The sequence below is a fragment of the Argiope bruennichi genome, chromosome 3, assembly GCF_947563725.1.
Source record: "Argiope bruennichi chromosome 3, qqArgBrue1.1, whole genome shotgun sequence".
Taxonomy (NCBI): domain Eukaryota; kingdom Metazoa; phylum Arthropoda; class Arachnida; order Araneae; family Araneidae; genus Argiope; species Argiope bruennichi.
The window spans coordinates 30,773,262-30,885,856 of NC_079153.1; the positions used below are offsets into that span (position 1 = coordinate 30,773,262).

General features: G+C 28.1%; 3 protein-coding genes and 1 non-coding gene across 4 annotated transcripts; 2 read left to right on the plus strand and 2 right to left on the minus strand.

Moving 5' to 3' along the window:
- Nucleotides 1–19,134: 19,134 nt before the first annotated feature.
- LOC129964416 (U1 spliceosomal RNA) lies at nucleotides 19,135–19,295 on the minus strand. Its single transcript, XR_008784193.1, has one exon. It is a non-coding gene; the product is annotated as a U1 spliceosomal RNA (small nuclear RNA).
- Nucleotides 19,296–40,036: 20,741 nt separating this feature from the next.
- LOC129963488 (choline transporter-like 1) lies at nucleotides 40,037–46,501 on the minus strand. Its single transcript, XM_056077897.1, has one exon. It carries the CDS (start codon nucleotides 46,282–46,284, stop codon nucleotides 44,212–44,214), a length of 2,073 nt encoding a protein of 690 aa, XP_055933872.1. The 5' UTR covers nucleotides 46,285–46,501; the 3' UTR covers nucleotides 40,037–44,211.
- A 4,549-nt stretch (nucleotides 46,502–51,050) lies between these two features.
- LOC129962799 (uncharacterized) lies at nucleotides 51,051–52,412 on the plus strand. Its single transcript, XM_056076795.1, has one exon. The coding sequence runs from the start codon at nucleotides 51,051–51,053 to the stop codon at nucleotides 52,410–52,412; it is 1,362 nt and encodes a 453-aa protein (XP_055932770.1).
- Nucleotides 52,413–55,588: 3,176 nt separating this feature from the next.
- On the plus strand, nucleotides 55,589–110,149 carry LOC129964111 (uncharacterized). Its single transcript, XM_056078796.1, has 13 exons — nucleotides 55,589–55,717; nucleotides 81,446–81,747; nucleotides 84,365–84,473; nucleotides 87,399–87,496; nucleotides 90,215–90,357; nucleotides 93,655–93,824; nucleotides 96,652–96,750; nucleotides 100,019–100,118; nucleotides 104,744–104,813; nucleotides 106,008–106,056; nucleotides 108,192–108,220; nucleotides 109,334–109,409; nucleotides 109,521–110,149. The coding sequence occupies exons 1-13, from the start codon at nucleotides 55,709–55,711 to the stop codon at nucleotides 109,650–109,652; spliced, it is 1,386 nt and encodes a 461-aa protein (XP_055934771.1). The 5' UTR covers nucleotides 55,589–55,708; the 3' UTR covers nucleotides 109,653–110,149.
- Nucleotides 110,150–112,595: the final 2,446 nt, after the last annotated feature.

Sequence of the window (112,595 nt, forward strand, 5' to 3'; positions counted from 1 at the left end):
AAAAAATTGGATCCAAATAGTACTCTCTTGTTACCTTTAAGTTTTAACCCATCACACAAAGCAACTTTCCCTCTTTCTCAATCTAATGATGCTCTACATCTACAAATTTCTTCTACGGCACTTCCACATTCTTCTAATGATACACTTTCGAAATCTGATAATATTATACTTGCACATTCTTCAAATGACACATATTGACAAATTTTCACAGCCTTGCAATGATCACAACATGGTTCTACCAACTATTAATACTACTTCACAGACCATTGCAGCTACTTATCAAAACTTAGACAATGAAACAGATGATGATGATGATTACTTACAAAAATTTAATGATATAATTAATCAAATTAAATCCAGGTACAAAAACAATCCTGATGTTTTTAAGCCAGCAATAATAATAATAATAAAAAACAGGTGAAGAATGTAAACAAGTTTGGAAAAACAGAAACTGGATTGGTATATGCCTTGCAAAACTTTGGAAGGTACTTTTTAAAACTTATTTTTGCAGGCTTGTTAAGTTTATATTAGAAAATTTGCCAGATAGAAAATAAAATTTAATGTTTGGCAGTTTAATGTTTATATTATATTGTAGCAAATTAATTTTTTTATTTTTAAATACTTAACTTTTTTATCCAGCTTTGAAGTCTGGTTTAGCTTTAGATTTCTTGATTGTTTGATGCTTTTCTTTTAATTTTTATTGCTGTAAATATTGAAACTGATTGAGTGATAAATTTACTACAATATACATTAGTATATGATTGAAAATATATTGTTAAAATTTGAGCTAAACAGTGTATGTGTTTTTATTAATTTTATTTTAATGTTCTCTGAAGTATAGCTAATGCTATATGCTATGAGTTAATACTAATAACTTATCTTTTTTTACACCACATTTAAAGAGTTTAGTGGAAGAAAGTGCCAAATGGCAGTTTGAAAACTTATGCATTCATCTTTAATAATATGCTAGGATCTATTCTACAGAAAATTTAATAAGATAGTTTCAATATGAAAAGGAGTTTTGTAAGTGACTTTCTTGTATTTTTATACATTCTAAAGCTAATTTTTTTAATTCATTAAAATGTCATGTAGGACTTTCTTCCACTAACCTCTTCAGATGTATGATGAAAGTTGGAAGAAATTTACTTAGATTTCTTCTTTTATTTTTTCCCTCCCTTTAGAAATCTTAACTACTCAAGCAGAGTTTTGAAGTGTAGCAGAAGGAAAGGCAATCAAATATCTGTCCAACCTACAGCAATTGTAAGATGAAAATCAATTTATTGTGGAAGGAGAAGTCAAGTTGGTGGAAGACCAGTTAAGCGAGCATTACCACTTGCGCTAAAAGAACATGCATTTGGAATTTTCCCTGAGTTACCTAAAAAACATCCAAAACCAAAGCATAATGTGAGACATTTTGTTGAAAAGAATGTATCTCTTCCAATTTATATTTCTAGCTAATTTATACTTATTTTATTACTATTATGCTTCAAAAATATATTTGTTAATTGTATTTTTTTCGTGCATGATTTAAAACTGTACTAGAATATACTAACAGGATTTGTATGGTGTTAAAATAATTGGTATTAATATGGTATAAAATTTTAATGTTGTTATGGTATCAAATAGCACTTATTTCATAAAACTGTTATATGTGAAATATTTTTCAATTTATTATATATATATATATATATTAAAAATTAAAGAAGTTAAAAAAAAGTATTTACAAGTTGCTCTGTTGGGTATCGAAGTATTTTAAGAAAATGAATAAAACATACCTTTGAAATCAAAGAGTCCTGAATTTTTTATTGATGTTATATGTATTCACATATATTAACTAAAGTTTTCATGTAATCAAATTTGAGTTGTTATTTGATGGAATTTGAAGTTATTCTTTACACATGCATTCTAAAACTTACTCCTATGCAAAGGTCATTCTTCCCCTGTACCTTTTATTTTTTTTCTTAGTTTTTATTATTTTCTGCAACACTCTTCAAAATTCTTGAATAAATTGTTAGTCTTAAGCAGTATATAGAAGAAACAAACAAACAAAAATAGACTAATTTATGATTTTTTTTAATTATAAAAAATAGATGTTTAAAATTTTTTCCTAGGGATGTAGAAGGGACAATGGGAAGCACATGGCTTCAAAGGATTTTCATCTTCCTTACCAGCTGAAAATTGAAGTAGTTAGTGACAAAAAACATAGTTTGTTCTTATTTAAAATATACACTGTTCTTATTTAAAAACACTAGATATTTATGATTAGACATCTATTTAATGTAATTGGTGAAAGTCTATTTTTTAAAAAAAAATTATTCTTTTTTTTTTTAATCCTTATAATTAAATTGGCTAGTCAGGCCAAAGGATGAAAGGTGAAATGAAGAAGGGATTTAACACAGTGTCTGTACTTAAAAATGACAAGAACATTTTATTTTAGAATATAGAAAATATTTTTTTTAATTCAAATATAAGAAAAAAATATATGAAGTATTTATACTTTTTTCTATCTTCTGTAAACCTGTATTTCTGTATCAATTACAAATCTATCAATTAAACAAAGAGTGAAAAAGCATTAAGAAAAATGTATCCCTAATCCACAAATTGTTTTCTCCAAGAATTATAAAAATAATCAGTATTATGCTATTATTATAAGGTATTAAAAAGTAAGTCTACCATTAATAATACATATGAATTATTTTCACTGGGAACTAATTCATTTCACTAATTTAAAAACATAAATGGATACAAATGTCATCAAACTATAATGAATATTTTGACTTATTTGTAAAAAGATCTTGCCCTAATTAAATTTTTCATTTTGAGGTTTTAAGATATACTCTATAAATATAGTTCACAAAGGCAAAAATAGGCTATTAGTATTGATAAGTAAGTAAGATTTGTATTTAAAGTCAGTATATTTTTTTTCATTAAAATAATTTATGTGAACAGAATGAACAGTAAACACTGTGCTAAATCTATTTTGTTTTGATAGTTAGTGTGTGCTATTACTCCAACTAAAATATTACATTAAATATATTAAAAAATTTCTTAAAGAATAAATAATAATAATAATTCAAAATAATTTCTAAACGAATAAAAATGTTATTGCTGATTTTAAAGTACTTAGCAGTGATTTGACATGTTATATCCTTTTTTGAAACTTTATTAAATTGTTTTCATTGTTGAAGGAATGAAGATATATTATTTGCTGTAGACAAAATTCAAAATGTATTCGCTTGTGGAAATAGAAAAAATATTTTAAAATATTGTTAGAACTTAATTAATATATTTAACTCGTAAATACTAAAGATACATGTTTTTAAAAATTTAATTGTTTGAAAGTCAGGAGAAATTGTTTTCAAATGGAATTGGGGATATCTGATTTTAGTTATTGAAAAATAAATATTAAAACAATTCTTTTTAAAATATCTTAATAAAATTTTTGAAATAATTAATAAAAGTTTTGGAAAATATATTACATTTCTTAATACTATTTATTACTGTGAAATATATTTTTATCTAAATAAATGAAATATGTACATTTATCTCCCACCACCCTTTTTTTTTACAGTTTATATGTCATATTAATCTGGAACACATATGCAGCAGAAAAGATCAAATCCTGAAGTTTAAATTCAAGAAATATAAAAATTACAATTTATTAAAAATATTTTTGTGTTTCTTCTTAATATTATTGTGATATAACTAAAAAAGTAGCAATGAAATCACATATTTATATGTTTTGGGGAATTATCTCCCCCTATATGTAGTGGACTGGAGAATAATAAATGTTCAGCTACAAGTTTCAATGGCTGCATAATTATTAAATAATGGCAGGAAAATCATAGAAAAATAAGAAGTATTTAATTGCTGCATCATATATTTTGCTATTATGTTCATATAGTTTTCATACTTCTGTGCATAAACAATATTAGTTAATTCTATTACTAGTTTCATAAAGTAGGAATAGAAACGTTTTTCATGATTGAAACAGTTTTCTATTTGGTTAGAATTAATGCTTTTGTTTTAAAATTATATTAACTTATGAAAAATTAAATTTATTCAAAGGTTATTTTTATTACCGAAGTCTCATAAAATAATCTTTTATTACAGGGTTTTTGCATGTAAAAATTTTTAAAGAAAAAGATTTTCTTTATTTAAAAGTAAAGATGTTTATAAAAAAATTCTTTACATTGAACGGGAAAGCATATTTAAAACAGCACATATTTTTATTCTGTAACAACAGAAAGAAAATATTTTTAAGATAAAATACTTCGTTAAATTTCATTACATCTGATAATATTTTAAAGATAAATCTCACTTCATTTTTTAAAACTTAAAACTTTATATTTAATGATTGTTAAAAGACTATCATATCATATATTTGTGTGTACATATAATGAATTAAGTTCTTAAATGCGTATATTGTATATTAGAAAGGCTTTAGATTTTTTTACTGTCTAGAAATGCAAAACATTTAGATAATATAAAGTTCAACAAAATAATCAAACTTCTTGTGTGAGTAAATTAGTCAAAATCTAGTAATTCAAAAAAAAAAAAAAAATAACATCTTTGTATGTGTTTCACATAAATATACTGAATTATTCAAAATTATTTCAGATTTATATAGCATATTCAATTTCAGAATTGAGTTGCTATTACAATAACTCTTTGTTGAAATCTGCTGGATAAATTTACTTTAGGAATGAATTAATTATTTTCTTATTATATGACTTTACAAATTGCAAATTATAATAGTATTTGTTATGCTTAATCATAATTATTTTCGCACATTTATGTCATTTATGCTTGTATTATTTTATGTTTCCTGTTTCAAAAATGTTATAGAAAAATAATTTTTAAATTCAAGTTATTTTTTTGAGATTCTTAAACTATTATAAACTTCACACATAGAAAATTTTATTTTGCATTAAAAAAAAAATGCTCCTGTAGCTTAATCCTCTCACAACTATCCCAGTCATAACTATCTGAGTTTTGAATAACTTCAGGGTTACATTTAATAAAATATATACTATGTTTAAATTACATAATCATATTTCTATATAAAGGATAATTATGTAATATATATATATATATATATATATATATATATATATATATATATATATATATATGATATTTTGCTTACAACCTGCTTTAAATATCTCTTTGGAATCATCATTCAAAAATCAAAGTTGTGCATAATAATAATGATAAAGACATCTGTTATAAGCTGACTTCAAATTATTAGCATCAATTAGCAGCTATCAAATTGTAAGTATCATCAAATCGATATTTATTAAATTCAAAGGTTTCTTAACCTATTGATTCAATAATTTATTTTAAATATTTATATAAAATCTTGCTTTAATTGCATTTAAAGTGTTTAATTTTTTCACAAATTCTTCTATTTCTATATAGTCGGTTGTAAAAATCAAATGTTGCCCTGGACAAAATAAACAAGGGTAATATCTATATGGGAGAAAAAAAAAAGTTTTTCTTTTTGGAAATGTTGATGTATTTGAAAAATATCTTATAAAAAAAAGAACAAAGACAAACTGATATCAATGATTCCTTCCTTGCATATGACATCTTTTTTCATCTACCCTCATTTCTATTTCAAGAAATATGTTATCTACAGTGATTAATTTCAAAATGATACAAGGTGAATATCAGTAATTCTAGATCCGTCAGAAAACTTACTTTATGTGATAAACGAACATAATTGCTCAAATCTATAAGTATTTCAAAATACGGAAAAAAATTTTAATATCTCAATTTCCAAATCTGTTTGAGAAATATATCTCAAATTCTAGCATTCCACCTTCATTGAATTATATCTTAAAACCTAAACAGCATCATATATCTTTAATATGTTGCATATGGTAAGGTATTAATTCCACATCTGTGGAGAAAATTGCGAGAAATGTATAAAATAAACTTCCGAGAATTTTGAATCCTCAAAATTGTTTCATATACAACCTTAAACTTAAATTTCTGTGATTTTCTTGTATATTTTTGATAACATGCAATTTTTTTTTGAAATTGATCTGTTAAGGAGTTTAACTAGGAATTTAAAACTACAATAAAAATATTTTATTTAAAAATGTTATTACTCTTGGGACTACCGGGCCAAAGTTATTACTTATCATGGTTAGATTCTTGCTTTGAAGGATTTATTCATTCATATTCCCCACCCCCACAAATTTCTAAAATCACTCAATAAGAATTTGAAAACTTATATGATAAATGTAAATTTGCACACTTTGGAAAATTCTCATCAAAAGTGTTGTATGTATTCAATGCAATTTAAGATTATTCCCATAATTTGTACTATCTCTAATTTTACTATATACAAAAATAATTACATATTTTCTTAGCATTTTATATTTCGAAACAGGGTTTCTCGTCCTAAACGTTGAAAGAAATTATAAATAAATGAGAATATGCAAACTAATATTTTAACAATTTTATTAAAATTTTACATTACAAATATAAACATTTTTACAACACAATTTTCAAAAGCTGTGTTTATGAGAATATATTTTCTAAAATTAAGTAATTAAAAATTATTTGTTAGTATGCATGCATTCAGAAATTTTCTCTTAATATTTTACTTTTTAATTTCATATCATATCAATTAAATTGCTACAATAGATATAGATTTAATTACATTACATAGAAATAAGCAAATATTAAAAATATAGAATCTTTTTAATAAATCATGTCATTTTTAATATTTGCTTATTTTTTTTGTATAATGTATTGAAAAGGGGGGAATTTTTGTTCACAGTAAATATATTTCTAGAAATTGTAGCATTTTCCTAGAACATAAGATTTAAAATTCCAAAGGAAAAAAAATTCTTTATTTCTAATTGTTAAATAAGTAAACTGAATATACTCAGTGAGAAAAGGAGTATAGAATTTCGATTAAGTAAACTCTTGAAAACATTTTCTGAACTCATCCTTCTTTGGTTTATAAATTTCATTTTTATTCATACCTTCTTTCATTTCTTAAGCCATCCAACTCCAACTTTTGGAGTTTGATGGCTGAAGATTATTTCCACTATAAATTTAAAATTATAAACATACATTTTAAACTATTAAATAAATATAAAACAATTGATTTTTCAGGTTTTATTTATATATTTTTAACCTACCTGAAGTGGTTAAAATAAATTGAAGAGGAGTAATGATTTTTTTGCTAATTTCCTTTGAAACCTACTGGTATACTTTAGGTAGCAAAACATTGTTGATATAATTTTTTAAATAAGGTATTCTTTAAATTTAAAACACAGACCAGTAATATCATAAAAAATCATCTTTTTCTATCTTTTATTATATAAAATAATTATTTATCCCTTTTCTTTTAATATATTATATATTTGGATACTATTTTAAATTACATAATAAATCATTTCACTATCAGAAAAAAGGGAAGCACAAAATTCCTTACTTTTGATCTATTGTTTTAAAGTTAGTCTTTAATAATAATAATAAAGATGAATGTATGTGTGTCAATTCTCCAAACGCCAGATAGTTTGACTTAGAGTATCAAATTTGGCAGATACATATTTTTGAGCATGAGAACTTGCATTCCTAGCAATTTTTTTAAAGAAAAATTTCAATGAATTAAAAATTAGATTGAATTTTGTAATATTTCTGAAAATATTGCAGCACAAAAATAATTTTAACACCATTTCAAAATTTAAAAAAGTATCTTTTTATTAATAACTGCAGATTTTTTATAAATTTAAGTAATTAAAATTTTTTTTGTCTAATTTTAAACAATAGATTAAATTGACATTCTGAGCTTTAAATTATTTTCATTGTTTCATCATATATTTAAGGGGAAAGTTGTGAGAGAAGATTTCTTTTTGATATCTTTGTAATTTACAAATTTAAAAAAAATGAAGTTACAGTACCTCCAAAGTTAGAAAAGCGATGTCCTAGACAATCATGATTTTATTAGTATGATGTCATGGGATAGTGGGATAGATTTCCATGAGGAAAGTTCATGCACAACAAGAACAGAAAATATATAGGATTATTAAAATGCCATGGCTTTAATGTCTATGACAAACAAACGTTCTGTCATAAAACACAATACTACGAGTTTTAAATGAAATTAAATAAAATCAATATTTTGACAAACTAACTGGTTTTCAAAGACAGCTAGTAAATAATAAAGGTGATAATTTTAAAATTCTAACATTTATATATATTTTGTACTAAATATTGATGAACAAAACTGCTCTTTCTAGCATTTATATTTTTTCTTCAAACAATTTAGTTATTTAGATGTGTTTAATTTTATAACAAAATCTTATCAATATTTTGGAATTCTAGAACATCACCATAAGATGCATGATTTATAAATTTTATCAGCAAAGCAAAATATTAAAAATTAACATTTGTATTTCAAAATATAAAACTCACTGTTTACTTTATACATATCAGTAAACGTTTGCGAGTTTCAAAAATAAACATTAGGAGATCAAAGAAACTCAAAAGTCATGAAGCTAACAATAACAAAAATTTATTGTAATCTTATTACAGAAGTTGGGTTCCTTTTTTGATTATGATTCATAAAGGTCATCACTTCAAATTGCTTGTCTTTCAAAATTTTTTTAATAAAGTACACTTAACATTTTCAATAAAAAATCACATATAATATTTTCAGAAATTAAATAATATGCAAATTTAGAATACATAGTGACTGTTAAAACTTGTTTTCAGACATAAATAAATTTCGCATTATTTAAAAAAAAAAAAAAAAACTGAATTGAAACTTAAAATTGAAGGAAAAGATAAAAGAAACCATCAACCTATGCCTGAACTAAAATACATTCTTAATGCAGTATAGGCAAAGCTATGTAACTGTTTTATAAACAAAGTTCGATAATAACTTTGATTTGACACTAATTTAATAACGTTGTTAAATCAAATTAAATATTTGACATAGATGTTATGGCTAAATATACATGTACTAAAATTGTTTAATACTATTTTACTGTTTTCTGCAAATTAATAATAATTCGACGGACAAAATTAAAATGTTATTTCAACAAGGTTGGCCTAAATTAATTTCAATTTTACGATTTAAAATATGTATTTTAATACATTCTTCTTCTCTTTTTTTTCATGGAAATGGAAGTCTTGATTCTACTATAATTTAATTCTGAGATTTATGCATTTAATGGCACCAGTTACAAGTACTATATATAATGCATGCAATACATGTGAGTTTTTTAATCAAATCGCATTTTTTTCTCTAAATAAATATAAAATATTTCAATGATTGCTTGCCGATAAATAAAATAGAAAATAAATATCTTTTAGTCACCGAAACCCCGCCTAAACAAATAACAAAATATTTGCACGTGCAATTTTGGGCTATGTTTATAAGAAAATTGCGGTCTTTCCAAATTTATTAAGATATTAATTAAATAAGGAAATTTAAAGCCATCTATTTGGTTAGTAAGGGTAATATGGCGGAGCTTTGATATAGTCATTCGGCTTCTTGCGAGGTCAGCAATTTTCGGTGGCGCTTTGTTTGGAGTTACGATTGGAAACGCTATTGCAGCCATTCGCAGCACATAAGGCCATTTCGCTAAAATTTGGTGATGTTTTGGCGAAAATGACTATATATTAAAGCTGTTCCGATGATATAATCTAAATCATATTCATTAGTTGGACTGTAATTTTTTTTCAGTATCTTCTTTTATTATAAATAATATCATAATTTCTTTTTTAAAAAATCGCATTTAAACTTGACATTATTTTAGTTTAATAAAATCGTCTTTGAAATCAAAAGCAACCACACTTTTTAATTCCAAATAGACATTTCGAATTCTTTTCATAGATAAGCAACACAGCAAGGAATCTGACGTAGAAATTACGTAGCTGATAAAGTTCCGTTTTTTTCTACATAAAATCTGTGAGCAAAATTTTGGTGCTGGCCCTAGATTCGATTATTCATAAGTATGACGAAAATGTGAATTGTACGATTAATTTAAAATCAAAAACGATCTGGTAGCATCATCCATTATTTTTGATAAATCTTACATATGATGGTAGTTTCTATTTTAAATATTTTGAATGTACTTTCGATTACTTTTAAGCATGACAGAAATGTGAATGTATATAATTAATCAAAAATGCATTATTATTGTGTGTTTATATTTTGTTAATGCATAAAAGCCAGCATCAAAAGCATTAATAATTTAATGTTAGCAATTTGAAATGTTTTCAGTTATTTATAAATGCAATTATTGTGTGCATTTGAAAAACTATTATCTTTCAATCATTTACAAATGTAATTATTTTGTATATTAATGTTTAATATGGATGCAAGAATTGAAAGCCGAACACACTTCAAATATCTGAAATCTTGTACAGCTCATCATATATTCCTGTTTGTGTAACTGTCCAGGTCAATTAAGCAAATAAATGATACGATGTTAGTTCTATCTAATATTTTTATCAAATAATTTCTTATGAATCTTTCATGTCATTTTTTTTTTCAAATCATTAAGCATGTATGTTGCATTTAGAAAGTCCTACTTTTTATATACCTGAAATCTTTTGCCCATATATTTTTACGAAGTTTACATATGTTGATAATAAATCTGATACACAACTACTTATATAATTTAAAAGAAGCATTTAATTGGCAAATGATGTAAAAGATAGCCAAAAAGTTATCCTCAATTGTGTAAATAAATTCCACATCAAACTGGGAATTGAATGCATGTCTTACATTCAGATTCTTAAGATTTTTAAATTTTAGTTGCTTATGAAATATTATTATTAAAGTTTTTTAAGGGTTTTTGTTGTTGTTAAAGCCTAAAACAATGGCTTCTATTACAGAATTTTTTTCTTATAATATTTTTTAAGAAAATGCTTTTCTTAATTTAAAAGTAAAAATTATATATAAAAAAATCCTTTATATTAATTAAATGATTACACATGCTTAAAATTATGGATGTTTTTATTCCGAAACAGCTATGGTTCCATGATATGCTGAAAAGAAAAACACTGCAAACATTTTCATATATTCAAAAAGAAAATATTTATATGAAAAAGTACGTTGTATATTTCATTATATCTGAGAATTTTTTAAAGATAAATCTTACTTTATTTTTATTAAAGGTTTGTATTTACTGATTGTTAAAAAAAAAATTTCCATCGTATCATGTAATGAAAACTTATTTGTATGTACATATAATGAGTCACATTCCACTATTATAATCTGACTTCACATATTTTTTCTGTGTGATTGATTTAATTCAAATACCATCTACTCTTATATAATGAAGTTATTAAAAAGGCCAGTTAAATATCCATAATAAGGAATCTGGGTGAAATGAACAATGGCAAATACTTCTGTTTTTTGTTCTTCTTAAGTGCGTATATTGAATATTAGAATGTCTTTAGAATTTTTTTTTTGTACTAGACTGATTGTATTCTAGATTTTTTTTTTACCTTCATTAATCAAGAATTTTTTAGAGGTTCAATATATATATATAAAGTAAGATATTGAAAAAATGTAGAACTTTTAGATATCATCAAATTCAATGAAATAACCAAATTTCTGGTGTGTGTAAATTAGTCATAAACCAGTAATTTTTTAAAATATAATCTTTGTATTGTATAAAAATTTGGAATTATTCAAAATTATTTTAGATTTTTAAAACATATTCAATTTTAGAATTGGGAAATGACATTGCTATAACCCATTATTGTAATCTATCTACTGAATTAATTTCTTTATATATGAAATTACAAATTGCAAGTTATAAAAATATTTGGTATGCTTAATCATAATTATTTTTATACGTTAATATAATTTATGTTTGTATTACTATATGTTATCTACTTTTAAAATCTTATATAAAAATAACTTTTAAATTAAAGTTATTTTTCTGAGATTCTTAATACATTATACACTTCATATATAAGAAATTTTATTTTGCAAAAAAAAAAGTGCTTAAACACAAATCTGTAGCTTAATCCTTTCACAACTGTACTAGTCATAACTTCAGGTTAAATTTCTTAAAATATTTATTGTGTTTAAATTACATGCTTATATTTTATTTACAATATGTATAGACATAGGACATTCTGCATTGCCAGTTTCACTTACAGTCTGCTTTAAATATCTCTTTGGAATCAGCACTCAATAATCTTAACTTGTATGCAATAAAACGCAATGAAATAGCCAATTAGCTGGCATCAAATTATCAGTATCAATGCTGACATTTACTTAATTAAAAGGATTCCAGATCTATGGATTCAATAATTTATTTTAAATATTAACTCAAAATCTTGCTCCAGTTGCACTTTAAAGTGTTTCATTTTTTCATAAATTCGTCTCATTTTTCAGATGTTAAATTCATATGTTAGCCAAGTCAAAATAAACAAGGTTTATATGGGAGACAAAAAAGGGGGGGGGGGATTTTCTTTTTGGAAATGTTGGTCTATTTCAAAAATGTCATATAAAGAAAAGACAAACATGCTTCCTTCCTTGCACGAGGCATCTTCATCTACCCTCATTCTTATTTCAGGAAATAAATTGTTAGTAGTGATTAATTTCAAAATGATACCAGGTGAATATCACTAATTCTAGGTCTGACAGAGAACTTATTTCATGTCAAGTGAAAATAATTGCTTGTATATATAAGTACTTTAAAACACGGAAATAAATTTCAAATCTTCCTGAAAAATATATATTTTATATCTACGGAGAAAATTTATAAAAATGAATAAAATTATACTTCCAAGAATTTAAAATCCTCACATTTGTTTCATATGCAACTCTCAGCCATAGAATGTTTTTTCTTTGTACATTTTTAATACCATGCAGTTTCTACTTTAAGGAGTTTAATTAAGAATTTTAAAAATTACATTAAAAACATTTTATTTACTATTTTATTTACTATTTTATTATATACTGTTATGATTACATATTTACAGTGATTTTAAGTGATAAGATGCATGATAATTTAAAAATGAATTATTTGTTCATATTTTTCCCCCCAGATATTTTTAAATTAATTCAGTAACAGAATTCACAATGATAAATGCATTTAAAAAGAGGAAATAATTTGTTCACAATAAATATATTTCATAAAAATGTAGCATGTTCCTAGAATTTAAAATAAAAGAAAATTCTTTATTTCTCATTGTTAAATAGGTAAATTAAATATAAAAAGTGGCAAAAAGAGAGCAGAATTTTGATTAAGTAAACCATTGAAAACATTTTCTGAACTCATCCTTCTTTGGTTTATAAATTTAATTTTTTATTTATAACTTCTCTCATTTCTTAAGCCATCAAATTTTGGCCTTAAAGTTTAATTCCACTATAGATTTAAATTTATAAACAATACATTTTGAACTATTAAATAAATATTTAAAAAAACACTTATTTTTCAGGTTTCATTTATATATTTTTAACCTAACTGAAGTGGGTAATATATTTTGAAGAGAAGTAATGAATTTTTGAAAATATTCTTTGAAATCTTACTGGTATACTTCAGGTAGCAAAAAAAAAAAAAAAAAAAAAAAAAACCTAATATAAATTTTTAAATAATGTTTTGTTTGGATTTTAAATTTAAAAAAAAAAACACACGCCTATATTACCTATAATAATTTTTTTTTTTTTTTTTGTTCTTTTAAAATAAGCAACAAAGTATTTTTGATTTTAAGTAAATATTTTTTTCTTTTAATATATTATATATTTACATACTATTTTAAATTACATAAATTATTTTACTGTCCAAAAAAGAGGAAGCACAATTTTTTATCCACTTTTTAAAGGATAATCTCTACTATAATAATAATAAAGATGATTATATGTGTGTCGACTCTCTACGGGCCAAATTGTTTGACCTATAGTATCAAATCTGAGCCATAACTGAAATTAAATATAACCAATATCCTGACAAATCAGCCATGTTGACAAAGACAACTAATAAAAAATAAAGTTGATAATTTTAAATTCTAACATATAACTTTTTTATTGGCTATATTTCTATATTAAACTTTGATGAACAAAATCGCAGCATTCTACAGGCTTGGTATTTATATTTTCTTCTACCAACACTGTTTATTTAGAAGCGCTTGATTTTACAATGATCAAATTCTTATTATATCTTACTATTTTAGAGTTCTAACACATTTTCAAAGATCCTATGATTTAAAAATTTTGTAAGCAAATAAAAATATATCTATAAATGTTTATATTTCAATCATAAACATTAACAGTTCAAAGAAAATTCAAAAGGTATGGAGCAGACTATAACAAAAGATTAGTAAAATATTAATAAGTAAAAAGGACCATTTTTTGATAATGAATAATAAATGTTATCATTTCAAATTGTTAGTTCATTACAATTCTTTTAATATAGTAACATTTAACATTTTCAATAAGCAATTATATATATAATCATTTCAATAATTAAATCATATTGAGACATGTATTGTTCTCATTGAGATATGAATGAGGCTCTCTTTTTAATTAATTTATTTTTAAAAAAGTGAATCCAAAATTTAAAATTAAAAGATGAGGTAAAAAAGACCATCAAATTACATTAAATTAAAATACATTCTTATTACAGGATACATAATTAACTGCATCATAAGTATCAGTTTGGTAATAACTCATTTAACAATTTAATAATGTGCTAGTCAAATGAAACAAGAAATATTTCAATGATACAGATATCAAGGCTTAATATGCATGTATTCTAAAATGTTTAATATTATTTTACTGTTTTTCTATAAAATAATATGAAAAATTAAATGCCATCTCAATGGAGCTTAACAAAATTAATTTGAATTATGCAACTGAGATATATTTAATATGCAATTTTTTTTTTTTCATTTATGAGATCAAAGTATCATATTTCTTCATACTTACATTACCTACCTATGTTTTTCAAAATATTCCTTAAAAATGCACATTGGTGCTGAAATATATATAACAGTAAATTAATCAAATCCTATTGTTTAAATAAATACGAAAGCTTTGAATAGCTGCTTATTGATAGTATAAAACAAAATATATATATATATATATGTCTGTTGTTACTAAAACTCCACCTAAACAAATAACATGGTACTGCATTTGGTATTCCAGGATACGTTTGTCAGTAAACTGCGGCTTTTTAAAATTAATTAAGATCTTTAATTAATTAATAAAAAATAAAATGATGCTTTGCTCGGCACGGGTGAGAAATCTATAATGTGTTGTTTACTTGACCCATAATTTTTTCCAGCTTCATTCTACTTTTGAACTAATATTATTTATAAACAAGGAATAGATGGCGCTCACTACCAATTCGCACTTTTACTCGAACTCTACAAATGCACTTACTTTTAATTGTCAATGCAAAATTGCATATTTTTCTTTGAATGCTTTCTCTTAATATAGCTTTTGAAATGTTTAACCTAATAATAAATATATTATCTCTTTTAATATATCTATTCCTTATTATATTCTTTTTTTATGCATCTAGGAAACCACATAATTGGTTTACTTAATAATTGATCCAAAATGTCAAGAATGTTGCTTCGTGACGCTGGAGAAAAAAATCACGGATGCCAAAAAAAAAAAGTTGGTTATAATTAAGTTTGAAATTTAATAATTTTAATCATAATAAAACACATCATAATAATTTTAATCATAATAATTTAAATCATAATAACTCGCATCATAATAAAACACATAATAGATACATCGACGAATCCTACTGCATTTTAACCGTTGCAGTAGAATATTTAAGGGAATATGATTGCATAAGTAGATGCGTCTCAGGTTTAACTTATCATCATTCTTAAAAGCAGTGAATTCTATCATTTCATAAGATGTGATTGTGGCAGATGCGATGAATTTGCACTTCGTAGAACATATTTCCTCTCTAGATGAGAGTTGTAATGCGAAATCCGTTGTAAACTTTACGAATTTAATGTTGGAGTTACATTAACGAAATGCTCTGGGTTAACACGATAAGCTTTTTAAATAAAAGCGCAATGAAGTCGTAACGATCATCATTCGAGACGCAGTGCTACCAGCACTTATAAGTCTGAGGTGCAGAAGAGGCATGTTGGAAAAGATTGATTCGTTTATCTTCGTAGTAAGCCAAGTGATAAAACTACTCATCGTTTCAGTTAGTTACGAGAAATTTCGAACCGGGTTCCGCGACTGAGGGGGGGGGGCACCGTGATTAAAAATTAAAATAGCTTTCTGAATAATAATAGTCTACTAAACACATACTGAAAGTATACGTTTGTTTACACGTGGCTGGCTGAGCGTCGACTGACGCCGTTATTAGGCAATGATCGTAGTGATACCATTAAGAGGGAAAGAAGTTCATTTATGAATAAGGAAATCCCCTTCAGAAAATGTTATGACAGAGCGGCGCGATTTCTGGGCGCAAGCGGCGGTCAGAAGTCGAAGCTCCGGCTGGGTTCAGATGGACTTATAAATCATCAGCTATTTACTTTTTTCTACAGCGAATGTAATATTTTTTATGCGTGCATCTGTGTATGTTTGTTTATATTAAGCTATTCAAATAAAAAGTAAAACGAAGATAAATTAAACGATCAACTCCTAGCAATGCACGTTCATTACTGCTTCACTGACCACGACCGGAATGAAAAAAATTAAGAAAGAAGTTTAAATGGAGCAGTCGACGGATTTGGAAATATACGAAGTTTACAATATATATATTATAGTCTAGTGCAAGTGTGCAAAATATTGTTAATATAAGGTAAGTAGATTTACAATCACCTACTTCACCTACTAGCGGCAATAAGCAATAGCGCATAGAATAGCATATAGTAATTTGATAGTTCATTCTATAAATTGCTTAATACTGTTTAGATATAACCATGTTCATGCCATGGAAATATCCGTCTGGATGTCAAAAAAGAAAATTATCAGAAAAGAAAAAAGAAGAAAAACTAAACTTCAAGAAATCGCAAGTAGATATGTTTTTTTGGCTCCGAAATAATTCTGGTAAAGAAATTGCTTCGACTTCAGAAGTTACAATTCAGACTTTAACTGGGGAAGAAAGTTCCGCACACAGTACACAGTCTTGCAATAAAATGTTGAAATGGTGAAATTTGTTGAAGAACCATGTGTTTATACAAATACAACCGAATCAGAAAATAATGACGATAATGACAATAACATATATGATCAAGAGAGTATATATGATCCTGGTTTATAGCCAATTATTATAACTGATAAATTTAGAATGTTTCTATTAAAATCAGACCTGTACAACACAAAGGAACTAAAAATTCTGAAGGTAAACCATTTTCCACTACACGACTTAAAAAAAAAAATTACAAATGGTGAAACTGGTTAATTTATTCAAAAACGCAAGACTCCGCATTTTGTTTTTGTTGTATACTGTTTTCCAAAAGAAGAGGAAATGACCAAACTACACGATTTATAGGTGGATATAACAACTGAAGAAAGCTCTCAACTGTAATCCAAGATCATGAGCCTTCTAGTTGTCATTTTAATTCGTTTATTGCTTGGAAAGAATTACTAAAACAACTAGATTTATATTCGACTATTGATAAAATAAATCAAGTTAATATAAGTAAGGAAACAGCATGACTCAAATTACTATTTCAAAAATTGTAGATGTGATTCTATTTTTAGAGTGTAATAATCTTCCACTTCGTGAAACTCACGAATTAATAGGTATGCCTAATAATGGAAATTTTTAAAGTTTAATCGAATTATTAAATGAATACGACTCTGTGCTAATGGATCATAGACACAAAATAATAAATTCTAAAAATAGAGTTGAGCATCATTTAGCATATAGGTTACAAGAACAAATTATTTCAATAGTATCCAAATGAATTGTAATCTTGATATTTCCCATAAGGAACAAACTTCAATCATTATTAGGTATGCAAATTTTAAAGAGACAAGGTTAACTGTAAATGAATCATTTATGGGCTTTATTGAAGTAACTGATGTGACTAGAAAAGGGTTAGCAAAAACTCTATTGGAAAGATTAAGTGAGCTTGATTTAGATATTATGAATTGTAGAAGGCAAGCATGCGGCAACGGTAGCAAGATGCAACATTTTCTGCATCTACAAAAAGATGGGAAATTCTACAAAAGCATTTAAACATTACTCTTAAACCATTATGTAACACTCGTTGGGAAGCCGAAATAGATTCGGTTCAAGAAGTGTAAACACAGTTTAAACAAATCTGTAATGCCCTAGAAGAAAGTATTGATGTAAATACCGATAATACTGAGGGTATCCGAAGCTAAAAGTTTATTGGATGCAATAACAGAAACGCCATTTATTTTATGTTTAACTGCATAGTTTGTAATATTGTCAAAAATTAACGCTACTTCAAACACATACAATTGTTCTGAATCCGGCTTTCAATTTAGTCAGTAAATTAAAACTGAAATCCAAAATTTAAGAAGAGAATTTAACAAATTTTTAGACGAAGCAAAAATGTGCTAGCACGTAATATAAACATTTCAGAACATTTTCTGTAAAACGAATTCGAGAAAGGAAAAGATTATATTCCGAATTAGCTGAAGACGAAGTTATAAAAAAACCCAGTAGAGGAATTTAGGTTTTATTTTTTTAACACTGTTATTGCACAAATAGAAGATAGATTTAAAAGTATACCAAATATTTTTTTCTGATTTTAAATTAATCACTGATATAATAACTTCAATTAGAGAAATGTTACAAAAACTTTAAAGTTTTGTTACAAAAATGTAGATAAAAACCTAATAAAGGAAATTTTTTTGCTACGGGATTTGATTTTGAATGAAAGAGATGTAAACAATGCACAAAACATATTGCAATACATACTAAATAATAATTATAATGAATTATTTCTAAATGTAATAAAACTTTTCTTTACGTTGCCAGTTACTATAGCAAGTGCTGAGTACTCTTTCAGCAAATTAAAATTAAAAAAGAATTATTTTCGGTCAAACTTGTGTTCAGAACGCTGAAATGCACTTGCTTACATTAAGCATCAAAAAAGAAATTGTAATTTGTCGGCCCCAAATGGCTCCTTCATAGAGAAGGCTGGCTGTGTTAAGATGTGTAATCTTATTTTCACAAATAGTAGGGACAGCGCGAACGCAGTCCCAGCTACCAAAAATTGTGCACCCCAAGCAACCGCAATTTGCGGATGTGGCGAACGTCAACCCTCCTAAGTGCAATGGAAGGTCTCTGCTCGGGGGAGCCTCCTTGTTGATCAAGGCATCCCCAGTGCCAGGTAAGTATGATCTTCTGTAGAACTTTAAATTTTATATAGATCTAAGTGCTTTTATTTAAAGTGGTGCAGTGTAAGTCTACTTTTTTTCTTTATTTCGTATACAAATCAGAAGAAATTTTGAAATTCATTTACTAAAGGCAGAATCTTTAGGCTTCAAATAATAATATATATAGATGTATTATAAAAAGAAATATGAAGATTGAATTGAATCCTTTCCTTTCAAAGGTAGTTCCTGCAACTGGGAGCAAATTATTATTCTAGTCACTTTCCTGATACTGTACACAGATGGCGCTCGTTCACCATTGTGCATCGGGAAAAGACAGTGTTAAGATTAGACATTTTCTCAGTGATTAAAATAAATTTAACTACCTGTGATTTAAATTTAACTTGAATATCAATTCGATTGACTTGCCAACAAAGAAATATATTTATAAATTACTGAGTATACGAGAATGATCTACATGACACCATTGAAATAATAAAATAACTGAACAGAATAACTTATAATAGGATTTTTTTTTACTCCCGGTACGCAACATCTAAAGGATAAAAAGGTATTAACGACTAATTTTCGGCAATTTAATTTTGTTCGATGAAGTTAAATTTTTCTAACATTAATGCAGATATCGATCTGAAATTTTTACTGTTATTGCTTTTACAACACGTACTTAAGTGGAATTCCAAAAATTTTGTTTACATTTTTAAAAAATAAAAAATATTTTTCAAAATTTCTATTTAAAAAACTTACTTGTAACCTAATTAAGCTATCATAGCATTCGACAGTCATTTTATAGGTCCTTTTATTATCTAAATATTTTTAAACTTCTCACTTTAATTAATAGCGTTTTATTTGAATTTAAAAAACCGATGGCTGAGCTCCCTGATTACAGATTTTATCCTTTCAACTCTTTTTATCCTTTCAATGTTTTGAGTGGACTTTATGTTATGTATTGTCAACTTGAACTTGTATATACGAGTTGAATTTGCTAAAATATTTGGAAAAAACAATAGCTTGTATATCAATTCTGTAACAAAATAGAAACATCAGGTGTCCAAAAGTTTATAGAATACATAACGTTTAAAAAAAAGGTTGTTCAGGTAATTCAGTTATTTGTAATTATTATTTTTATTGTGTAGTTATTCATAAGCTAAATAGGCTAATTAATGCTGTTAATAGATGGTGCTGTATATATTCTTTAAACTGTATGGTTTGAGAATGAGTGGCGAGTACTTGTTTTGATATCTTCCGTCTGTTCTGGAAAATAAACTGGTGCAATTAGGGACAGCTCGCTCGTTGTTAGCGGTAATATGAAAGTTGAAATGATATGTGTTATCCTAAAAATTATATGATTTTTGCCTATGTTTAGTGTATGTGTGTCATGCCGAATTGCAAAAATATATCAGCAAAAAACAATTAAGATTTGCTCACGGAATAAAACCTCTCACATCCAGCTACAAAGGTGCTCAGTACAATATTCTTATTAATTTTCGATCTTCCAGTATGACATCGTGTACTCGTTGTATCAACGATGTAATTAAGATTTGATTTGTAATATCTACCAAATTTGACACAAATATTCCATCTGAGTGTGCATCTGAGAAAGATTTTTTTTTAAAAAAAATTTAAGTTAGAATTTTAATTAATTAAAAAATTAAGCTGAATTTTGGTTCTTTTCCGCGATAATTTTCGAAAATATTATTGCACAAAAATAAATTTTACACCAATTTAAAATTTAAAAAGTATCTTTTTTTTTTATGACACCAATTTAATAATCGTTCAAATTTTTCAAGAATTTTGACAATTAAAAAAATTTTTTTTGGCCCGATTTTCAACAATTACATTGTTGCCCTGAAATTCAAATCGATTTACTTGTTTCATCAAATACTTAATCGCACGATTTTCTTCCACTGTTGAAAGCCAAAGACGAAGAATTTTATTTAATATCCAGAATAAAAAAAGTGAAGTTACAGTAGTGAGAAATTTAGTAGATAGATGAAACGGATATTTACGTTTTTGATTTGCTGGTCTGGTCTCCATTAGAAAGATTTCACAAACGCAATAAACAAAACTAGTAAGACAAAAAAAAAAAAAATGACAATTTTTTAATGTTAGAAAATTTGGCAGAAATGAACATGGAATTATAAAAAACGATTTATCTTACATTAAATATAACCAATAATACCGACGCCCGAAACAGTTTAGTTATTAATAATAATGTTAAGCATCATTCTAATGTTATAAATTCAAAATTATATGGAGTATTTTCAAACTGGCCCATCGAATTGAGAAAGTTTGCATTTTCTCGTTTCATTTTGATGTGGTTTCAAACACTGGGGAAATAATACAATTACTGTACTTTATTTCCCACGTGTATTTCATGCTGTTCCAATTTTATCTGGCGATAAAGCTTTCTTCTTTTTTATCTATCTTTTTTTTTTTTTTTTTTTGTTCTGCAGTTTCCATGATTGATAGATATAAAAACACTCATGTAATACACGCAACCGGATGATTGATTTCGAAATTATTTCCACTCGAAAGCAAATTTTACTAGGAGGGAATGAATTTCACAATTATATGCGAACTTGTTTCGAAAATATTCAAAATTAGAAAGCAAAATTATTTCATTGTATGGCAGCATTCAAGATGTGAGCAGCACCTTATACTTTTGAGCGCAAAGAAATTTCCTGTAAGCACTATAATTCAGCTTAGGTCAGTTTTCAAAGTACGAGTTTATAGAATGAGAACATTTCAAAAGTGACAGCAGTACTATACTAAAATTATGCAATTCACTTTTATTTGTTGACTTATGAAAGTGGAACTAACAGAAAGACTTCCCTTTTCAGATGATGTATGACAGAATAAAAAAAGCAGTCATTCCACTCATATAATGATTGAAAAAATACAAAGCGAAGTACCATAGTTTCTTATGAATAAATATCTTGTAAAAATATCTTTTGTTTTATTAAAGATGAATGTGTGTTTGTGTGTGTAATCTGCGTGCGAAAGCTCAACAGGTTAAATTGTTTGAAAGTGCAAAGGGTTAAATATTTGATTCATTAAGATCTATAAAACGTAGCACATATACATTTAAATGATTGATTTTTTTAAAACTTTAATTACAATATTAATTAAAAATGATATTTTGGCATTTTTCCGAAATAACCGCAGAAAATATTACAGTACAAAAATGATTTTTACATCATATTAACTTTAAAAAAAATATCTCTTTAATTATATCATTTTTTGTCGGGTAAATATTTTTTTAGACATAGTCATATCATTTACGTAAAATCATATCATTTTACACATAAAAAATATTTAAGCATAGTTTTCTAACAAAAATGTTAAGAATTCTGAACGATTAATAAAAGTATCAAGAAAGAAAACAAAAGATATCGACGAAAGTCACTATTAAAGTTGCATATATTTTTCCATTTTTGTTTTACAATCCGAATTTCTATCTTACCCTTAACGCAAATCATTTCAGACAAAACAGACAACAACAACAACAACAAAAAACAAAACAATCTAATATATATTTAATTTTGGAAAGAGTCCCTAAAAGATTTATTATATTTAATATATTAATAACATGAAGAAAAATACCATACTCTACATTATTTTAAGTTTAAAAATTATATTATTTACTAGCTGGTACCCGGCGCGTTGCTGTCGCAGATGAAATAGTTTTGGAAATATCGTTTGAAATTTAAAATAGCTCTCTTGTTTAACTAGGAATGACAGAAAGAATGATATTATTTTCTTGTAGACAATGTAAATATTCATTGAACTGACTAATGTATAATGGCGAAGTATAAATAATATTTAATTTACTTTTTTTACTTTATTCGTCAAATATACTTAAGGGTAGACATTTTTTTTTTTTTTTTTTTCATCTTCAGAAAAAACATAAATTTCTTGGTTGTCCGACGCCTGAGAATCCGACATACAATTAGCCATGTGAAAAACATGAATTTTCTAGGTTCAAAGCAATAAGTTGGCCAAGTTTTATCGCCATCGCATGAACAGTTCGGCAACGCATGAAATACGAACAAACAAAAATTCATTTTTATATATCAGATAAGCTAGAAACAGCAAAATGAATTAATTTTTTTATTAATTTTAGGAAATTTGATAGGAAATAAGAGAAATGCATTGTAGAAGCACCAACGAGACATAAGGCTTCTAAAATAATATGGATAATATATCCATCAAAGTTTGTAGTTTAAAAATATTTTTTTGGAAGGTATATAGAAGAAGAAGAAAAAAAGTTCTTAATTCATCAAATATTTACCCTTTGAACTCGGATAGTGCCTCTCAGGTACCATTCAAGACGGTGCTTTATTTTGACGTTTTATTTATTTATGTTTCAATTTTGATTATTAAACATATCAACAGAGTAGTAAAAGGACGCAGATTAATTTTTCGATTAAATTCAATTAAAAACAATTATATATATTTATTTTTCGGAGCAATAAACAAGCCCTTGTACTAGGTGAATGATTTTGCATCGAATTACTTTTCCGAGAGCAAAGGGTAAATTAAAAATTTTAGTACGTCGGCTCGATGTCCGGCTGGCCAACAAAGGAAGCTAGTATTAAAAATAAACTATAAAACGGAATTCAGATAACAATGTTTACGGGAAGAATCATTACAAAATTTCTGATGAAAAATCATATCAATGAATACATTAAACAACGTGTGGTGGTAACATTATAAGCCAGATAACAACTTCCGGAGAAGAGAGTACTCTTTTGTCTAGTGGTTATGTTACTCGGCTATGAACCCTAACGTTGCGAGTTCGAACCTCAAACCACCACAAACGGTACATTCAAATATGCAAGAAAGACATGTAAAAGTACAAGACTATTACGTTTCTCAGTGGAGAGGGTGATACTGCAAGGGCGTTTATTGCTTAATAACTTCTTATAACAAAAACATCGCGGGGGACAGTCATATTGAATTATTTCTTCAGATACATATTAAACGTTAACCGCGTTTCTTTTTCTTTCTATTTTTTTTACTGTGGATTGTGCATTAATAGACTATCTCTGGGGTTTTTTTACACACTTTACTAATAAAAATCGTAGACGATGATTCCATCCAGCTCCCCAAAACTTCTGGATATATTATGGGCTGGACTTGTAGCACAGTAGTTGTTAAGGTAAATCCTTCAGAAACTTGCTTTTATTTTTAATATGAACTAATTTCTGGTGAGTAGAAGAAGGGCCAATCTACATTATTTATTTAAAATAAGGGACACTTTCACAATTAAAGGAAATAATAAAAAATCAGGCATGCGCTAGTGAATCCCGGTAGGATACTTCCATGTTAAAACATGTATCCAGTCATTCAACCTTGAAACACAAGATAACAAAGCAAGCTATAAATAGGATGGCTTCGGTGGATGGTTCATTCGAAAATAATATTAGTTAGTCATCTTGGTTTCCAGTGAATTTGGAGAGCAATTTTTTGAACCATTTTTTCGCAATTTCAAATTTAAAGCGAATTAAAAAAAAAACGAATTTAAAAACAAAAAATAATACAGATTATAAATTTGTTTCACACATTTATTTTATTGCTTTTTAAAAATGGGACCTGACTTTTTTTATTAGTAGTATTATTTGATTCTTTTTATTGTAATTTGTTTGTATAGAATTTTTTAAAATTAATAGTGTAAATATATATTTGAATCGAAAAAAAAAACTATCTTCACGGTTAATAGATCCAAGATTCAAGATTAGGCTTAAAAAAATTCTCTATGCATAAAAATTCTCTATACATCCTCAGATTTTATTGGAATAATCTTTTTTAAAATATTCAAAGAATTTGGTCATAGAAAAGGAATTTTTTTTTTTAAAAAAAGTGAGCTTTACGCAATGGTTACGTGCTTTGTCTATCCCACCACAGTCATGCACATTACTGAATCAAGAATAGACTTCATTCTGTAAAAGAGTCCCTGAAGGCAAAACCTAACTAGGAATAATCGGTCCAATCGATTAAAAGTCCATCCTGACAATAAATTTCTGAGATATGAATTAGCATTTTGATAGTATCTATTTTAACTTTCTCGCCTATAAAGTATAAAAAGACAAAAATATTGCAATTGCATTGTATCAAAAATATTATTGTACACAACATTCAAACTCGAGATTTTGATGAATTTCCCTGTTTCAAATTTCTCTGAATCCCCCCCCCAAAAAAAAAACAATAACAACATATTTTTGGAATATGTCTGTTTGTCCACAGACAGTCAGACATATTCCAAAGTTACAGACACATTCCAAAATTATTAGACATATTTCAGTTATTTATTTTAGAGTTACTGTGTTCATAAACGCTTTGAGCTCGACGGATGAAATTTAGTAAACGCTCTTTATATTAAATTTGTAGATTTCTATTAAATCTTGAGCAAAATCCATTCAGAGAAAGTCTGTCTGTCCGCTTCTCCAAATATAAGTTAACAACAATACGAAGAGTGCTAAATGGATAAAATTAGGTTCATAAGTTTGGCGTCTAAACTGTAGATAATGTATTAAATTCGAAACCAAATCCATCAATGTGTTGACTTTTCACAGCATGTGTAGGCGATAACGCGAAAGCGTAGTGACCAAAATAAATGAAATTTAGAATATGATTTTGTGACTACATTGTAATTTTAGGTGAATTTTTTTAATTGGTCGGAAAAAAAAGCGTCCAGAATACACAGTCGCCCCCCCCCCCCTTTTTAAATGCCAGCCAGTCACCCCGTTACCACAGTACTGAGCCGTATAGACAGGGATTATTGTGACTGGCTGTTATGCTCATTAATTATACAACTTTTGCATAAGAAAAAAATGGTCAACAAAAGTTTAAAGAATCTTCAAACTATTGGTAAAAGGGTAGAATCTTTTAATATTTTTAAGTTTCCATGTATTGTAAACACAGTCCGATTTTTGGGAATGCATTAATCACTTCTCAGCGATTAAGCGCTAAAGATCATACGCTATTAGTCTATTTCTTAATTATTATTCACCAATGGCATGCAGTTAATAATACAAAGTATATTTATTAGAGAATAAATAAGAAACTTAGAATAGAAGAAGAAACAGAGACCGCAAGGAACTTTCAGAGACCACTTCCGATGGTTTCTGCTTTATTTCAATTTTCTGTTACATATCTTCACACATGCCGGCTCTGTAGCAAACAGTCCGAAAATAATAATTAAAAAAACATATAAAAACGAACAATAATTCTAAGAATATCCCATTTTATTAAATTTTCACATCTCAAATTCAGAATTACAGAATATGTTGATTGATCTTAATACCCATATTTTTACTATTTAATTCTCAAAACTTTCATTTTCCTAACATTTATTACGTTTATATGCAAACAGAAAGATAACGTGTCGGCAAGATTCATGTAGTTATACCCATGAACAAAAGCCAATGAAAAAGATTTCAAACAAAAATTGGATCCAAAGAGGGTTTAGACTGGATCAAGACTCGAAAATAAAACCTTTTACTGGAGTTTACTATTTAAACTTCATTAAGAAAATGATTTGATTGCAAATTTGGTATTTTTTAAAAACCTTTTAGAAAATATATAGTTGACCTTAGATCAAACACAGGCAAAACCCAGATACTTTTAAGTTTTGGGATGTTTATGACTTAAAAATTCAATTTTATTCAGAAAAATTATTTTGCTTCAAACCAGTGTCGTAACAAGTTTGGAGAAGGCAGGGCAGATGGTTTAGGTGCCAGTACCAGGCGGCGCGAAATAGAAAAATAAATTAATTGCATTTAAAAAAAGAATTAATACTTATTTTCTAAAACCAAAATAAAACTTCTTAAAAAACAAATATGAATTTTTTTTTAAATATCTTGATGTATTCAGTTACCTCGAAATTTGATAAATTCAAATCACTATGCAAGTTCCGTGCATTAATTTGCTTCCGCCATTACCAATCAAATGAAGAAGATTTGAAAATATTTTTTTTTGATTAGTAACTGCTTACAATATCAAAAAGATGGAAGCCATGGAAAATAAAACCTTAAGAATGATTGCTAATGCTAAATGGTTTATGCGTAATGACGAGATTATACACGACCTCAAAGTTCCAAAAATCAAAGATTTTATCATTAAACTCTCGAAAACGTTTTAAATAATTTTACAAATATTAAAAATCCTTCTATTAGAAAAATTCCTTTCTATGACGGTTCACTTCCTGAAAATAAAAAGTGTTCCAGAGCGGTTCTCTTCAGATAAGCATTAACTCCTCCGCAAATGCTGTAACCATGCCCTTATCTGTCCATTTCCTCTTGTACCTTGTTTTGTTAGTTTCTCCTAGTCTTTTTGGCCGGTAGGTTCGTCCCCATGCTTCTATTTCCCTTAGCTTCGATTCCTAGACTTAAGTTTTGTTTTTATTGGTCTCCAAAAACTGCGATAAATCAATTTTTAGCAACTCTTCCTAACGTTTATCAATTAATTTATCATTTATATAGTAAATATTTCCATGCCCTTATTTTTTTTTTAAATTTTCATTTTAGTCATTTTACAATTAAATAATTCCTGCTTTCCACATTGCACATGCCTTTCTGCATTCCATAGACTTTCAGTCATCTCAGTCAAAACTTTTCCACGAATGCAGTTGAAGGCTCTGTGGCCGGTGGCCAATGTACTGCAATAAACCTCTATAACGTTGGTTAGCAAGCTAAGAAAGATATATCGCCATAATATAAATAAATCATTGAGTAGTATTTGATAAAACAACATTAGCATAAAATTGGGTATAGTATAAACTAAGCTCCGAAGGTCGTATTTTTATTCACTCTAAACATTTGTCAGTCAGCAAAATAGGGATTCGTGTTTTGATATAGTAGCTAATATGTTGTTTAGAATTACTATAAAATAAACTGAATCAGAAAAACGGAAATAAATTTCATTAAAAATAAAAGTGCCCCCGCTCGAGTGCAGAAATAATAAAAAAAACTATGCCTGTTTATGAAGAAAGATGGCACGAATGGAATAATGATTTATTAGTCTTTTTTTTTTTCCGGCGATTTTTGAGTTTGGAACAGATTTTGTTGTTAATTCGTCCCGTTGAAGAACCACAGTTTGAAAGTTATTCTGGCTCTTAACATATTGCTGCATTTTAAAATGAATTATTCACTTGAGCTACAGCATTGATTTATACACTGATTCAGCTTGAAAAGTTTATATAATTAATAATCATTAAATTGCTGCACAGTATTTGGCAACGAATAATAAATTGATCCAACTTCTTTACATAATCTCAATGGATTTCGAAACAGAATCAGTTTAATTCAGTTTTATTATTATCATAAAAGTACAGATTTTTACCAGAAGGATTCTATTCAACAATAGCAGTGGCGATTGCCGAGTTATTTTCTTAAATTTAATATGAAAGAAATATTATCTTTAATAACAGCGTATTTCAAAGGTTCTTATAAAAACTTGCCTTCTTTAAATGTTCAAAATATTAAAATAAAAAAAAAATTCAAAATAATCAGTTTAATAGTTTGTATTAATGGCTGCCGACTCGTAATTTGGTAAAAGAAATTAATCTAATTATTTTTAAAATATGCTTTTGTACTAGATTTCTTCATTTTTCACTTTTTGAAGATTAAATGATTTCATTATTTCACAAATTGAATTCAGATTTAGCTTTTAAGTTTTATTAAAAATATTTTGTCAATTTTTATCTATTATAAATATATATTTATTTAAATTTCTATGATTACACTGATAAATTTCTGCTTAAAAAATCATTTAAAAATGTGACATGATATTAGAATTTTTTATTTTAAGAATTGACCATGAATTTTCATTTTTACATCATTCTTGAAATATCATTTAGTAATAATCTTTTCCATTATTTGATATTGGTCTTTAAAAAAATTCAGGCAAAACAAATGCAGGCATAACGCTAAACAAATAATACATTCTTTCATTATACAAATAAAATACAAAGTTGCTATTGTAAGCTAATATATATAATATTTGTAACCATTGTATTTGCGTAAATATTTGTAAATATGAATTGCATATATAAATTCAAAACCATAACTGGTCCATCTATGAAATTAATTGTATTAAATTCGTAATGAAACAGTGATTAAGTCTTAATTTAAATTTCAACAGTGAAAACTGAAATTGCAAACCACTTCAAGAAATACTTTAAAAAATTAATTAAAATTGGGAAAAAACTGCGAAACTGAATATATCATTAAAAATATTTTTTTGAATTATAGGATTTTGTAATAAATATCTTGGTGCAATAATATTTTCAGAAATTATGATCCTAATAAATGAAATTTTGTTTATTGTCAATTAATTAACACTAATTTAAATTTTGAAAATCCTTTTGAGGTGCAAATTCTCGCCATTCAGAGCATATTTGTGTCAAGTTTGATAAAATTAAATCAATCAGTTCCACCTATAATGCATCAATGGACACAGACTACAGATTTATAAATCTTTGCTTTTAATATTAATAAACATAACTACTATAATGTATATTACAGATCGCTCTGTATTGGAACGACATCATACTGTTATATATATCATTAAAATGTTTTTACATTTTTTTCATCGTTTCAAAAAATTTTTAATGATATTTTGCTAAACTTCTTCAAGAATTATTTGATATATCAATTCCTTAAACTACTTCAAAGGGCTAGAATGAGAAATTCGATCAATCATTTCTGTGAAAATTTTGAATTCTGTCGATGTTTTTGGAAGTCGTTCCGAAAAGATCATATATAAAATACGGTTCAATTTATCTGTCATTACGTTTCAATATATAATTACAAATACTTTGACATATTTTAAGGAATTTTCGTTAACAATTACTTTTATAATTGGTACGTTAATCAATTTCTTAAAAGTAATTAAATTAATCTATTGTATGATCGGCTGCTACAGATATATTTTCAACTTCGACTCCCACTTCCCATCGCGAAATTTTTTGGATTCAAAGGAGAAATAATCAAAATTGCAATATATAAAAAAATAGGGGGGGGGGCGTTATTTCATATAGGTATGCCTCTGCTTCAAACTCATAAGATGTACAAGAATGGTTGGTATTGTCGCCCTTTTTGTGTGTTACATAAAAGAGTTCAGTATTCAATTACGTTATACTCAGTTGAAATGAGTTTAATTTTAAAATATTTATGAAATGGATTTTCATATTTTCGTAGAGAAGACGTTGAATTTTTATTCTTTCATGATAGCGAAGAAAGTTAAGTTTTTAGCGAGATTTTTTTGTTCCAACGGTAATCAAGTAGAAATACTATCCGAATAGGAAGCCAAAAAGCAGGAAAAACATATCGTGAGAAAGCATTTAGAACTTATATAATCTAAAAAGAGAATTTATTTGAAACAGCTTTTTGGTATCAGCACATAACGATTAAGTGCAGGAAAATAATTCAGAAATAGAGCCCGAAGTTGAATGACTAAAAAATAATTAATTTTAGGAAGTGAATAAATTGAAACTATATATTTGAGGTAGGTAGTTGATATGGTTTATTATTAAAATAGAAAGGACTGACTTATTTTAAGTTAAATGAAACAGAGAAGTTTTTAGAATTCTTTTAAGGAAGACTAGATTTAAGCTTCTAAAAAGCCCTTCGACAGTGAAAATTTTAGGTTTTCTTTTCTTAACCAGATTTTCAAAACTAGATATATTTTACTGATTTTAATTTGGCATCTATACATGTAAATAGTTTTTAAGCAATAAATTGAAATAACAAAATATTTAATTTCGGGCCCTTACACACAGATAGTTTCAGTATTTTGCATATGAAGAAATTACAATTTAAAATTAATTTGAAACAAATCGGAAAAAGCTGTAAAACTTTTTTAATGGATTATATACATTCAAATAAAAGATTTGTTAGGACTGCTGACCTGCAAATCGATTGCCAAACTAAGGGAAAAACAAAAACAGCGGGATTAGTCTTTCCAAAAAGTCTTCGCATGTTTTCTATTAAAGGCGTTATTCCCTCTTCCACTGTGCGTAATATTACGGATCTTTAAATAAGGCTATGAATATCAATCACTACAGGCAAGATTTAAATTTTCAGTATCCCACTCATGAGAATTCTGCGCTTCATAGTTTAACAATGGAAACCAGTACTTATGAGTTAACTGCATGACAATGGCGAACAATAGTTACGAAATATTTATATTTAGCATGCATTTAGAGTGCGATCTTTAGCGATTAATTGACTTGTAGTTAATATACAAGTAATAGAATATGTTTTTGGGAGCCTTTTTTTCTTATAACCTCAAACCAAAATTTGATATATACAATTTGGATCAAATACCAAATTTCATTTATTTCAGTTAATGGTGGTTTAGAGTTATTTACATGCATGGGAAAGTATAGACATACAAATGGTTAATCAAAATTTGATTTGAATTTACATTTTAGATACTAAACTTATGTGCCAGTTTTCATTTATCCAGTTCCTTACATTTTGAAGTTATCATGTTCAATTCTTTTCGGACAGCCCACCAGCCAGATTTCCTACGAATGAATTGCATTCGAAATTTATTAAAAATCTACAAGTTTGGTGTTAAGACTATATACAAAATTTCATCTGTCTAGATCAAATCATTTTTGAGTTTCGTGTTGAAAGACAGACTTTATTGGAGATTTGCCGTGGATATTCGTCAAAATCTCAAGTTCGAATTTTTTGATTATTATAATACTTTCTCTCAGCATACTTCGTAGAAGTTTAAAAAAATGCAATCGAATATACGACATGAGGCATACTAAGAATAAAGTTCTGAAATTTTAATGATTTCAATTTAAATGTTCGAAAACAAATGTTAGCACACAATTGAGTTCCCTGAAAATACCGAAAAAAAAAAATCTGGAAATCTAGGGGCCTTGGCTGTTTGATAATTTGGCTCGGCTTTTCAGAAAGATTATTTTATGGGAAAACTCATCGCGCAGTGCGATAAATGGTGCTCGAAGCACTATTACGATTTTTTAAACTCCAACCGCTACCAATAATTTAGCAATTATAAAAGGTACCCAGGAATCATATGATTTTTTTTCTCTCTAACCGTCACTCAGAAGCTTATCATTTACAATTGGAATAGAAAGCATGCTATTATTTTTTGCCTCCATTTCTCGCATAGATTTAAAGATAGAAATTAATTAAAATTACTTCTCCGTAGCTTTTGCAGTTCCTTCTTCGTCTCCACACTCTGTCCTTTTTGGGAATATTAAATTAGTTCAACTGAAAACACCAGAACTCTAAGTAACTGCAAAAATTTCCTTTACTAATAATTAAATCCTTTTTTCAAATTCCTTCAGTGGCTTTCTTTGAATCATACTAAATAATACTTTCCAAAATAAGACTGTCTTCCAGTTCATTGTAAACGGAAATTCAGAAATTTAAGTGAAAACCTTAACTAAAAATTTTACAAATTTATTGCAACATGATTTTGTTGATGAATCTAGAAAGAGAGGTGTGTGCCATTATCGAATAACGCAGATGTAAATGAAAACAAAACAGCTTTTGAATACTCACTCGTTTCAATAATTATGATTTTTTTTAATTCCAATCAAAAATTTCAGAGCAAAATATCCTTATATGAAAACATGTATGCATTATGTTAGTTTATACATTTCCTTTCTGAATCGTAATGGCAATTACTTTACAGTTAATCTAATTTAATCAGCTTTTGAACAGGCATTTAAAATCCCACATTATTCATAAACAATTAGAAAAAATTACAAACCGAATAAGAACCGATAAAAAAAAAGCGATTCGTTTTTGTTTAAAATAACATAAGACAAACGAACAACATGCAATTCTGATGAGTAGATTTAATAATAATACGTCTTCTTTTTACTATTTCATATTCATTTTTAATTATTTCCTAATTCTTAAAAGCAATATATAAGATAATGGTATATTCTATTTACAAATCATAACGATTTCAAATAACATTCGCGCAACTTAAAAACATTAAAATTTTGGTTGTCTAATGTTTTTTATTAAATTTTAGCGACATTTCTAGGCTTTCAGATAAATGCAATGTAATTGTACATTGCATATTATGCAATGTGACATAAGTGTTTTTATAATACAGTTAAAACAGAAAAAAATATTGAAAAAATTAAATACTGACAGATTAAAATTCGTAATAAATTTTGTTTTAAATGTGTCAGTAACTGTAGATCATGCAAGAATTTCCTTTCATAGTATAAATAATTTTTCTCTAAGATATTAACAAATTTTGATTTATCTTACACCTAGACTGACAATTTAATTCAAGTATCCTAATTCCATTGAATTTTACTTTCAAATTTACATCCCATTATACTGATATCTGAAAAAAAAAAAAAAAAATGCTGTCTCTTGAAGAAGTCAATCAAATATCTACACACTTTGTTTGAAGCACAATTTAAGGCTTCAGATATTATTCATGAATTGATTATATTGCTTCGTCACCAAAATTAATGAACTCCTTTAACAAACGTACAAGTTTGTAATACGAGCAGCTAATTCCAACACATTTTGTCGGGTCCGTCTCACACATAGGTTGCGACTTCCCAACATACCATAGAAATACTGATTTTACCGTAAATTTTTAATTTACGATTCTGTTATATTGTAATTTATCTGTACAATTTTTTTTAAGGCAAAGGGCAATTACTTCATGCATGAAAGTCCAATGTTATATGATTTAGAGTTAATAATGTGGCAATTTAGAATGAGTTTACAGGGAATAAATAAGTCTTGTGATTAGATTTCGGTGTCATAATTTTGGTAAAATAAGTACTTCAAATGAACAAAAGAATTTAAACATTGATAAGTCATGAAGTGAATAATTCATCAGCAGCTTTTTTTTTTTTTTTTTTTTTTTTTTAAGCTCATGATTTTAAAGATAAGTAACGATGCCGGGCAGTTTTTAACAGAACATCAATGGAACAAAAATATATGAAATATTTTCCCTCTCATTTTCAATATAAATATTGGTTTAGAATCAATATTTCTTACAAACTAGCCATAGTAATAATATATTTAAAATCTATCATACATAGGAAAGTTATTAAAATTTGGAAAACAACTAATATAGTTATGCAAAATTAGGATGAACAAAAAACATCCTTTTTAAACTATTTACAATGTATGTATTTTTATTTAATCAAAAAATTCGATACATCTAAGAGTTTACAATGAAACTATTTTGACTAGTTGGAATGTGAGGAAGTTTACTATTAAACTTCAAAAAGAAGGTATTAAGTAACAATTTTATTTTTTTTAAAAAGTGATAAATTGAAAAGAAATGTGCAGTTTTTACATTAATAGATTTACAGTATAGTAAATATTAAAAATATGAAAAAAAAAAAAAAAAATCAATGACTTTTGAGACATATTTTGCAAACTTTTAGCAAATATTACTTTAATTTTTTTATTGCAAATAATCAGAACTTCAAAATAACTTTTATATTAAAACTTCTGAGACCTGTTGTTTTTATCTGCTTCTGTCAGGAAACTAACATGCTCGTTGTCATTAAATAAATGAAAACGATTTTAACAATACATTTTGGGCAGTAAATAGGTAGTACTCATCGTATTTTTAAATACATAGCAGTATAAAACATATCGAAATTTCATGGAAAATACAAGTACAATTTGTTACACTATACTATATTCGATTCTCTCAAAAACTACGATAGTTTTTTCCCCCCCGTGATTCGATATAGAATATGAAATCATTTAAGAAATAGGAATTTTAATCAAAATAATCGAATATACCAATGGTGTTAAAGTATTGAATTAGTAAAAACACATACAAATTATATTTCATGTCAATAAAATAAAAAATTACACCAAATAGTTTTTTTTTAATTGCTGTGACGATTTTTTAAAAAGGAGAAAAAATGAAATCGATTTAAAAGCAAAAAAATACTTCTCACGGATTTTAAGAGAAGGTATCTAAATTATGCAGTATGAAATATATAATAATAAAAAATAAAGCATATTAACATCAATTATATAAATATAAAATTTGCCATTATAAAAGATTTTTTAGGAGAAATTTAAATCCATATTTAACTTTTTTGGAACACATACCTAAAAAAACTACGAATCGTCGTAAAACACAATTACAATATTCTTTGTTAAATAAGACAGGAAATGATCCTTTGTTTAAAGGGAAGAAAGGATATGATTTTTTTTTGTGATAGTAGTGATTGTTACTGCGTTTTCTGCAATTGTTACGTAACAAAACAGGAAATAATAAATTATCCTAACTCACCAACAAAAAGAAATGAATCCATTTATCTTCTAGTACCAATCCAAAATCAAGTTGAATAGCGAATAATCAGTATCCAATTTCAATGTTTTAAGTAAATTTCTAAGAATGTTGCTTTTCAAACAATAAAGCACTATGCGTCTTTTTTAACTCAAAAAAAAATAAATCTTAGCACTTAATTTGTTTCTTTATCATCATTACATACTACCACTACTGCGATTACGGTATGCAGGCACTTCTGTTCTAATTAAAGAAAATACGTACTTGCGATGCGTGTATGAAATATTTCAGCATAACTAACTATACGCATCTCGTTTCTATTCTGTAACATCACGTGTTCCCTGTTTATAGAACTAAGGTATTAATCATCACCTCTTAGACTCCACTTATGTTCACGAGACAGGCAAGGGTTTTTGTTAACAATATAACTTTGCTGAATGTGGATTAATGATTTGTTGTTACTCATAAAATAAGGCCAAAGTATATGAAAGCAGACTGGCGTCATGCAGGATTCTCTCAATATCGGATAGACGCAGATACTTTTATTATTATTATTTTGAGTGTTTATTATTCTGACTTCAACGCAATCGCAGTGTCTAAATTTGATATTATGCTGAGCGTTCGAAAAGAATATGCTACCACCACATTAAATGATATATTCAAAATACTGAAAGATTAGTGGTTATTAAATATTATAGCCTGCTTTCTTCTAAACATAGATAATGAAATTTGTTTGCTTTTATTTTATTGGAGAATTAGCTTCTTAATCAACAATATCGAATTCAAGAGCAAATGAAAAGTATATACGAAAAGTAAACCAAGCAAAAAGAAAGGAAAACTTCTTTGCATCGAAACAGGTTTATTTGTAAAGAAAGAATATGGAAAATTGAACATTCACTATGACTATCACTTAAACACACACACACAAAACAACAACCTCCAACTGAGTTATAAGGATATTTCCCAAAATTGAAAGAATTTTCTTCTTCAAGAAAAGTTCTGTTCTTAAAATTACTAGATTAACGTTGGAACATTATATGCATTTTTTTAACTGTAAATTCCATCATCTGCATAGCTTTAAAACTAATCTTATATATCTCGCAAAGACAAGATCTGAATTTAAAATATATGCTGCGTTTCTAGTTTCTTACTTTAAATTAACTACTAGATGTATGTGTATTGTTGCATTTATCATTCTTAAGTCATATTTTGCGGAGAGAAAAATTGAAAGCGTGCATCACAACAGATATTTTAAGAGCTGCATAGAAAGTAAAGTAAAATCGTGATTATTTTAATTAAACAGAGATCGGATCTATTCCAAAAATCCAATCAAGAGAAAAAGAAATTCAACCAAGCCATAGCGGATATGTGTTTACCTGCATACCCACTATAAATTTGCTTCATATTCGGATGATAGAATTCTTATGATAAATTCGAAAAGGTATTAGAATCAGTCATTTTAATTCATGAAATTTTGTTCGACAAAATTAGAAACAAGAAAATAATAATAATAAATTTTACAAAAAAAAAAAAAAAAAAAAAAAAATTAAAATTTTATAAATATAATTACAATTATATATAAGAATAAAATATTTACAATCTTATTTTAATTAAAACATATCGAAAAGAGCACTTACTATTTGTTTCTCAATTAAACATTTTTCGTCTCCAACCTTTAACAATAACAAAGAAAAAACTGTTCGGATTATTATAATTGTATGAAAAGTATTCTGCGAAAATTTTCTGAAGACCTGAAGATCGGTAATTTGTTAACAATTTATAACGTTGAAGCACATTTATAGAACAAGATTTTAAGTTTGGATCACGTTAACGCCCTTCCCAATTCTCTTTTTTTCTTTATATTTTGATAGGTGATTTTAAATTAATGTTTTATTAATGTTAATATATATCTTTCACATATCTTTCCGTAATTGGTTACAATTTTGGAGGCTTTTCAAAAACCATCTGTGTGATTAAATCCTCACTGCTTGATTTCAATCTCTATTAATTATGAAAATGAAAGAGTAAGTCTGTCATGGTGTTCTGTGGGACAGAACGTTGAATCCAGATCTATCAAATTTGGAACAAGATATATATTAAAATAAAGGAAAGCACATTTACGAGAGATTCTTAAAAAATTTAATTCATTAAAACCTGAGCAAAAATTTCGTATTTTTGATTATTTAAATCCGAAAATATCATCACCCGAAAATGGTTTTTACACCATCCTGAAGATTTAAAAATGCTTTTCAATGATACCAATTTAAGTGAGTTAAGTGAGCAACTGCAATTTGCTTCTGAATTTGATTGTCAAGTACAATTTGCAACAACAAATTGTATCGTTATAATGAAAATCAAATCAATTTCATCGATTCATCATATCTTTAAGTTGCATCTCTTTCTTCTTTAAAGATATATAAAAATTTACTTCATTATATTGGCTACCCTTTTGAGACTAGCTGACTCTGAGAAAAATATTTCAAACTCTGATAGACATCTCACATGTAATTTTATCTTAATTTTTTCTATTGTTTGTGATATGTAGTTGCCTGATCTCTATATCTCATTTTAAACTTGATTCTTTATCTGAAAAGAGAAACAGTTCCATCTGCAATTTGCTTGCTGAAATGAAAACAAACCCATAAAATATATGTGAAAGTGTCTTTAATTTGGAGAACTTTATTTATTAATTCATTAAAAAAATAAAACAAAAATTAATGTATGTAAATAAGAAACCAAAATTTCAAGCTTAATGAATAACACATTTTTATACATTCAATTATATTGTCAAAAAAAGAAAAAAATTTTGGACATGTACAATTTTTAAATTAAAAACTAAGCCAGGATGGATTTTTTTAAAAATTTTATCTGCAATTCTAAAGAACTAAAAAGCATTAATAAAATCATGCTTTAAAAAGAAATTTTACTCAATATAGGGAGAAAAAGGCTAAATCATTATAATTATGTTATAAAGAACTGAAAAAAAAACAACACCAGAATAAAACATTAGCAGTAATGATTAAAACAATTTGAATTTCATATAAAAATGAAAAGTACTGCTGTAAAATATATTTTAACTTATTAATATCAGTGAAAAAATTATAAGAGAATCAATTAAGAAAGATGCTTTAAATTCACATATTATGTAATTTTTTTGGTGCCATAATTTTGGAAGTTATCAAAGAAAATTCTGATTTAGTTTTAATAAATCAAAATTTTCAAAGAAAAAAGTTCTAATGGGAAAGTCCTTAACATCTAAAAAATCTCCAAGTCAAGTTAGTTCAGCCATTTGTGTGTCAAGTTACATTCTCCTCCATTATTAGTAGATATTACAATAAAAAAAAATTATAGTAATAAAAGAAGCATGATTAATTCAATATTTTTATTTCTTTGTTCATATTTCAAACAAATTTACTTTAGAGATAAGACTTATCTTTCAGCTATAATCATAAGCAAATATTCCCACTTAAAGAAAGATAATCTTCTCTGGAAATAGTATTATTCATTTTGAATCCGATATTGTTTAGAAAGCAGCTCTACCGAATGTCTTTTTAACAGTTTAATGTGAAAATCTAAATCTCTAATTTCATTAAACGCACAGCATTTTCTATAGTTTCCTTCTATTTATGTATCACAATTTAATTCAAATACTAACATTTTTTTCAGTATTTTGCAATACATTTCTTTGTCTTTGGTAATAATGCTTTTAACTCATCAAAAACTAATACATTAATTATAATAATTAATTAATGGTGAATAAACAAGGAAATTGCTGAAAGTGATTAAATAAAAATAAATACAAATAGTGTTTAAAAAATATAGAATCAGCAATTAAATTATAGATTTTGGATATTACATCTCACATTTCAGAGTTTGCAAGTGAACAGCAACAACATTACCCTAATTAACAATTTAGTACCTTCTTATTTAAAAAAAGCATTTTGTAAAAATACTGTCTAATAATTAGTTTTCTTTATAATAATGCACTCATATTTTTTTTTTTTATAGAGGGAAAAGTATACTTGTAAGAAGAAAGAGCGAAAAAAAAAACCCCTAAGTATTTTGAATATCTGTCAGAAAAAAGAAATATTGATTTTAATGGTATACTACTGTAACTAATTTCAGGAGAATTTTCTGCCTTCTTTTTTACACATTTAAAAAATAATAAACACTATTTTTTTTTCATTGTAATAAAATGGCAACTTTGCAGCTCTTGTAACACTAATCTCTTTTTTTTTTTTTCTATTTTTTCAATCATTGTACCATTTCCTTTTTTGTACCTGGAACAGATTTTCCTGTAACATTTCACGATTTTATAAAAAATAATTATTAATAAAGAGCTAAAAATTGAAATTTAATAAATTTTTAATAATGAATATTAATGAACACATACAATTACAAAATCAAAGTATAAAAAATAACTTCAGTAAGATAAATAAAACTTCATTTCCATCAGGGAAAAATAGTAATTCAGTGAAATACAAAATTTCAACTTTGAAATTTTAACATAAATCTTTGATAAAATGTGCAGTCTAATTATAACATACAGATGTAAAACTACAATCAATGAGAAGGGCAAGATGCAAATAATTTCAGATTGAAAGTGACAATCAGAAAATTTAACAATGGAATGTTCTCAATAATTTCAAATGATGATTGTAAAATAAAATAAAGCTTTCAAATCCTTATACAATGAATATATAAAACATGAAAATAGTGGCAAAATGCTCAAGTATAAGGATGTGCAGTTAAAAATTGTGCATATTGATACAAATGAAAAACCAGCTTGCCACTGACATCATTTAGACAAAGTACTTGAGAAATGTAAAACCTTATAAACAACAATTATATTTTAAAAATCCATAGCTGCAATCCCATTTAACAAATAAAGTTATTAAATGGGAGTTATTATATATTAGCTAGATGTATTAGGAATTATAAGTTGAATGATGAAAAAGTGAAAATTGGTTTTCTCAGATGAATTGTCAACTAGAGACAAATTTATCATCAATATTCATGATACGACTTTAAAATTTTGAAGAAAAAAAAAAAAAAATTAATTCTTCAATGATAAACAAGTGTAAAATCAACTTTCATCTAAGCAATTGACAATGGGTTATACCAAAATTTGTGCCTCTTAAAAATATATTCTGAGAATTTTCTTGATATGATTAATTTTGCAATCCCTAAAAAATCATTCTAATAATATATTACCATTTTTTTGTTTTAAATGTCAAACATAGTAGATCATGCTAACAATGCTTTTTAAATCTTTCTGATACTTCAATTACTGATATTATTTCTTGCTTATCAGTTACATATACAAATTTCTTTTTTTAACTTGAAAAAGACATAACAAATTTTCTGCACAATTAAACTTTCTAAAAAAACACCTATATACAAGTGAATCGGTAGGAAATTTAACAAATATGAATTACAAATAACCAATAAACAGCAGCAGGTTAATAAATTTCAAAAATAATTTCTTTCGTCTTGGTAAAAGGTGTGGCCTTTAATACTCACATCTAAAAAATAATAATTAAAAAACAGATGGGGAGTATCTAATTTTAAAGTTAACTGTGTGAAAGCATGAAAATGTAACAATATCTAAATTACATAAAACACATTAATAAATTGTATAAGATTAATAATAATTTTCAGGATACCATAAAACTCAATAATGACAAAAATATACTGAACATAAAGTATGCATTTCATTAAATAAATAGATATATCAACACACTAAATGACTTATTTTGAACTATAGAAAATTGAGATTTATTGAGCAGCATTATTAAATGTTTACGGAAAAATATTTTTGCAACAAACTCTGAACATAGATATATACTGCTAATGAATTAATGGTAAGATACTAAACATTGCAGCCTTCTTTTCAGTCTATGATTATGGGATTAGACAATTTGTACTCTTTATATTTAATATAGTAAATATTTAAAAATCGAAACTCAAATTGTTATAAAGAGAATAAGAAACAAAACTGTTACAAATTATTGTGCAACATATTTTTAATTTTATGAAAAATGTATATTCAATTCTAAAAATCTGTTTTTTACAGAGACATCAATGTATAAAACGACATTTAAATTGTAATGAATTTTTGCTCACTAATATTAATAGCAATGCCAGCTAACACAGAAAACAAAATAATTGCTAAAACATTGCTTCAGTCACTATCCTCAGAGATTCATTGAATCTTCCGGGAAAAGAATTCTCAAAGAAATTATAAAGACATAAAAATAAATAAAAGGAAACTCTTAAGAAAAAAGAAAATATTAGGAAGGTAAGTTGGTTTACCTTCTTTGGGTTTTAGAAAGGAAAAAACCTAGAACAATGAATCCCCATACTCTCTGCATTCATTTCATCTTCCACTGGTCCATAATTACTCAGATGAATTCAATGAACTTAACTATTATCAATGATTGCATCTCATACTTTTTGGACAATTTATCTTATCAAATCCAACTATGAAAATATTGGAATTTTGTGAATTTAAATAATAATAATTTCTTATGAATAAAAATGAAAATGCACCAAAGTTACAAAGATAAACCTGAGCAAATTTTCATATGTTTGATTGTAATGGTGAGAATTTTATAATTTTTCTGACAAATGAAAAATGTTCTTCCAGATAAAATTTTTTAAAGAATTATTTGAGATCCATTATATGACAAGATATTTAGTTAAGTTTTCAGTAATTTCAACTTAGCAAAAAATTCTGAATTTTATGGATGTTACTGATCAATTAGCAAAAAATTCTGAATTTTATGGATATTACTGATCAATATTTATCATCAAAAGCCTATTACTACAAGAAGTAAAGACTAAAGAAAAAAGAAACAACTATATTTATACATCTTTGCTAATTGCTTTGTTGCATGCTAAGTTATTTACCATTATTTTATTTATATTATGTTCGTTAACAAAACATGCTTTTTAATACAAAACTGTTTCTACAATAAAAGCTTTCTTGATTTTTTAAAATAAATACTGTTTATCATTGTATTCTCTATTACCATCTCAAATTATGTTTTGCCTCAATTTACATAAATTTATGTAACAACCTTCTTTAAAAAATTTTTTTTACTTTCACATTTTTATAATTTCTAACATATATAGATATAACTTATATTTATTTATTTATTAAATATTGGACATAATAATAGTGAGCAGTATTGAAGCAACAGTATCAGATGTGAAAGTTTCTAGAATAGAGTGCGATTACCATAATAAAACATAAAATAAGTACTGAAAGTTTTCTTCCAGAATGAATTAACAAAACATTAAAAAAAGGCAAAGGTTTTAGAATTGTCTGAGACATAATCTGATATTCATTCCTTTGATTTCACTGAACAATACTAAAATGAAACATTTCTAAAATAGAGATGTTGAAATTAGAGCTTTTTAAAATTTTCAACACAGAATTTCCTTTTTTCTGCAAAGAACTAAAATCCCAATAAAATGAAATGCACAATGAAAAGATTTAGTTAGAAATTTTAGAACAAACAAATTTTAATGAAGAAGCTGTTATAAATCATTTTTACAAACTGACATGAAAAAAAAAATAATAAAATGGAAGAATAGCCAATTTTTTTTGTTAATTCAAAATCTATATATGAAATCTTACTGCAGTCATGATAAATAGTTTAAGAAGTCTCAATTTAAACTGTAAATCACACTACTTCTTCATGCTTCTTCTTCTTCTTATGAATATGATGGATAAAAATTTGCTGATTACTGGGCTAAAAATTGCAGCCAGAGTCAGACTTGCAATTACATAGTTAAAGAACAAGCCAGAGAGTACAAGAAAAAAGTCTCCAGACATATAAATTGCTATAGTTTACAAAATCTCTTTCTTTGAGCATCAACAATGACAGAAATAAATCTAAATGACTAATACTGCTACAAAACTAATATCACTAATTAATAGAACATGACTGTTGAATTCAAGTCATACATTTATACAAAAAAAAATCTTCATAAAAAATAATAAATCTAAAAGATATATATAGTTGCTCAAATAAATCTTATATATATATAAAGCTTGAAATATTAATATTGAATAGCAATAGTGAAAATACAAAGTTAATCAACTACACATTAAATTTTCAATTACAACATTCATTAGCATTTTCAAGTCAAATTTTAAGTATGCTTTTTTCAATGCCAAAAAATTATTTCTTAGAAAATTACTTTTAATCAAGCATTTTTAAAAATTCAAATTAATTAGAAAGTTAAGAACGCTAGAAATACAAGTATAGTGTATTTCTACTGCTCTTAACTTTATAGTGTAATTCACAATAATCAGGAATCATAAGTAAGCTTTAAGCTTTGTGCGTTAAAAATTGAATGAAGTACAAAATTAAAATTTTAAAACTGCATTTTAAGAAATATCTTCATTTACAAAGTAAATATTGCTTAAAATGGACATCCTCTTAAAAAAGAATACTTAATTATTACTAGTTATATCATTAGTAACAGAATGCATTTTTAAGTACAGTATAAACACTTCTAAACTAATAAATCCATGTTCTACAATAGAATTTCTATTCTGTAAATTACATAAGATATTACAGAAGCAAATTTGACCAAAGCAGTTGCCATATAAATACATCTACTTATTCAGTTTCAGATACATCACCACCAACTTTATTCAAAGGCTGTAAACTATGACCATCATAGCCTTTTATATAACGTACTAACTTACCACCAAAGAAAGGTTTCTCTTTTGAACCATCATTTCTTAATATATCTTCACAACAACATAAAAATAAGGTATCAATTACCATTTCATATATTGACAGGATACAATGGGCAATAAAATAAGCAATAATTGTAATAAGAATAACAGGTATAGCATAGAAGTGCAGTTCTGGGTCATTTTTCAAGAGCAGAACACTGAAAAAGGCAGTGATTGCAGCAACACTACATTTTCCAAGGAACAGAATAAAATCACCAACACTATTAATTGTTGCAACTTGTAAGGCATTAGAAGCCAAGATATCAAAGGCTTCCCTGGCAGCTGTACAGAAATTAATACCCTGAATTGCTACAATGGTATAAGCATTATGATTCAAATAACGAATGCATTTTTCCATACACCATAAACAACAAACACAACATTTGAGGCACCATGAAATACACTTCGATTCTTGATATTTTTTCATGAAACTGATCATGTATGTTAAAATTATTCGAGGAATTTTAAATAAAGTGATAAGAAAAGCACCAAGAGCAACAGACCCCAGATGATAAACAATAAGGTTTGCAACAGATTTCAAAATGGGCCTTGGTATATTGTTACGATCTTTTGAAAAGTACCATGTAGCAACAGAACCAGCAATGACCATTTGTTGACAACCAAGTATGAATTCACTGGTCCATACTAATGCAATGAGATGGTACCACCACATGTACTGAACCCAAGAACTTTCAGTGAAACTAACAAGAGTGAAAGCTTTGTTTAAAACTCGCTCTTCTTCCAACACTGGGGCAGGTACAATAGTACCCGAGAAATTTTCAGGAAAAGGGGCTGGAGATGTTAGCTGCAAAGGATTTTCTATTCTATTTTTAGTTGGATAATAAGCTGTGGCAAGAGCAACTAAAACAAAAATCCAAAATGTGATAAAGCAAGCAAGAGCAATAAATGTAAAAACAGGTTGTAAGAGGATGAACGGCATACCTTTAATACATTCTGCAGACTCTACAAATAATAAGACTACAATATTTACTCGCTTTCTCAACACAAAAACAATCAAAAGTAATATTGCAGTAAATATAGTGGCTAAAATAGAATAAACTAAAAATGTTTGTTCATTCTGAACCGATTCAGACAACAGTTGGTTAAAAGGAGTAGAATCCAGCTGCCATTTTATGTCTACGTAAGTCCACCATAGTACACATGTTCCAGCGATACATGCTATACTAGCAATAACCATTATGATCCATGATACAAAAGAGGCTAACTTATGAATTAAAATCACCATGATTATGGATACAATAATAGCTACTGCAACCATAAACAGCATTTCTATTCTTACTGCATAGATGTCGCTTACTACTTGCTGAATAGTATCAAAACTATTTAAATAAGCATACACACTATAAATTATATCGCCTGCAAAGTTAGCTATAGGCAAAGGCACACATCGTTTGAATAAAGATTTGGTTGACAATATAGGAGGTTTAGGACATGCATAGTGACCATTATTTTCTTCAACACGAAGAAAATATTTATCAACAGTTTCATTTCTCACAACTGGATATAAGGCACTTCTACCCTTAAAATTTGCTATATCATAACGGCATAAGTGCGATCCAGTATTAGATTCAAATTCTTCAATGTCATTTTCATTCCATAAGTTTTTGTCGGGGCACTTTTTTACACATATTTTTAATGAATGATACAAGTTGCTCATATTCAGGAAAAACAAATATGGACGTTCTGTCATATCCATTCCAGAAAATGTCATATTACCCAATTCTTCATTTTTCATGCCACAGGTGTTTCCGAAACTATCTTGTCCATATGCAAGTCTGGTTGGATTACCTATGACAATTGCAAAAGCAGCGACAAAAATTAACAAACCCCAAAATATTCCGAATATAGAGAGGCAAAAAACATCAGTGCAACTACGAGAATTATTATGTTTTGACACGGAATCCTCCGTTTGTCCACAGCAAGGCGACATTTTTAATTCGTTAAATGTGTTGACTGCTACTGTATCTGAGAAAAATAATGAATTGAACGTTTACTTTGCTGTTTAAGACTATTTTTATAAATCATTTCCTGAGATGATTATAAAGCAAACGGAAACAGTCCGCTTCCATTTACCAAAATAGTTATTCAGTAAGTTGAAAAACGTACAAAAATACTTCGATTTTTCGGATAGCACCGTTACAGTTTTGTTTATACGATACAACATGGATACAGTTAAAAAATAAGTAACGACAGTCGAAACGAGAATCGCAATGTGCTATTTGTTTTTTCCTCTTTCTTCTTCTTTTATTTTTTAATTACAAATTCATCATTGTTATGTGTTCACGTCCAGAATTTATAAAAATATTATAATGATACAGAAGTATTAATCTTGATAATCAAGCAGAAAATCTGCTTGATACATATGAAATACAAACAACCGGCAATTATAATTCATGAAATTCCAACATTAATTAAGATGAAAATTAATCATATATTTGTTGAGATAGTTGTTTTACATCTATTACACTTAATTTTCATTTATTCAGACAGGTTTCTAAAGCGAAATTTCACGAGAAGCTTTATTGCTTCGTAGATAGTCCTTGTGATTTTTTTTTTCTTTCTTTTCTTTAATTTGAATGTAAAACAAGATACCCATGCATGGCAAAGTAAAATAAAAGCAGACAATCCGCCTTGTCGAACCGTTCACTTGAAATTTCTCAGCACATCTATGAAAGTGATAAAAGAAGCGGATAGCGAAAGAACGATCATACAATGTTAACGGACTTTGAAATTTTCTGAACAGGAATGAGTGTTTCTGCGCATGCTCCTATTTTACTGGAGAAAAATAAGTAATATTCACTATGGTTCATGATCGTTCTCTCGCTTTCCGCTTACGTCAGGTGCATCATCAAGATGAAGAATATTTTCGTGTTTAGAAAATCAAAAATGTTAAAAATATTTTATCATTTACAACTATTAAAAAAAGTAGGAACGTTTTTTTTTCAACGTATTTTGAAAGTTAATTAAAAAAGTATTTTATAAATAAAATGTTTTATAATTCAAACTTTAAAAATAGGGTTGATTTTTGGTTTCTTAAATATTTAATGAGACTTTCTGAAAAATGACAGTAAAATTAAAGTGTCTTAATATTAAGGATGTAAGTTGGGAAAGTATGGTTATGTTTTTTTCCCTTATATTTAAAGTAAAATAAAGGTTAACCTTATTTTTTTTTTAATTTTTAAATGCTTTATTAAAAAATGTTATTAATCAAATACCCATATATATGAACTTAATATAATAATTTAGAAAATTTAAAGAAATTTATCTTCCTTTGAGGAATTTCTGAGAATAACATTTGAAATCATTTTAAAAAGGGCTTTTGAGCAACAAGGAAGTATCAACCAGCATATTAATTGAAGCTGCTATTTTTCTTCATATCTTCTTTTGTTGAGTATTTTAGTTAAAAATAAATTCTTCTTCTTTTTTTTTTAATTGAAAGATGAGCTGATAAAAAATTACAAATTCTAGATCTTATTTTTGTAGTAATTTGAAGTGAGAATAAAAAAATACAATAATTATATATAATACTAAAGATTCCCTATCATAGTAATCCTAATTCCCTATCATAGTAAGGATTATTTACATCATGTTTCCTAATTTTTCTAAGAATTTAACAAATCTTCCACTTAAAGATTCGATGTAATCAATCCAGATTCCATTTAATCAATGTATTTTTTAAGGAAATAATCACTTTAACTATTTTTGCAATAAAAGTACTTTGTGTACATAATAATTTTAAATATAATAAGCTCTACATCCTATTAATGGAACAAAAATTTGATCTAAAACCTTTTTTTGAGCAAGGAATTTAAGGGGATATACTTCTACTGCTTTCAATCATTCCTTAAATTTTATTTCAGTCCAATAAATAATTGAAAAAATAATAATGAATTATAGTTTTGAAATTCAGTTCTGACAAAGAAAAAAAGCCATTTGTCAATTAACTGTGATAAACAAGAACTATTCTGCAGCTGCATTTTTTTTTTATTTATTTTTTCCTTCAGTGGCAAGGACTTTCTTTTAAAACATATACACTTTTTGTTACTGCATATACTTTAAGTTTGAAGAGTACTTAAGTTTTTATTATGGTTAGCATCAGAGAAAGATAACCTGAAAAAAAAATCATCAGTTTAAATTAATAATAAAATGTTTATCAAAAGAGAAAAAAATAAAATTTAATAAGATCCCCTCCCCAAATTCTTTGGATTCTTAAAAATAAACAATATTTAGATAAAATTTAACATGACTATATACTAAAAAAGGAGTCAATCATGGAATAACTATCTTGGTCATGTCTTGCTGAAATAGTTTTCTGTAGTTAGGCAAGTAAAATAAAATAGAAAATCTACATGTTTTCACCACCATGATTGATATGCATTTATCAGAAACAAAATTAATCAATAATCCAAGAATAACTATTAACCATTTCTTCTTTAAAAAAAACCCCTTAATAACTCATATGATTTCAACTTTTATCCATCCAGGACTACTGGTGTAGCTGCCTAGATTTTTCAGCACTTTTTTTTTTTTTTTTTTTAAATTCAGAGAATTTAATTTATTATCTCATTCTTTCAGATATATTTAAATAATACAAATATGTTTTTGAAAATTTGATTTCTGAACATTTTAATTTAAATAAAAGTTTCAATATTTTTGTTTGAAATTTTGAATTATAAATATTAATAATTTTATATTTTTATAAAAATCTGATAAGATATATTATGTTGCCATACCAAAATGTTAGTGTTTTTATAGAAAAATTATAAGAGATTTTTTATATCATCATATTCATTTTATTTATTTTAAGCAATAAATGATATTTTTACTTGACATTTTTCTAAGCTAAATGAAAGAAAAAGTGTACTGAAATGTAAAACTGAATGAGAATAATAAATTAGAAGAATTATAAATAATTTTGAAATTTTTATTACAGGCATCAGAACTACAAAATGCATCCGATTACTCTTTACAAAATATAAGATGAATACTGCATTAAGTTATAAACATTTTTCAAATATCAAAATCACAAAACAAATTTTGAAATTATAAAGTAAATTATTATGAGTATAATTTAATGTAGAATTTACAAAAGTTTTACAATGTATAGGTAGAAAAGATAAAAATCAAGGTAAGAAAAAAAAAAAAGATTAATTCTCTAAAATGTTTGAAAATCTGAACATAAATATAATTGCCGTTGTATACAAATTATAAAAATTAAAAACCATAACAAATTCTGAATCGTCTGGACTAATTAATAATACAAAAACGCAAACAATATAATTGAAGAGATTTTGAGGAAAAAAAATTGCAGAATAGTAATAGAACTCTAGATTGACAAGATAGAAAGTTCAAAATAAAGTTTACAACCAAGTATACATAAAATATAACATACATTGTGCCATTATTGAAAATCAATGCTATTTTTCATGAAGTAATCAGTAATACAAAAATTCAAACAACAATATAATGAAAATTTAAAATTACATACGTTTAAAAAAATTGCAAAATATAGAGGGTTAAAGAAATACATGAGTGACTTGATAGAGAATCTAAAATAATGTAAAATTTATAAATGAATTTAAAATCAGATACGTAAGATTATTATATTCCTTATGAAACCTTATCATCATATTCATAGTGTTATAATTGAAAAAAAAAAAAAAAGAACAAAAAAAAATTGCTTTTGGATAGGCACTAATCAGAAATATATAAAAATGAAATAACAATGAAAGCGATATATGTAATTGCGAAAGTATGTGATTAATCAAGCATATATTGATAAATAGTACAAAACCATAAAGAATTTTATATGGCGGAAGCAACAAAAACAGTTTTAATATATATATATATATATATATATATATATATATATATATATATATATATATCAGATAAAATATCATTACATATATGTAATGATATTTTAACTCTAATTTCAATTTAATTAATTTTCATAGTAACTTCATTCTAAAATATTCTCTTATTTCGTGATCCAATTCCACTTTCTCTGCTTAATTAATTCAAGAGAAGCTTCATAAAATTGCTTAGTCAGCTAAACGCCGATATTTTCACACGCTCGGCGTGAAGGGGTAAAAATGTCCAGTAAGCACATTCTTTCTTAAAAGATCCCTGTGTTTCCCTTACATGTGATAGACATGCGTCAGAAATCCCTATCAGAATCTTAATAATATATTAGCACAGTGGAGAAATATTTTCCCTATCAAAATCTAAGGTTATATAAGGCGAGGGATAATTTATTGAAAATGATAATAAATAAAATAGTGTAAATTTTTATTTTTAATAATTGCAGTTTCAAAAATTTGATAAAATTAATCACTCAAATGATTAAAATTTTAATTTAAACCACTGCATAGAATAATTCAATTAAAATTATTTAGATTCCTATCTATACATATATATGCATAATTCTAGATAATGACACATTTAAAGTGTTAAACAAAAATCTAAACAAAGCAAAAAAAAATTACAGAATTAATAAAACAAATAGTCTAAAAGTATTTGCATACAATAATTAATTTTAAATAATATATATATGATCCAGGGTGAGTAGTGTGAAATGGATGCAAAAATTAAGCACTTTTAAGTACCTTAGCGAAATATTATCGATTAGAGCTGCCTGGTGGATATTTCTCCCGAAAAAATTTTCTAATAATTTTCTAATTAAACATTTTAAAAATGCGAAAGGCCATATATAACGCTACTGCCTTTTATTCAAAATTACCCCCAAAAGACGGAGTGCAGAAATTGCAGAAGTGCATGATAAATGTTACGTATCATGTTTTTGGTAGGCACGAACAATGCATAGAAGCATTTTGTAAGGAAGGAAAAAAAACTGAAAGAGATATGGTGGAGGATCTACAAAACAGTGGACTGCTTTTTATAGTAATGACTGCCATACAAAATTTGGCCGCCCATAGCAAAAGCTTACTTTTTGCTGCCGACAACAATTGTGTGGAGCAATTCAATGCAATTGTTGCAAAATTTATTGGCGGGAAAAGAATCAATTTCTGCCTTCGCAACAGTTACCAGGCTCGTTGTAATGGCGCAGTGATTTCACATAATTCCAGGAGTTTGATGTCTTCCGTTCATAAAAACATGTACAATACAAGTCCTGGAATTTGTGTGAAATCTTTGGAAAGAAAAAGGCAAAAAGAGAGGCAACAAAGAAAAGGAAAACTACATCAATGTAGAAAAACTTTATTCAGAGATAAAGCTCGGAATAAAAGTTACGGGCCCAGTGCGGAAAAGCCTGATTTGTTAGAACAGGAGTTTCGCCAAAAACGGGAGCAGATGATAAAATCTCTTCAGTTATCTGATGCTGAAGCTGCATCCTTAGAAAGGGCAACGATTGAACAGAAAGGCAGTTCGTTGTGGAGAGAGGAGCGTCGGAAGCGACTAACGGCTTCTGATTTTGGAATCATTTGCTGCAGAAAGGAATCAACTAGTTGCGAAAATATAATTAAAAATAAATTATATTCGCATTTTCTTTCTGCGGCTATGAAATACGGCCAAGAAAACGAGGTCAACGCTATAAGAGCCTTAGAAGAAAATTTTAATTTGAAAATCGAATGTTGCGGTTTATTCGTAAACCCAGATTTTCCATATCTAGCTGCATCTCCGGATGGGCTAATTGGTGATGATGGGATTGTTGAAGTTAAATGTCCAGCATCCTGCAAAAATATTTCTCCAGATGAGGCGATAAAAGCAAAAAAATTCCCATTCTGGAAATTAAACAAAGATGGAACAACAAATATAAATAAAAACCATAAGTATTATTTTCAAGTGCAGGGCCAGCTGCATATTACACAAAGATCCTTTTGTTTATTTGCAATGTGGACGGAGAAGGGGCAAAAAACAGAGAAAATAATTCGTGATCCAATATTTTGGCAGCAAAAAATGGAGAAAAAATTGACCTTCTTTTATTTTGACTGTTTGTTGCCAGAACTTGTTGATCCCAGATATCCGAGATCAATGAAAATTCGGGATCCTTCTGCTATTATAGAGGCCCAAAAGAAAAAAAAGGAGAAAGTACAATAAAAATGCTCCTGAAGCTTTTTGTTTTCTGGTCACTTTTATAACTGTAATTTTTTTGTATATAATTCATTGCTATTTAATATTTTTTTGCTATTTTGTATATAATTCGTTTTTTTTCTATCAATGTTTTATATATTTGATATTGTACATAGCATTTATCTTATTTATATATTTTGCAATAAATGATAATAAATTTTATTCTAAATGGAAAAGTAATATTGATTTCATCAGAAAAATAATTACAGAAATTAAATTCATTTAAAGGGTGGTAAGATATAAGAAAATCTGTATCCTCTTTTATTTACTAATATTTGAATATTCTCATATTTCTAAATACGTTTTCTTCAAAATCGCTATAATCTTTTCTCATAAAAGGAAATGTATGTGTATGTATGTATATTACATTTGTTCACTAACAATATCTTTATCAAAAAAAATTAAAAAAAAAACGTGTAAAATCGTTTTTTTTTTTTTTTTTGCTTGTTAACGATTAATATAATTTAATAGCTTTATTTTATGTTTCTGGTTCTGATTTTGCTAATATTTATAAAGTTACGATTAACTCCGTGCAAGTACTGCTAATTATATTAGTGGTTTGGGAGCTATTTTAGAAATCTTAAGTAAAGCTTTCAGAGAAATTTTCACGCATCGTTATCATTAGATTAAAATTTCAACAGCAACATAACAACAAAGTAATGGTTTTTTTTTTTTTGTTTTTTTTTTATAATCTATATTAGCATTTCTGTACCAATATATTTTTCTGTTGATCTTTCCTCCTATTCATGTATCTACATTGCTTCAATTTGGATAATGAGAAAATAATTGTATAATGGAACAAGGAAATGCCCTTAATGTAATAAATTATTGGATGTATAAGAATCAATGTTAGTGAAATTAATTATATTAGATGAGAATATAATCTGTAATGCGCATAAACAATGCTGAATGAGTAAGTTTTTGTATTAGTTGAGCTTTAAATACTTTCGTTTTTCAAGTTCCCATTTTAGCTGAGATTATTGAAAATTAGAAAGATGCCTTGCACAAAATGTGGAACAGTATAAGTTTTTTAAACTAGTAGTAAATGTTGCATGTCTATTGAATTTGAAGTTCAATATACACTTATGAGTAAGCGATCAAAAGCAAGCTAAGTTAATTTTATCAATCATAAATCTGGATTTTAAAAAGTATCTAAAACTAAGTTGATCACTGCCTTCATAAAAACTTTTTCTTATATGACAAAGAAACAATGTTTTTTAATGTGTATTGGCATTTGTGTTACAATATATTTTACAACTATTTTTCTTCCAATTCATGGTTATATATAAGTAATCATAATTTCTATTTTGAACGAAGCAACATTTCTACCAAGTTTTTTAATTGAATCTCACTAAACATTTTTTAAAATTTTAGTTACTTACAAATAAATAAAAAAAAATGGCTTATAAGGCATCAGGTATGCGACACAGTTTTGACTTATTCCGGATGTTAGAGAAATGTTTGCGGTCACTTTACTATTTTCTTTGTTAAATACAAGTGACCATATTATACATATTGTGAAATATTAAGAAAAGAAATCTATAGAAATTAGATTTAATTTTTTTTTAAAATTGTAACCCTTTTTTTATTTTTATATTATTTTTTTATATATATATAAATAAAAATTATTACAAAGCCAAGATGAATTTTCAGATTGAAACATTCTAGAATTCTGATACGAAATCCTGGCTAAGCGGATGAATGGTGATATTGGCAAAATCCAATAAATAAATAAAACAAAAGAAAAGAAAAAATCATTCAATCAATGGTTTAAAAATTTCGAAAACCAGGAGAAACTTAATCTAATATATGCATTTTACAATTTATTTTTTTCTTCCAATTTATGCACAATATCATATTAAGTTGGTTATATTTCACGTTTAGAAAAGCTAATTAATAGAATTTATCCCAACATTATTTTCAAAATAACTATATTTTTTCTTTTTAATATGGTACAAATGAGTCATTTAATTAAAATTTAGGATATTCTCTTTTTTGCGAAAATCAGGCAGAAATAGGAACATCCCAGCTACACAGAAACACCAGGTCATATCAAATACGTCTCATGAGTTGAAAAATTCACCTTAATTTTGTTCGTTTCCTTCCTCATTTAAGCTTATTTAATATTTTTTTTAAATAACTAATTTACTAATAAAATTTTAAAGAAAATTTATGGACATTTTATTAAAATTCGCTTTAAGTACTAAAACTATTGAGAGACAGGATTGAACCTATTCTTTGGGGATGAGTTCATAGGCACATAGATCTTGCCCGATCCTCCTGGATTGAAAAATTAATGAACGTAATTATTGTTAAAAATGAAATCGCGTCAAACGAAATACTATAAATATTAAATTATTCAATTACTCCTTCTAAATTTCAGGATTCTCTAATATTAATTAACAGAATTATGAAGAGCAATTAAATGCCCCAAAATCGAAGTACTTCAATAATTAATCAGTGCTGAGTTCTGTGTTCCAAGAGTCCTTCTAACATTCACGCTGCTGATAATCGTGTTTCTGTGCAAGCAGAGAAAATCTAAAATATCCAACTCAAAGAGTATCTTTTCCAAACAAGTTTGGGTGGGTCATGAACCCCACTAAACCCCTCTCCTGATGTACAAAGACAGTGTCGGGTTTCGAAAAAGAGTAAGGGAAAGTTTTATTGGGGCCAGTTCGGTGGGTCGGTTGACCTTCTGAGTGTCACTCTCTTCACACAGCAATATCTCCAAGGGACTAGGAATTCTTTTTTTGTTGGGTGTTATTCGGCTTGTCAATCAAACCTTTTAAGCCTCTTCCGTCATTAGTTTGGTCACCGCCTTATCCCCCCCCATCGATAGGTGGCGCTTTCGTCGACATCGGGTTTCTTTCTCTGTATATGGCACTCTTAACATTACATGATCGTTCTCTCGCTATCCGCTTCTAGTGATAAACGGGACAGCTGACGTCATATCTGGTTAGCTCTGATTGGTTGGCTAGACGATGCCATTCCCAACTAACGCTGTCACTCACTACATGGCGCTCAGTTCGATAGTGCACATTCCGCTAATGACTTCTAACTTTCGCATTTTAGAATGCCCCGATTAACATCAAGAATGTTTCTGTTACGTCCAAGAGAAACTGAAAACAACGAAAAGAAAATGAATGTTAAACAAAATTTATTACAGAAAATTGCTAATGCCTTTAAAAGCAGTGAAATACCTGACAAATCACAGTTTTATGCCGAAGAGGATCTATCAATGGAAAACATCACAATAGAAATAGATGGAGTGGGTGAGTTATCGTTTCCTCTTTCTGACGACTGCATAAAAAAATTAATTAATATTTCATCTAAAGCTCATTTTGGACGTGGTGAGCAAACTTTACTGGATGAAAATATTCGTAACACTTATGAAATAACATCTGACAAATTGCGCATTTCTTTTAACCAACAAGCTTTGGATTGCATGATGATTAAGTTACGAAATATATTAGGACTAAATGATAATTGTGTTCTAACGCCACATTTACATAATATGCTAATTTATAAAAAAGATCAATTTTTCGACATGCATCAAGATTCAGAAAAACTAGAAAATATGATTGGTACTTTAGTAATAGTATTGCCAAATGCTCATATCGGTGGAGATTTGGTAATCGAACTTGGAGAGAAGAATCATATTTTCTCATCTGAAGCTATAAAACCAATTAATGCTAAATGCATTGCTTTTTATGCTGACTGTAATCATAAAGTTGAAAAAGTAAAAGATGGCTTTCGCATTGCTTTAACATATAATTTAGTATTGAAGACCGAAGAATTGGTTTTACCACCTTTAGAAGACAGTCGATTATGTGAAGCAGTCAAAGAATATTTTGATTTGAAGGAAGAGGAGCAAAAGTTGGTTTGTTTTCTTAATCACAGTTACACAGAACATGGTTTGAAATGGAATATTTTGAAAGGTGAAGATCGTGCTAATAGTCTTGCTCTGCGATCAGTTGCTGAACAGTTAAATTTGATTCCTCATCTTGCATTAGTAGACATTAATGAAACTTGGCAAGCGGAAAGTTATGATGAGCCAGATTATTGTATATGTAAGACGATCACTTTATCTTTTTGGGTTGATTCTGATAATAAAAAGGTTCCTTTCTCAAAATGTGTTATTTCAGATACTGACATATGTTTAACCAAGGATACTAAATTATTTGAGCCTTACAATAAAGAGTATGAAGATTATACTGGGAATGCTGGTAATACAATGGATTACTGGTATAGACGTGCTGCAATTGTTTTATGGCCAGAATCTATTAAATTTTCTATGAATTTTAAGCTTGCCTACGATTGTTCTTTAGCAGAATTGAATGATTTATGTAAAGTGCCTGGAAATAAAAAAAAAGTGATGGAAATTGTCACACAAGCTGTAAAGTATTTACGTGAATCTTATCCTGCATATTTTTCTTATCGCAAACTTTCTGAAAATGATAGGAGTAATATTCTGAAGTTTGCTAATATTGCATTATATATTGAAAGTTCAGACATTTCATTTTCTTTATTATCAAATTTTAATTGGAAATCTCTAAGTAGTGATTTTGCAGAACAACTTGCTAATCTTCAGTTTAAGTATGGATTGCAGTGGTGCATTAATCTGTTAAACAAAATGAAAACAAATTGTTCAAATTTAAATGTAGATAATATTGATCTCATAATTAAATCATTTTTGGAACACAATGTTGATTCTTCAATTCTAAAATTGTTAGTAGATACTCAGTATGATGCGATTACAAATGAAATTACTTGCAACAGAACTACATTACAGGATTTTAAGAATGATTTGCCTAAGAGAATAGAGAAGCTCTATGAATTTTTTAAGGCTTGTATAGTTTCTAAAAACTTTGCAGTTCTTTCAGAAATTATCCAAATTGTAATATCTAACAGTTTACAATATCCCTTGATTAGTTTGGCAAATTTATATGTTAAACTTCATGAAAATATTGAAGCCGAAGAAAAAGTTCACTTTAAAGAATTGAGAAATTATGTGATTAAAGCTGTTGATCATAAAATTATATCAGGAAAGCAAAGTGTAGATGATTGGACTATAAATGCTCAATTATCATGTAATTGTGAAAAATGTGCAATAGCAACCAATTTTTTGCAATCAAAAGCAATGAAAATAAAAGTGTGGCCATTGCCAGAAAAATTTCGGAAACATGTTATGAATAGCTTTTATAATTCTGGTTTGCCTGTTAAATTAACTGTTGAAAAAACAGGATCTCCATATAAATTGGTTTTGGTCAAGACTGATGTATTGCACAAAAATATCTCAAAGGAATTTGAGGAGTTAAAATTATGCCAGTTGAAGCTTCGTGCTTTAAATAATTAATTCATGATAGTACATATGTTAAAAGAATATGTATTAGATTCTTTTAAGTATACTTTAAAAGAATATGTATACTTAAAAAGAAAGGGTGGGGGAGCGATAAACTCTTCTCTTATTCTTTTTATTTTAACTTTAGTGTGTTATCATTTTGGTAGAATTTGCAACAAATTTTTAATGTAATTATTTAGTTTTTACAAATAATTTAAAATGTACTAAAGCAAAAGTTAATTTCTATTTCAAGATTTTTCAGTTAGATAAAGAAAAACACACATAAGGGAATATTTCAACAGTCATGTTATCATTTTGACTCTTTTTTTTTCTAATAGATAAAAAAAGTAAGTTTTCCTTTCTGAAATAATTCAATAATGCAGAACCAGTACATTAATAGATAAAAGCATAATCTTTTCCCCTTTCCCCAATACTGACCAAAGAATAAAACCGTGTATAGAAAAATTATCTTTAATTTGTTGTTATTATTAAAAAGATTAATGGAAAATATCTTTTCTGATTATTTTTATTGATATTTTAAACCAAATACTTGTCTGCAGTCGTTTATCTTTGTCTCTTTTTGTTTTCAAGTACAGTTTTCAGTTTTATGCAATATATATACATCTATAAAATCTAATAAAAGGATTATTAAATTGTAATTAAAGTTGCATTATTTTTGCATATTCATTTAATTAAAGTCTTAAGGTAGTTTAAAATGAATTTTTTTAAAAATGCAGTTATAATTTTTATAAAATAAAATATTTTTTAAACACATATGAATTTGAGAAGTATTAAGATTATCCTTGTAAATACTTCTTGCAATAGCTTTTTTTTTTTCTTTTTTTGCATTGCTCAAAATGCATGTAAGCATTTTAAACCTTTAATCATCAGAAAATAATTTTTAATATATTTTAATTAATTTATAGTATGGTATTTTCAATTGATAGATATTTAAGCCCACAGGAATATAAAGTTTGCATTTAGTAATAAGGTGAATCCTGACTAATTGCATAAATGGAGTAACCATGGATGATCTAAAAAATTTGTCAGAAAACTATAAATTTGCTTAAAAATATTTTAGAATAATGTTTATTTACAATGTGGGTTAAAAATTGAATTGTGATTTAATAAACAGTAGATTCATATGCTTAAAATTTGTTGATTTTTTTTAAAAGTTAAAATGTTTTTCTTTCAAAACAAGAAGTAATTTAATAAAAGTTTTTTTTCTGCCTTTTAACATAAATAGCATAAACAGTTTGTTTGACAAGACTGCTGTTAAATTCACCCATGGAAGTTTATTTCCTTCTTTTTTCAGGTGTAAAAAAATTTAGATTAAGTTCATAAAGGAACATTCACTTAAGACATTAATAAAAATACTTGTAATTCTAGCAATAAAATTTTGCAACATACAATTATGTGACTGGAATAATTAATTTTCCATTTTATGCTTATTGATCATAACATTTAAAAACATTATAATGTGATAGTATAATTTTTGAAAGATTTATTATTATTTAATCTAGCCATATAAGCAATAAACACTTAAGTTCTAAGTTACAATGAAGTAGTATGGTACAAAATGACAAGTGAGAGGGGAATTCTTGAAAAAATAAATAAATAAAATGAATCTGGTGAGGCAGAAGTCAATACCTAACAAAAAAAATTCTGGAGATGCACTCGTTTTGCTACTTGTCGCCTTTTTTGTGGATTACTACCATTCAAAGATTTTGTGAAACAAATAATATCTATCTAGTTATGTTTGTAATATGAATTTAACTTAAAAGTAAACATAAAATTTTTAATAATTAACAAGAATTAAACAATTTTGTTTTAATTTTTGGAAATTATTAAAAATAATTTAATATTGTAGCCTGGTGGATTTCTTATTTTTTTAAGATAAAGATCCCTATAAGGTTATTTTTTTTCTGTCAGGATAATGCTTCTTGTTATTTTTTCTTATTTCAATAAACAACGCTACTGTTTACTATGTTTAAGACATAGAAAAACAGCATCTGCACTGTAACAAAAGTAGTTATATACTATATTTCTTTTTTCTATGTTATTGAAACGTCAATACTATCTTTTAGAAAGCTGTTTACTATTTGGATGGTTTGTTTGTATTATTTTTGTATTATATTTAATCAAGAATCAATTTATTTAAAATGTTAAAAAAAATTATTAGATATTTTTTGCTATGCCTGTATGTCAGGAAATGTGATAACTGTGTTTTTCAAATTTCTGTCTTTTTAATTGCTGATTATTTATAATGGTCTATAATAATAATTATATATTTCTTGTCATATTGCCTCTAGCTAGCAGAGATTTTTTTTTATTTGTTTGCTCAGTGTCAAATGTTGATTACATATGTATTCTTGTTATGGATATTGTATGAACAAAAAAATTAAAAAAAAAATCTTATTTGGAAAAGGAAAGTGTATTTTATCATATTGCATTTAACAGTGTTAAAATATGTGTTTAAGTAGCTGGTATTGAATGAACAGAGACTTTAGGAGCTGCCTTATTCTTTATTAATCTGAATATGTGTTAAATTTATTTTTATGCAGAGCTTAATATTAGAGTGATTTCTTTACCTTGATTTGTATGTTTTCAGTTATATACATTTACTTTAAAGAATGATTGAATTACTTCAGATATATTTTAAATAATGATATGTCAGCATCAGAGTAACAATGATTAATGCAGTACATTGGCCTCCAGCCAAGGTCTTCAACTGCACCTCTTGAAGTGATATTTTCTTGTGATTTCTTAGTCTCTCTTTGTAGTATAGAAACATGAGTAAAGAAGGGGGGGGGGGAATTATGAAAGAAAGATTTTTTTCTTTTTACATTAAAAACCTTCTTTTTTTTTTTTTTTTTTTTTTTTTTTTTAATATATAAAAGTATAAGCTAAAGAAAAATAAGGATATGTGAAAATTTTTAACAATTTTAATAGTCATTGAAACTTGGTATACATTTTTTAAACCTATGTAAGGTAAGAAGCTTTTCTTTAAAGCAAGAATTATTGTAATATTTTTATTAAAATAAAGATTTTTTTTTGTTTGAATTGTAGATTGATTGAGTGTATATATATATATAAAAGCATTTTTTAACAGTTGCGTGGTAGTTGAAAATAGAAGGAATTTATTTTGAAAATAGAAAGATTTAGAAACAAATAGAAGAAAATTTTGATTTGTTTCATTCCCGGATACATAATTTATACAGACAAAAAACGGTGAAAGATATTTCAGTCTACATCACGACACAAGAGCAAAATTTTTTCCCCTTCAGTGATTTTACGATGAGATTTTGATACATGTCAATTTAGGAAAGGGAAATTTAGGTATCATTAAAAGAATATTGCAAGCATTAAGGATTTATATCCCTTTACTCGGAGTGTGAGAAAATGCTGAGACAGCAGTTTTATAGAGTGTACGTACAATTAATTAAATAAAAAATTGGAAATTGGATCAGGAAATAAGAGAACATTTTAGTATGAATATGAGCTAAATTATTATAAACATTTGGAAATTAAGAATTAAATTTGATTAAGAGATTTCATTACATGCATAATATATATATCTCATCAGAGGTTTTACGGTCTTGTATAATGATAATTTTTATTTTTCATGCAAATATTGAGATTATTTGTAAGATTATTCCAATAAAAAGTCATTTGATATTATTATAGAAATTGTTTAGATGATGCAATAAAGTTTTCAATGAGATGTTGTTTACCGGAATGAGATTTTTTTAGTTTTCTTTAAATCTTTAAAAGAAGATTTAGAATAAATATGTAGTAACTTGACTATCTATTTATTTAAGCGCATTTATTCACATATTTTTTATGTATTGCATATAAGATTTTATCCATATCCTAGCTTTTATCCTGTTGCATAAATTTTTTTATGGAACTAAGTATCAATATCTTGCATATTGATTTCTTTGTGTGAAAAGGAGAGAAAAAACACTTTCTCATTACTTTGATTAGTTAGAAGAAGAAAAAAAACTCAATTTTTATGTATATTAGAAAAATGAAACTTTTCTCAACCATTATAATGCATATAAAAAGTGCTTAATTTTTGGGGACCCGCCCTAAAAGTATTTTATTTTCTCAAAAATTGCATAGAAAGCATTTTTTTTTTATTTGTTCACAGATATTGAATAGGATAAATGAAAACATAGTCATAAATCGTTAATTCCCAAGTGTATCGGCAAAAAAAAAACTGACGAAAGAGAATAGATTTAGGGGTTTCAGCACATATAAGGGCAACGTTGATACGCTCTTTTTCACCATCTCTTCGTTTTTATTTTCTCTTATACGTAGTATAGAGGAAGTATTGTAATTATCAAAAAATACGAACTCGACATTTTTATGAATCTACACGTTTTAGACTTAAAAACATATTTTTGGAAATTATCTGTCCACCTGTTTACGACAAAGATAATTCAAAAACACATTGAGTTATACAAATGAAATTTGTCATACGGTCCTTACACCAATTTTGTAGAGGTCTATCAAATTTTGTGTGAACTACATTCAGAGAAAATCTATCTGTTCGAATATAAATTAACACGATAACTATAATAAAATGAAGATAGCCAGATAAATTTCCGTCCTCAGATTTAACATCTATAATTAGACACCTTATCAAATTTTATGCCAGATCCAAGAAGGAATTGTCCGACGATCTGTACTTTCAGGAGTGCCAATGCCATAATTGAAAATAGTGCAATGCCATAATTGAAAAACGCAATGATTTAAATATATCACATTTGGTATGAGAGTTTGTGACTACAAGTGTATTATGTCACATTTTTGTTTCAATCAATTGGGAAAAACTTTAAAGCACAAATTCGATTTTTCCGATAATATTAATCACATGCAAGGGATTAATCGCCAAAAAATTTGACAAGGAGGCCCCGACATCGTTTGCGATTTCATGACTACATTTGCAGTGTTGTGTTACATTTTTGTTTCAATGGTTCTATCGAATTCGGGTTTTAGGCTCATTGGGAAGAACGCTTTTAAACCCCGAATTCAATTTTCGGGTGCCTTTTTACCTCATGTTAAGCATTTATTGCCGGATAACTTGCCAAGGTAGGATAGATTTGTGTCGAATAGCTTATAAGCCAGTTAACAGCTACGAAACACAAGCAATTGCTTTTGTCTTGTTACTAGGCCGTGAACCACAAGGTTCCAGGTTCTATCCTCGCGCATCACAATCCGCCACATTGGTGACCTCGGACGATGAACCTTCAACTTTCGTAGAGCTGTTGTGGCGCCATCTCCCCACAGCAAACCAAAGTCGTCAGACTCACTTGACGCAGCAACACAAAAAGCCGTCAGACTGACTCACTTGGCGCAATAGCAACCACTCACCCACACACGTTTACCATAACGCTTGGCGCTTCTGAAATGCTCAAATGGGTACAGGCGCATTAGACTCAACAGCGAAATCGTTCTTCTCACCTTCGACTCACTGGAGGGAGAGTACTGTGGTGAAAAGCTTATAAGTCAGTTAACAGCTACAAAACACAAGCAACTGCTTTTGTCTTGTGGTCTTGTTACTCGGCTGCGAACCACAAGGTCCCCGGGTTCTATCCTCACTCATAACAAACCACTACAGATTCATTAAAAATTCGGAATTTACGCCAAAGGTTAATATTTCGTAACTATTATATGACAGTGCCCATGGGTGGTGTTATCTGAGGTAAGTCTTCTTTTAGAGAGTATGCTAGAAAGTTTTGTGTAGACCACTTCTGCTGGTTTCAATAACGGGTACCATCGTATGTTGACATATTGGAATGGTTACTTTGAAGGGGCTGGAAGATTTTAGATAGTTTTTTTAAAGTGTCTGTGCTATTGCACTTCTACTTGGTCTGGGAGATATAGGAATCTCAAAACGAAAGTTCTAAATAACACGCCTAAAGCAATTCAGATTGATCGTTAAACTATATGATGCGGCAACTACATGAGAGATGAATACTAAAGTACGAGTTGTGGTTAACTGTTGATGAATAAAAACATAATATATTAAAAGAAATGAAATTGTTATGAAATATAGGAATTGCTCCAACTTATTGCAATTAAAAAAATCATTCGAACATCTTTTATTTTTAATGTTTTTGATGGTGAAGAATTTATTTTAGTTACATGCGGTAAATATGTGTTTAGTCCTTCATGGGGAAAAGGAAAATATATAGTTTGACTCCGATTGATGGAAAAAAGGTTAAACCAAGATGTGTTTACTGCGCAAAACATGTAGATATATTGAACATGATAAGCTGCTTGAAGAATACATATAAAAGGTATTTTTTGACAACGGATTCTAAAATTCTTCGCGCTTTTACGCATGCTTTAGGACGGGTTTAATTCGTCAAAATAGGGGTGAGAGGAAAGATGTAAGGAGGAGATATTTACATTTAACAATGAAATAAACTGTGATTACTCGCGGACTGAATTAAAATTATACGGTCAGAACCGACACAATGCTCACATGCACGTGGAAAAAAAATGAATAAAAAAGTATCTAATAGGGCGAAAATCAAGATTAAAGAATGACGGAGAACTCCGGAAATGCCCTCGTCCTACCGTGTCTCTCCCTTTAACGAGATAGAATCGTCGAAAAGGGGTCGTCTCAGAATATTGAAACGAACAGTATGCATGGCATTTTACTGCCTTTAGTCTTATTACAGTAAAACTTCTTTATATCATTACACATCAATTTGTGATCATCTTTCTCTTTAACATGTTGTTTTTGAACGACACACAAAAGGGATTTTACAGTGCGAGTTTGAATTGTAATTCATTGTGGTGCATAATTGCATCAATCGATTGCTTAAAATTCATTGTGATGAAATTTTAATTTGAAACCGTAAATTTTCAATGATCACGATTTCTTATCCGGGGTACTTCTTTAATGTCCCTATTCTTTTGAAAATTATTATTTATCCGACCAGTTTTACCAAATTTTTGTTTTTATATCTATCGAATATACATATATCTGTAGTTAAATTTAATTAATTACTAAATTAAAATTTAAAAGTAATAAAAAATTATACGACACCTTTATTCTTAAGGTTTCAGATTCTATTTTTAGCAACTCTCCCTTTTTCACTTTTTGTAACTTTTACACCATTTTTTTTTTTTTTTTGTTGCTGTTTTGTTTTATACTTAAATCTCTTTCTGACTGACAGAGCAACGCACAACCCTAAACCACTGAAGTTAGAAACGTGAAATTTTAGAGGAAGTTGTTTCTTCTTTGTTAGAGGTTCATTAAAAACAGATTTTGCAACATTTTTATTAAAGAAAGTAACAGAATTTTAACGTATTTCCGCCATAACATCAACTTATAAAATCAAAAAAAAAAAAAAAAAAAAAAAAAGGACCTTTAGGGGAACTTATATCACTGACTCTCAGACTCGCCTCGAAGGCACACGGATAAAAAACTGAATGTCCGGACCGCCGCTACAGCAACCCTGGCGGTAACTGTGGTTGAGTCTTAAGGGCCATTTCCAGCCACGGTGCAACCCTTCCCTAAGGAAATACGTCACGTCATCGATGGGAGGAGCCAGACGCCCATCTTTTCATGTATCCTCCAGGGTAACGAGAATCAACCACTATGCCAGAAGCTTTTCATCGTCATTTCGAGATGCCCTCCCGGCGGAATGATCTTTAAAGGAAAAAAAAAAAAAAATTCAATAACACCAGTGTTGTGTAAATAAATACATTTTTTTAGTTTTAATAATTTTTTTTAAAAATTAGTTTTGGGCACAATTTGTAGCTGTGATTTTTATCAAAATGAAATTCAAAACAACCACTGCTTTATCAAATCTTTGAGTTTACCCCTGTTAATACCGTAATAAAAAAAAAGAGTTTTTTTTTTTTTTTTTTTGACCATTGCACCTCAAAGGATTTAAGTATTTCCTCCGCGTCCGATGTAAGTATTAAGTCCTTCGCGAATGGTGTCGCCACTTGCAATCTTTCTTTTACTTTGGAAGCAGAAAATTTGTTTCCTAGCACATTTTCTTTAAAGACCTGCTAAGTACAGTACTGTTCGTTTCAGTATCCCGAGACTACCACTTTTCGACTATTCTACCTCATAAAGGGGTGAGGCGTAGAAAGAAAGCACATTTCTGAAATTCTTCGTCCTTTTTTGACCTTGATTTCCGCCCTATTAGATACTTTTTTGTTCATTTTTTTCAACGTGTATATGAGTTTTGTTTATTTCTGACTATATTATATTATTTTAACTCAAAATTGCTTATTGATTATTTATATGGCTAGTTGAAATCGCAGGAAAGCTTTCAGAAGGGATACTAAAAATGTAATAATTAGATTAAAAGAGCTATATAATTTCATTAAATGAGACCGGGATTATCTACAGTTGCTATGTTATGAAAAAAAAAAATCAATAAAAATACTAAAACAAAAGGATGTGTTTTAACAAATAATTATTATTTTGTAAAAATGTGAATTACCAAAATTTAAGAAATATTCCATTTATTCACCATAGCTTAAAGTTTAGGCCCCCTTACCTAAAATTGCACTTAAATATTTTATTGTGAATTAGTGTCTTTTTCCTAAAATAGTAAGCAGCTTTTAAATTTCATAAGCTCATACATAATCCTGGTTCACTTTATTGTTAAATGTAAAACTCTCCTTTCATCTTTCTTCTCACCTCTGTTTTGATTTTGATTGAATAAACGTATCCTGATGCATGCGCAAAACCGCGGAAGGTTTTCGAAACCAAGAATAAAGAGTATACATTAGTTGTGAGAGTAACAGAAATTTTTTTCTCCTTAGAAATTCTCAAATTTGGCACCCTACTATAGTATTTTGATAGATGTCAACATTCTTGAAAGCTTCAAAATACAGTCCATTTGCATTCCATCAATAAAATTTCGCTGACCTTCAGATTTTTTGGGCAGGTTTCTATAGGAATTAGGTAGATTCTTATAGGAAGATTACCTATTGCAATGGTTCTCATGACAAGACTTCGGGAAAATTTCTTCAGTTCTTCGCCGATTATGATTCTCTGAATCCAAAACCACACTTCTTTCAAAAGTTCATACACTCCCGAGTTTTCGGCCTAATGTAGTGGAAGTACTGACCGGATAACAAAAACAAAACAAACAAACAAAAAAAAAACAAAAACAGTATAGACCATAGTTTTTTGAATTTATTTCTTTACCCAAAGTTTTTTGACAAACTTTTTATCCAAAACTCACTGTCGTAATACATATTTTCTTACTTTTCCTTGAGTACTAAGCTTTCCATTTACCTCAATGTGAACGCAGCCACGGCCCGGTGAATCAAAGAAGCAATTGCCGATAACGTGTCGAGTTAAAATAGAAGGCTCTGTACTGGTAATATATATATGTTTATATACTGCTGTGCACGTTTCAAGAATTTATTATAAAAAAGTAAATTAAAGGATATAAACTGTTCACATTTTAACATAAATTCTATAATGCTTAACTTAAATGCAATAAATATAAACAAAATATTAACGTAAATCGTAGATTTAATTCTTAAGAAAAAAAGCCTCAAGCTGATTTTATTTTTCGCTGGTAAATGATCACACAGATATGAAACGGTAACCTTACGATAAGGTTACCGTTTTTAGGTTTTGAAAAAGTCTTCAATAAATAATAAATTAATAGACGTCTTGCCTTCCCCATTTAATTACATTAAAAGTAAACTAGGCTGGATAAGTTTTTCGATAACTGCATTATCTTAGAAGTTAAGAACAGAAAAGTGATTTTCACGCCCCAATTTTGACTGTTTCTAACATCAACAATTTATCTTGCCAGAATTGTAACTCAGATGTAAAGGAGGTAAACCTTTCCTTCCAGCTTGCCGAGAGGAATATTTCTTTTAGAACAGAAGAAACGGAAACTCGTTATTAGTGCATGTGTTTGTAATTATTCACTTCTGACATTAAAAAAAAAAAAAAAAAAAAAAAAAAAACAGATTCAAAAGACCACTAAAGAAACTTTAAATTCAACGAAAAATACCACATAAAATAGCTGTGAACCTCCTCCCCTCATCCTTATCGTACAAAGAAAAGCAATACTGCGGACTTTAATGTATTCAGCAACCTACAATGGAATATGCCATGAGAGATATAGGGTAAGTTTTCAAAAGCACGAAAAAAATGATAAACTGAAAGGGATACTCGGACATTCTGCAAAAATTTAGAACATTTCGCTAAAAAAAAAAAAAAAAAAAAAAAAGAATATATTTATTTCAACAATTCCGCTTAAAATAAATTCCGGTGTATGATACTTTTTACCAATGCATCGATGCTTTTAAATGATAGAGAAATACTAGAATAAATAATATTAGAGAAAAACAAACTTTTACGAGATGCAGAATTTGAAATGACCAATTAGAAATCTGAAAAGCTGTAAAATTAAAGTCAGCTATAATTATAGTTTTTTTTATTATTTACCAGCCGCTTTAAGCGTCTACCTAGTCCTCGAAAAAAAATGCTTATATTTGTTTTCAAATAAATCGTTTAAATATAACTTCATATCCATAATTCCAACAAATTGTTTGTCTTATTATTTTAATTGTTTCATTTAAGTCCTATTTATTGTCTATATGAACCTTTTTAATGGAGACAGTTCCGTAATATCATAGCGCTAATAAAAACAAAAACAGCCGGTTTACCTATTTTCTAAATTTCGTAGTATTGCAACTTTATTTTTTTTTGTCTTATAAACTACATAAACATAAAACAAAATCATTCTTCAGTAATTTTCAACAATGGAGGAAAATCAGGCGTATATATATATATATATATATATATATATATATATATATATATATATATATATATATATATATATATATATATATATTATATATATATAATATATATATATAATATAATATAATATTATATATATAATATTTGATGATACAATAAAAATGGTTTGAATTTCAGGGCAAAAATGTAATCTACTTTTGGAAATTGGACTGAAAATATTTTTAGAAATTTGTCAAAATTCTGCAAAAATTCCCACTCGTATTAAATTGGTATTATTAAAAAGGCTTTTTTTTAAGCGATGTGAAATTAATTTTTATGCAGTAATATTTTCGGAAATTACCACAGAAAGTAGATAACATTTAGCTTAATTTTAAATTAATTCAATTTTCAAAAAATCGATCCAAGATGCACATTTCCTCCTTTCAAGATATATAAGTTCAAACGGTTTGGCCTGTAGAACGCCAACTCATACGCACGTATGTACACACACCTTTATTATTAGTAGAGATAGTTGTAAATATTTATATAATCTCGTATAAAATTTTTTATAATCTAAATATCTTGTAAATATTTATATAATCTCTTATAAACATTTTTATAATCTAAAGTCTTGTAAATATTTATATAATCTTATTTGTTATAAAAGTTATGTCAAGGCAAAATTAGTTCATTTAATTTAATTCATCAATGTCATATAATGCTGATAGATTTTTATCATTTTAATTTAAAAATTTAAATTGAGGAATTAAAAAAATTAGAGAAAAAATAGTTACTTTTTATATGTAAGTTTTTAAAATTGTAAAAATTTAAACATAAAAATTATTTTATTATATATTTTCTGTTTTTTTATTTTAAATTCCGAATTTAAATTTTAAATATCATACGGAATTGATAGCCGATTGATAGTAGCTTTTTTTTTTTTTTTTTTTTTTTTTGTATAACTTACATAGTTGTTTACTTTAGGGAATGTGCATCTCCCCTCACCCACTGTCTTGTACAATTAATTTTTTTAACTCATTTTTTTTTCTTATAAAGTTATGTCCAATTTATTACTTATATAATTCTCCGATGTTTGTAACATATATTGAATCGAATCAATTTCTTATTACTCAAATTTTTAGAATTTTCACATTTTATCTATCTATACTTATAATAAAGCTCAAAGTGTGTGTGTGTGTTGGCGCTCTACAGGCCAGACCATTCAACCTACAGCTACCGAATTTGGCACGTGTATACATTGGAGGCCGGGAATGTGCACCTGGGGGTTATTCTTTCGAATTTTTAATTACAATTTAATTTATTTAAAAATTAAGCGAAATTTTGGCGTGTTTCTGCTATAACTTTCGAAAATATTACCGCACAAAAAAGATTTTTATATGAAGTTAAAGATAAAAAAATTATCATTTAAATGATACCAATATTTTAACCTTAAAATTAAATTTCAATTTTTAATGAATTTTTAAATAAATATTTTAACTATATTTTTCAACAATTTTTTTCGTATTAAATAAAAATAAAATTTAAGCTGCACGAGCACGTTTCGCATTCATGGGGAAAAATTAGCTTTTTTCAAAGTGTTGCCATCACATTGATTAAAGCTCCAATAAAAATAAATAAATCTTTTTGGAAATGAAATATGCAAAAATATAATTTTCGGCACGAGTCTGTAGGAAATGAAACAAATATGAAATATTATTTTTTCTAAAAAATAAATTCAAGAAAAATTATTTTATGATCTTTTACACTCTATATTATTAATCCAGTAAATCAGTTTTATTTTAAGGCAAGTTTTGTTTAATATGAACAGGATATCCATTCAAATCAGCGCCACACAGCTAATTTGTAAACCTTTAGTAAGACACAGATCTGCTAAAATGGTCTAAATGGAAAATGATTATATTTTATGTAACTTGATTCAATAAATGCTGTAATAAATAACGAATTTTTGATTTTACATAAAGCTTCTGCTGTTGAAATCACGATTAACAAAATGTTCATGAAACACTAATATTTTAAATAAAAAGAGTTAATTTCCAATCAACTAAATCAATCACTTAAACTGACTGATTTATGAAAATTTGAATATCACTATTCAATAAAAAAAAGGATAATTTTAGATTTTCCATCGATCGTTTAAAAAAAAAAAAATACGCCAATAAGCGCGCGGTTTCTCAAGATTAATTGGCCGAAGATTATGAAAATGTTGAGTTTTTCTAAATTTTTAATATTCAAAACTTCATAAATAAGTCATAGTTGATCTTGGAAAATAGAAACATTCATTCATTTATTTAAAATTTGGTGTGTCCAGAATATTTCTCAGAAAAGGATACCTTACTGCATTAAATTTAGACTTCATAATTTTTGAAATATATTTATAGGCCGGAACAAAATATTTTTATTGATTTCATTTCAATCCTTTAGAAAGCAAAACTAAAAACGGAATTTTATGCTGAATCTGAGAAATTTTTGTTGAATTATTGTTTGAGATATTACATAAATTATGAAAAATATTTTGTAATTCACATAAGACTTAAATACCGAGCGATTCTGTTTGAAATTCATATTCAATAATAATAATAATTAATAAATAACAATAAAATGATAAATAAAATAAAAAGCTTGGTTTCATTAAAAAATATCTTTATACTAATTGCAATTTCAGCATTTCCACTTTAAATTAAAGTTCAAGTTTTATCGGAAATGACAACACATTAAGAAAATATATATAGTAAATTCAACGAAACGATCTAAACAGCAGTATAGGTTTGCTATGACTATCAAAATTTGAAGATTAAAAATGTTTTGTTTGAGAATCTATTAAGAGACCAGTTACTTAAAATATTTAATTGAAAATTGTAACGAGCGGTAATACTGGCGAACCGGCTGGTCGCCAAAGGCGGCTAGTATTAATATAAAGATTGCATTGGCATTCACAGTTAGCGAGGCTTGATTCAACCTCCAAAAAACGTTATAGTCATTTTTGGAATTCGATATATCATATTTGAATATTAAAAGCGTTTTGTTTTTCATCAAAGATTAAAACTGAAAAATACGCATATAAAATTTAAAAAAAAAACGCTTTTTAATTTGTACTTTATAAACTATGCATTGTTATAATGAAAGAAAATATGCGAGTCTATGTATATGTACATGCAAAAAGCTGCTTATTAATTAATTAATAAATTATTTTTGCCTCAGGTGCTTAAAGGGGCCTAATTTTTGCCTCCATTTTTCACTACGCACCCTGAAATTGCCTTTAACTGTTCAGTTTTTATTCTGAAAATTTTTAAGATAGTTGAATACAAAGAAAGAAAAAAATGGCGTCTTTTTTAATTATGAAGATTCATGCAAAAAAATGCCTGAATTTTGAATGACTGATTATGGTTTTTTTTTTTTTTTTCCTAAATAAGATTCATAAGCATCATATTCATGATATCTCCGAATATTCAATGTAGTATCTTTAAATGCTTGATATTTTCCAGTTTCACTTGTAAAAATGGTCTAAGTAAAATATTTCTACTAATAACATCGCACAAGATTTTTTTTTCTGCGTTGAACTCAAATTCAGAGCTGATTGTGGCCTGGATTTGGGAAATATAGTCATTACATTTCTCTAATTTTGTCTTAAAGTAAATATATAATTCAGGATGATAATATACTCAAAGAATGATAGTATATATTGTTACGGAATTACATCCGTTAGGTCCGTAAAGTCAATGGGTTCGCTTGTAGTAGGCGTACGGTGTACCACAATCAGCAACTGGCCTCAATAACAAATAACGACGTTTATTAACACGAAGACACGAAAACACAAACGACAAATATACACCTGAGACGTATACACGCAGTACAAGCAGCACATTTAGAACAAACATTAGCCCACAATTAGTAATCGGTAGTAAACAACAACCATAGCACACAAAGTGGACAGATAGAATTCGGTTGGAGGAGGGAATCTATGTAGTTATTCCCTGCGGTCTCTCCAAACGCGTGCTATTCTCCACTGTCTCCTCTAGCTGTAACACTTTAGCTGTATCCAACTGCCGACTCACTACTATACGACTGGCTATTCCACACACGACTCGATGCTGCTTCCACAATAAACACCAGAACACGACGCACAGCTCAATTCACCCATCGTTTGAGCTCCATTCAACGTTCGCTGGACCGGTCCAACTAATTCTCTATTGACTCACAATGCTATTCTATACTACTAGATGACTCTCTTCGGCTTGGATTGTCCGCCTTTTATAGCTTTCCAAGTAGGGCAGAGAAGTTTCTCGATGATCAAGCATATCTCAGCTCCTATTGGTTCTATAGCCAAAATTCTTGAAAATTTCTGTATCATTCATTTTGTCTTCATAATCGCCAAATGGTGGCCAAGTTTGTCGTCTTGTCGTCAATCTCGGGGGTCACTGATCCGGCATCCGATCAGAGTCCAATAGTGCTGTTCGTAAAATGGTCTTTCCTACGATGGAACTAACTGTGGTGTGAAGCAATATTACAAATTAACAATATAAAGAGAATATAAATATCTTTGAATATTAAATGTAATACAAACTATATCTATTTTATTATTTATATCTGTGAAATTTTTAGAGCAAAGGTTTTTTTTCAAAATCTTATTGAGAGAGATTTTATATATGGTGAATATTGTGGAGGTGATATTATTCAGATAGAAACCTCATTCTATTTCTTACATTCCGTGAATCATTATCTACATTTCAAATAAGTATCCTACATCTCTAACATTTCTACCTACAGTTTTCATATCATATTTGAATGGTAAAAGGGAAGATCATTCAGAATATCTTGCTGATGATCATAATGAACTTTTAACTTAAGTGCAGAATTGCTAAACAACCATTAAAAACTACAAGCATAGCTTTAAAAAGTCAAGAAGCTGAAAAAGTGAGCATCTCTAAAATTAATCAGTAAAAAATTTTTTAATGCTTTTTTGCTTTTTTCCATAGCAATTACATTATTTGAAAATTTGCATTTATAAGTAGGGCTTACATTCAACCAGCTACAATCCACCCAATGACTCCAAACGTGCAGAAATTATATAGTAACAAGTACTTGTACCGTCGAGACAATAACTTGCTATTGTCCATTCTCTCAGTGCTTCCTTCTGCGCATGCGTGATTTACTGGAATCTTATAACTGCCTGAGTGTAACGCACTTTAGGTAATTTTTGAAATACGGTTACAATTATTTCTGCCTGAATATGTTATGGAAAAAATTATTTGCTTAGTTCATATTTTATACTAAATTAAACCTTCCAAATTGTATTGTAGTATAAATAAATTTATTTTTCTTCATACATTTTAAATTTTAAACATGAATTAATAGTATTCTTTAAAGAAGCAAGAAGTTTAAAAAGGAATTTCAAAATACAGGGTATCCACAGTAATCATGCTCCAGTAATTAATATTTAAACCATTGGGGACAAGCATATACTTACAATTCGAAAAATATTTTTAATAAAGCAAAGAAAATCATAATTTGTTAAGAATTATAAAGCTGAAAAAATTACTTTTTCATATTCATATGAAAACGTATTATATTATTATTATTATTATTCATATTTTGAGGGGGCTCAATCTTGATACGATATTTTAAATAAAAAAGTTCCGTTATCTTTACTTAAAATAAAGATAAATGTGTGTGTATGTGTTGGCGAACTACCAACTTGGCCCATACATATTTTGGAGGGTGAGCATGTGAACCTCGGGATGGTTTGTGATAGACACATTAAATGTAAGATGGAGTTCAAAATTTAGCGAAATTATTTATTTTCCATTTTTATAAATTCCTTTGTTTTGTACTGAAAAAAATGTGGCAAATTGTTTTAATTTGCTTAAAATTAAATGATAAATATAATTATCAGAAATTTTAAGGTATTTTTACTTTTAATGCTCTATGGTACAAGTACTTTTGACAACAAATGAATCAAACAAGTATTTTTGTTAACAAATCAATCAAATACCAAAATTTTTATTATTTTTTATCTATAAGATCTGTTTTACTTAATAACATTCGGCCCCTTCAAGTGTGTGAGAGAGAGATGTAAAAGTTAAGCTTATAAAGGGTAAAAGAAAACGACTAAGAAATGAGACACATTAAATCTCTTCTAAGAAATAATCAAGCATTGAAATTTTTATTGAAATAATAGTAATGACTCCTCATATCAAGTATTCGAACGAAATCTAAACTTAATAGCACATTAATGAATATTTCAATTTTTATACGATCGCTTAAGAGTGTACTTTAAACTGTAGAATTCATTTTTTAAGATCGTCTAAAATAGTGATTTTCAAAACTTCATAATCCGGCCGATTTTAATCGCAGAAGAGGGAAACTTAAAAAAATTTTTTTAGTGTCTCAAGAATACCTTTCTAAATATGATTAAGTGTTTAAATATGTATAATGTATGATTCTAAATATGTATGATTCTATATATGTATGAGTATGCATTTCAATTTTTATACGATCGCTTAAGAGTGTACTTTAGACTACAGAATTCATTTTTTGAGATCGTCTAAAATAGTGATTTTCAAAACTTCATAACTCGGTCAATTTTAACCGCAGAAGAGGGAAATTTTTTAGTGTCTCAAGAATACCTTTCTAATTATATTAAGTGATATGATTAAGTGTAATAAGATTAAGTCTAATATGATTAAGTGTTTAAATATGTATGATGTATGATTCTAAATATGTATTAGTGTTTAGATTCCGTAATATTTACATTTATTTACTCAAACAATATTATTCTTTATGTCATTAAAAATATTCTTCCAACTGGAACTATATGTCTATTTTTAATGGCTTGAAAATTAGTCATTGGAATATTATCAGAGTAGATATACTGTATATTAATCTGATGAGTTCAACACTAGAGTAGACAATGAAAATTTGATAAATTAAAAAAAGAGAGAGAGAAGACAATCATTGAAACCTATTACGGTTTACTACACTACTGAGTTATATGTGGAATGATTGCCTGCGATTATTTAACAGCTTTTGTGCCAAATTATGGTTGAATGTTTAATTTTGTTTGTGCAAACATGAAATTATTAATCATGGCTTTGTTGAAAGCTGAAAGTCACAACTTGACAGCTTTCTTTCTTTCCTTTTTTATTCTTATTTTTAATTTAATTAAGCAGTTTATGTACTTTGATAGCGATACATTATAAATTAAATTCTATAAAAACATTAAAAATAAATTCTGTATACTTTGGTTTTTAAAAAAATTAAGATCCATAAACATGAAAATAAAAATTTAATGAAGTGAAATCTACCCAATGGAATATATATTGATGTTAAAATTTACGTTGTTTAATACGTAAAACACAACCATTAGCACTTTTACTGGAAAATATCATTTTTTTTTTTGTTTGAGCTAATATTTGTTTTTTTCCTTTATTTTTTATTATTAATTTTTATTTCTTTTTTCACTTTAATAATAATAATAATAATAATAATAAAGAAACTAAAACACCTTCTTCAAAAGTGCGGTCGTTGTCCTATCTCTAAACCTGAAAATATGACATATTTCAAGATAATAAATGTAGTAATAAGTTATTAATAAGTGGTAAAGATAAGAAGTTACAATATATTTTGATTTTGAAAATTCAGAATATTTTCTATACTATAATACTTAACTATGCCTACATCTTACGTTGAAATTATTTAAATATAATTTGAAATTAATATAAATTAAAATATTTTTGAACATTTTCATTATATTTATATTTTGAATTATAGTACATATAATGTTAATATTTGATCAAATGTAAAATATAAAGTAATAACTGCAAAACATGCATTGTTTCATTGTTAACATTTTATTATTTGTCGATTTCAGTTTGTAGATAAAATAAATATGCATTTTAAATGTAAATGTAATTGTAAAAAAAAAAAAAAAAACTGATTATGAAGTGATTCTTTACTTGCCCGTTCTATGACCTGTTCTATTCTTTGCTACTCTAAAAACTCATATAGCACAACGGAAATCCATTTCTTATATTTATTTTCAATTAATCAGTTATTTGATGGATTCGATTTACTATCTAAGAATAATATCCTAATATGGCATCATTGAGTCATGCCTTGTAAGATTGGATCAACAACAACTCAGGAAACATTATTTAAATTTATATTCTATTTTCCTAATTTGCACACTAGAGCATTGAAAAACCGTTTAGATTTTTTGTGCATAGATTCGATTTTATCAGATTAGTCATTAGCGACAAAATGTTGGAGAAACGATTAACTGTTTGATAGCAGTTGGGGAATGCATAGACTTCAGGCATAAATAGATCTAATGTTCTGAGATCATCTATCTATAGTAAATTCAGTATACTGAATTTATTGAAAATAAATAAATTCAACATAGTGTCTTAATAGAAAGCCTATTCATTATGGAAGAAGTGCTATTACTGTTATGGCCATAACAGTATACCTTCATCGTTAAAAGTAATCGATGATATATTTCTTGCAATGATGATAATAATATGAGTTTTTTTACAACAGTAAAATATATTGTTGTAAAAAAAAGTTTCAAATATTTTTAAAAATGGATTTAAAATTGATAAAAAAAAAAGCTGTACATCAGGTAAATTGATATTGTTGAAAAAATATTCATACTTTTTTTGAATTTTAAGAAAATGTAAAACTAATTTTTGTTCAGCAATATTTAAAAAAAAAATTATCTTTAAAAAAAGTTACAATTTTCCTTAATTTTTGATTCATTAAAATTTTAAACATCTTAAATTTTGCATCTTGAGTGCATATTAAATCGATTTTTTTTTTAAAAAAAAAATCGCTTTAAGATGCATTTTATCACTTTTCAAAGTATATCTGTGCCAAATTTAAATCTCTAAGTCAAACAGTTTAACCTGTAGACCGCCAACATATTCACTGAATTTACTTCATTATTATTACTTCTTTATTATTATCTAAATTTATTAGTAGAGATGGAGATGATGGGCAAGTTCTTTTCTAATAGCATTCTTTTAATAAACTTTTTTCAAATTTTATTGTACTTATGATTTAATTTTGATTATATGACAGAATGATGGAAATTTGTTAAAAGGCATATATTTTAAAATAATTTCAGCAAAGAAATGGTTCATTATTTGAAGTTTACTAATTTCCGCTTGAGATTAAAGTGTAAATTTCAGGTGAGATTATAGAAAATTAGTGAGATGCACATAGCATACTATACAGAAAGGTGTAAGGCCTCTAAAAAGTATGTATCGTATGTCCATCAAAATTTGAAGTTAAAAAATACTTTGTTGTGTGAGCCATTAAAAGCCATCTATGCATCCATTTGAGGTGAAATCTTTCTAAATAGAAAAAAATTTACTGCAAACCAAATTATTTTATTTCGGTTGCCTTAATTTTGTATTTTATTAAAATGCTTTCACAAGTTTCCAAGTACTGATTCCAACCTATGTTATTTGACTGTAGTAATCAGATTAGAACCGGTGTTTTCAGCATGATATGGCCATTGGCAATACCTTTTTTTGTTAGAGTTGTTAGATGGATATATCTAAAAAAATCGAGTAATGAATATTATAAAAACTGTCGGCACCTTAAGCGAACATGCTAGGCGTGGAAGTAAAAACACGCAACAAAACCTCATGTCGTGTGTTACATATGTTATGAAGCTCAGTTTTGCTTGTTGCTGCTTTTAATGGATATTAACGAGTGTTTCACTTTGAAGGAATATTGAATATTTGATGACAATTGTAATGAAAGCAGGGAAAAAAATTCTGTTTTTAACACATGATTTTCATTACACAATTAGTAGCAAATATAGGAAAGGTACGCTTGCAAAGTATATTTTCGCACTTTACTTTCTGTCATTTGGAAACTTTCTGCCATCGTAGACACAAAATTTCATAAAGGTAAGCGATTTCGGACATTGTTTCAGTATGCATTTCCGTTTAGATTCCTTCAAAATATAAGTGGTATCATACTAAATTGTGTAGAAGCCATTGTATATTTCGTATTATTAAAATACTGTTTTAATTGTTATCTAAGTTTATATAATTTCTTTCATAAAAGAAATGGGACAAGCCTTTATTTATTTTCAATGCTCTGAAACTAAAAAAAATCCAACCTATTATTAATTTCGCAAAATTTTAATTTTGGTTTTCGAGGATTGCTTCCTTTTTATGTTACTGTTATTTTAAAATTTAGAGTCTGAAAGTTATCTACCTGCCACTTAAAATTTCGAGATCTGTACCCATAATTCCTGTGTATTTACTAAATTGGAAAGAGGCTTATCGTTTCAGATTAAAATATAGCCCCTTGCATCATTTTCATGAGTTTGTATACTTTATACATTTAAAACCTATGCTTTAGAAATATAACCAAAAATGACCAAAATATTTCCAAGCTTTAAAAACTGAAGTATCATGTTGCATTGTAATTTTATAAAATGCAAACATACTTAGAACTACATGTTCTTAGGAAATCTTTAAAAATAAAATTGAATTTCTAAAAAATTCTTTTATATATATGTATATTGAAATATGAGAAGATCACTTGAAACACAAAGGATGTTTATCATATTACATGAGACCTTTTCTCCACATCTCGTTGTGACTCTCATTCTTCTCAGAAATGAATTTAGAAATCTTGCTACCTCAGGAATGCACATTATGAGGTCGGTCCTCTCTTTTAATAAACTGGTCAATATAGGAGATTCATCATGCTTCATTTTGTTTTTAATAAATAAATGCCTTTTGCAGCTATCCTGAAAAAAACGTTAGATTTTTTTTTTATAATACACAATTTTAAGATTATTTCTCCGCCACATTTAGTATTAAATTTTTATGTATATTTTAGGAACAGATTTTCTTATGTTTTGTCACCTTTGCAATAAGTTTTTGAGAAAAATGAAAATTTGCTTTCAGTGTAGCTGTTGGGATGAAAAACTTGTTAAAATCTTGTCTCAATGTTTAATAACGGGAGACAAAAATCACAGTCATGAATTTTAATATTTCCTGGCACAAAAAGAATCATGCAACTTTTGCGACTTGTGTTGGGGAAAGTATATTAAAGTGAAAGCACAAAATATATTTAAGACTTGCATATTATTTTAATAAATTTATATTTATTCTCAATATATTTTTCAACATGATTTTTTCTCTTATTTTTGATATGGAACCAATTTTCTTAAAAAAATTTACTTGTATGATAATTTAGCAAAGCTTTATGTTTCACTTCTGGGATAAAAAATATCTTTTGCAATTTGTTTTTCAATGGTAAAACTGAAAGAAAATTATATCCTCGTGTGTTTTTTCTCTCACACACAGGAGATGATCTGAATACATTGCCAGTATCTCTTGGCTGTTATGGAGCCATGTATGTTTTAGCATTAGTTACGGTCATATTTTAGAAGGAAATGTGATCCTTTCTCTTTGATAAATCTGCAAAATTCATTAAATTGCAGTTGGCCGGAAGCTTTATCAAAGCAAAATGGCCATCATGAATTTGTCTATGAATTGACAATAGTACAAATATAGATAATTGTATAAATAGAGGACTTTTATTCCGTTTCAATAGATTCATCATGTTTCGCTTTGTGTGCGAACATTGTGAATCTACTGGATTCTGTTTAGAAAACATTAAATTTCTGTTTCTCTTTTTTTTTTTTTAAATCAAGATTTTTCCTCGATAATTGTATTATAAAATCCTTCCGATTGTGAAACAAGCATAAACAGAATAAATTTGGATTATATCCTTTTATTAAGGAAGAGAAGGAAAGTCAATTAAATATTCAAATGACTTGATATTAATGTTTACTTTCACATTTCTTGTTATAATTATTATTATTATCATTATATAGATATTCTGCATAAAACGATTTCCTTATTTTAAGCATTAAAATATTTCAACTTAATAATCATTCATCATTAAATATCCTATTATATTCATGCATATAAAATCAATTATTTGTTGCTATTTATTAAAAACCAGTGGCAATGGTCTCCCCAAATCATTCTCGTATACTTTGTCATAAAGGTGTCATCTCTGAGAAAGCCTTACATGGCATTGGCGTCGATCATGTCATCCTTGGCGAGTTTTTTGGCGATTAATCCACGGCATATAATTAATTATATCTGAGCATCGAATTTGTGTTTTAGACAGTTTTCCTGGACCAATTGAAACCAACATTTAGCCAAAAACTACACGTATAGTCCCAAAATCTCGTACAAAATTTTATATATTTATTTCATTGCGGTTTTTGAGTTATCACGTTTACATAAGTACAGATTGACAGATGGTCAATTCCATGTTGGATGTGTCTCAAAACTTGATAGGTGTCTACACAATAGATGTTAAATCTGTGTGCCGAATTTCATCTATCCAGCTCTCTTCGTTTTGTAATTATCATGTTAACTTATATTTAAACAGTCAGACAGATGGACCTCCTCTGATGAGATTTTATTCGAAATTTGATAGATATCTGTAAATTTGGTGTATAGAACGTATACCGAATTTTAACCGACAATCTCATTGCGTTTTTGAGCTATGTTTTTTTAACTATGTTTCGAGCTATGTTAACATTTTTCAAAAGCGTATTTTTCGAGCTGAGGGAGGTCTAAAATGTGGAGAATCATCAAAATCTCGACTTCGATTTTTTTTTTTTTTATGATTCCTATACTTTCTTTTTACTACGTATAAAAAAAAAGCAAAAGATAAAATCTTTCAAAATTTCTTGAACAGACCACGCTATTATAAAACAATAAGGGGAATAAACCTGCTCGGGTTTCTGTTTTAGCACTCATTTTTAAAATTATTTACTAAAAATAGGAAGCTGATTATGCATATTTTCGTACTAAACTCCTATATTTTCCCTTTCAGATGGTGGAAATAGATTTTAAAACAGAAGATGGCGTTTTAAAACAGAAAAAATCGTTGAAAAATTACACGTCGATGGTTCTCAGGGAGTCCTCTCTTACCGCCGTGTCAAATATCATATCAACCGAAAATACATATCGAAAAGCTTTCAAGATATTCGTCCTGCTCTTCTGCTTTTCTGGATTTTTCTATCAGAGTTATACGCTGCTTTATCACATTTTTCAGTATCCTACTATTGTGGACATCCGTATCGAAAATCCAAAGACGATCAATATGCCAGGGATTACTTTTTGCAACAATAATGGGTAGAAACTTCTGCGTCCTTTCTTTAATCAATGACATTTTTAATTGATTTAAAATTCAGATGCAGTCATAATCAACAGCAAATTCTTTACGATATGTATGGTTATGATACTAACAAAATGTATAATAATTAGGAAATTCTTTGTAAAATCTTAATAATAAAAATGATTAGGGATAGTTTGTAAATTGTTCAGCTTCTAATTTTTAATAAAATATCTTATAGTAATGTAATAAATAGAAAACCATGAAATTAATTATTTTTAAGAAGTTTATAAGCAATATCTTATCTGATTTCGATCTTTTATTTCCTTTAAGACAGGAAAATAAAGAACAAAAAATTCTACGCTTAAGTTATCTATGGCTCGCGAAGTCTAGTTTTGACAATTCAGACGAAGATCGAATAGAAAACGAGCCTGATTCTGTCAACAAAACTTCTAAATTCATTGAAAAGTTAGATAAACAATAACTGATTCCTAAACAGTTAATAGCTTTAAAAATAGATTAGGTTATAGATTATAAGTTTTCAAAATGCCGATTTATTTTACAAAGAACCTTGTTAGCATATAGCTTTTTTTTTTTTTTTTTTTTTTTTTTTAAATCTCCTGTCTAAATTTTTTTTCCATTCCTTGCTCTAGTGTTCAAGAACATTATTTGCAAGTAGCCTCTTCAAGAAATTATTTTGTTTCTTGAGGGGTAAAAGAACGAAATATAGCTTATTATTATAAAAATACATCAAAATTGTGAATTTAATTACTAATGCATTTTTACTCACAGTGGCAGATATTTCTGATTAGGTCTATAGGCAGGTCTATTAGATAATGTTATTAATTGCCAAATTAACTAACTTGTAAAAAATACACATTCTGTTAGCTATAAAATATTAGAACTAAAATATATCGCTGCATTTTGTTATTAAAATCATTATTAAATAAATTAAAGGAATTTAACATTATTAATTTTATTTTTAAAGAGACCTATATCTGTGAGAGACCACTTTAGATGGTGATTTGATTCTCTGATTTTTATTAATGCTACTGAAATTCATATTGTTGCGGAAGTATATGAAATAAAGCATTTAACATTAAATCAAATTGAATTATTATTATTTTAAAAGAGGAAGAAAAATTAAGTATTTCTATTTATAATATGATGGAATAATTATTCATTTAACTTGTTTTGCTATATTTTGTTTAACCAGTCATTAAACGATTCTGTAATATTAAATAATTCTGTAAAATAAGAATTTTTAATTTTATATTTGCTTCAAATTCATTATTTTTTATAATCTCATAATGATTATTAAATACTCTTATTTGCAATTGATAAATAAATTAATTAATGATTATGATTAATCCTCAAGAATTTTATTATTTTAATTTTTTTTCCTATGAGATATATAGGATGGTTATAATTAAACTTCCCCTATAAGCAGCATCCTACAACGCAAACGGATGAACGGATTGCAACGAAATTTGGTGTATAGACAATACAGGAGATGCGCTCACGGAATTTCAGGGGAAAAAAAAATAGTTCCAAAATGTTTACGAGAGGGCACCTTTTCCGGAAAAACATTAAATTTAACACAATAAATGACCAAAAATGGAATACAGAAACAATATTAACAATCCAGAACAAGAATTATGAGTAATAAAATGTCAAACGGGGAAAAGCTGTTAGTTCTAGAAAAAATGTCGAGATTTGCATGCTTGCGAAGAAGAGGGAAGCTTTATGCAAAACAGGTTAGGGTAAGAAACGTTTGCAGTCGTTGTCATGTTTCATGTCAATGTTTCCGGCTGTAATGATGGCGGTATCCTGTTGCGACGTTGAATGATTTAAAGAACTCCATAACGCTTCATGTGCGAAGCATCACATCTGATTAGTTACGATTTGCCGTTGAACGCACTGTTAATCCACTTGAAATTTTGCAGGTGAATGAGGGTGGTCACATGGAGCACCTTCCCCTATATCATCCTGGACACGTTTACCAACTGCTCCTCTAGGGCAATTTCAGCCTAATCTTTTGTTGCTTCTGCAAACTGAACTGTTTTTTTTTCCCCTTCAAACAGCTTACTGTTATTTTTTTCTTACCTTTACTTAATGTGGTTCGATGACAAGATGATCAGAAACTATTCAATGAATTAGTACTGTTTCTGTATTCCGTTTTGGTCATTTATTGTGTTTAAATTTCTTCCGTAAAAGGCGCCCTCTGGTGGACATTTTGGAAATAATTTTTTTTTTTCGGAATTCTGTGATTTCGGAATTTGATTTATAGTCTATATATCAAATTTTTTTGCAATCCATTCACCCGTTTGATGAACCCGTCACCATGATGCTGTTTATAGGGGAACTTTAATTATAACCACCCTGTATTTTAAATAAGTAAATAAGTGAAAACTAAACGCATTTTCGCAGAATTAACAAATTAAAAAATTAAATAAGAATAAATCATTAATGTGTTGCTTGTTGAAATGTGAAACTAAAAGAGTACAAATGTACTGTTTACGAACCCAAAATGCTTAATTCAAATACTATTTATTAAGTTTATTCATTGATCGCCTGAAATTTTTTATTATTATTTTATTTGAAAATTTTCTAATAATTTAATATAATTGATTTCAGAATTAACAGAAAGAAATTTTGTGCAACGTTTCCTGAGCGCTGTTATGAAGCTGATAAAGATTTTTGCCGCAAGCATCGTTCTTACTGCGGAAAAAATGAAACGACAATGGTAAGAAACTTTCAAAAATTTTGTCAGCGATAAGAACTTTTATTCTTGGCATACTGAAATGAATGAGAAATTTATTTATATAATTATTTTTGACTTTAGCGAGTTTAAAAATATCCCATCAAAGTCTCTGCAATATAGCTCATAAAATAATATTTTAAGTACTCTTATTATATACTTCATTCAAAAGAATAACTATGGATAAAGAATAGCCAATGAAGTAATGTTGCTGTGATAATGTTTATATTATTCCAATTATATGCCCTCTTTCAAAAGAATAACAATAAATAAAGAATAGCCAATAAAGTAATGTCTTAAGTAATAATAATCGTTATTCTGATTATATGCTCCCTTTCAAAAGAATAACAATAAATAAAGAATAGCTAGTAAAGTATTGTTTTAAGTAATAATAATCGTTATTCTGATTAAATACTCTCTTTCAAAAGAATAACAATAAATAAAGAATAGCCAATAAAGTATTGTTTTAAGTATTAATAATCGTTATTCTGATTAAATACTCCCTATCAAATGAATAACAATAAATAAAGAATAGTTAATAAAGCATGTTTTAAGTAATAATTGTTATTCTGATAAAATGCTCCCTTTCAAAAGAATAACAATAAATAAAGAATAGCCAATAAAGTAATGTCTTAAGTAATAATAATCGTTATTCTGATTATATGCTCCCTTTCAAAAGAATAACAATAAATAAAGAATAGCTAGTAAAGTATTGTTTTAAGTAATAATAATCGTTATTCTGATTAAATACTCCCTTTCAAAAGAATAACAATAAATAAAGAATAGTTAATAAAGCATGTTTTAAGTAATAATTGTTATTCTGATAAAATGCTCCCTTTCAAAAGTATAACAATAAATAAAGAACAGCCAATAAAGTAATGTCTTAAGTAATAATAATCGTTATTCTGATTATATGCTCCCTTTCAAAAGAATAACAATAAATAAAGAATAGCCAATAAAGTATTGTTTTAAGTAATAATAATCGTTATTCTGATTATATGCTCCCTTTCAAGAGAATAACAATAAATAAAGAATAGCTAATAAAGTATTGTTTTAAGTAATAATAATCGTTATTCTGATTAAATACTCTCTTTCAAAAGAATAACAATAAATAAAGAATAGCCAATAAAGTATTGTTTTAAGTAATAATAATCGTTATTCTGATTAAATACTCCCTATCAAATGAATAACAATAAATAAAGAATAGTTAATAAAGCATGTTTTAAGTAATAATTGTTATTCTGATAAAATGCTCCCTTTCAAAAGTATAACAATAAATAAAGAACAGCCAATAAAGTAATGTCTTAAGTAATAATAATCGTTATTCTGATTATATGCTCCCTTTCAAAAGAATAACAATAAATAAAGAATAGCTAGTAAAGTATTGTTTTAAGTAATAATAATCGTTTTTCTGATTGTATGCTCCCTTTCAAAAGAATGACAATAAATAAAGAATAGCTAGTAAAGTATTGTCTTAAGCAATAATAATCGTTATTCTGATTATATGCTCCCTTTCAAATGAATAACAATAAATAAAGAATAGTTAATAAAGCATGTTTTAAGTAATAATTGTTATTCTGATAAAATGCTCCCTTTCAAAAGTATAACAATAAATAAAGAACAGCCAATAAAGTAATGTCTTAAGTAATAATAATCGTTATTCTGATTATATGCTCCCTTTCAAGAGAATAACAATAAATAAAGAATAGCTAATAAAGTATTGTTTTAAGTAATAATAATTGTTTTTCTGATTGTATGCTCCCTTTCAAAAGAATAACAATAAATAAAGAATAGCTAGTAAAGTATTGTCTTAAGCAATAATAATCGTTATTCTGATTATATGCTCCCTTTCAAACGAATAACAATAAATAAAGAATAGCTAGTAAAGTATTGTTTTAAGTAATAATAATCGTTTTTCTGATTGTATGCTCCCTTTCAAAAGAATAACAATAAATAAAGAATAGCTAGTAAAGTATTGTCTTAAGCAATAATAATCGTTATTCTGATTATATGCTCCCTTTCAAACGAATAACAATAAATAAAGAATAGCTAGTAAAGTATTGTTTTAAGTAATAATAATCGTTTTTCTGATTGTATGCTCCCTTTCAAAAGAATAACAATAAATAAAGAATAGCTAGTAAAGTATTGTCTTAAGCAATAATAATCGTTATTCTGATTATATGCTCCCTTTCAAACGAATAACAATAAATAAAGAATAGCTAGTAAAGTATTGTTTTAAGTAATAATAATCGTTATTCTGATTAAATACTCCCTTTCAAATGAATAACAATAAATAAAGAATAGTTAATAAAGCATGTTTTAAGTAATAATTGTTATTCTGATAAAATGCTCCCTTTCAAAAGTATAACAATAAATAAAGAACAGCCAATAAAGTAATGTCTTAAGTAATAATAATCGTTATTCTGATTATATGTTCCCTTTCAAAAGAATAACAATAAATAAAGAATAGCTAATAAAGTATTGTTTTAAGTAATAATAATTGTTTTTCTGATTGTATGCTCCCTTTCAAAAGAATAAAAATAAATAAAGAATAGCTAGTAAAGTATTGTCTTAAGCAATAATAATCGTTATTCTGATTATATGCTCCCTTTCAAACGAATAACAATAAATAAAGAATAGCTAGTAAAGTATTGTTTTAAGTAATAATAATCGTTTTTCTGATTGTATGCTCCCTTTCAAAAGAATAACAATAAATAAAGAATAGCTAGTAAAGTATTGTTTTAAGTAATAATAATCGTTTTTCTGATTGTATGCTCCCTTTCAAAAGTATAACAATAAATAAAGAATAGCTAATGACAATAAAAGAGTCGACAATAAAAGGAAATAACTAAAATTATTTTATTAATATTGACTATATTCCTGAATAATAAGCTATTTCTTGCTTTGCAGGTACCGAAGGAAGAATATTATGAGCTTCTCGATAATTTGACTTTAAAAGATCTTCAAGATATAGGAGAAAATGCCGAAGATCTTCTTCTACAGCAAAGGTAATTGTTAAAAAAATTATAAAATTCAAATTATTTTTATTAGCGTTTTATTATGTCTGACTGAACTTACATCTAAATTAAAGAAATAAAATAATATATAAGTTTACAATAAAGTTTGGAAGTTAATGTAAAATTTTGATTTTATTACGCTTCTGATTTCGACAGATTTCATTTAGATATTATTAAATTTTATCGGGACTGAAAACGCTCAGAAAATGTATGTATTATTCCCAAAAGATTATCAAATGAAATCTTTTAATAATCTTTTGATTATTAATATCATAGATTCCAAAAGATTTAACCAAAATCATAGATTCCAAAAGATTTTGGATTTGAATGTAACCGTGTTTTGTAAAGATAATATTATTCTATTTGTATATTATGGCAATTGATGGATTCGAATCAATTTATCGTTCAATAGTTACTTTATAACTGGTTTTTTTTCTCCATTTCTTCATCCATCGTCATATTTGATATCTATCATAATATGTTAATTTCTATAAATAAATGCTCATGTGCTCATTTAGCATCAAAACAATTTATAGGTACTTGGGTTTAATTCTTCATTATCTATATCAATATCATCAGTATCTTTTCTAATATTCTCATTTGCATTTAGCCATCTTTATTGGCTAATCATGGAGAACTGTGATAGAATAAATTTTTCTATTTGCTACTCAACAAATGTTCGTATTAATTTAAAAAAGCATATGCGATATGGTCATCGAGCATAGAAATCTGATTAGATATTTCGTACGCCTATTTTGTCCACCAGGTGTAGCACAAATATTTAGTACAATTTTTGTGCGCTGTTGCGTTTAGAATAGCTAAATCCTTTGCATGAGATTTAAATGTGAAAAACTAGTTAGAAAGAATAAAAATAATTAAAAAAACAGTAATTGAATTATCAAAAACATACTGGAACATATGGTGCTTTGGAATTATCCTGTCGACCATTTTCGTCAAACCCGATATTATCGCCAAAAGGTAGCTTTGCGCCAATAACCGCAAATTGCGTCAATAAAAGCAAAATTGCCAAAGGATTGGCGCATTTCGCAAGCATTGGCTCATTTTCGCGAGCGTTGACAAGTCAACAGGATAATCACAAAGTACCAAACATATTTATAAACCTATTGGAACTGATCATCTTTAGAAGCAAGTAACACTTGTGAGTTTCGTTATCGAAATTATTTACTTGTATAAATTTTAGAGAATGCGTTTTTTCTCCTTTAAAGTACTTAAGAAGTTGTTAGTATATTGTTAAAAAATTAGTTTAATTATCTTTCCTTTCCTACCTTTTTTTTAAAAAGGAATTTGTTATAAATTATATTCAAAATACTAATAAGCTTGGTTAAAAAAAAATTGATTACATTCTGAACTTTTTACCTTAGCAAAATTTCTCCGAGCATACTCTGCGAATAAAAATCTGGGGTAATTATTCTATGAAGTAACAATCGGAATGTTTTCCAGACACATTTGAAATTCCATTTGACTCGAAATAACTCTGATTTCATTTTTAACTTTATATTCTACCTCTTTAAATGCATTGTATAATTTTAATTGGTTATAATAAGAACATCTAGTTTACAAACAGTAAACTAGATGTTAAGATGGAAAACAATCCATATTTCTTGTTTATGTTATTGTTACGGAGCTCTCAAATCCACTAAGTCCGTAAAATCACCGTGTTCGCTTGTAATGGGTGTATGGTGTGAAAATAATCAGCAGGCCTCAGTAGAAAACAACGACAACGTTTATTAACACGGAGGACACTAATACAAACATGACAAATATACAGCCGAGACGAACAGAGGACAGCACAATACAACAAACAGTAGCCCAAACAAGTTGTAATCGGTAGTAATAACAGCTACATCACACAAAGCAGCCAGACAGAATTCAGCAGAAGAAGGAATCCACGTAGTATCAATCAATGTCCTCTTCAGAAGCCTGCAATTCTCCACTATCCGCTCGCTTTAGCTGTATCCAACTGCCGACACACTACTATATGACTGGTTACTCCACACACGATTCGATGCTACTTCCACAATAAACGCCAGGACTCGGCACACAGTTCAATTCAGCAAAAGCTTGAGCTCCACACAATGCTTGCACTTCACCGTATCTTTCCACGACTCCAACTGACAGTAGTTTGAGACTTCTAGCCTTTTATAGTTCCTGAGAGATGGGCCAAGAAGGTTCTTGGCCAATCAGGCGTATCTTGATTGCTATTGGCTGGATTGCTAAAATTGTCGAAGTTTCCGCAATATCTATTTTGTTGCCAAAGTCGCCCAAATTCGTCGCCAAAGGGTCGCCAAGTTTGTTGCCAAGCACTGGGATCACTGACTGGGTTCCCGAGCAGCACTCAACAGAGCTATTCATAAATCGGTCTTTCCAGTAATTGAACTAACCGTGCTGGGAAGCAACATTATAGGTTTGTAACAATATTATAATGTTTTTTTTTTGTAGAAAAATGTACTTGAATTTTAAAATTACAAGTAGTTTTCTGCGTATATATTTAAAGAAGTATGACAAAGAAAAGAATTATGCAGCATAATTTTTCTGATTGTTTTGTCTTCGGCCAATTAAAAGTATAATTTAAAACCGACCATCATTCAAATTATCATGTTTTATTTCCTGTTAAATTGTTTTCATGAATGTAAACCGTCTCCACTTCACTTTTAAAAATTAATTTGTTTCAAAATATTAAATTTTTAGGAATTTTGAAGAAGAAGAAGTATTGGGACCTTTCATTAGAGCAAAAAGCCTTGGTGGTTCTGGTAGAATGGCATGTTACAGCATGTTCACCGTTATTGATAGCTATAAGGAGCCTCAAACAACAGATATTCAAAAGATGATTGGTAAGAATAATAATATTTCTAAAACATTATCACATAAACTTTTGTTTTAAACGACGAGAAAGATTTATATTAAAAAAACTATTATAGGAAAAAGATGAAATGAAAGATTAGAGGATCTGTTTATTTTACTAAACGATAAGCAGATTTTCATCTCTTTTTGGAAATTTGGAAAAAAAAAAAAGTTTATATTCGATAAAATTTTATCTGAGACCTCGTGTAATTTCTGAGCTTTCTACAGACATAAAGTTATTGAAAAACTGTATATCAAAATAAATATACGGACCTCATTAAAAAAGAATAAAAAAGATGTAATACCAGCTGAAAATGTATGAAGACTAATTAAATATAGAAATAGATTTGAAATTATAATTAAGTGATTGAATGTTTATTTATAAGGATTGGAAATAATTGTAGAATTATTGGACAATTGGAGGACCGATTCTCACTGCGGTAATGCAAAGCAGCCTGTACATGTGGCTCTATTAATGCAAAATTCTAGCTCATTTTAGTTTGATTTATAAGCAATTCTTAATCTATGCATTTAGACTTCGGATCGACATATTTCAAGAAAAAGTTGTTTTTGAATAAGAATTAACTATAAAATTTGATGAACAACGTGAGTGCGTTTTGAAAATAAAAGTGATGTCATATTTTTTAAAATTTTCTCGAGAAATTTCATTAGAATCTACGCATTGTTCTCATATTTTATGAAGTAAATGTTATAATTTTATTATTCATAGTTTAAAATGATAATAAATATTTGGAATGAATGCATAATGTGTAATGGAAGAAAAATGATATGTAAATATATTCAAAATCATTTATTTTTATTTTTATCCTCAAATCTTATTATAGTAATGATTTTATAAAACTGCGAATCTCAACAAATAATGAAAGAGAATGTATGTATGTTGGTTCGCTATAAACCACAACGTTTGACATAGAACTTCGAAATTTGACGCAAATTTACTTTAAGGGTTGAGGAAGTGCCCTTTGGAGGGATTTATTTAAATTTTAATTCAAACTTAAGTGAGATTTTGGCGTTTCCACCGCGACTACTTCCGAAAATATCATTTCACAAAATTGAAATGATAAAACTTACGCCATTTTAAATGAAAAAGAATTATCTTTTTATTGATACCAATTTAGTTGACACGAATGTTTTTCCTTATGCTTTTTTTATTTTTTAATCTTTAATGATAATTACTTTTTAATATTTATTGCAATTTTAAAATAATCTTCTTGCAAAAAAGTTGATACAGTAATTTTTTTATCCAATGAAATACAAATCCTTTTCATTGTTTCATTAATAATCTATTTTTTGTTTTATTATTTAACGCTTGACACTTTTTCCGTTTTTGAAAGCCGAGGAAGAAAGTTTCTATTAAGGAATAGGAAAGTAAAATTAAGAGCTCACAATCAGAAAACATATCACTATAACTTTTGCATTTCTAATGATACTGTGGTGTCATGGGATTCGATTTCGTTGGGGAAGATTCATATACGCAATAAATATCACAGGTTCAACGTTATTAAAATAATATGGTTTACATGTCTTTCACAGTTTGACATTTCTTAAAAATTATTTCATTGGGAGAATCGTAAATATCCAATTAGCCATAACAAATTTAATTGAAATGAAACACAACCAATGCAGCCAGTCGCCGTGGATTCAAGTAAATAATAAAATTGCATTGGAATAAAATTGGTAAAAAATAAACACACCTTAACAACCGAAAAGGATATTTTAGGACCTAATTTCAAAAAGGTAAATTTCATGATTCAAGTTGCTGACTTACTGCACCCTAATTTTTGTAAACGTAATTCTAAAAATGGTTATATATATGCTAATAAAATGTTGTCAATCCGTACTCTCGCTAAATGTAACAACGTAATTTTGTTATAAATTTTACATTTTAAATTTTAATCATATAAAAAGTAATAAATGATTCTCGAAGTAATTCTCTATAAAACAGTTATTTTTAAAAAAAATATTTTTTATTTGCAGCAGAACGATGGAACTTTGAATATTACATTGAAAAGAAATATTAGAGCTCTTTTTTTAAACTAAGAATATAGATAATGAGCCTTGAGCATATAATTAATAAGTGTGGACAAAGAGAATAAACGAATAAATTCGTGTGAAGTCAGAGTCACTAATGCGCAACTATAAAGTGTACTAAATATTATCTAATTATAACATTTTACATTATTAACATTTACAACATTACTAACATCACATTATTAACATTTACAACATTACTAACATTACATTATTAACATTTACAACATTGTTAACATTACATTATTGACATTTCCATTAGTAACATTTTATCTAATCATTACATTTTTTTTCCTTTTTGGGAAATACACAAATGTTAATTTGCATTTTATATTTCATTTGAGTATGAATTGACTTCACTTAGAATTAAGAGTTTTCACAAACTAAATTCAACTATTATCGAAAAATCGAAAAGATCGAATGATAATATTTAAGCCACTTTAAACCCACCCACTTTAAATTCTAGTGTAGATAAGGTATATTTTATTCCATCTTAAAAAAAAAAGGTTGAATGAAGATTTTTGTTTGTTTGAAAAAAGAAGTTGTGTAGCACGGTTAAAAATTTGTTCACGTAAAAGCTTTGACTTTATTTTAAAGTATTGATCATTTAAATAAAAATTGTTGTAATCTGGTATACTCTTCAAATTCTACAATTTTTTCATCTTTAGCTTTTAAAATATGTCAGCAAAAAATAAATATTGGTTTTTATTTAAAAAAAAAAAAAAAAGACGAATCTTTATTTAGTTGTGCAAAACTTTCTTCATAGGATCAATTCGTTATTCGAAAAAGATTAACATGATGGTTTTATTAATTTCATGAGCTAAAAATTGCTTTGTGTTGCAACACTTTTGAATTTTTCTAATCGAAGTTAATAATTTTATATTCAAAAAAATAATTTTTTTCTTTGTAATTTAGTTTTACTCAATAAACTTCCCACCTGGGGGGGGGACCTCAAAAATGGGAATGAAAAACTTCTGGAATGAGGATTGGTTCTCGCCGCCCTGGTCAGTACAGAAATGGTCTGACGAGGTGTTTGATGATTACCGATGACGGGTGTACCGTGGCCCTTAGGAATTAACTTTAGTTCCCGCATTGCTATCGCGGCCTTCGGTCATTCAGATTTTTTTCGCATTATTTAGAGCTTGTGTTAGTAGTCAACTATAATTACATAATGGATTTAATATAAGTTTTAGAAATATAAGTATTGTTTTGAATGAATTTTTTTCTCATTTTAGAGATCCCTGCTTTAATAATGATTTTCAATGTCAGAGAAGACGAACAATTCATTCCTGGACATAGGACGGGTCTGTTTTTGGCTATTCATTCCCCATACGAAGGTTATAACCCTACAGAGAAAGGAATTTTCATGAAACCGGGGAAAACATATAAATTGTATGTTACCACGGTAAGTGGAAGAAAGGGATCTTCAATTTCTTTTCTTGCTTGTATTATGAAATTACCAATGTTATTATTCTATTGGAATTGATATTTACATTGACATTTGATGGCATGATTTTTGGAAAAAAAATTAGAAGATAGTATTAATATGCCATCTAGGACTATTGTCAAGGAAATAATTTGCAAACCAAAATCATACAATAGAATCTTCAAGGGATGGAAAATTAATAAAGGTAGCTATGTATATAGGGCGATGCAGTGTTATATTGATTTGAAGCATCCACAATTTTTCTAGCTTCTTGTACGATTTGTTTCTAACAATGTACAAGTCATAGAATATCTGAATCTGTACATGTTCTGTTGATGAATTGGTGTATCAGGATCAAAATCTCTGGGAAGTTTCCATAGGATTTCGTGACTGATTTTTTGCTCGTTAGGTATGGCAGTCGTTCTTTTCGGATTTAAATCCATATGATTATGATTTGAAACGAGACAGAGCGATTCAAGGCACTCGGATCGGGGCTGTTCCAGAAATTCTTGCCAGCTTCTTGTACGATTTGTTTCTAACAACAATTCTAATTCTATCGTAGAATATCTGAATCTGTACATGTTCTATTGAATTGGTGTATCAAGCTGAAAATCTGTAAAATTTCTATAGTATTTCGTGACTGTTTGTAAAATTTCTCCTACGTCTGACAGCCACTTTTTTCTGGATTTAAATCCCTTCTATTATGAATCTAAAGCAGACAGTTTCACTTCAAGGTATTCTGCGCGGGACTGTTCTAGAAATTCTCAAGGACATAGAATTCTCCATTGAACAATCGAAAGAACTGGCAGGATTTTCAGGTACTCTACGATTTCCACATCACTGGAAACAAGCTGCATGCGACGCAAGTTATTGCTTTGTATGATTACAAACTTTTCAGCTATTGCCAAACATTTATCTCTGATATGGTTGCCATTATTAAATTTTCAGCTCTTGTTTCAGATAACAGATGAAAGGACGAAATATGTTTGGCAAAGATTTACGTTTTGAATAAGAAATAACAAAGTCACGTGATGGTCTTTCTTGGCTCTTAATCTTATTTACAGAGATGACAGTTGTCACCCCAATAAGCTCTAATAAAATAGCAAAACTGTCACTAACACAAGTAAATTTTATTGGAAATTAATTATTAAAACAATCTCCTTAAATTCGCATTTAATGTTTTATTTGGAGATGGTGCACCATGGAGTCCAAAAGTATTCCTTGTGAACTCTCTCCATTCCATTAAATTTTTTTTGGATGTAAATTTACTTCTTTTAAATTTATTTCCTTCCTGTCTTATTTGAAAATTTGTTTCTTTCTTATTTTAAACTGAATATTTTAAAAACAATTACAAAAGTAAATTAATTTTTCTTGGCATAGACTTTTTTTTCTGAAATTTTATTTACTTGTATAAGAATGCACATAAAAAAATTCCAGTTACAGTGCTTCATAGCAATTAAAAAAAATTATCGATTAGACACGAAATGCACACAAATAAAAGATAATGAGAAATGAACAAAGAACAAAAAACACAAACCAAACAAACCAAAAATTTTTAGTCTTCAAAGAATAATATAAAAATTTAGTAAAAGTACACTCCAAGCAATTATGAATTTAAATGTTGTAGATATTGAACCTTAGAAACATTGAGTCAAGAACATAAAATTTAGAAACATTAAGTTAAGAGCCTTAGAAACATTACAACTATTTCAAATAGTATTTATAGGCATAGCTATTTTATACTTGTTTTAAAATACTAATGTTTTAAATCAAATATTCATATTTTATTCACCATACTTCATTTTATACTATATTAATTATAACCTGTCATGTTGCTTCCCAGCATGGTTATTTCAATCACTGGAAAGACCGTTTAATGATCAGCTCTGTTGGGTGCTGATTGGGTGAACAGTCAGTGATTCCAGAGCTTGCCAGCATTTGGCTAAAAAATAGATATTGCTGGAAACTTCGAGAATTTTACCGATTCATCCAATAGAAACTGAGATACACCTGCTTGGTCCCAAACCTTCTTGGCCCGCCTCCCGGGAACTATAAAATGCCAGAAGTCTCAAGCTGCAATCAATCGTAGTAGTCGGAGTCGTAGACAAGTGTTGAGACGTTAAGAGGATACGGAGCAACGGCGAAATAGTCCAGCGTTGTGTGAAGCTTAAGCGATTGCTGAACTGAGCTGTGTGCCGAGTCCTGGCGTTTATTGTAGAAGCTGCATGGTGTCGTGTATGAAGTAGCCAGTCGTATAATAATGAGTCGGCAGTTGGATACAGCTAAAGCGAGAAGACAGTGGAGAATTGAAGACGTCTGGAGAGGCCGTAGATTGAAGCTACGTGAAATCCATCCTTCTGCTGAATTCTGTCTGGCCGCTTTGTGTGCTGTGATCGATTACTACTTGTGGGCTACTGTTTGCTGTAGTGTGCTGTCTTGTGTTCGTCTCGGCTGTTGTATTTGTCGTCTTTGTATTAGTGTCTTCGTGTTAAATAAACGTCTTTGCCGTTCGTTATTGTGGTCTGCTGATTGTGTTCACACTATACTCCCACTACAAGAGGACCCAGTAACTTTACGGACTTAGTAATGGAATTGGAAGATCCGTAACAAAACAATATATGTTACGTGGGTGTAAAATGTGTTTCATATAAATAATAAAATGCTGTTTATTCTCTTATTGTTCGCCATTTTACAATATTGATTAATTTAGATAATTAAAAATTACTATTGATCGGATGGAAGCAGTTGGGTACAAATTTGAACGCATATTGCTCTTTTATATTCATGTTTGCTTACCTCGTGTTAGGAGAAGGAATTGTTGCTACCATACCCTTACGAGACAGACTGCCTCGATTATAATGAAATGTGGGAAAATAATAATAGATCTGGGCCTCGACTGCAAGAAGTAAGTAATTTTTTTTTATCATAAGGTTCTTCTTTTTTTATAATTTAATTTTGCTTCATATTCTTTCCAGTTTTGTGATTTTAGCTATATTTCTTTCTTTTTTTTAACTTTGTAGATTGTATTATTATCAAAAAGAGAAATATTGAATCTCTCGTTTCATTTATATTAAGATTTCGATTTCATCTATATATTTTGGATTTGAATTTTTAATTCAATCTTTGCTGTAGGTTTGCATGCATATGTTGCAGCTAATATGATTATTCTGTTATTACTAACACTAATCGATCAATGAGATAAGTCGATTTATTACTTTTACCTTTCGATTATGTATAATTGCTGATACTGCTTCCTACTTGTCATTATTATATTATGACTTGTTATGTCGTCAGGACAAGATTAAGCTTTTTAAAGGCTCATTGGCAGTAAAAGTCTCGCCTCCCTTTTCTTTCCCAACCTCCAATCATTTTTAGCAGTTTATTATTAAAAATAAATGATTAATCTCATTAAATGTAACATTTAGATACTGGTTTATTGTTGATATTGTGTAAACATTTAGATACTGGTTTATTGTTGATATTGCGTAAACATTTAGATACTGGTTTATTGTTGATATTGCATCCACTTTCCATTGTCATATTGATCATGCTGTTTATGACTTGTTATGTTATAGGGATCGGAGTAAACTCCCTCTAGGACCCATAGACCAGTGGTTCTTAACCTTTTTAAGCCGCGACCCAAATTTGAGAAATATTTGAGAAAAAGTCAAAATTTTTTCATTGCTTCATTTTAGATCGTATTTTTAAAAAATCTTCAATCCTACGATGATGATTTTTTTTTAACTTACAAATTTTTTATTTATTTTTTTTAATAATAAAGATAAACAAAAGTACTTTTTGATCCATGGAAAATTTAATTAATAATCAAGTGTTTTTAATAATTTTTATTGACCAAATTAAAATATATTGATAACTTTTTGAAAATAATTGACATTTTAACTTATTCCTAAAAAAAAGAAATATCAATACATATGTTAAGTCTTTTAAATTTTAAATGCAAGTCATACAGTTTTAATGAGAACCTTGTGCTTGAATACATTTTGGAAGATCTTCAAACCTCGGTTGAATGCTTTTCAAGGAGCACCTTATATCTATTTCAGGATTTAACTTGTTCCGGTAATTGTTTTTGATTACACACAGAGCCGAAAAACCAGCCTCACACATATATGTTGTTGCAAAGGGCAATAATACTTTTAGGGCTTCTTTAACAATTATTGGCTTTTCGGTTTTTAATTTTAACCAGAAAGCACATAAAGATTCAGTGTTTTTGTAGAAATGGTATCGAAGTGCTTGGTCACTTTGTATTTCTATTAATTGTTCTTGAAATTGATTAATATTAACAAATTCCTCATGCAAATCACTTACATCAAAATTAAATGGCATTCGAACCCAATTATATTTGAAAACATCGTCTGCAGGGAAATATCGATCAAAGTCTGCTATTAGTTTTTTTAAATGATTAATAATAATTTTCTGTATTTCAATATCAATCTTATTGTCTTCAACAAGTAAATTAAGAGTCGGGAATGAAGCAAGTATCTTTACTTCAACCTTATTTCTCCATAATTTGAGTTTATTTTTAAAACATGTCATTTTTTCAGTTAATTCAATAATAGTATGATTACGTCCTTGCATAGACGTATTTAGATTATTTATTTCAAATAAAATATCTGACAAATAAGCAACTTGAGTAGTCCACTTCAACTCGGAGAAATTTGGTGTATTACTAACTTTTTTGGTTCGACTCAGCGCGACCCAAGAAATATGCTTCGCGACCCAATTTTGGGTCGCGACCCATAGGTTAAGAACCGCTGCCATAGACAATGGGTCCTAGAGGGATTCAGGGTTTCTTTTTTTTCTTTCCCACCTCCATTAATTAATTTTTTTATTTAATTTTAATATCTGTCGAAGCAGGTTTAAATAATAAATTTTGATAAACTGAAATAATAAAATATTTAATTTTGAACCAGTATTTCACTGATAAAAAATTCAAATTTAAATTGTAAAAATAATTTTTAACAAAATTGGTAAAAAGAATGGCAATTTTTTTTCATACAATTCAAATGTTATTTAATTATAATTTTGGACAATTTTTAAATTACTAAGCAGTATATTTTGTTCGAGTTACAAAACATCATAATATCAAAACTGCAAAAGATAATTATGCAAGAAAGCTGTTAGAATGATACTCTAAAATTTAAACGATACAATTTTTTAATTGAACAAGTTCAAATGTACTACCCTTGTAAATTGAATTTCTTTGAAAATATTACAAAAAATATCTATGAGCCGTGAGGTCCTAGACAGTTACCTACTTTGTCAATTTGTTAATCCGGTCTTGATCGTTATCCATTCTGTTACCGTGTTGTTATGCTTTTGTAAATTTGCATTCCAATGAACCTGTGTGTTTAACGTTCATTCCATTGAACATTTCTTTAACGTAATTCACTAGCAGATCCGCCTAGCAGAATGCTTTCGACTTCAGATTTCATTGCAAAAATTTTTTTGTTCGCATAATCTACTCTTAAAATCTGTAAATAATTTTTCGTGAGAACCTATGTATGCTATACAGTATCTTTATAAAAAATATTTAGCAGCAACCTAATTTCTCAATATCATAGATTTATGACCAAAAAAAAAAGATTACTTCCATGCCTTCTTAGCTGTAGTACCATGATGATTTGTTATTAGAGTTGGATTTGCAGAATAGAAGCTTATGGGTTTGTGATCTCGATTCCATAAAGGATATATCATATACACGGACTGGAAGAATGTCTATTGGGTTAAACATTCTTCATCTGGTGCGATGCAGAAGTTCAGATGATTGTTGATGACTGATATGCAGTCCTAGTTATTTGATCAGTGCTGAAAATGATATATTATTTTAATATAGTATTGCGTTGTGCCAATATGAGTCGTTAATTTAACTGAACCGATTATATACAGCTAGATATCATTTGTAAATGCTTTGTGGTATAAAATAATTCATCAGGACTTCATAAACATTACGATAATTATAGCTTTAAAAACTGAATAGTTAGCTGCTATCTTGAAAAGTATTCAATTAACTTTTTCAATTAAAGTTTACAAGTGCTGTCTGAATTACTGAATTAGTTCTTTATTTGTACTCCAGCAATTACAAATTTTTGCATTTTGATAACAGTCACAGTTTGTTGGACTTTGTTATCTTTTTTTTTTCCCTGTCGTAATAGATGTGTCAACACAAATGTTTGCTGGACGCTACTTCGAAATACCTGAATTGCACTGCGCCGTTTGCGCTCTACCCTAGTGATTTGAGAATATGCGGAAGTGGTAAGAGCTTTTATTATCTGTAAAAACAGTTCAAAATACAGTGGAGCACCGCTTACATGTCCCTTTTTTTCCCTTTTGCCTTTATATGTCGTTTATTATAGTGTCGGTTTATTCGTAATCATTAAAATAACAAATTACTTCTTTTGTAAGTTGCAAAAAACACAAAGCTGCAGTTATAAGGCGTTTTTGGTATTGAAAGTAATTAAAATTTCCTGAGAGGAAAAATCATTTTCGAGGAGTAGAAGTATGTGAATGGAGCTACCGATGTAATATTTTCGAAATTATTCACTATTGATGAATTAATAGAGGACAAATGATCTAATACTAATTTAAATGATGATTAAGAAGAATGTTGTGAAGTTATTTTTCCTTCCTTTAACCCTTTCGTGACGCGCGTGTCATATATGCGTCACCAGTGGATGTCTCCCACAATCGGGTGTACAACCTGTGCATTTCTGGAAATCGAACTCATGGTATGGTGATGCATACGTGCATTTTAAACTGGAATAATTTTTAATCGCTACTAGATGGCTCCCTATGTCCATTACTTTTGAAATAATTTATATTAATTGATATAATTTTTGTATCCTGATCATCAGTTTGCTCATGGGTGGATGGGGGGGGCAGTAACATAAACAAATAGAGCCGGGTTGTATAACTTTCCACTTGATAGAATCATTCGTGTTTCTTCTTTTTTATATTATTACTGTGTAAATGTAGTCTTTTCAGGTTTTACCGTCAGTACTGTTATATTTTGCTTAGCTTTTGGATACATTTTGCGCATTTCTCTTTTTATTACGGAAAGCCTTAATTTCGGTTTATGATGGCAAATAAATAAATGAAATAAATAAATAAACGCAATTTGTCAGAGGAAAAATGCGCTCATATTGTAAATGAACTAATAATCTAAAAAGGTACAAATAATGACGACTTTAGGACTATTTTTTGTAATTTTTTTTGAAAGTTAGGCTTATCGATTCCAAACCCTGTCCTGTGAAATGATTCCTTTCGCCTACGATTCGTCCCGTGCGTGCGTCTAGGATTGAGGAGATCTTCCGTCCCGAAAGAGTTATCTACGCAATAGACTCCACTGAAAAACTTAGAGCTTATTGTATTCCTCAAAACACGGTGCAAAAGTATCCACTGAAATTAATTCGATTCAAATACTATATCCAATTCTCAAAACAATTCTCAAATGGTATATCTAATTCTCAGTGTGTCTAATAAAAATTAAAGAATTTTTAAATTCATATAAAATAATAAATGTATAATTCTATTCAAGTTAGATAATGTAGTTATGATTTTTAAAAAAATAAATGCTTAATTTTAAAATTTAAATACTTAATTATTTTAAATATTATGTGATATTATAGTTGTACTGCCTCCAAAATCTTAAAAATTATTATTTTTAAATGAATTTATGTTAGCAATATTAAGTTTATAGTAATTAATCTTCAATAAATTCTAAAATAAGTTTTTACTTGTTAATAAATGGTAGTCAAATAATTTAATTTTATTAAAATTTTAATTTTATATCGTTCTAACAGTAGAACGTCCCTTGGTGTCGATTGGACACCGGAGGCTGTTTAGTTTGTTCCCTTTTACGCATTTCAGCTGGGAATTTCAAAATTTTTCATGACTTTTAATAATTTTACATGGGAATTACACAGAAAAAGTTTTGTGGTTCGTGGTTAATTAGGAGAGATTTTACATCTAAATATACCTAGAACGTCCTGCTGGTGTCGTATCGACACCAAGACAATTTATCATTATAATTAGTTGGTGTTCAACAAACGATAGTTCACTAAGTAAAACAAACTTACAAAGTACTGTTTGTCTATCACGAGAACGCATATAAAGGATTTAGACAATCGTCTATGTTTACGGCAGGCGTTATAGAAACAGGTTTCGGTAGGGAAGACCCATTTTGTATGTGTGGAATCGGGCGGAAGTCTGGGGATTACTTTTTTTTTTCTTGGCATGAAATTGAAGCGATAAAAAAAAAAAGCCCCTTTGCTCATTCGTCTTCTCGATTTAGCCGCTGTTGCACGTCTTTATATTCGCTTCTTTTATATTTTATTAATATTTTCTTTGGTTATAATTGTTATGATTAATATTTTAAGTTGTAGAAAGGGAAACAAAGAAAGAAACAATAGATTTTCATATTTATTAACATTTTTACATAATTAAATTATTTTTTAAAAAAATTTGATATATTGACAAAATGAATATGTTTCTCATAAAATAAATGAATTGCTTAAAAAGATTTTTAAGTTTTTTTTTAAATATGGATTTATATTCATTTATATTGTTTCTATTTATGGCCAATACTCAACATAAATAATATTTGAAGTGCGATAAATTAGTGAATTTTTTTGAATTTGTTTTCAAAAATTAAATGCCGTAATACCAAATATCGCCAATTCGGCGCTAAACGTGCCAACATAAGAAATGTGAATGAATTTCTACCTTTACGAAATGAACTCTTCCTACAGTAATCTGTTTCTATAACGCCCGCTGGAATCATAGACGGTTGTCTGGAAGTGTTCTCGTGGTGGACAAACAGTATTATCCCACATTTGTTTGACCTTGAATGCAGTGTTATTAGGTTCACAGAGGAAGTGAATCAGTTATTCTAAAATTGTTGTTCTAAGTGTTTTGCTACACAGCATTTGCTTATCTAATCATAAAAAAAAAAAAAAAAAAAAAAAAAATCATCCGATTTTCGAACCTTGTGTAGAGCAAACACCCTGAAACGATGGTTCGTTGAAAAGGCTAAACCCTGATGAAATTGCTAATTTGTTCCCAGAGCTTTCTGAGAATGAATCGGATGGTGGTGAGCTGTCTTGTTCTAATTTAGATTCCGATGAAGACATAAGATTGAGTGAAAATGACTGCGAAGAATCTGAAGAAGTAATTTTTTTTGTTACAGTTTTTTATGATATAAAGGGTCATAATATATGATAATTACATGAAATAATATTAAAAAGTCTTAAAACTAAACCCTATACAACAGTAGTCCTGCAATTATTTAGTTATTACAATTATTTTATATATTTTACATCGCTGTATCGAAACGTGACCTATGGACGTTTAAGGGTAATCGAAATCCCAGACGTTCTAGTGTTAAGTCAATGCCTTGAAAGACGTATAAGCGGTGCTTTACTGTCAATAAATACACTCATAAAACATTTCGTAGATTACATGCAAGCACATAGAAAATGTTAATCTGTTTTGAAAAATTATTATTATTTTATTTCTGTTAAAAAGCTTCAGATTAAGTAAAGTAAAGTAAGAAATGTGAGGTGCCGAAACTAGGGATGACAATTGGGATTTGGTAGGTTTGATCATTATATACCTAGTTCTGTATATTGTTTTTCATTTAATGAAGATGTTAAAAGGAATAAGCCACAATATTTGTTCATTTATGTAAAGGAGAGTTAATTATATTCATTCAGATGATTGTAAGACCATTAGGAATAATTTATAATTAGCAGTTAGAAATTCCAATGCAATATGCATGATATATTACCTTTTTCAGTTAGCGAAGTTATAATACTTGCAGTTTAGATGTCATCATAATTTGACGTTTTACTCCTTTCTGTTATCATCAAATTAGAGTTTTAAACCTTTCTAGTTGTTAATGTTAATTCATTCGGTTATCAGAATTAGAGATTTGAATAATGTCTGCGCATGCTTCATGAAGACATAATCTCCCATACACATTCTTAGTAAATGAGGATTTACAAATGAAAAACATTGCAATAGCCAAGAGCGAAAATATTTGGAAATCCTCAAAAATTCTTCGACTTATCTACTTCTCTTTATGAGTACTGAAAACAGAGTCGCTGAGTATTTAAACTAAACCTTATGGGCACTAAAGAATATCTTTTTTAATTTATGTTATATCTCAAGAAGTTTTCTACAAAATTTTCTCAGATTCATCATGAACAGATCAATTAATTATCAATATTTAGTTTTAAATGCATGAAACTCTAAGAAAATAAACAGAATTGTTTAAAATAATTGGTAGAAAACAAGTTAAGCCTTCAAAACGTCCGTATCCGTTGTCAACAATCAGAACACAATGCGCATGCGTGAATTTTCAACGCCAATTATGGTAACGCAAATTGACGTGAATTTTTCTACGCCAATTAGGGTAACGCTATGCAGATTAGAAATTTATTTCCTTTATTCTGTTTTATTTTAATTCAAAAGTACTTCAGAATGAATCTTAAAGATCGATTCATTAACAATTTTTAATTTTAAATGCATCAAACATTAAAAAAATAAACAGAATCGTTTGAAATAATTGGCCGAAAAATCGGCCGATTTTTTGGTGGGAAAGTTAGTTTTTAATTAATAGTTAAAATTCTAATTAATTCTAATTAATTCAAAAAAAGGAACCCCAGGAGCACATTCCCAACCTCCAAGGTATACACGTACCAAATTAGGTAGCTGTAGGTGAAATGGTCTGGCCTGTAGAACGCCAACACACACACACACATTGAGCTTTATATAAGTATAGATTATTATCATATTTTCCACTCATATATATATGAACTTCATTAAAAAATGTTATTTTCAACTGTTCGCCATCTTTTTTTTTTTTTTTCCTTTTTCAGATGAAATTTTCCACGAAAAAACTTTTGAAGATTTCGGCGAATGTGCCGAAAATTGTAAAGATGATTGTGCGTAAGTGTCTTTTTTAAAAATTTTCTCGGAAGTTCTTGATTGCTCTTAATTTGTTAATGAAAATATCACGTATATTAGGAAAAAATTATTTCAAATGAATTGTAAAATTATTGTACTTATTAATTATTTGAATATTGTTATATGACGAGAATTAGAAATGTGCTATAATATATTCATATAACTATCAGCTATATGAATATAATTGATAATTATATTTATATAACTATCAGTTAATTAGACGATCTAACTGATAATTAACTCCAATGTATGGTGTAAATAGACATTTTTTTTTCTTTGATAATGTTTACCACAATTTGAATTCTTGCAATAAATTGTTAAGATGAAATCCGATTTATAGTGGCAAAGATGTATTAGATCAAATCTGATTTAACATTTATTAGTAGTTCAGCTATTTTTGAAATATTAAAGGAAAGAGCCGGCGTTCCTGGCATAAGGTAGTGCGTCTTCCCCGTGATCTGGGCGCCCCGGGTTCGAGTCCCGGTTCGGGCATGGTTGTTCTTTCTCTGTGTTCTAGTATCTGTGAGGTGTGTGAATGTGCCCCCCTGTAAAAAGGGGTTGTGCAAGCCAATGTGACGCATGAAGTAGTCAAGTCGTACTCTTGGCCCTTGTTGGCGCTGCTGAAAAAACAAGAGACACTCACTTGGCTTAAATCGCTGACAGATCAGCGGGCTTGTGAAGTGCCATAAGTCACAACAACATTAAAGGAAATATTTAAGCATGAATAGAAGTTGAACTATGTTTGGTAGAATTAGAGAAAATTTAAGTTAGCATGACGAGTAATTTAGCTATATTTGAAAATTTAATACTATTCGGGGTCAAATACTCTTAGAGGAAGAGGACTAGATTTGCTAGAGTGGAAAATGGTTTTGAAAGACTAACTCTTTTCAGTAAAAATTCTATTAAATGATGTGGTTGATATTTTACTGGAATTTGTTATTACATTTTATTTTTATTTAATGATAATTGCAACGACAGTACAATTAAAAAGTATTTGTGAAAATTATTTGTATGTTTTTTTTATTATTATAGGATGTAAAATTTCAATGGAATCACTGTTTTAAAAGAAAACTGCTGTAATTATTGGAATAATTTAAAATTAATATTAATGCTCCCTTATTTACAAATTTAAATCGATTATGTGCATTTTAGTAATATATATTATTATTTTTTCAGGAAAACGAAATACTCCGTGAACGTTCAAGAAAGATATACCAGTGATTTTGTAAGTACTATTCAAATTTGGACGAAAAATCCGCGCGCAGTTTTTTGTGAAAACACATACATAATCATATTACTTTGTTAAGAAGTGCTTATTTCCCGATAAAATGAAGGAAATACGAGTGAAAAAAAAGAAAAACATGAAGGAAGTTTGAATAAAGAAAATGTATAATATTAAATCAAGAATTAATGCAGAAATTATATAAAACATAACGAGAGAATTATAAAATTATATGAAACATAAAACAGATAGTTTCCACATTTTTTTGGCATATTTATAGCGATTTGAAAGATGGAAGTTCCTGAAATCTCGGGAACGATTTAAACGATTACAATAATTTCTCTTTATATGTTTCATAGAAGGGAATGTAAAATGTGCGATGCTTGAATATAATTCAGTTCTTTGTTAGTTACCGATATTCGATACTTAAAAGATTCTATTTTTCAAATGAAAGCATTTAATTTCATGAAAACCTTTCTATAACCATGAAGCTGGTAAAAATATGCATTATGTCAGCTGTGATTCCACATCTCCTAGATTTATTCAAATTTATTTATTTATTTAACCGCAACCCGTTTACTAAACCAACTAATTATAATGCTTCAATTAATTTGATACAAATGTAAAAGAAAGACTTTTTTTCTGAAATATATAGATAGCAAAAGTAACTACAAGTGGTTATCAAAATAATGGGAATACCTGTGAATGAAAGCGACATTTTTGAATGTGCTTCATAAGCATTAAAATGTAATAATAGCCACCAGTTTTTTTTATTAATAGCAATGTATATATTCTGGTAGTATGTGTTACCTTTATAGATGTAGTGTAATTCTTGGATTTTTTTCAAAAACGTAAAATATCGGCCCTCTCTGATTTTCAAAGAGGGCACATTGTCGAAGCCTGTCTAGCTGGAGCAAGTGTGACAGTAACGTCCCAACTTTTAGGCGTCTTTAGAGGTACGGTGTCTAAAGTTATGACAGCGTACACACAGAGCGGCAAGACAAGATCGGAAAAGCAAAAAAATGGGCGGAAAGAGAGGCTTAATGAAAGCGACCGACAGGTATTGAAGCGGCTTGTAATGTCTAAAAAGCGAACCACTGCAGCAAAAGTGACCGCAGAGCTCAATCCCCATCTGGATTCTCCAGTGTCAGCGACTATAGATAGAACGCACCTTCATAAACAGAACATTTATGGCAGAGCAGCAATTCTCAAGCCACGTCACAAATGTAGATGGTAAACGTCGTCTACAGAGGTGTCACACTCATAAAGCCTGGTCGATTGATAAGTGGAAGAAAGTAATATGGTCTGACGAATCGTGTTTCAACAACAAGGCGAGTGCACGTTTGGAGGACACCTGCGCAAACATGTGATCGTGATTGTCTCCTTCTAACTGTCGAGCATGGTAGTGGATCTGTCATGATATGGGCAATCATGTCGTGGTTTTCTGCTGGACCAATCGTAACTCTGAAAGGAAGGATCACTGAGGAGAAGTATAGAGAAATTTTAGCTGATCAGGTCCATCTTATGATGCAAACTTTGTTTCCTGCATAAGATGGAGTTTTCCAGGATAATAATGCACCTATCCATACAGCGAGACTTGTCCAATCATGGTTTGATGAACACGAAGACGAAGTTAAACATCTGCCTTGGCCCGCACAGACATCCGACCTCAGTATAATTGAAACGTTATGTTCTATTTTAGAGCTTTCAATACAGAACCGATATCCTCCACCGGCATCTCTCCCAGAACTTTCACAATATCTCCAGGAAGAATGGTACAATATTCCTCTAAACACTATTCAATACTTGGATGAATCGATTCCTAGGCGAATCCAAGCTGTATTACATGTCAAAGGCGGTCCTACACCGTACTAATAAAGCATTCTTTATAAATCTAAGGTGTTTCAATTATTTTGATAATCACCTGTATATCTCAAAATGAATAGTTAAGAGTCTGCTCGCTACTAATTGATCACATTATTATTGCAAATTGTTCATTGAATGTGATTAAGCTGTGCACATAAAAATGCCGCTTATATACATTTTGACATTTTTATACGTCAATAGTAATATCCAATTAAAAAATTTCTATTTTTTCAATTTGAAGATTTAATAACAATTTTTTTTTTAAATTTTAGTTTTGGAATGAAGCACCTGACGAAGAAGAGTAAGTATTCAGTATATATCAGTATTCTTCGAGTGTTGGTTCATATTTATAGAGTTATTATTAATGTATAGAATTATTATTAATTATTATTTTTTGGTTTAATTTGTAGGGAGAGTTAACTTAATTTTTTAATTTGAGCTTTTGTGAAACATTGATCTTTCTTTCCCATGCACGCATAAAGGGCTCGCGCAGGTTAAGTTTTATTTTTATTTTGTGTTTAATAAATTGTTGGAAAATATGCTTAATATATATTTCTTTAATTCATTAAAAATGGTAACTTAGTTCATTTGTTAAAAACTGGCATCACTGAAAAGATATTTTTTGAACATTAAGAAGACGTGAAAATCATTTCGGAAAAACTCCGAAAATTTCGCTTACATTTTAATAAATTAAAATTCTAGTAAAATTTCAAAAAAAAAAAAAAAATGTCGCATACTTCAATGTATATGTGACAAGTTTGAAAGTTCTAATTTAAACGGTCTGGCCTATAGAGTGTCAACACCACACGCACACGCACACACACTTGTTAATAATTGTCAACAATCAGAACACAATGCGCATGCGTGAATTTTTCTACGCCAATAATTTTTAATTTCCTTTTTTTCTGTTTTATTTTAATTCAAAAATACTTCGGAATGAATCTGAAAGATCGATTCATTAACAATGTTTAATTTTAAATGCATAAAACATTAAGAAAATAAACAGAATCGTTTGAAATAATCGGCCGAAAAATCTTAACCCTAGCCTCATTACTGTTAAGAAAAAAAAAAAAAAAAAAAAAAAAAAACTGAAGCCTTACTCATTTGGCGCTGGAGAAAATTTTAATTAATAATAGTTTTTAATTAATAATTAAAATTCTAATTAAAAATTCAAAAAAGGGACCCCAGGTGCACATTCCCGACCTCTAAGGTATACATGTACCAAATTTGGTAGCTGTAGGTCAAACGGTCTAGCCTGTAGAGCGTCAAGACACACACACACACACACACACACACACACACACACACACACACACACACACACACACACACACACACACACACACACACACACACACACACTCGCAGTTCAACAATTTTTTTTGGCTAATTATGTACTAATGTTGCTTTTCAGAACTAAATTGATAATTGTGGAAATCATCATCGATCATTCAGAAGTTATCACATTTCTTCACAGGCCCCAGTATCTGGTAAATATCCCATACAGTTGATATGCATTTTATTATGTAGTAAAAAGCTGTATATCTTATTTTATCAATTACAGTTTTATTTCTCTTCATTTTACCTGTGTTTCTTTACAGAGTGTCGAAACCTTCAGCTACATCGGCGGTTTCATCGGTGTATGGCTGGGTATTTCCCTCATAGAAGTGACTGATTTCGTGGAATCCATCTTCCGTATCTTTCGCTATGCCATTAAAAAGAGAAACATTTAATAGTTTTATAAGAAGATATTCGCAAAGCACAGAATATATACGCAAGCTATTGCCCAATGTTTTTGGAATTTCAAATCTTCTATATACGGTAGCATTAATGATTTTAGCGTACTTACAATCCAATCCTTCAAGATACTCAAGGACAGATTTTGAGCGGTTTCTATGCTGAATTTCTTTTGCTACAATGAATAATTTATTTTTAAGAGAAATATTATGTGTGAAAAAGCATACTTTACCAGATTCAAATCTTTGATTTTGACACTGTCGAATTTACGGGCAATTTGGGGAAGTAATTCTCGGGGTCCATTCGCCCCGCCTAACCTTCTAAACAAGATGTTTATTAATGATTTTAATCTCTTTATAAACAGTTTTAATTAGAGAACTTTAACGGATTTTATTAAAAAATATTTAATTTCACATCACTTTCAAGAGTGTTGTTTAATATATCTTGCTTATAAAAAAATTCTATAATGAAATTCAAAAGTAGTTATTAAAAAAATGCCAATTGTTTTTAACTATTAGATTGGATATTGTTTTAAATTATGAATAAATATATCTTTTTAAAATTATAAAATAATATAATATAAAACTTGCTAGATGTGATTAATTAGGAATGCTGTCAGAATAATTACCAAAACATAAACAATGAATCTTGTTTTTAATTTGAATAATTTCAAATGCATGTTACTTGTAAACTCAATGAAAGCTTAAAATTAAATTATGCTGAAAATACTTTACGAAAAAACCTTGAAGTCCCGGATCCCCTTAAAATTGCGGACGTTAAAGCGGCTGCCTATTGAATAGTTTTAACCTAATTTATTTCTATGATTTTAAATGATGAGTGATGATGATTTTATTTCTATGAGTGTTCCATCTTAAAATGGCTAATTATTTATCTTTTAAAAGAGTTGTTTATCTTTTTCTTTAATTGGACTTCTCTTTTAAAATCCGAATTTCGTACAGACCATATATATTTAATACTATATTCAATAACCAAAGCCTGAGATAGATTGAGATTATTTCTTCCAAATATGAAGAAGCCTTCGGCTAGGATTCGAGTTTTGAGCTTTCTGGCGCTCAAATTTCAAAGTTATACTTTGGAAATCTACTTTAACCCTTTCGGGACGGGAGGCCTCTATTCTAGACGTACGCACTGGACAGTACGTATGCGAAAGGAATCATCCCACACAGGGCGAAGGTTTTGCGTCGATAAGCCTAACTTAGGGAAAAATAAATAAATAAATAAGGTTTAAGTCCTAATTTAGTCATTTTTTCTACTCTTTTATATTATTAGTTCATTCATAATTTGAGCACAATTTTCCCTCTGATAAACCACGTTTTTTTTTGCCATATTAAACCGAAACCAAGGCTTTCCGCACTAAAAAGACAAGTACGCGATATGTATCAAAAACTACGCAAAATACAACATAACTGACAGCAAAACCCAAAAAGACTAGTTACGTTTACACAGTAATAACAATAAATAAATAAATAAAATAAAACAAAAAAAAAATAATAAAGAAAGAATTTGGTGGAAGATCGGAAACGTGAATGATTCTATCAAGTGGAAAGTTGCACAACCCAGCACTGTTTATTTACATTACTATCACCCCTCCCCCTCCCCCGCAACAGCTGATGAGTAAAATACCGAAGGCTGAATATGAACAAACTGAAGGTCAGGCTCTAAAATTATATTTCAAAAGTAATGGACACAGGGTGCCATCTAGTAGCGATTAAAAACTGTTCCACTTAAGAATGCACATAGGCATCACCGTCCCATGAGTTCGATTTCCAAAAATGCAGGGGTGGTACGCCAGGTTGTGAGTGATGCATATATGACATGCCAGTCGTGAAAGGGTTAAGCATTACTTAAAAAAATAGTGAAAGGATAGATATATTAAATGTTCTGATGTTCAGATATTCTGTTTGCACAATAATTTGTACGAATTAAAGTTATTGTATGTCCACTTAAAATCTTACTAAAAAATCTTTTTTTTTCTCTGCATTGAAATATTATAAGTTCATCCACATTTAAACGAAAAATGTCTTCTAATTTATTCTATGAATCGTATGCTTATCATCTAAAATCTCTTTCAATGACAAGAAATAATTTTTTTTGTTTTTAATTGTGGAATTTTTAAAAAAATTTTAATCAAAAGAATTCATATTTGAAATAATTGAACATTTATATTTATTTAATGATTTAGAAATCTCTAGACACTGAAGATCTAGAATCTATTTGACTTTTTTAAAATTTATAAATCAAATGCTTGTTGTAAAAGAATTATTATTTACAATTAATGCAAATGCTTTTAAGAGCAGAAGCATGCTGATTTGTATAAGCTTCAATGTTCAATTTTTAATAAAAATTGGAATGAGTGCTATATAAATGAAAAAAACTAGATAGTTACTAACACTAGAACGTCTGGGATTTCGATTACCCTTAAACGTCCGTAGGTGTCGTTTCGATACCGCGATATAAAATATATATAAAAAAATGTAATAACTAAATAATTGCTGGACTACTGTTCTGTAGGGTTTAGTTTTAAAACTTTTTAATATTATTTCGTGTAATTATCATATATTATGATCCTTTATATCATAAAAAAACTGTAACAAAACAAAATACTTCTTCAGATTCTTCGCAGTCACTTTCACGCAATCTTATGTCTTCATCGGAATCCAAATTAGAACAAGACAGCTCACCATCATCCGATTCATATACAGAAAGCTCTGGGAACAAATTCGCAATTTCATCAGGGCTTAGTCTTTTCAACGAGCCATCGTTTCTGGATGCCTGCTCTGCTTAAAGTTCGAAAATCGGATGAAATTTTTGAACTTTTTTTATGATCAGATACGCAAATGCTGTGTAGCGAAACACTTAATCACAACAATTTTAGAATAATTTATTCATTTCCTCTGTGAACCTAATAACACTACATT

Excerpts from the sequence above, each read along its gene's own strand:
- LOC129963488 (XM_056077897.1), bottom strand. The coding sequence starts at position 46,284 with ATGTCGCCTTGCTGTGGACAAACGGAGGATTCCGTGTCAAAACATAAT.
- LOC129962799 (XM_056076795.1), top strand. The coding sequence starts at position 51,051 with ATGCGAAAGGCCATATATAACGCTACTGCCTTTTATTCAAAATTACCC.
- LOC129964111 (XM_056078796.1), top strand. Across the intron at positions 84,474-87,398 it reads GAAAAAATGAAACGACAATG|GTACCGAAGGAAGAATATTA; the intron begins GTAAGAAACTTT and ends CTTGCTTTGCAG. Across the intron at positions 108,221-109,333 it reads GAAGCACCTGACGAAGAAGA|AACTAAATTGATAATTGTGG; the intron begins GTAAGTATTCAG and ends GTTGCTTTTCAG.